We start from the raw sequence: 144,179 nt of genomic DNA, 5'->3' as shown, positions 1-144,179 counted from the left end.
CTAGGGTTTACAGACAATGGTCCGAAAAAGAACAGGAAACTGAGGCTATAATTTGCACAAGCTCATCGAAATTGGACAGTAGAAGATTGGAAAAACGTTGCCTGGTCTGATGTGTCTCGATTTCTGCTGCGAAATTCGGATGGTAGGGTCAGAATTTGGCGTCAACAACATGAAAGCATGGATCCATCCTGCCTTGTATCAACGGTTCAGGCTGGTGGTGGTGGTGTCATGGTGTGGGGAATATTTTCTTGCCACGCTTTTGGCCCCTTGGTACCAATTGAGCATCGTTGCAACGCCACAGCCTACCTGAGTATTGTTGCTGACCATGTCCATCCCTTTATGACCACAATGTACCCAACATCTGATGGCTACTTTCAGCAGGATAATGCGCCATGTCATAAAGCTGGAATCATCTCAGACTGGTTTCTTGAACATGACAATGAATTCACTGTACTCAAATGGCCTCCACAGTCACCAGATCTCAATCCAATAGAGCATCTTTGGGATGTGGTGGAACAGGAGATTCGCATCATGGATGTGCAGCCGAAAAATCTGCGACAACTGTGTGATGCCATCATGTCAATATGGACCAAAATCTCTGAGGAATGCTTCCAGCACCTTGTTGAATCTATGCCACGAAGAATTGAGGCAGTTCTGAAGACAAAAGGGGGTCCAACCCGTTACTAGCATGGTGTACCTGATAAAGTGGCCAGTGAGTGTATGCCTTTCTCCTTTCCCTAAGCATCTGCATTACAATATAATTGTGTATTATAACTAGAGATGAGCGAGCACTAAAATGCTCGGGTACTCGTTATTCGAGACGAACTTTTCCCGATGCTCGAGTGCTCGTCTCGAATAACGAGCCCCATTGAAGTCAATGGGAGACTCGAGCATTTTTCAAGGGGACCAAGGCTCTGCACAGGGAAGCTTGGCCAAACACCTGGGAACCTCAGAAAAGGATGGAAACACCACGGAAATGGACAGGAAACAGCAGGGGCAGCATGCATGGATGCCTCTGAGGCTGCTTAATCGCACCATTATGCCAAAATTATGGGCAACAGCATGGCCATGACAGAGTGACAGAATGAAGCTAGATAGCATGTAAAACATCCAATAATTGACCCTGACACTATAGGGGACGGCATGCAGAGGCAGCGGCAGCAGCGGCAGGCTAGAGAGTGGCATGGCGACATACCCTAAATGGACTCAGGCTTCAAACCAATGGGTGGCAGAGAGGAACCAAAGGAGGTGAGCAAGAAGCGCTCAAATAATATCGGTACATTATAAAAGTTTGCCAGTATATTTTGTGAATTACACAGCAGGGTGGCGACAAAGTTAACATGGAAGCCATGAAAACAACCCAAAATTCTGCCTGACACAGCTCGTTTGATAAGGGGACCATGTATGGAGGCAGTGAACTAGTAGTAGATTAAAGGTGCTGCAGTTAAAACTATGTTAGTTGGATCTTGGCATGGAGCTGGCGCTCCGCTGCCAGGTGAGTTTTCGCCAATCCAAGCCCCTGTCTCTAGGCTACTCCCCAAACAGCACTTCTAAGAACCTTTTGTATAAGATCAAGTGTAGTAGCGTTCTTATAAGTTTGGGATATGGCGGGTGAGGGGAATGTAAACAGATGCGCAAGAAGCGCTGAAATAGTATCGGTAAATGATAAAAGTTTGCCAGTATATTTTGTGGATTACACAGCAGGGTGGCGACAAAGTTAACAAGTTTGATGTGGAATGCCCTGTAATAGCTCTTGGGCGGTGTGCCTTTTATCGCCTAGGCTCAGCAGTTTGAGCACCGCCTGCTATCGCTAAGCGACGGCACTGCTGCTGTGCCTAGAGCTACCGACTGATGGCGGCATGCCCACGGATGGTAGTTCGGAGGAGGAGGTGGAGGAGGGGTGGGAGGAGGAGGAGGCATAGTAGGCCTGAAAGACCTGGACCGAGGTAGGGCCCGCAATCCTCGGCGTGGGCAGTATATGACCAGCCGCAGGGTCAGACTCGGTCCCAGCCTCCACCAAGTTAACCCAATGTGCCGTCAGCGATATATAGTGGCCCTGCCCGGCAGCACTCGTCAGAAACGGCGTTGGTCAGGGCACGGATGATGTTGTCTGACACGTGCTGGTGCAGGGCTGGGACGGCACATCGGGAAAAGTAGTGGCGGCTGGGGACTGAATACCGAGGGGCGGCCGCCGCCATGAGGTTGCGAAGGGCCTCGGTCCTTCGCAGGCTAAGCAATCTGGAGATGTGGACATTAAGGGCTTGGGCGTGCGGGTGGGTTGCACTATATTTACGTTTCCGCTCCAGCGTCTGGGGTATAGAGAGCTGAACGCTGGTGGATGCTGTGGAGGATCTTGGAGGCGACGATGGGGTTTTTGTGCCAGGGTCCTGGGCAGGGGGCTGACTATCAGCTGACACAGGGGAAGGAGCAGTGGTGTGCACGGCCGGAGGTGGGCTTGGGCTTGGTGCCACTGGTGCCACTGAGTGGGGTGTTTAGCATTCATATGCCTGCGCATACTGGTGGTAGTTAAGCTAGTAGTGGTGGAACCCCTGCTGATCCTGGTTTGGCAAAGGTTGCACACCACAGTCCGTCGGTCATCCGGTGTTTCCTTAAAGAACCTCCAGACTTCTGAAAATCTAGCCCTCGCCACGGGAGCCCTCGCCATGGGAGCTTCACTACGTGACACATTTGGTGCTGATGCACCTGCTCTGGCCCTGCCTCTCCGTCTGGCCCCACCACTGCCTCTTCCAACCTGTTCTGGTCGAGGACTCTCCTCCGTCTCAGAAGCACTGTGTTCACCCGGCCTCTCAACCCAGCTTGGGTCTGTCACCTCATCATCCTCCGATCCCTCAGTCTGCTCCCCCCTCGGACTTCCTGCCCTGACAACAACTTCACCACTGTCTGACAACCGTGTCTCCTCATCGTCGGACACCTCTTTACACACTTCTTCCACTACGTCAAGAAGGTCATCATCACCCACAGACTGCGACTGGTGGAAAACCTGGGCATCGGAAAATTGCTCAGCAGCAACCGGACAAGTGGTTTGTGACTGTGGGAAGGGTCCAGAAAACAGTTCCTCAGAGTATGCCAGTTCAAATGCCAAATTTTCCTGGGAGGGGGCAGACTGGGGGGGAGGAGGCTGAGGTGCAGGAGCTGGAGGAGTGCCGATTTTGGTGACATGGGTGGACTGCGTGGAAGACTGACTGGTGGACAAATTGCTCGAAGCATTGTCGGCAATCCACGACATCACCTATTCGCACTGTTCTGGCCTCAACAGTGCTCTACCACGAGTCCCAGTAACTTGAGACATGAACCTAGGGAGTGTAGCTCTGCGGCGTTCCCCTGACCCCTGCAGTAGTTGGACGCCCACGTCCCCGCCCTCGTCCTCTACCCCTAGCCCTCGGGTTAAACATTTTGAAAATGAAAGTTATAACTTTAATTTTTTTTAAACTTTTTTTTGTGTTTTTTTGTGTTTTTTAGTTTTTTTTTGTGTTTTTTAGTTTTTAAAACCAAACAATGCTATCCTATTGCTATGGCTATTTTCTAGCCAAGTATGAAAGCACACTGCTATGCCAGATGAGATGACGCTGAGTTATGAAAAAATAAACGTAAAATAAAAAGAAACTGCCAGACTGTGCCTAATTGAAATCCAACCCCTAATAAATTTTCCCACTTCGGTCTTTGCGATGGATATGTGCGTCACTAAGCGCTAAACACAGCGGTCGCAAGTCTCACTCCAAATTTCTGACAATTGGCTAGTATATGCACTGCAGCAAGGACAGCCACCAGCAGATCAACCAGAAATCAAATATATATAACGCTATTGTAGGCGTAAGTAAGCCGTTTGGATTCTCCTTTGGCTATTTTCTAGCCAAGTATGAAAGCACACTACTATGCCAGATGAGATGACGCTGAGTTATGAAAAAATAAACGTAAAATAAAAAGGAAATGGCAGACTGCGCCTAATTGAAATCCAACCCCTTATAAATTTTCCCACTTCGGTCTTTGCGATGGATATGTGCGTCACTAAGCGCTAAAAACAGCGGTCGCAAGTCTCACTCCAAATTCCTGACAATTGGCTAGTATATGCACTGCAGCAAGGACAGCCACCAGCAGATCAACCAGAAATAAAATATATATAACGCTATTGTAGGCGTAAGTAAGCCGTTTGGATTCTCCTTTGGCTATTTTCTAGCCAAGTATGAAAGCACACTGATGAGATGACGCTGAGTTATGAAAAAATAAACGTAAAATAAAAAGTAAATGGCAGACTGTGCCTAATTGAAATTAAACCCCTAATAAATTTTCCCACTTTGGTGTTTGAGGTGGATATGTGTGTCACTAAGAGCTAAACACAACGGTAGCAAGTCCCCCTGCAAATTCCTCACAATGTGGTACTAGCTGCACTACTAGTGCCAGCAAGCCCAGCCACAAGCAAACAAAAAAAAAAAAGTATAACGTTATTGTAGCCCTAAGAAGGGCTGTTGGGTTCTTGTTGAATCACTCCTGCCTAACACTATTCTAATAGAACACCCTAACGCTTTCCCTGACCAGCAGCAGCTCTCTCCCTAGCGGCATCCAGACACAGAATGATCCGAGCAGCGCGGGCAGCGGCTAGTCTATCCCAGGGTCACCTGATCTGGCCAGCCAACCACTGCTATCGACGTGTAAGGGTACCACGTCATGCTGGGTGGAGTGCAGAGTCTCCTGGCTTGTGATTGGCTCTGTTTCTGGCCGCCAAAAAGCAAAACGGCGGGAGCTGCCATTTTCTCGAGCGGGCGAAGTATTCGTCCGAGCAACGAGCAGTTTCGAGTACACTAATGCTCGAACGAGCATCAAGCTCGGACGAGTATGTTCGCTCATCTCTAATTATAACTTATCTTGCACCCTGAAAGAATCCTCGGTGTAGTCCAAGGGGTTGGGCTTTGGTTTGAATGCATTTGAAAAAATAAGATGTGACTTGTCTGCATCTGTAGCTGAAATTGGGGAATGGAGATGCAATTATGATGTACATATTTATAACATATTTTGGTTTATTCAGTTTTCAAAACATGCTAAAACTAATTTTATAAAGAAAAAAAAAATATATATATAATACAGTTAAAGGGGCATTCCTATTTTAGAAAATAGATGTTAATGTTTTGATAAAAAAATATACAGTTTTCCAATATACTTTCTGTATTAATCTCTCATGGTTTTCTAGATCTCTGCTTGCTGTCATACTGTAGAAGGCTTCTTTGTTTGCAGTGAACAGTCTCCTGTTCCCTAAAATATTTCTTAGTTTATCACACCAAACAGCCCCCTCCTGGTTATTTTATATAAAGCCTGGATTCCTTATGTACAGGTTTATGTGGCCCCCCCAGCAGGTCTGGACCCCGGGCACCTGCCCAGGTATACCCAGGCTGGCGCCTGCTCTGGTCACACAGGTGCACAGCTGGATATAACACAAATCTCTGAATACTCACTATGATACCACCGCGCCATGCACCTGTGTGACTATGGTCAGATTTTCAAAGATATTGGCCCAACTATATGAATACTAGTGATATCTGCCTTTGTGCAGTTTGTCTCACTCACTAGATAATCCAATAGTGTTACATGCTTTAATTTAATCTGGTGTGTTTTCAGGATTTTTGGTGCACTTTACTTCATGCTGTTGTGACAGAAATGTGATGCAGCGTAGTAATAAATATGTCATAAACAACAGATAAGCACTACCACGTCACTTTAGGTGCACAGTTTCCTAAAGTGCCGGACCCAAATGTGTCGCAAACACTTCATTATTACATGTGGAAGCTACAAAGACACTTTTTCTGGTGCAAACAAAAAACACAATGGGGCTTATTTACTAAATGTCCGTCGGACGTCATTTTCGGGTTTCCCGACAATTTCCATTTTGCGCCGAATTGCCCCAGGATTTTGGCACACGCGATCGGATTTTGGAACATCGGTGCCAGCTTGCTCGCAACAGAAATCGGGGGACGGGCCGTCGGACAACCCGATGGATTTGGACATACCGCGGAATTGAAAAAAGGATTTGTGTCGCAAGATCAAGCACTCACATGCACCAGAAAGAAGCAGGTGAACTCCGTCGGACCTCGGCGCAGCAGCGACACATGCAGGAACTCGCGCCGGACAACTCACCGCGGGATCGTGACGGGACCGGGTAAGTAAATCTGCCCCAATGATATATCTGTCACGGGTGGTCCCGCGACCCACATCGCGGGTCGCGGGCTCACCCGTGCCGCCCTGCCCCCGCCAGCGCGCCGCCAGCGCATATTACCCGTCCCGGCTCCTGGCTCGCTCCCCTCCGCTGTGCGCGCGCGTCCCCGACTGCTAGGGCGCGCGCGCGGCACCTTCTCCAAATTTAAAGGGCCAGCGCGCCATTAATTGGCGCTGGCCATATTGCCCAATTCTAAGCCTGCCTCTTCCTGTTACCCTTGCCGGATCTTTGTGCCTCATAGTCTTAGAGAAAGCTTACTAGCGATTATTCCTGCGTTCCTGTGTATTCCTGCGTTCCTGTGTATTCCTGCGTTCCTGTGTATTCCTGCGTTCCTGTGTATTCCTGCGTTCCTGTGTATTCCTGCGTTCCCGTGTATTCCTGTGTGTTCCCGCTCCTGTGTCCTGTGTTACCCGAGTTCCTCCGTGTTGCTGTGTTCCGTGTGCCTGTGTTCCCGTTCCCACCTGCCTGGACCTCCTGTTGCTGACCCCGGACTTGGACCTGACGTTGCATCTCTGCCGCCTGCCCTGACCCTGTGCCTGGACCTGTCTACGAGATTGTCATCCGCTAAGGTACCTCGACCTCGGCTGCCACCGTGGGCTAGTCACACCTGGGAACGACCTAGTGGTATCCTGCCGCAGCAAGTCCAACCCGCTTTGCGGCGGGCTCTGGTCAATACCAGGTGCCGCTAGGCTCCGGTTCCGGGTGTTGGTTAGTTACATCTCCCACGGTGGTCCAGAGGATCCACTGATCCTAACAATATCCAGCCCACTGTGATTTAGCGCATAGCAAAAATGGACCTCGACATTTAGGCATCAGTGATCCTGAGTCACAAAGGGGTTAATATGGTAAAAATGCAATATTTTACAATGGAAATAATCTTCCTTTTTGCGCAGTATGTCTCCTTTCTCAATGTATAGTAATCTGAAAACAAGGTGTGAGAAGAAATAGAGTATAGAATCTTTGGGAATAAGTATCGGAATATGTAAAACGCATAAAGGCTTTAGAAGACAGAACATAGAACAGAGAACATCAAATAACTTGTATATCTAATCTGATAAATACTGACAATAATGCCTCAAGGACTCCCCACTGGAGGAGATGCCAAAAACCAGCTATTGTGTTGCATGTTTTCCTCTTGGGACTGAAATTCTATTTCACTGTGATTTTTCCTGAAACTCGACTTGATTGGAAAACATATTTAAGAAAGGATAAGAGATTCCCTTTTATATAGGTTTCACTGCTCATAACTGCAGTTCAAAAAGTGAATTACTGTAGACGTTCCTGAAGTATGGGAAAATGAACCGCGCTGGTAGTTTATTACAAGGGTCCATAAGATGAACATTTCTGGTCAGAAGGAGCTAAATAAATCAATAACAGTAGAAATTGTATTACAGATAAACCTTTGTTCTATTGGCTTTACCGAATTGATAGTGGGGGGGGGGGGGTCAAAATGGGTCACCATATAAAGCACATATGTTGTGGGCTCCATGATTTAAGATGCTATATCTCTACATCTCGATTTCTATAGTAATGCTGACTGATATCCTACCTGACATCATCTAAAGATGTACATGGACTTATTGTAACTTACCAATACCAGCACCAATGAATCACACAAGAATATAACACTTATATATTGTAAGCTCTTATGGACAGGTCTTATACCTAGTGAACCTGGTAAACAATAATGTTATTGTTTGTACGCTGAAAAATTATAACATTTTCCAATATACTTTCTGTATCAATTTCTCATGGTTTGCTAGATCTCTGCTGGCTGTCATTCTATAGGAAGCTCTATTGTTCACTTCCTGTGGACAGAAATTTGACCGTGGTCACACAGTTTTGGATTTATTTGAAGGTGGGAATACCCCTTTAACACTTGGAAAGATTCAATATTGTGTCTCTGTCATTTTCAGTACTGAATGACATCTGCCATTCTACAGACTCCTAGTAGCTGTCTGCAGGATAATTCTCAGGGGAGAGATCAGGTAGGGAATCCTTCAAATAGATGTGTCGGGCTATCCGGAGAGCTTCATTCACAGACCTTCCAGAGTTACACTGTTATATAAGCTTAAATTAAAGTTCTTAAATTTTAATCCCTTTGTAATGTTTAAACAATAAAGGTAATTTTTAACCCCTTACTTTAGAATTTTAGGGAGCTGTATTGCTGAGTGTGGGCGGGGACTCCCTGAGCAGACACTTCATGATCCCTCTGTGCTATGAGATGCTGTGTTCTGACAATGTGCTTAGATTGTTATAGTACAAGGTTTAGCTACACTTTTATGTAGCTTCTAAACATTCTACTAGCATCTGACACAGAGAAAAAGAGAGATGAGACAGATCAGAGACGATGAACACAATGGGGGTAATTTAACTTTATCTGTTTGTTTTTGCTAGTTTTTGCCTGTTGTTTTTCTGTCTTTTTTGGTAATTTATAAATCTCACTTTTTCCTTGTGTTAAATGGGGTCTTTTCCTGATTTATTTTTGAGACATTTGTTACAAATGTCTCAAAAATGTCTCACAAATGTCTTGAGTCACTTCTTTCCATTTTCCTTTAAGTTTTCCTTTAAGTATGGTTTTGTCTGGAGTTTTTTTGCGGCAAAAAATGTCACAAATTTTACACAATTTGAAATGATAAATGTCACTTGAGACACTTAGCACATCTGGAATAGAAGATAAATGTGTGTTACTGATGAAAAACAAATGTCCTGTGGACATTTCAAAATGTCCCCAAAAAGGCACAAAAATTGCAATGTGCCAAAAAATGTCTCAAAAACTGAAAAAAACAGGAAGAAAAATAAAGATAAATGACCCCCCAATGACACATCCAGGGGTCTGTTTGTAACTATGGGTCGTCTGTACGTTAGGGTACCGCCTGTATTGTGATATTTCTTCAGATATCGTTTCACACATTTAAAATTTTGGTATCGCGGCAACCCTAATGTATATACTTTTCTCTGCGCTGTTGGGTAACTCAGATATATTCTTTGTAAATGTTTATCTCAATCACTTAGTGTCCAGCTAATTGCTAAACTCTTGTATCACCTATTTCTACAAGCGTTCTGATGGTTAGTGCATGTTACTACAATTATTACAGGATTATCTGATTCATTTCTTGAGGCTTGACACATCCTATAACTTAGTCATTCTAGATGAGGAAAAAAAAATGTCTAATAAAATCTTAAGACATGAGGTTACTTATTCCTCCGTGATGTGTTGAGTAGACAGTTGATTAAAAGAAAACTTCATCTGGGTTGTCATACCTGCTCACAGCGATGTAACAATAGTCATCGGCTGCCATAGAAAGGCTTTTCATTAGCCTTCATGTAGTTCTCTACCTGCACTTTTCACATGGCTGCATATTGGAAGGATTGTGAAATAATCAACTACCTCTTGAGAAGAACTACTCGGTGATGTACTAGTTTTTGATATAAAATTATGTTGCCATTTATGACACTGTGAAAAGTCTCTGACTATAAGGATAACCTTTAAAAATTGAATCATCCTATAATTGAAACACCATTTCATTCCAGTAACAAGATGTCAGGTTATCACTAAAAAGACACTCACAGCATATTTTGAGTGGATAAAAGTAGGGAAGAAAGAGTCCCCCCTTCAAAAGCCGTGGTTGTTCTTATTATAGAGTGAAGTTGTATATAATTTATACTCTCTGATATTCAGGGGAATTTCCATATTTTTATATAATGTTCAATGGGCTGAATATTTTAGAATGGTGGAGTGATTACTATACAGAAACATCCTAGACAGAAAGCATAAAACATGCATAAAAGATTAATAAACAAATATAAAAAATACATAAATAAACCAAATGTGTGCAATTCTGTATATATTTTGTGTTATAGAATTGGTATAGGGAATAGTACAATTGGGTCAGGTTCTGTTCATAGTGCTATTATGCTCTTTCTAGGAACCCTTCAGTGCTTTAATGGCAATATGGCATAGTCTGCAGGGATGTTCTTGCCATCAAATACTATAAATTTCATAACATTATTATTTTTATACATAAAATGCATAAGTTATAACATTATATTTTGCTTTGCATGTAAATAGGATTGTCCAAACTAAAATTTACACCAATTTCTGGTGTTGATTACAGAAAACTTGCTAGACTGTAGGGCGCCATGTCACCAGGGATAGCACCAAGTTCAACCTTTGTCTCAATTTATTTTTTATAGTTATGTCTCCAGTGTATTTTTTTTGCATATCCCCTCGTATTCAAATTAATACATTTCGTATTTTCTGTCTATATAGCTGAATAAGACCTTGGCACATAACTGAAGACTGAGCGCTGACCTTTAATAATCTGAAGGCAAATTGCACGTAGTATAGTTTGCCTCAATAATTATACATTTGGACCATTGTCTTTTGTTTTTTCAAATACAGTTCAATGTTCTGGCATTTAGGCACATCCATATAGATTTGTCTTTTCCAGGCAGTCTACAGGTTACCTACAGGACAGGTTCTTTAGGTTTGTACTTAAGTTGAATTTGTATGTAAGTTGGAAGAGCTTCAAAAAGATAGCGGCACATGGGCGCCGCAATCTTGCCTAGGATCGTCGCTCCCTGTGACGTCATCCGTCGCGATAAGTCGCCATGACAGCCTTGGGTCATCCAAAGACCTGAGGCTGTCTCGTTTTAACCTTTTCATTATAATGAAGGGATTAATTGTGATGGGTTTTAATGTTAGATTTACTTTGAAGATAAATAAGAATATTATTGTGCAACATAATTCATCTATACTATACAATCATTACTGATTATATTATAGGACACATAGAATTAAAAATGACATTCCTGTCAGATTCCATTGTCCTGTGCAGTTTAATATTTGTAGCCATATGTGTGATTACAATTCCTAGAGCAACTTTCCAGAACAAAGTACGGTAATTCTCAGCTATTGCAATTTGGTATAATGTTCTCTTGTAAGTTTATAGAATGTATTAATAAAATATAATCCATGGAGGTCCGCGGGTTGGAAGGATTCTTAATTAACTGGATTTTAAAATTCAGCCATATACAGTAAGCATTTGATGTGCACCACCGAGGATCTACTACAAATGTTAGGTGGGGGCTTCCTCTCCATTTATATTACATTTTATATTGATCTTCGAGCTACATGAACCTCTGACATAAGTGAACTCAAAGGCTGGAGAACTACCAATATTTCCTTGTAGATTTCTAAGCGAAAGGTTTGAAAGGGCTGAATCTGAAATGAAGGACATCACATTCTCACGGAAAGATGACTTTTCCTGAAGGAAAATATTTGAAGGTTGATAATATGTAACAAATCACAAAATTGTACAATATTTTAAATGATATTGATGGTAGTATAGTAACTAGAGTACAATGTTGCATTGTGAAGATGATTCTTATCTCCATCTTTTTCCCCTTTCACTCTTTACACCTAGTGACATCATCAATAGAGATGAGCGAATCATCCAAGATTTGCTTCACTGCAGCTTCACCTTATGTATTTAGTCAAGATCAATGATGCATTAATTGTCATGGAAATTGGTATTTTACTCCATCTAATCCTCTTTAATTAATTTTTTTTCAGCACAAAATTTTTAATTTGCAGTTATCTACTAAAATGATCATGATAATTTCATGAACCTGTCCAGCAAACAGTGCAACCACAAATAGGCTTGGCACAAGCTATCAAAATGGGTAAATATTGTATAACTAATCCTGAAATGTCCCCACAGGCTAAGCTCTACCTACAGCAGATGGTGGAGCGGACAGGTAACAGGAAAACAGACACCAGTCAGGGAAAGGGGATCACATTGGAGAGACAAGACACAAAGGGACAAAAAACAGATAATAGCAAAGTCAGACGAAACCGGGTTAAATCCATGATGGCAGCTAGGCACAGAATAGAGTGAGAGAATGGTCAAATAAACATAGCTGAGGTCAGATTCACAGAATAGCAAAGATATAGCAAAAGCTAAGACAAAGAGTAGGACTGCAATAACCAGCAACCTCTGATGGAACTGGGCAGAATATAAAGAAAGTACCCCCAGAAATTGACTGGTTCAGCTTCCATAACTAAAGCCACAGCAGCACACAAGACAATCTCAAATTCTCTCCCAGTTTTTCCCAAGGAATAGATCCTGAAACGTACCTGTCAATTAAATGGTGTTAAGGGGGCCTTGGGTGTTTTTTAAACTAGAAGCACCCGGAGACACCCGATCTCATACAATGCAATTCAGCTAGTTCTAACAGACGGTTGTTACAGTCCTTTGCGGAAGTATTTGGCCCATTCCTGCCCATTCTTCTTCGGAAAACAGCTGGAGCTAAGTAAGGTTGGGTAGGGATCGTTTACAGCAGTTTTCAGCTCTTTCCACAGATTCTCGATTGGATTCTGGTCTGGACTTTGACTTGGCCATTCTAACACCTGGATATGTTTACATTGTAGAATTTCTTTATGTTTCGGATCATAGTCTTATTGAAAGATTTATCTCCTTCCCAGTCTCAGGTCTTTTGCAGACTCCGACAGGTTTTCTTCCAGAATGGTCCTCTATTTGGCTCCATCCATTCCCTGTCCCTGCTGAAGAAAAGCAGGCCAAAACCATGATAATGCAGCCATCATGTGCGACAGTGGGGATGCTGTGTTCAGGAGGATGAACTGTGTTGCTTTTGGGCCAAACATATCGTTTGGCATTGTGGCCAAAAAGTTTGACTTTGGTTTCATCTCACCAGAGCATCTTCATGTTTGGTGTCTCCCAGGTGACTTGTGGCAGACTTCAAACAAGACTTTTTATGGATATCTTTGAGAAATAGCTTCTTCTTCCATAAAGGGCAGATTTGTGCAGTATAGAACTGATTGTTGTCTTATGGACTGATTCTCCCACCTCAATACATTTCGTTCCACTTCACAATTGTGTCTCTATAAATATTAATAATATGAGGATAATGGGGTAAATTGAAAAATAAGATCCTGATGTTGTTTGATGCACTGACATAATGGGGCAGATTTACTTACCCGGTCCATTCGCAATCCTGCGGCGCGTTCTCTGCGCTGGATTCGGGTCTGGCCGGGATTTCTTAAGGTAGTTCCTCCGCCGTCCACCAGGTGGCGCTGCTGCGCTGAAAAGCATCAGAACGCGCTGGAGTTCACCGGCTCGGGCTGAGTGAAGGTAAGTGCAAGCTCCACAACATATTTTTCCGAATCCGTCGGGTTTTCGTTCGGCCGCAATCCGATCGCGTGCGCCAAAATCCCGGGGCAATTCAGGGGAAATCGGCGCAAATCAGAAATATTCGGATAAAACGTCGGCAAAACGCGAATTGGGCCCTTAGTAAATGACCCCCAATATGTACATGTACTACTTAGGAGTACTCCTATACTCCTGGCCCAAACTGGTAGATCACTGCCCAGTTAACAGACCATATTGAATGATATAAGACTACAATAATATCTCAGCACCTCACCAAACTTTTGGCAAAGACAATGTCCATTCAACCGTAGATGTGACTATACGAGGAATATGTTGTTCCTTTTGTGCTGCAGGCAGCATGTCAAAGAACAAGAAGAATTATCAGAATAATGCATAGCCCTGAATAACTTAAAGTTTTTTTAGTACAATATCTGGGTTTCGGCAGTCACAGGTGTAAACTGGAATTTCCTGGATTTCTACATTGATTACTAATATAATGTGGTCTGATGGTTATCTAAGTAACAATTATAGACAAACACAATCTAAGTACACGAATAACACAAGGGCAGAAGTACTCTTCTTATTGAGCGCATTATTGAGTGCAATGAGAAAAAGCAATTGAACCCTTGAACTTAATTGGAATTGAAAACTGCTCTCTCCATAATCATACAGAGCCATACAGTAATGTTATTATGTGATGTATACTGTATGGTGTATGATGGAATTACTGCGTACAATTTTTCCAACTCACCCCCCCCCCTCCAAAAATTATACCTGAAATATAAAAACTGTATTATAGTATCAGTAACCCCAACGACAAGTGATGTAGTATGCCGCTGACACCTGCATTCTAGGTGTTAATCCCTTAAATGTTTCCATCATAGGCAATACACTTAAAGGGGTTTTCTACTTTAAGCACATTCCAGCAAATAATTGATATTTTTTGTGTAATGAAAAGTTCTACAGATTTCCAATATAATTTTTGTATCAACTCTTTACAGTTTTCTAGATCCTGGTTTGCTTTACTTTTGCTGTTGTGCAATAGGAAGTTTCATTGTTTACTTCCTGGAGATAAACACCGGTCCATGGTCATGTGATGTCGCATAGGTGCACGGCTCGTTAGCATCAAGCAACTTTGATTACACTGTGGGGGTCATTTACTAATGGCCTGAATTGCTATTTTTCATTGGGTTTCCAGAATCTTACCGATTTGAGACGTTTTTCCCTGAATTGCCCCGGGTTTTTGGCACACGCGATCGGATTGTGTCGCATCGGCGCCAGCTTGCGCCAAGCCATGCAACATCACATGACTATGGACCAGTGTTTATTTCCAGAAAATAAATAATAAAACACCACATCTTTGGTCAGGCCGTGAACCCCCGTGACATCATCGGAGGGTGTTGGCAGGCTGTTGTGACAGTCAGGACCCTAACAGAGGGATCCATGGCATTTTATGGCTTTCCGTGAAAGAGCCTGTCAATAGCAGTTTCTTTTACAAATCAAGTAATTTTACAATATACTGCAATAAAGTAATATATGAGTAAATGAAAAATTAACAGTGTGAATATTTCGTAAAAAGCTCTTATGTCAGTTTGTTTATTTTAATTTTCAGTTATTAGTAAAACAAAACTAACCAAAGCCTAAGGGAAGTGATGCAAAAAGGACACAAATGGAAACCAGTAAAAGTCCTTGAAAATTAATGAACATTTAACAGACCTTTCAGATTTGCATTACTATTGTATGTAAAGAATTCATCTTAATCAAATTGTAAAAGATTTGGATTCAATTATTAGCAAATCAATGGAAAAAGTGAAAATAAACAACAAAAAATATTTACCTGTGCACCTCTTGATGTTGATCCCGGTGCTGGCCTCTGCTAGTCTTGAAAACTTATAGTTAGCAGCAAGCCAGATGTCCGGTGTTCCGGGCTGCTAATTATGCACGCCCTCACCGCCTCCTTCTCCCCGCAAGGGGCATGAATTCACCTTCCTTTATATGAAATATTGAGAAGAGGTCATAATTATTGTAATTTTTCATTATTAAGAGGTGCAAACCTGATTCTGATTTTACAATGCAACAAACCAGATGCTACAGAATTAAAAAAATGCTGAATCATTACCTTTTATGCATCATAATAATATTAGATTACTCACCTGTACATGACCCTTTAAATCCTCCATTCCCCAAGAAGCTGATTCTAGTAACATTTGCAGGACGTGATCCCAGACTTGTAGGGGCTGTAATATTCATACAACCCGGGCCCATTCAGGCTTAATACGTTCCTTATGGGTCCTATCCGATTTTTTGAATCATGCAAATTAGCCCCTCCCTAAACTATGGGATAAATGACAGTAGTTAGGCACCATTTTAAAAATTTTATCCAAAGTAAAGCAAAAATAATTTTGGTTCCAGTCTACTTGAGTTTCTGAAAAATGGCAGATAATTATCAAAGTTACAAAACAGTGAATAAATGTATTTGTCTCTACGGTATCTGCATTGGAGATGCATTGGGATGGTTATGTAGCTTATCACCGGCTACTGTGGTGATCCACATCAACAAGAATACATCAACAGACATACGGGAACTTGGGAGTCTGTTAAAACCCTGATTACAAAAATAAATTTAATTTATAAAGTGTAAAAAAGCCTACAAGGCACATAGTCTTAGATACAATATCTGTAAATAAGGTGCAAATAGAAAATAAAGTGACTTATACAACACATTTATACATATGACTAGTCATGCCTAAAGTGTAGATCCGAGGATGTTATTCTTTTCTATTTAAAGGTGTTTGTTCACATCATAAAAAGTGTTCCCGACACTGGAAAAAAATAGTGGAAAAATACATGTTTAAATTATAAGATTTACAATACAATAGTTTTAACCTGGTTACAGCTTACTATTTAATATAAAGCTAGTCATCTACTGTCTACAGGTTCTCCTATTAAAGGAAATCTGCCCCCAATATCCTGCATGAAAACCTTACTCATACACAGATCCTGGCTCTGTGACTGTAAAAATCTTCTCATATTTGTATATATACAAATCCTTCCTTCCAAAAACAACTTTTAGAATTCTGCTTATGAGCCATGAGGGCGGTACCATAGCCCCTTTTTACTGTAGCTTCACGGGCTGTTACGATTTCCAAGACAATTGCCGCAACATAATTTCAGACTGATTTTATTACAGCTTTACATATCTTGACCTAATATCTTAATCTAATCTATGCAGTTGGTATATACATTATTGTAACATAACCCCTTAAGGACGCAAGACGATATAAATCATCCTCATAATCGGGCAGTTGCCGCACAATGACGATTTATATCGTCTTTGTTTCATACAGCCTGGTCCCTGCTGTATCCGCCCGAAATGGAGATCGCTCAGTGCCAGGCAGTTTAACTCTTTAACTGCCGCTATCGAGTACGTTCCATCTGTCACTCTCCCAGCCCTCCCCCGCAGAGCGATCGCAGTGTATTGGGGGGTTGCCATGGCAGGCGGAGGTCTGACAAAGACCTCTGTGTCTGCCATCTCTGGTCGCCTATGAGATCCATTGCAAAACTGGCAAAATGTCAGTAAAACGTTGACAAGCACAATACATTGCAGTACAGACGGTACAAGGTATCCCCAGTGTAAGGTCCCTAGTGGGACATTAAAAAAATAAAGTTATAAATGAAGTTGGCTGTACACTACAGGGGGCTGGTGAGCTATATAGTACAGGGGCAGGCAGGCTATATACTACTGGGGCTGGCAAGCAATATACTACAGGGGCAGGCTATATACTACCGGGCACTGGCAGGCAATATACCATAGGGGGCTGGCAGGCTATATAGTACTGCTAGCTATATGCTGGGGATGTTGTGACTGTCACGGTACGGATTGAGGGTGTACTCATGCCTGCTGCCACGGTCCCCACTACCCCAGCTCTCACTTACCTCTCCTGGCTCTGGCCTGCACTCTTGCTCCCAGCGTGTAGGCCGCATGCTGTTTCCGTGCAGTTGCGTGCTTCTGCCACTAGAGGGGGCGTGCGCAGACTTCTCCCAGCCTTAAAGGGCCAGCGTCCTCCTTATTGGCTCTGGCATTCCTGGCCCTCAGTGTTCCCGAGCGTTTCAAGACGCCTCTGTGGATTCAGTGATTCCCGTGTTCCTGGTTTCCTGTGTTCCCTTGTTCTGTGTTATCCTGTGGCGGTCCTGTTATCCTGTGGCGGTCCTGGTATCCTGTGGCACTCCGGTATTCCACCAGCCATCCGAGGTGCTGCCTGCCATCCGAGGTCCTGCCTGCCTTCCCGAGGTCCTGGCTGCCTTCCCGAGGTCCTGCCTGCCTGCCTTCCCGAGGTCCTGCCTGCCTTCCCGTGGTCCTGCCTGCCTGCCTTCCTGTGGTCCTGCCTGCCTGTCTTCCCGTGGTCCTGGCTTCCCGTGATCCTGCCTGCCTTGCCGTGGTCCTGCCTGCCTTCCCGTGGTCCTGCCTGCCTTCCCGTGGTCGCCGTGTCCCTACCTTGGCTGCCACCGTGGGCCTAGTCGCACCTGCGGAGCGACATGGTGACTCCTGCCGCAGCAAGACCATCCCGCTTTGCGGCGGGCTCTCGCGAAGACCAGGAGTTCACTTAGACTCCGCTCCCGGGTGCGGCTAAGGTTGTTATCTCCCGCGGTGGCCCAAGGAGTCCACTGACTTAGTCCTAAGGGACTATTCCCCTGAGATTGTGACAGTGACCAATGCATTTTCCACTTATACTCGAGTCAATAGGTTTTCCCAGTTTTTAGTAGTAAAATAAGGTGCCTCGGCTTATACTCAGGTCGGCTTATACTCGAGTATATACGGTACATGAAACAAAATATGTGTGGAGATACACTGTGAATGCTGCTGCTGTCCATTTATGTACATGGATCAATTCACTAGATACATGATGGGATAAGAAGGGATAAGAAGGGATAATGGGGCACATTTACTAAGGTTCCACAGACCACATTTCCGTCGGGTTTTTTCACACGTGATCAGGTTGTGTGACAATCGCGCCGGCTTTCATGCGACACAAAATGGGGGGCAGGCAACCAGACGATCCAACGGATTTGGACAAACCGCAGGATATAAATTTAAAATTGTAACAAATAGCAAATATAAGTCAATGATGGAAGACACTAAACAGTACAAGAGGTATACCAATGAGTGATGAATTCCTAGCGGTACCCTACATCAAGGACTAGAGAAAATCCACATTCAGATACCAAGATGACCAGTACTCATCACATTTAAGTCAAAATCGTGCAGGTCATGATAACGGCGTGCGCGCCTTCTGGCTGCGCCTGCGCCATTCAAGTAGTGGACTTGCTTAAGCCCCGCCCTCCCGCTTTTGATTTAGATACACCTGTTTTTCTTTGATTTTATGCAGTGCCATTCACTATATGTGATACTGGGTCACAGGACTTAGTTTTATCTTTTACTTATTAAAAGTTATGTTTTATTGTGGTCAAAACTGCTTCTGTATATGTTTTAACTTTAAAATTGTGTCGCATATAATGCACTTACATGCACCAGTAAGAAGACAGTGAACTCCGGCGGACCTAATCGGGGAAGCGACACATGTAGGATATCGGGCGCACGCTGTAAGTGAATTGTGGCAGCCAGTGCCGTAACTAGAAGCTGATGGGTCCCAATGCAAAGTCTGTGCCAGGCCCCTGACTATAATGTATGGTTTATAGTAATAGTTTTCTCATATGGGAAAGTGACACCATAAGGGCCCCCTAAACCTCTTGGGCCTGGGTGCGACAGCAACCTCTGCACCCCCTCAAGTTACTCCCCTGGTGGCAGCTGTGCGATCTCGTGGGGAATCTAAAATACTTTTAGATACTTCTCAGCCACACTAAAGAATTTGATAGCGTTCAAGTTAAATGGTAACTAATAAAAGTGATAATTTATAAACTTACCTCTTTCCCATCTATTTTCCCTTCCCTCATGAGAATAATAGGTATTTTGGTGGTTTACAACTGTGAGTAGTTTTTACTAGTGTTCTCTTTTCTCTGGTTGTACAAAAAAAACTAAATTAATATCATTCTACTTCTAGAGCTAACATTGAATAGTTTTCTATCCATTCTCTGTACAGCCCAAAGGATGCACGACAGACCATAATGAAGACAAGATAAAGCTTCTGCCAGCAGTAATATAAAGAATAAACAAGATTTGCATTCATTATAGAGAAACCAGCGTCATAATGAATAGATACATGTACATTATTCTACCAACCCCATGCCAAGTAAAAGAGCATTGCAAATCCTGGGTTTATGATTAGAGATGAGCGAACATGCTCGTCCGAGCTTGATGCTCGGTCGAGCATTAGGGTACTCGAAACTGCTCGTTACTCGGACGAATACTTCGCCCGCTCGAGAAAATGGCAGCTCCCGCCGTTTTGCTTTTTGGCGGCCAGAAACAGAGCCAATCACAAGCCAGGAGACTCTGCACTCCACCCAGCATGACGTGGTACCCTTACACGTCGATAGCAGTGGTTGGCTGGCCAGATCAGGTGACCCTGGGATAGACTAGCCGCTGGCCGCGCTGCTCGGATCATTCTGTCTCTGGATGCCGCTAGGGAGAGAGCTGCTGCTGGTCAGGGAAAGCGTTAGGGTGTTCTATTAGCTTACTGTTAGGCAGGAGTGATTCTCAAAGAACCCAACAGCCCTTCTTAGGGCTACAATAACGTTCTACTTTTTTTATTTTAATTTGCATCTTTTACCATTTTGTGAGGAATTAGCAGGGGGACTTGCTACCGTTGTGTTTAGCTCTTAGTGGCACACATATCCATAGCAAAGACCGAAGTGGGAAAATTCAGTAGGGGTTGGATTTCTATTAGGCAATAACTCAGTGTCATCTCATCTGGCATAGTAGTGTGCTTCCTTTGATACTTGGCTAGAAAATAGCCATAGGAGAATACAAACAGCTTCTTGAAGCCTACAGTAGCGTTCTATATATTTGATTTCTGGTTGATCTGCTGGTGGCTGTAGTTTCTGCAGTGCATGTACTTGCCAATTCTGAGCAATTTGTAGTGAGACTTGCGACCGCTGTGTTCTGCGCTTAGTGGCGCACATATCCATAGCAAAGGCCGAAGTGGCAAAATTCAGTAGGGGTTGGATTTCTATTAGGCAATAACTCAGTGTCATCTCATCTGGCATAGTACTGTGCTTCCTTTGATACTTGGCTAGAAAATAGCCATAGGAGAATACAAACAGCTTCTTGAAGCCTACAGTAGCGTTCTATATATTTGATTTCTGGTTGATCTGCTGGTGGCTGTAGTTTCTGCAGTGCATGTACTTGCCAATTCTGAGCAATTTGTAGTGAGACTTGCGACCGCTGTGTTCTGCGCTTAGTGGCGCACATATCCATAGCAAAGGCCGAAGTGGCAAAATTCAGTAGGGGTTGGATTTCTATTAGGCAATAACTCAGTGTCATCTCATCTGGCATAGTAGTGTGCTTCCTTTGATACTTGGCTAGAAAATAGCCATAGGAGAATACAAACAGCTTCTTGAAGCCTACAGTAGCGTTCTATATATTTGATTTCTGGTTGATCTGCTGGTGGCTGTAGTTTCTGCAGTGCATGTACTTGCCAATTCTGAGCAATTTGTAGTGAGACTTGCGACCGCTGTGTTCTGCGCTTAGTGGCGCACATATCCATAGCAAAGGCCGAAGTGGCAAAATTCAGTAGGGGTTGGATTTCTATTAGGCAATAACTCAGTGTCATCTCATCTGGCATAGTACTGTGCTTCCTTTGATACTTGGCTAGAAAATAGCCATAGGAGAATACAAACAGCTTCTTGAAGCCTACAGTAGCGTTCTATATATTTGATTTCTGGTTGATCTGCTGGTGGCTGTAGTTTCTGCAGTGCATGTACTTGCCAATTCTGAGCAATTTGTAGTGAGACTTGCGACCGCTGTGTTCTGCGCTTAGTGGCGCACATATCCATAGCAAAGGCCGAAGAGGCAAAATTCAGTAGGGGTTGGATTTCTATTAGGCAATAACTCAGTGTCATCTCATCTGGCATAGTACTGTGCTTCCTTTGATACTTGGCTAGAAAATAGCCATAGGAGAATACAAACAGCTTCTTGAAGCCTACAGTAGCGTTCTATATATTTGATTTCTGGTTGATCTGCTGGTGGCTGTAGTTTCTGCAGTGCATGTACTTGCCAATTCTGAGCAATTTGTAGTGAGACTTGCGACCGCTGTGTTCTGCGCTTAGTGGCGCACATATCCATAGCAAAGGCCAAAGTGGCAAAATTCAGTAGGGGTTGGATTTCTATTAGGCAATAACTCAGTGTCATCTCATCTGGCATAGTACTGTGCTTCCTTTGATACTTGGCTAGAAAATAGCCATAGGAGAATACAAACAGCTTCTTGAAGCCTACAGTAGCGTTCTATATATTTGATTTCTGGTTGATCTGCTGGTGGCTGTAGTTTCTGCAGTGCATGTACTTGCCAATTCTGAGCAATTTGTAGTGAGACTTGCGACCGCTGTGTTCTGCGCTTAGTGGCGCACATATCCATAGCAAAGGCCGAAGTGGCAAAATTCAGTAGGGGTTGGATTTCTATTAGCCAATAACTCAGTGTCATCTCATCTGGCATAGTAGTGTGCTTTGATACTTGGCTAGAAAATAGCCATAGCAATAGGATAGCATTGTTTGGTTTTAAAAACTCAAAAAAAAACAAAAAACACAAAAAAAAAAAAAAAACACAAAAAAAAACAAAAAAAAGTAAAAAAAAAAAAATAAAGTTATAACTCTCATTTTAAAAATGTTTAACCCGAGGGCTAGGGGTAGAGGACGAGGGCGGGGACGTGGGCGTCCAACTACTGCAGGGGTCAGAGGCCGTGGTCCTGGGCGGGGTGAGACACCACCTGCTGATGAGGGAGCAGGGGAACGCCGCAGAGCTACACTCCCTAGGTTCATGTCTGAAGTTACTGGGACTCGTGGTAGAGCACTGTTGAGGCCAGAACAGTGCGAACAGGTGATGTCGTGGATTGCTGACAATGCTTCGAGCAATTTGTCCACCACCAGTCAGTCTTCCACGCAGTCCACCCATGTCACCGAAATCGCCACTCCTCCAGCTCCTGCACCTCAGCCTCCTCCCCCCCAGTCTGCCCCCTCCCAGGAAAATTTGGCATTTGAACCGGCATACTCTGAGGAACTGTTTTCTGGACCCTTCCCACAGTCACAAACCACTTGTCCGGTTGCTGCTGAGCAATTTTCCGATGCCCAGGTTTTCCACCAGTCACAGTCTGTGGGTGATGATGACCTTCTTGACGTAGTGGAAGTGTGTAAAGAGGTGTCCGACGATGAGGAGACACGGTTGTCAGACAGTGGGGAAGTTGTTGTCAGGGCAGGAAGTCCGAGGGGGGAGCAGACTGAGGGATCGGAGGATGATGAGGTGACAGACCCAAGCTGGGTTGAGAGGCCGGGTGAACACAGTGCTTCTGAGAGGGAGGAGAGTCCTCGACCTGAACAGGTTGGAAGAGGCAGTGGTGGGGCCAGACGGAGAGGCAGGGCCAGAGCTGGTGCATCAGCGCCACTGTCAACTAGTGAAGCTCCCGTGGTGAGGGCTCTTGCGGCGAGGGCTAGATCTTCAGAAGTGTGGAGGTTCTTTAAGGAAACACCGGATGACCGACGGACTGTGGTGTGCAACATTTGCCAAACCAGGCTCAGCAGGGGTTCCACCACTACTAGCTTAACTACCACCAGTATGCGCAGGCATATGAATGCTAAGCACCCCACTCAGTGGCAACAAGCCCGTTCACCTCCGGCCGTGCACACCACTGCTCCTTCCCCTGTGTCAGCTGCTAGTCAGCCCCCTGCCCAGGACCCTGGCACAAAAACCCCATCGTCGCCTCCACGATCCTCCACAGCATCCACCAGCGTTCAGCTCTCCATACCCCAGACGCTGGAGCGGAAACGCAAATATAGTGCAACCCACCCGCACGCCCAAGCCCTTAATGTGCACATCTCCAGATTGCTTAGCCTGGAGATGCTGCCCTATAGGCTAGTAGAGACCGAGGCCTTTCGCAACCTCATGGCGGCGGCCGCCCCTCGGTATTCGGTCCCCAGCCGCCACTACTTTTCCCGATGTGCCGTCCCAGCCCTGCACCAGCACGTGTCAGACAACATCATCCGTGCCCTGACCAACGCCGTTTCTGACAAGGTCCACCTGACCACGGACACGTGGACGAGTGCTGCCGGGCAGGGCCACTATATATCGCTGACGGCACATTGGGTTAACTTGGTGGAGGCTGGGACCGAGTCTGACCCTGGGGCTGCTCATATACTGCCGACGCCGAGGATTGCGGGGCCTACCTCGGTCCAGGTGTTTCAGGCCTACTATGCCTCCTCCTCCTCCCACCCCTCCTCCACCTCCTCCTCCGAACTACCATCCGTGGGCACGGCGCCATCAGTCGGTAGCTCTAGGCACAGCAGCAGTGCCGTCGCTAAGCGACAGCAGGCGGTGCTCAAACTGCTGAGCCTAGGCGACAAAAGGCACACCGCCCAAAAGCTATTACAGGGCATCACGGCGCAGACTGATCTGTGGCTGGCACCGCTGAACCTCAAGCCGGGAATGGTTGTGTGTGACAACGGCCGTAACCTGGTGGCGGCTCTGCAACTCGGCAGACTGACACATGTGCCATGCCTGGCCCATGTGTTAAATCTGATAGTGCAGCGTTTCCTCAAGACATACCCCAATCTGTCTGATTTGCTCACGAAGGTGCGCCGCATCTGTGCGCATTTCAGGAAGTCCAGCCCAGATGCTGCCACTCTCAGGGCAGCGCAGCGCCGCCTCCAACTGCCCGCTAACCGACTGTTGTGCGACGTGCCCACGAGGTGGAATTCAACACTGACCATGTTATCCAGAGTTTACCAGCAGCGCAGAGCGATTGTAGACTGCCAGATGTCAACTTCCACCAGAACTGGTAGTCAGGTCAGTCAGCTTCCTCAAGTCTACAATGAGGAGTGGACGTGGATGTCTGATATCTGTCAGGTGCTGAGTAACTTTGAGGAGTCAACACAGATGGTCAGTGGCGATGCCGCCATCATCAGCCTCACCATCCCGCTGCTTGGCCTGTTGAAAAACTCTCTGGTCAGCATGAAGTCGGAAGCTTTGCGCTCGTCACAAGAGACGGGGGAAGAATATTCCCTTGTTGATAGCCAAAGCACCCTGAGGTCTGTTTCTCAGCGCATATCGGAGGAGGTGGAGGTGGAGGAGGATGAGGAGGAAGAGGAGGAGAATGTTGGCGAGACACAAGAGGGGACCATTGTTGAGTCCTTCACTGTTCAGCGTGTATGGGCAGAAGAAGAGGAGTTGGAGGAGTTGGAGGAGGAGGAAATGGACAGTCAGGCCAGTGAGGGGAGTGAATTCTTACGCGTTGGTACTCTGGCGCATATGGCAGATTTCATGCTAGGCTGCCTATCCCGTGACCCTCGCGTTCAAAGAATTTATTCCAGCACCGATTACTGGGTGTTCACTCTCCTGGACCCACGGTACAAGCAAAATCTTCCCACTCTCATCCCTGGAGAGGAAAGGAGTGTGAGAATGCATGAATACCAGCAGGCCCTGGTGCACAAGCTGAAACAGTATTTCCCTTCTGACAGCGCTAGCGGCAGAGTGCGTAGTTCTGCGGGACAAGTAGCGAGGGAGAGTAGGCGAGCAGGCAGCTTGTCCAGCACTGGCAAGGGTACGCTTTACAAGGCTTTTGCCAGCTTTATGTCACCCCAGCAAGACACTGTCACCTGTCCCCAGTCTCGGCAGAGTAGGGCTGATCTTTACAGAAAGATGGTGAGGGAGTACGTAGCTGACCATACCATCGTCCTAAATGATCACACAGCTCCCTACAACTACTGGGTTTCAAAGCTGGACATGTGGCACGAACTGGCGCTCTACGCCATGGAGGTTCTTGCCTGCCCTGCCGCTAGCGTCTTGTCCGAGCGGGTTTTCAGTGCAGCTGGTGGCATCATCACCGATAAGCGTACACGCCTGTCGACTGACAGCGCTGACAGGCTGACGCTTATTAAAATGAATAAAGGCTGGATTTCTCAGAATTTCCAATCTCCACCAGGTGAAGGAAGCTCAACCTGAATAATTGATCCACTCCTCCTCCTCCTCCTCATTTTCCTCCTTCTCCTCCTCTTTGTACAGTAAAGCAGAGGAAACTGGCTATTTTTTGACAGGGCCCACTGGCTCTTGCTATAGTACTTCATGCATTTAATTTTTCTGGAGGGCCACCTACCCGGTCCTCTGTTTGAAACAATTTTTGTGAGTGCCACATACAGGCACTCAATCTATTCCATTTTACTGCAGGGCCACCTACCTGCTCCTCTGGTTTGAAACATTTTTGGGACTGCCACATACAGGCACTCAATCTATTCCATTTTACTGCAGGGCCACCTACCTGCTCCTCTGGTTTGAACAATTTTTGGGACTGCCACATACAGGCACTCAATCTATTCCATTTTACTGCAGGGCCACCTACCTGCTCCTCTGGTTTGAACAATTTTTGGGACTGCCACATACAGGCACTCAATCTATTCCATTTTACTGCAGGGCCACCTACCTGCTCCTCTGGTTTGAACAATTTTTGGGACTGCCACATACAGGCACTCAATCTATTCCATTTTACTGCAGGGCCACCTACCTGCTCCTCTGGTTTGAACAATTTTTGGGACTGCCACATACAGGCACTCAATCTATTCCATTTTACTGCAGGGCCACCTACCTGCTCCTCTGGTTTGAACAATTTTTGGGACTGCCACATACAGGCACTCAATCTATTCCATTTTACTGGAGGGCCACCTACCTGCTCCTCTGGTTTGAAACATTTTTGGGACTGCCACATACAGGCACTCAATCTATTCCATTTTACTGCAGGGCCACCTACCTGCTCCTCTGGTTTGAACAATTTTTGGGACTGCCACATACAGGCACTCAATCTATTCCATTTTACTGCAGGGCCACCTACCTGCTCCTCTGGTTTGAAACATTTTTGGGACTGCCACATACAGGCACTCAATCTATTCCATTTTACTGCAGGGCCACCTACCTGCTCCTCTGGTTTGAACAATTTTTGGGACTGCCACATACAGGCACTCAATCTATTCCATTTTACTGCAGGGCCACCTACCTGCTCCTCTGGTTTGAACAATTTTTGGGACTGCCACATACAGGCACTCAATCTATTCCATTTTACTGGAGGGCCACCTACCTGCTCCTCTGGTTTGAAACATTTTTGGGACTGCCACATACAGGCACTCAATCTATCCCATTTTACTGGAGGGCCACCTACCTGCTCCTCTGGTTTGAAACATTTTTGGGACTGCCACATACAGGCACTCAATCTATTCCATTTTACTGCAGGGCCACCTACCTGCTCCTCTGGTTTGAACAATTTTTGGGACTGCCACATACAGGCACTCAATCTATTCCATTTTACTGCAGGGCCACCTACCTGCTCCTCTGGTTTGAACAATTTTTGGGACTGCCACATACAGGCACTCAATCTATTCCATTTTACTGGAGGGCCACCTACCTGCTCCTCTGGTTTGAAACATTTTTGGGACTGCCACATACAGGCACTCAATCTATCCCATTTTACTGGAGGGCCACCTACCTGCTCCTCTGGTTTGAAAAATGTTTGGGACTGCCACATACAGGCACTATCCAAATTAAATTGTCTCCATAGCAGCCTCCACACGTTGTCTCCATTGCTACCTCCAAAAGTCGTCCATATAGCTGCCTCCATACATCGTCCCTTTATCAAACGAGGTGTGTCAGGCAGAAATTTGGGTTGTTTTCATGGATTCCACATCAAAGTTGTTAACTTTGTCGCCACCCTGCTGTGTTATCCACAAAATATACTGGCAAACTTTTACCATTTAGGGATATTATTTCAGCGCTTCTTGCGCATCTGTTTACATTCCCCTCACCCGGCATATCCTAAACTTATAAGAACGCTACTACACTTGATCTTATACAAAAGGTTCTTAGAAGTGCTGTTTGGGGAGTAGCCTAGAGACAGGGGCTTGGATTGGCGAAAGCTCGCCTGGCAGCGGAACGCCAGCTCCATGCGCATCATGCGCTTCTTGCGCATCTGTTTACATTCCCCTCACCCGCCATATCCCAAACTTATGAGAACGCTACTACACTTAACTTGGTGCAGGCTGGGACCGAGTCTGACCCTGGGGCTGGTCATATACTGCCGACGCAGAGAATTGCGGGGCCTACCTCGGTCCAGGTCTCAAAGGCCTACTATACCTCCTCCCACCCCTCCTCCACCTCCTCCTCCTCCGAATTACCATCCGTGGGCATGGCGCCATCAGTCGGTAGCTCTAGGCACAGCAGCAGTGCCGTCGCTAAGCGACAGCAGGCGGTGCTGAAACTGCTGAGCCTAGGCGATAAAAGGCACACCGCCCAAGAGCTATTACAGGGCATTCCACATCAAAGTTGTTAACTTTGTCGCCACCCTGCTGTGTAATCCCCAAAATATACTTGCAAACTTTTACCATTTAGGGATATTATTTCAGCGCTTCTTGCGCATCTGTTTACATTCCCCTCACCCGCCATATCCTAAACTTATAAGAACGCTACTACACTTGATCTTATACAAAAGGTTCTTAGAAGTGCTGTTTGGGGAGTAGCCTATAGACAGGGGCTTGGATTGGCGAAAGCTCGCCTGGCAGCGGAGCGCCAGCTCCATGCCAAGATCCAACTAACATAGTTTTAACTGCAGCACCTTTAATCTACTACTAGTTCACTGCCTCCATACATCGTCCCCTTATCAAACGAGCTGTGTCAGGCAGAATTTTGGGTTGTTTTCATGGCTTCCATGTTAACTTTGTCGCCACCCTGCTGTGTAATCCACAAAATATACTGGCAAACTTTTATCATGTACCGATATTATTTGAGCGCTTCTTGCTCACCTCCTTTGGTTCCTCTCTGCCACCCATTGGTTTGAAGCCTGAGTCCATTTAGGGTATGTCGCCATGACACTCTCTAGCCTGCTGCCGCTGCCTCTGCATGCCGTCCCCTATAGTGTCAGGGTCAATTATTGGATGTTTTAGATGCTATCTAGCTTCATTCTGTCACTCTGTCATGGCCATGCTGTTGCCCATAATTTTGGCATAATGGTGCGATTATGCAGCCTCAGAGGCATCCATGCATGCTGCCCCTGCTGTTTCCTGTCCATTTCCGTGGTGTTTCCATCCTTTTCTGAGGTTCCCAGGTGTTTGGCCAAGCTTCCCTGTGCAGAGCCTTGGTCCCCTTGAAAAATGCTCGAGTCTCCCATTGACTTCAATGGGGTTCGTTATTCGAGACGAGCACTCGAGCATCGGGAAAAGTTCGTCTCGAATAACGAGTACCCGAGCATTTTAGTGTTCGCTCATCTCTATTTATGATGCTTATAAAGTTTTTATTTATAAGTATGTATTTTAAGGAAAATTGTGTAGATACAGGCAGCCCTTGGGTTACGTAAAAGGAGATTTTTGTCAAGGCTTCCACACCATAAAACTGGTGTAGAAGCCCTGAAATAATTACAATGTCTTACGAAACACCAGGTATTGTGATTATTATCTGCTTTACGCCAGTTCCACGCAAAATGGGCGAGCAGGGGTGTGAATGTGGACGCGTCCAGTGGAATTCACTGCACCCAGTAGAGTAGACAAAAATGCTGCTTGCTGCCCAACCCCTCCTCCCCCATCCGGATACATCAGGGGGCAAAAACGCTGGAGGTATGGTAAATTCATTATATGCTGGTGCACGAGGGCTGGTGTATGATACACCTCCCCCTGTAGGCTTGTTGTTAAGTTGAATTTGTATGTAAGTCAGAACAGGTATACTGTGTGAGTGTAGCTCCAGACAAAGTATTTTTTTGTACCTGTAACAATTTGATTTTTAAAATTTTGTGCTTTTTTATGGGAACAAGGATTATCAATAAAGCTTCATTATAGACACTTTACAGCTGATCTTGCAGTCTTGGACTAAAGGAAAGCATCCAAAAAGCTTCACCAGAGGTCACAGTGGTCAGAAAGGTCCATCATTAAAGGAAACCTACCATCAAGAATCTACCTAACAAGAAAGATCAGATGGTAGGTTCCTACAATCTGCCTTAACCATCACACTGTATTTGGCTTATCTAAGAGTTTATAGAATCTAAGACAACCGTATAGTTATTTATGCAAATCACTGTCCATGGCTACTTGGGCATGGAGTAGCCTAGCCATGGAGCCAGAGCAATGGCTACACCACACCCCTGTAGCCGCAGCAGATCTGACCCATGCTTTGCTCCTATCTTCATTTCGGCATTCTCATTGTGAAGCTGGAGTTGGTCATATGTATGGCTTCTCCACGCCCAGGTAGCTGTGCCCGATGATTTGCATAAATAAATTATACATTTTTTTTAGTTTCTGCTAATTTCCTATAAAAGCAGGAAACAGTAGGGGAATGAGGCTGATAGTAGGAACCTACCATTGGTTCTACCTTGTTAGGTTCCTGATGGTAGTTTTCCTTTAACCAAGAGTCTGCCTGTACTGTACAAAATTTTACAAATACAAACTTTTCTTGTCCAAACTCTTGTATTTTGGGGAATAGTGCAATACAGGAGGGTTTAAGACTCTATTCAGATACGGCATAGAATCCGCAAAACATTATCAGTGCAATTTAAATTTTGCTACCAGCTCCACAGCATAGTATTTATGGGCCTTGCCAGTTTTGGTGTCAGAACCCATCGTCATAAATCCTCAATGTACCGCCATACAGAATATGTAAGAAACAAACCATGTATTTCAGAGGTGTGTGGAAGCAGTTCCTTTATAGCGTCCCTCGTAACTACAGTGGTAGCAGCCATAGCAGCCTGCAGTGGGGCCTGCAGTGTCAGAGGGCCTCCTCATCTGACCTGACAACTAAAGCATAATGTATATAACATATATGTGATGTATATATGCTGTACCTATGTTGTGTATATACTGTATGTGTGCATATATGCTGTATATTTGTATATGGCCCTCACACTTTCATGTGTGAGTATACAAACATATATATATTTTTTAAGTGTGAAGGGGGGCCCCATTCAGAAGCCTGATATGGAGCCCTGCCTCTCCTAGTTACGCCCCCTCCACAAAGCAATATGTTTCCTATAGTGGCCCCAAATTTTTTTTTACAACTGTAAAGAATCAGGACCAGAACATAAAAAATGTCACCGTCATACTGTACTCAGCACAACCTGTCACCCAAAAGGGAACAATAGGATATTAGTGTTAATGTCAAATCTGGATCCTTTCTATAAGCTATAACAAGTGCCTATTAAACAAAAGATGATTATTTTGTATTATGATCTCTAAGAGGATTATACAGTACTTGTAGCTTTAAAAGGATTACATTTTTTTTTTACTATTCAGGACTATTCAGTGATGTGATATAAAGGACGGCATAAAGGCTCCATTTATACTTTGTAAATATCTGTTGTTTTCACTTCCTGGCACTGTGGTTTACTTTTTTAAATTCACATTTTTAATTATTAGGGTGAATTTTTTAAATCAATTTCCCCGTCTCATCTTAGAGTATATTCACATCATATATATGCTCAATGTATCCATAGACATATAATGGCTGTGCCAAAGCAGCGGTGAGGCCATCATAACCCCCAATGCATCAAAGTGAGTCCCTTCTTTCTCAATATAAAGCAGAGGATCAGGAGCAGTTCACAGTCTCATCCCTGGAGTTGTGGTTGGTCCATGAATTCCAGCCAACGCAGGTCTGTGATTCACAGGCCAACCATAGTCGACTCAAAGAACTATTGGTGAAGATTTCTGGTAGAGAAGACATGTACATTTCCCCATCTCTGCCAGTTCGGGGGGCGGGAATGCCCTTTCCCACAGTATTTACTATAGTCTCCTCTTGAAAACTGGCAGAGATCTCCACCATCAGACCAGGTCTACACAGGTCCGACCCGGCGGAGAGCCTTTTTGGATATACCGTATATACTCGAGTATAAGCCGACCCGAGTATAAGCCGAGACCCCTAATTTTACCACCAAAAACTGGGAAGAACTTCTGACTCGAGTATAAGCCGAGGGTGGGAAATGCATTGGTCAAACCCCCCCAGTAGTATACAGCCTGCCAGCCCCCAGTAGTATACAGCCTGCCAGCCCCCAGTAGTATACAGCCTGCCAGCCCCCAGTAGTATACAGCCTGCCAGCCCTTAGTAGTATACAGCAGCCCCCAGTAGTATACAGCAGCCCCCCTGTAGTATACAGCAAGCCCCTAGTAGTATACAGCAGCCCCCCTGTAGTATACAGCAGCCCCCCTGTAGTATACAGCAGCCCCCATGTAGTATACAGCAGCCCCCATGTAGTATACAGCAGCCCCTAGTAGTATACAGCCTGCCCCTAGTAGTATACAGCAAGCCCCTAGTAGTATACAGTCTGTCCCTAGTAGTATACAGCCTGTCCCTAGTAGTATACAGCCTGTCCCTAGTAGTATACAGCAGCCCCCAGTAGTATACAGCAGCTCCTAGTAGTATACAGCAGCCTGCCCCCACGGCCCTTAAAAAAATAAACTTAAATACTCACCCTCCGATGTCAGCGCGGCTTCCCGATGTCGGCGCGACGTACCGATGTCCCCGATGTCAGCGCGTCCCGTCTTCTTTCTTCTCCGCGGCTCCTCTTCACTCTTCCCGCGCCCATGTTTTCTTCTAGCAGGCGCATACTATGACGCGGCCGCTGCTGACATCATAGTATGCGCGGCCATGAAGAAAACATGGCCGCGTCGATGATAGAAGAAAGAAGAGAGAAGAGGAGCCGCGGAGAAGAAAGAAGACGGGAAGCGCTGACATCGGGGACATCGATAAGTCGCGCCGTCATCGGGGAGCCGCGCTGACATCGGAGGGGGAGTATTTAATTTTATTTTTTTAAGTGGGTAATTTTTTGGGGTTAATAGACTCGTGTATAAGCCGAGGGGACGTTTTTCAGCACATTTTTTGTGCTGAAAAACTCGGCTTATACACGAGTATATACGGTACTAAGAGAGCAGAGTACTGGGGGGTGAAATTACATTGAAATGCCAGTCAGGGGCATAACTAGGAGAGACAAGGCCCCATAGCAGACTACTGAATGGGTCCCACTTCTCCCTTAAAAAATATACATATTTCTATACTCACACAGTATATACACACCACACAAATACAGCATAGACACACTATATTTACATGCAGCATATACACATCTATACAGTATATATGCACCACACACATACACATCCAATACTGGAGATGCTGGGGCCCCCTGACCCTGTGGGCCCCATAGCAGCTGCTTTGGCTCTATGGCTGCTACCCCTGTAGTTACACCCCTGATGCCAGTCTTAACATATTCCCGCCATAATGAATACTAGGGTCAATATCCAGCTAAGAAATTGACCCATCATTTTCTAAAACACATGTGAAAGAAAAAGATGCAAAGACCCGAAAAATCACGTAGAAGTTCCCCTTTGTTCACCATCTGAAGACCCCAAAGCTACAAGAAAACATTTGTAAGCACTGATGATCAGATCTCCTCATACATTACATGGAGATAGCAGATGTTCTGGAGGAATGGCTCCCTCCATGAAGTAGCAATGTACTGTGTCACGTTACTTTATGGGGAGGACATGATCCCTTATATACAAACCAAATCCGATATAGCAGGAGACCGGCTGACAAGTCCTCATTACATTGCAATGATCATATATGATAACAAAGACATTATACAGATTATGTAATTCAAGTCTTCCTTGTGTTTTATCACCATTAGATACAAAAGATAAGTTGCCATGGATACATACTTTACAGCATTGGCTCAAGTGCATCATGTCAGAATAACAAAGATTCATTACAATAATATAAAAAGGCGCACAGCCACCGACTGCAAGGTAAACAGTGCTGGGGAATGGCCTCTCTTGTTCTTTTTATACATCTAGTGTGTATCCTAGAGGTAAGTGTTCTCAGGCTGGAAGTATCCCTGTGCTCACAGCTGACTGTACTCCATGCCATATATAAGTGTTATACAGCGCTGGGAAGAATATTCATTCAAAACTTTAAGAGAAAAAATAAATATATCAGAATTAACTAATTTTATCCCTGATTCACTGCTTTCTGGTGACGAGTAGTTAGGATTAAAGGAAATCTACCACCAGGATGAAGGATTGTAAACCAAGCACACTGACATACTGGTGTGTGCCCCCTCTGGTAGGATCTGCCCTTATTTTAGCTTCTTATGCCCTTCTTTTTTAGAAACAAAAATACAAATGAGCCTGAGGGGCTCCAGGCTTTAATAACACCTATGGAGACCGGACCTCCTCAGGCTGATTTGCATAATTTTTTTTTAAAAAAGCCTATTTTTTTAAAAAAAACAGGGCATAAGAAGCTACGAGAAGAGCGAATCCTGACAGAGGGGGCACACACCAGTATGTCAGTGTGCTTGGTTTGCAATTCTTCATCCTGGTTGTAGATGTGCTTTAACCACCAGCGACCAGGTCCTTTGTATTTGCATTTCCATTTTTCACTTGCCACCTTCAAAAATCTATAACTTAATAATTTTTCCCTGTAAAGAGCTGTGTGAGGGCATGTTTTCTGCATAACAAAGTGCACTTAATAGTGACAATATTTAATATTCCATGTCATGTACTGGGAAGCTGGAGAAAATTCCAGGTGCAGTGAAATGGGTGAAAAAAATTGCGCTATTTTCTTGTTGGCTTGGATTTTATGGCTTTCACTGTGTGCCCCAAATGACATGTATTCTTTATTCTTTGGGTCAATACGATCACAGGGGTACCAAATTTATATAGGTTTTATAATGTTTATATACATTTACAAAAATTAAAACCTCCTGTACTTCATTTTCCTGTATTCTGGAGCTAATAACTTTTTCATTCTTCTGTGTAGAGAGCTGTGGGTAGTGTCATTTTTTTGCAACTTTTAATGATGTTTTAAATGCTACTATTTTCAGGACTGTATATCCTTTTGATTACTAGTTATTGAATTTTTTATGTTTTTAAAAACATATTTTATTTTTGACTTTGGGCGCTATTTTCAACTACAGGTTTAAATGCCAGGGAAGACCATTATTCTATTTTAAAAGATCAGACATTTTGGGATGCGGTGATACCTAAAATGTTTATTATTTTTACTGTTTATTTATATTTATATCAGTTCTAGGGAAAGGGCGTGATTTTAATTTTTAGGTTTTTTGAAATTTTTTTAAAACTTTTTACATTTTTTTTTCAGACTCCCTAGGGTACTTTAACCCTAGGTTGTCTGATGGATCCTGTCAGGGTTCGGAGTCAGTAGACCCCCTGGACCCCGCAGGAGATGCAGGGACTGGGAATGGAATCTAAATGGCACCTAGTCTTCACCACAGCCCGCTGCAAAGTGGAATGGACTTGCTGTGGCAGGGTGCCACCAGGTCGTTCCACAGGTGCAATTAGCCCATGGTGGCAGCCAAGGTCGCAGTATAGAAACGTGATCCAGGCTCAATGTCAGGAACAGGCAGGGAGACAGGGAAGGCAACAGATATGCAAGGTCACAGGTCAGGTCTGAGGTCACAACAGGAATTCAGGCAGAGCAGAACAGGGAACAAGTGCAGGGAACAGAAAGCTTTCTCTAAGGCAATACAGGTCAAAGATCCGGCAGGGAATCCTGGGAAAAGCCGGCCACCTTGCCGACCGAAGACGAACTATATCGTCCTCGCACGGCAAGGGGTGTATGGAGAGAGCTCACGAGCTGAGCTCTCTCCATACACAGCGGGTAACGGCTGTATAAAACAGCCAACACCCGTCTGTCACTGCCGCGGTCGGTGCTGGCACCGATCGCGACAGTTAACCTGCCAAGTGCAAGTGCACATAACATACCATTATATGGGCGCCGCCATCTTGGATGGACGATCGCCGCCCCCTGGAATGTCATCGGAGGGCGGCGATCGGTTGCTATGGCAGCCTAGAGTCCCATTGAGACTCGTAGGCTTGCCATGTGCAATGATTTATAGTAGCCAGCAGAGGGCAGGCTATTAAAAATCATTGTAAAATTGCTATATACTGCAATACAGTAGTATTGCAGTATATAGTATTAGCAATCGGACCCTGCAGGGTTAAATTACCCTGGAGGATCTTAAATAATGGTAAAAAAAAAATTAAAAAGAAATAAAAAAAAAATTTAAAAAATTGTAAAAAAAAGGAAAAGTTTAAATCACCCCCCTTTCCCTAGAACTGATATAAATGTAAATAAACAGTAAAAATCATAAAGACTTTAGGTATCATCGTGTCCCAAAATGTCTGATCTATCAAAATATATTAGCAAATTTTTCCGGCGTTTAACCCCGTAATGGAAATTGGCGCCCAAAGTCAAAAATGCCACTTTTTTGCCATTTTGAAAAATATAACAGAGCTTTTTACATGGAGAAATAAAAAAGTTACAGATTTTTGAAGGTGGGGAGTGAAAAATTAAAATGCAAAAACGAAAAAGGGCCACGTCCCTAAGGGGTTAAGGGATCCCGGGAGTGCCAGCGCCAATCAGCGGTTCACTGGCCCTTTAAATCTTCGAGTGCCGGTGTGCGCACCCTAGAGAGCGGAGACGTGTGTGCTGCCTAGCCGGGAGAAAAGCAGAAGAGGTAAGAGAGGACCGGGACAGCTCTGCCACGGATCGCTGGGGCACCCATTACAGATCCTACCATATATTGCCATACTACAGTATAGGAATGTCTTGGAAATTGAAGTGTCAAAAAAGGACATTTAAGGTGAATGTTAATTTTAGGTTCATTGTTAGCGTTTTGGAAAGCAAAAGTAAGCTTAAAAGCACTGCTTTACACAGGAATCCAAGATGGCGGCCAAGGGGCAGCTGAAATTGTATACAGTGAATGAGTGAATGTGTTATCTTGTTATCCTGAGTACATTTAAAAAACCTGTCTTTGCTGGAATACCCCTTTATTGTTTATAGCCTTTTCATGAATCTGTCCCATTTTTCATGCACGTACACTCAATCTGCTTCAAACTGCCTCTGTGAACCTATCCCTCAACTACATAATGTGTGTTTGTAATGCTACATTACGCTTGTGCTGCTATTTCTGTGTGTTTGCATCTATCAACAACCTTACAATAGTGTAAAAGCTTCAGCTGTTGGCGCTTCACACTCACCTTCTATACATGTAACAACGCGCCAATGTTACTTAATCATTGTAATCTGTAACTGCTAATTATTATTTCCGAAATTGCTTATCATAATTACTGCTGGTTTTCTGCTAAGCTGGTGCGTGTCTGTGAGCCACTGATAACCTCTTAAAGCAGCTCTCCACAATGCTTGTAAATTGCAAACTAAAGTAAATGGGACTGACAGTGCGTGCACCATATAGAACAGGTGAGGCAACCTCTAACCTCAATGGCATCAAACAAAATTTTCTTAAAATACATTTAGATTGGCAGAAAGATTCATATAACCTATAACATATGAGCTTTTAAAGGGGTTTCTTCACGTTATACACATAGGGGGAATTTATTAAGCGCTAGTGCATGTGTTCCCTCTGCCAGTCACCCATGTCATGCCTGATATACTAAGAGGTTAAGGTTCTTTGTATATCCAGCACACTACAGGGTAGATTCATAGGGGGAGATCATATGATCGGATGATAAATTGTCGGATGTTTTTTTGTTCTAACTGAGATCCGTAGCCAAGGAGGTGACGTCACCGAAAGTGGATTGTGTATCGCTACACACTTTTTTTGTTGGTGTCCGGAAGTAGCGAACAGCCAGGGCTAGACCAGTATCAATCAGAAGAAGTTCATGGGGATTGGAGAAACAAAGAGAAGATTTCTGAGCAAGCAAGGGATAGTTTACCGCAAAGAAAAGGATTTCAGGTACTTGTTGTAAATACCTTTATAGCTGCTAGGGCACAATTTTATGAACTACAGGCGGTCCCCTACTTAAGGACACCCGACTTACAGACAACCCATAGTTACAGACGGACCCCTCTGCCCCATGTGACCTCTGGTGAAGCTCTCTGGATGCTTTACTATAGTCCCAGACTGCAATGATCAGCTGTAAGATGTCTGTAATGAAGCTTTATTGATAATTCTTGGTCCAATTACACCAAAAATTTTGAAACTACAATTGTCACTGGAGCAAAAGAAAAAAAATTGTCTAGAACTTCCATTATAAAATATACAGTTTCGACTTACATACAAATTCAACTTAAGAACAAACCTCCAGACCCTATCTTGTATGTAACCCGGGGACTGCCTGTACATTTATATGGAGCACGGTTAAAGTTTATTTTTATAAAAACTGAAATATGCCTGGTTGTACTTGTTGCTTAAATACTAAATAACTATGAGGAATGTCACTCAGCTGCTTCTAAATCTAATGATAATTTCCAAAGAAATGAGCAATACTATTTGCTGATTTATAGATTCGGTGTGAATCTGCCATTTCATGCACCATGGCTAATCCAAATCTTTTCTACTTTGCCATCTCATACTGCCATTCATCCCAGAGCTTAGTGAGTGAAGAAGGGTGAGGAAAAATGAAACATTCCTTAAAAAATAAAAAAATTAGATAGGAGGGATGAGCGAACCAAAACCTGAAATGATGTCTGGCTTTGGGTCCAGCAATTGAGGCTTACCCCCACCCCTCTTTTAACACATGTGCCCGGTTCACGCCACAATTCATTTGCATCCATCCGAGGATCGTTGCTCCCCAGTATTGGCACAGGAGCGACGACCCTAAGGAAAATGGTGGTGGCATTTACAGGGTAACACCAGTGATAAGTGAAAACACCGATTGTGAAGGGATGCTTATTCATTTTCAGTACCTTAACCTTTTCACTGCCAAGGAGTGTCTCTTTCCTTTCCTACCTAAAACAATCTGAGAACACACACGGCAGCTTCTTTTTTTAAAGTGTAAAAAAGAGAATCTATCCGTGTGTTCTAACCCTACTTTGAACATTTTAAGATCATACTATAAAACTCATGGGGGAGATTTTTCTGAAAACTGGCATAAATGCAGTGAAATAATCGCAAATTCTTGCACTGCGCAAAATAGCAAACACGCCACCTCAATGCCATGTGGCCATGGAGGGGGAATAAAGGGGCGCAGCACCCAGTGAAGGGGCGGACACAGGTTGTTCACCCCCAGTGCCTGCATTCTTTTAAAAAATCAGTGAACTTTCATTCACTGGTTTTTACTCATAAGTACATCAGGTCGGACCTGGCATAGTTTTGCCTAGCAGCCGTGCCGCCTAAAAGATATATCAAGTTGCCTAAGCCTCATGATGCATCTGGCACAACAAGCAGGGACGTGGCTCTAAATCAAGCAGGATCGCCTGTGTATGGTAAATATCCACCCATATATGTATCTAGACTAAAATGTATTCAATGCTTATATTTGATAGCAAGCTAGACAAAAAAAAATTATAAAAATCTTTTTCACTACAATGTTTCTAAATTCCTGGGTCAAGAATTGTACAAAAAAATTTCTTCAAAATATATTGTTTGTATATAAATATGAATTTGTTAAATAATATTCTATCAAATTTCTTTATTAGCTATAAACCTGGATCTAATAAAACTATTGAATACAGAGCTTGGTGACAGATGAGATGACATGTCACTTTAGCGCGTTCTTAAGCCTCACATTGATTAGTTGTCAATAACAAAGTATTTAGCCAGGAACAACTAAGTGAAGGCGGATTATTGATCAAAGCCAAAGCTTAAAAATACTGCGAGGCTTCAACAAATTAAACCTGCCTGATAGGCTCATATGGATGTGACGGTAAGTATCTTACCTTGGCTTTTAATCAATACATCACAGAAAATAGGTCTGTGGATGGTCAGCGGTGTGCAGCTACTCCATTAATGTTCTCTTTATAGATTATAACCATGATGAACCTTTGATGACGCTATTAATCACACATCATATGGATACATTCAATATGATACAACATATTAATCTATGCAGTATGTTCCTAGAATTACATATAAAACAGATTACCAGCACTAGAGTTTTGATGTTCAGTAGTTGATTCCTTATACAGTATGTAGCTTTACCAAATACAGAAACCAAATTCAAGTCATGTCTTTTTGTATACTTTTGGCAAGAAGACCTTTTAAGAAGAATTTCTATGATTTTATGTATAGACATGATAAAAAAAAAACACCTATGGCTAGATTTCTCAGAGCTTGTACACCTGAAATCTGGTGTATAAGCCCTGAAAAGAGGCTTTGTTTATGTCACCTCCACGTAAAATATGCTTGGAGGGGAATAACGGGAGGTGTGCCCATCGAAGTAGTGGGTGGGTACAGGTATTCCTGCTGCACCAGCACAGATCCAGCAGTTCTGGTAGGCAGAGGAAACATCAAACATTGGTGCCAGTGTACAACTGCAGCCTGTATGTGCCTGTATCTCCCATACACTCTTCCTCTACTCCACACCATCCCCCTCCCTCCCCTGCCTGCTCAATGCACATCCCAGGAGGTCTGGAGGGGGGCTGCATGAGTGTGGAGGAGAGGAGACTGACACCCCTCCCCGGGGACTTACCACATGCTGCTGAGACGGAGCTAGGCAATGTGCATTAAACTTATATAACGATGATGACCTAAATTATGAGAATGCTGACAACGACATTTATAAAATCAGCACAGCATAGAGTATTAGAACCCGTCACCAACTAAAAATCTGATTCCTGGTGAAAGGTTGACTTTAACATTGATCAAGCCAAAATGTAAAATGTGTGAAAAACTAAGTAACAAACTAATGAAGGACAGGAGGGATATCTCTACGGCCATTTATAAAAGCAGGGAGGTGCTGACAGAGCTGTATTATTATTGTAGACCCTTCTCTGGAGCTGCGATTGATCCTGTTAAGGGACCTTAGAGGGAAACTACAATAATAATCTGAATTTCTTCTTCTTTCTACTGGATTGGTGTCCTCGGGACGCCAATACGTTTGAAACCTGTGAGTTACTTTAGTTACTTTAAATTGGCATTTGGCACTTTGTGAAAAATATGTGGCTTATGCTTGTAGTTTTGGCACTCAGTCCCCAAAAGGTTCGCCATCACTGGTGTAGGGCATAGTCTTTTTTTAATTTAGGGAAGGAGATTTTTTATTTTTAGGAGCACAGTGTGGAGATTTACCAAAGAAGACCACGACATCAGGGAAGCTAATTCTGCAACAATAATTTCTGGCCAGGAGAAGTCATCAAGAAGTTCTGTACATGATGGAGTGTCAGAGAGGCTTTTCAAATATAGGTTGACATCACTGGGGGACTACAACTGTTATTATTAAGGTCGATAGCCTTTTTCTATAAAGGACTTTTATGAGATTTGCTTGGTAATTTTAGTGGACACGACATAGTGGGGGAATCAGGGCTAAGCTGAACTCTTGCACCAGGCTTCCTGATCCAACCCCTTTTATATTATTTGCCCTCTTAGGGAGCTGCTAGGTTTTATTGCTTTTGCTTTCTTTGCACCTCATGCCACTGAGGCTTAGCCTTCTATTTCATTTTGTATATGCTGTCTAGTACTGTATTAATTGAGTTGCCTTTATATTTATAATCTATGCTAGATATGTTACCATACATTATGTAATGCAATTGGTATTAATAAAAAATGATTACATCAAACAAACTGGTTCTTCATTTCAGAACAGAAATCCTGGGTCAAAGCCATTTCTGTTGCCTCTGCATCATTTGCTCCGAAAGGGACTGAGAAGATCAGAGGTCACATTTTAAGGTTAGGAATAATTACGTTGCAGTCGTATCGGTACTTCCTCTGGTGGTTTACATGTGTATTGTCATTTGGACGGAGGGCACAATGTGACTTGATGAATTTGATAGAAGGGCCCAAAGAGATTTCCAAAGTGAAGTACATCTCATCAAGAAGTAATGGATTAGCTTCCATTCATCAGCATGTATGTTCTTTGGACATGTAAAGTGTAGAGTGTATTTATTGATTATTCTAAATAAGCTCAGAAAGTTCAGATGTAAACAGCCAAAAAGCAAATATAAAAGCAGAAAAAAAATCAATAGGAAATTCAACTTTCCTTGACACCATTTTTTGTAAGCCAGTTTAGAAATGTGATTTCTTAGGCATATAATGATACTGAAACATTTTTTTGACATATAAAAATGTGTTCCTGCTTTTAACAATTTATGAAAGTCTTCAAGTGACTTTTACCCGCTTGAATCAGCCTTGTAGTCAGCTAATCACACTGGGCATAAGCCGTTATTGCTGGGGAAGTTTCTGAGGTCCATACATTTGTATTTAGAAGCAGCTCTACAGGGTTAAAGGAATCAGTCACCCCCCATTAACCCACGCAAAACCACTAACAGTCTGTATTATGTGCTTTCATAGCCTTGTAGCATAAGCTGTAACATGCCTCAAAAAAGTTCTTTTATTCCTGGCTAAGAAGTTGTCAAGCTACCTCACCCCCCCTGACCACAGTTGCTTTGCCGACACTGCCTCTTGCCGGGATCTGGCACTCCCTACCCTGCTTCCTCTCACTCTGGCTCATGCGCTGGAGCACAGCCGGCTAGCAGAGAGTTGCTCCCATAAGCTTTAAAGCCGAGCAGGGGGTGTAACTACAGTGGTAGCAGCCATAGCGGCTGCTATGGAGCCCACATTGTCAGGGGGCCCCAGCATCTGGTCTGACACACTAAAGAATACAGAATGTGCACCATTAAATACATATTATACTGCACATTGTACAGTATAATATGTATATAACAGGACACATCTTCCCCAGTACACAGCATGAAATGGCAGCTCAGATAAGAAACGCTGGGGGAGATCTCTCATCTCTAATTCCTGCCGGGTATTTCCCCCATGTGGTCAGAAGGTTCTGGGACATATCTGTGTACATGTATTAATGTATATTTCAGTGAATAAATGTGTGCGCATGAGTGTATAAATGGGTGTGTGTAAGAATGTATATATGTATAGAGTATAGAAATATGTATATTTTCTGAGGGAGTAGAGGGCCCCGTTCAGAACTCTGCTATGGTATCATAGTATCATAGTATCATAGTATATAAGGCTGGAAGGAGACGCAAGTCCATCAAGTCCAACCTTTAAGAATTAAATAAATGTTTTATCCCCATAGCCCGTGATATTTTTTCTCTCCAGAAAGGCATCCAGGCTTCTCTTGAACATGTACATAGAGTCGGCCATAACAACCTCCTGCGGCAGAGAGTTCCATAGTCTCACTGCTCTTACAGTAAAGAACCTTTGTCTATGGTGATGGTAAAATCGCCTCTCCTCTAGGCGTAGAGGATGCCCCCTTGTCCTGGTCACAGGCCGAGGTATAAAAAGATCTTTGGAGAGATCCTTGTACTGTCCGTTCAGGTATTTGTACATTGTAATGAGGTCTCCCCTCAGTCGTCTTTTTTCTAAACTGAATAATCCCAAATTTTGTAATCTGTCATTGTATTCTAGTCCTCCCATTCCCCTACTAGTCCCCCCATTCCCCTACTAGTCCCCCCATTCCCCTGCCTGCCTCTCCTAGTTACGCCCCTGAAGCCATTCATGCACTGTGGACCTGTGAAGACGACATAGTACACACACTGCTCATGTGCAAGATTTCCAAACAGCCAGAGATTGACATTGGCAAGAGAAGATGGTAAGTGTAATTTGTGCCATATCACACTTCTAGCTTCTCCTCAAGTAGTGGGGGGGAGGAGGGGGTGGCATGCCCTGGCTGTGACATCAGCTAAATAAACTTCGGCCAGAGAAGCTAATATTTATAATAATCTTTATTTATAAAGCGCCATCAGATTCTGTAGCACTCTACAAATCAATAATGTTGAGCTCTCCTCACATGCACTAGCACTGGCATCCCAGCCAATCAGGACACAGAATGTAAATTTAAATACTCGCAAACATACATCTCAGTAGCCTACACACATAGATTATTACACACACACACACATATAAACCAATGCAATGTTACACAGACCTATAATCTAATACATTATTTTGACTACTATAACACTATTTGCTATGATGGATTTGTCAGTTAGGCTGACCCTCCCTCTTCTCTTCGCCGAACCGGCTATAAACTTGACCAAGCCTACAAAGAAGGGAGTGGTGTACAAAGCTTGTGCAGGAGGAGAACCTGAGTGCTGACTGTACACAGGATAGAACAGACATACTTCTCAGATCTTGTCTGGTAATTATTGAACAGATGTGGGAATAAGCACTTTGCAGAGCCCCTTACCCTCTCCATTTTCTGACCTTGGAATTCATAGCCTGCATCTCCTGTTGCCTCATGTTTCTCTTTATGGTTTCTTCCTGGCAACCAGAATTCAGGGTTGAAGGAAAGGGGCTGAGACAGGCAGAGAGCAGATGAGGGAAAACAACTACAATAAGGTAATGAATGTATACTGGAAAAAAATTAGTTTTCTGCTTTTGCAGCTATAAAAAAACAACTTTATAAACTTTATAGTTATGCTTAAAGGAAACCTATGATGAGGAAGAAGATCTGATGGTAGATTCCTCCTGCCTCACTCTGCTCTAATCTGTAATTGAATAATCCTGGAACCTAACCTAATTTTTTAGAAAAAAACTTTATGTTATAATATGTAAATCAACTGCTGAGGCTACTGGGGTGTGTACTAACCTGGCTGGGCACTGGGAGCTAAGGCTAGTACACGCCCCAGTAGCCTCTGCAGTTAATTTACATATTACTAAAATAAAGTTTTTAACCAATTAGGTTACGTTCAAGGATTATTAATTACAGATTAGGGCACAGTAAGGCAGGAGGAATCTACCATCACATCTACTTCTGATAGTAGTTTCCTTATGGTAGATTTTCTTTAAGACTTTTGTTGTCATCTTATGATTATGTGTGAAATAATTATATAAACATTGTACATTGCACTAATGTTACTTAACAGAGGCCATGGAGGTAGATAAACCAAAGTAGTTAATTCAACGCTGAAGAGGCTGCAGTTTAAGTAGACAAAGTCGAACCTCCACAGATCTGATACTAATGGGCTATTCTAAGTATAGGCCATCAATTTTGTAATCCCAGGTAACCCCTTTAATCTCTTTGTGGAATATGAGATGAATGTGACCTATGTAAATACCTTCTGTTTTGCTTTTTCTGTTGAACTTTATCTGGGGAACGTTACACAGACTTTTTTGGGCAAAATTGTGCTGAAGCAGTCGAGATAAAAATCCCAGTACTTCCCATGTTTTATTTATCGTAGTGGTTTCTCTCATAATGCCCCTATGATTCCAGATGACGCGTTGGAAGTGTGCTTTCTTCTATTTCTTAGCATGATAAATGTAGCTCTGTTTACACTGAAGATGGAAGCACAGATGTTTATCTGTTAAATTAAACCAAAAATGAATTTCCAACATTGTGGAGAATGTAAACAGTTTACATGGGATCATACAAATTTAATTTTACTTACCTAAAGAGCGTATTATGAGAAAAATAACAGGAGCGCCTTTACATGTATAACATCAGCAATCGGCAACATAATAGAATGTTATAGAATGTGGGATAATTGGATTTATAAACACAAAAATGTTATGAATAGACCCATGAGAAAAGCAAAGATAATATAGAATATTGTATGAAAGAAAAAAAATGGGAGGTGCTTCATATGCAGGAGACCTGGAGAATACTAATATGGAATACTACATATTCCATGTACTGATGCACCTACCTGGAGTATACCAGCTATAGATTACATCTGCTTTGTATGCATGGGACAGCTTATTGCTGCAAGTGGACATAAGTGGATGGCTGGTATCATAAAAAGATGTATGTACTCAGCAAGAAGGAATTCGCACATGACCAATATCTAATTTTGTAAAAGAAAATATAAGGTCTAGAGATTGACGAATTTGTTGAAATTCGATTCAACACGATTCGCCAAATTTTTAAAAAAAAATTGATTCAACCCGAAACAAATCATGACAAATCACTTTAAAAAACAGGTATTTCCTGGCTGCAGAGAGAACATAGGGTGTTGGACAATGTTGTGCCATGCTCAAATATGCATAGAGAGCGTGGTTTGGTCTTCAAACAATGCTGTGTTTTAGTGTGACATGCACATGTCAGCCGCCGCTCTTAGAATGGCTTCAAACTTCAATTCCAAGTGCACTTACAGAGGCCAACTTGACCAAATAAGTGAAGCGGGAATGCAGCCTGACAAGGTAACGTCTGTGCCAGCTCAAAAGGACCGAGCTGAGGGCCAAGATTCCACTATAACATCCAGTAATTCTGCATTGACGTCACTGATCATTTTGCCCCTCTTGTCATCAGTGTCCGCTTTCAATCTGTGAATAATCCATCATCAGTATTGTGAAAGCCAAAAACAAACAGGAATGGATCCAAAACAGAGATGACAAGTAAGTGGGATATTTGCATGTCCTCTGTGTTCTGTATCCACTCCTGCTTTTGGCTATCAATCCTGAGGCTTTTCATTCCTTCTGACAGATGAAATGAAGGGGAAAACTAAACATAGTAGCAACGTCATAGAGTGGTGCAGGGTGAAAACAGCATTATGGAAGTCACAGGGTGTTCCAGGGAGACAGGGGTCAGTTGGCAGCAACATGAGTAGGCTGCAGAGTGGCACAATGACAGTGTGGAGGTGGCAGCAACATGGAATCCACAGAGTGGCACAATGATAGAGTGTGGAGGTGGCGGCAACCAGGTAAGCCACAGAGTGGCACAAAGATAGAGTGTGGAGGTGGCGGCAGCAGCAGGAGCCCAGAGAGTGGCACAATGATAGAGTGTGGAGGTGGCATCAGCAACCTGGTAGGCCACAGAGTGGCACAATGATAGACTGTGGAGGTGACGTCAGCAGCAGGAGCCGCCAGAGTGGCAAAATGATAGAGTATGGAGATGGCCACAACCTGGTAAGCCACAGAGTGGCACAACGATAGAGTGTGGAGTTGGCGGCAGCAGAAGCAGCAGAAGGAGCCCACAGAGTGTCACAATAATAGAGTGTGGAGATGCCACAACCTGGTAAGCCACACAGTGACACAATGATAGAGTGTGGAGGTGGTGGCAGCAGAAGCAGCAGCAGGAGCCCACAGGTGACAGCAACATGGAAAGCCAGAGAGTAGCAAAATGATAGAGTGTGGAGGTGCCGGCAACCTGGTAAGCCACACAGTGGCACAATGATAGAGTGTGGAGGTGGTGGCAGCAGCAGCAGGAGCCCACAGAGTGGCACAATGATACAGTGTGGAGGTGGCAGCAACCTGGTAAGCCACAGAGTGGCAAAATGATGGAGTGTGAAGGTGGCAGCAATCTGGTAAGCCATAGAGTGGCACAATGATAGAGTGTGGAGGTGGTGGCAGCAGAAGCAGCAGCAGGAGCCCACAGGTGGCAGCAACATGGAAAGCCACAGAGTGGCAAAATGATAGAGTGTGGAGTAGGCGGCAACCTGGCAAGCCACAGAGTTGCACAATGATAGATTGTGGAGGTTGTGGCAGCAACAGCAGGAGCTTACTGTGTGGAGGTGGCAGCAACATGGAAAGCCACAGAGTGGCTCAATGAAAGATTGTGTTGGAGGCAGATGGGCCAACTGGCAACAGATGTGTGGCATCAGGCAGATGGCAGCATCAGAATTGTGGCTGAGGAAGGTAGTTAGAATCCAGACTCATTTCTCAACGTTTGGGGGAGGTGTATCTTATCGGATTCATAAGGCGTTGGTGAGTTGAAATCTGGGCCGGTCCAAGCCTGATTCATCTTGACAAAGGTCAGTCTCTCCACATTATGGGTGGACAAGCAGGTCCTCCATGGGGTAACGATGGCCCCCACCGCACTCAACACCCGCTCTGATGCCACACTACTGGCCAGGCAGGACAGCTTCTCTACTGCAACCTGTTGTGGCCACACATCAAGTTTGGCTGCCCAGTAGTCTAGGGGATCCTCTACCTGGGTTGGTAAAGTGCTGTCCAAGTAGGCCACCACCTGCTGGCGCAGGGTCTGCTCCATGTCCTGCTACTGCTGATGGCGGCTCCGCTCCTCACTAGGTAGGTGAAGGAAGTTGCTCATTAAGGTCTCCAGACTTAAGCTGTTGCTGATGGAGCTGCTACTGCTCCTACCCCCTATCTCCCCACAGCAGCCGTGGCAGTACGTGAGCGAGTACTGCCAGGAATCCCTCGGCCAGACCAGACAGAGGATGATTGAAAATGGCGTACAAATGCAATAGCCAGCTGTCTTTTCAGTATTTCTCTATAGTACACCAGTTGTTCCTCCCTCTCGGCAGCTGGAAAAAAGTCACCCATTTTTGACCGGTAGCGAGGGTCCAAGAGGGTGGAGAGCTAAAAGTCATTCCTTTGCCGAATGTTGACTATTCGGCTGTCACTAGTTTGGCAAAGCAGCATGCTGCAGGCCATCTGCTGACATCAAAGTTACTCAGGGGAGTACTACGATCCGCTTGCATCTTCAAAAAATCATTAATGACTTTTCTCTGTTCATGCAAAGGGTCTAACATATGGAGGCTAGAATTCCAACTGGTGGAAACATTGCATATCAGACTATGTAGGCAGAGGCCGTTCTGATGCTGCAACTCAAGGAGGGTGTGCTTGGCTTTGTAAGAATGGCTGAAGTGCATGCAAAGTTTCCTGGTCATTTTTATAATGTCTTGCAGATGGGTGGAAGACTTGAGGAACCTGTTGACAACCAGGTTGAATATGTGCGCCATACAGGGCGAATGGGCCATCCCTCCTCGGTGCAGCGCGGACACCATGTTCTTCTCATTGTCTGTCACCATAGTTTCGATTTTAAGTTGTCGGGGAGAAAGCCACAGATTGATTTCTTGTTGCATGACGCGGAGCAATTTCTCCCCTGTGTGACATCGTTCGCCCAGGCAAACCAGGTGTAGAACTGTGTGACTTAGACATGTGGAGGCTGAGGTGGTGGTGGAGAAGGAGGAGGTGGACGCTGGCACAGGAGCAGCAGTTTGACAATGTGGAGGAGAAAGTGGCGTCTCTTGTTCAAGTTGTTGGTGTGGCTGGCTGGGAAACACATTCACCCAGTGGGCCATAAAGGACATGTACTGGCCCTGACCGTAGTTACAGCTCCACACGTCGTCGCTGCCATGCACCTTGGAAGAAACAGAAAAGCTCAAGGACTGGCCCACCTTCTGTTGAATATTTGTGGAGGGTTGTCACTGCCTTTTTGGAAAAAAAAATTGCGGCTTGGAACGCTCCACCTCAGCTTGGCACAAGCCATCAGTTCTCTGAAGGGTGCAGAGTCCACGACTTGGAAAGGGAGGGACTGCAGTACCAACAACTTGAACGATCAGCCTCTGCACCTTAGGATGGCTGGATGCATACAGTTGTCTCTTTGTAATCGCCTCTTTCAACGAATGCTGGCACCATGTGTAGCGAGGAGCAGGAGTATCTGGCCCGGGAGATGATGTCAAAGACAAACAGCTCCCTTCGGCAGAGGTGCTGGAGCCTTGACTTGCTGAAACAGCATGTGTGCCTCTAGGTGCTGCTACTGTTGCTGCGCCTGCAGGATGGACCGCATCTGACACCCGTTTCTCCCAGTCCATTGGATGGTGTCGCTGCATGTGTTGACGCAGTGGCGTGGTGCCAACGTTAGCTCCCTGGCCGCGTTTCACTTTCTGCCCGCAGATTCTACATATTATACATATTTCTTGCTCTCAATTTTAGCAACACAAAAAGAATGGGAATTTGCGTTATACAGATACCCCACAATGGACACCCTGTAATTGGAGTGAAAATCACTCTATAAACTACCTGGATTTGACAGGTATTTCTTGCTCTAAACTTTAGAAACACAAAAAGTATGGGAATTTGCGTTATACAGATAACCCTCAACGGACACCCTGGGAAAGGAGCAGAAATCACGACAGCAGCTGTGCGGATATGACAGAGATTTCTTCCTAGTGGCTTCAGTAAAAAAAAGAACTGCTATTTGAGGTAGACAGATCCCCCTAAACAAACACCCTGGGAGAGGGGCAGAAATCACTACAGCAGCCATGTGGATATGAAACAGATTTCTTTCTAGTGGCTTCAGTAACAAAAAAGAACTTCTATTTTGGGAATACAGATCCCCCTAAACGGACACCCTGGGAGAGAGGCAGAAATCACTACAGCAGCTGTGTGGATATGAAACAGATTTTTTCCTAGTGGCTTCAGTAAGAAAAAAAACCCTGCTATTTGGGGTATACAGATTCCCCGTAAATGCACACCCTAGGATTGGAGAAGAAATCACTACAGCACACTACAGTAAAAGCAGCTAGACGCTACAGGCAGCACATGCAGTGTTCCTTTCTCCTTCCCAGAGTTCTCTGCCCCTTGTAACACGTTGTGCTCGTGGCCATTTAGCTAAAAAAACGGGGAAAAAAAATTTGTTCCCACGAATCCTCATAAACTTCGGATTTGTGACAAATCAAATTTTCCATGAAATTTGCATCAAATTCCACTTCGTTCGAATCGATTTGCCCATCTCTAATATTCACTAATATTCATTTAACAACTAATTTCTTCTTTAATCCAACTTCTCCCGAGCCACACCAAATCTCTGAAATGCCCCGCCCCACATATAAAATGAATACCCAACTTTCAAAGATTCAAATGTGCCCTAAAAACTCTTTAGGTAGGACTATTACATTACCTCACTCCATCTCTTAACACTTACCCCCACTGCTTCCTGATGTTATCCTTCAGAAATGGATACATTATACAGGTTACACTGCAGGTTCATGCAAAATGGATTCTGTGCTATGTGGTGTCTTATTTTATTTGTTATTCTAACTCATGATCTGTCAATTCCTGTAGATTATAATTTCTGAGGATGCAGCTCTTGACCAGGGTCCAAATGACCATATAAGTGGGTGAACAGGAGGAAGCTAAGCTTTGCATTCTGACTTCATGCGTATGCAAGGACGTAACTACAGGGATAGCAATCATAGCATTTCCTATGGGGCTCGCAGTGTCAGGGGGCCCAGCCACTAAACTTACTTCACTAAAGAATGGATAACATAAATGTTATTCTGCACATTGTACAACATAATGGGGCTTATTTCCTGTGGGTCATGGATCGCACTTTCTGTGGGCTGTTCGCCATTTTCGGGATTTGCGACATCTTTGACAGGGTTTGTGCTGGGATTGTGCCGCACGCAATCGGATTGTGGAGCAGCTCCGCTTGCTTTCATGCAAGAAATCAGGGGGGTGGGGCGTTTCCTCGGACGATCCGACTGAGTGTGGGATTTTACTTTCAAATTGTGTCACGAGACCAAGCAGCAGGAAGAAGAAGGTGAAATATTCAAAGTTTTACACTCTTTCAGAAAGACAGGGCAAATAGGAGAGGAGGTGGTGTAGGTCTATATGTCAAAAGAGACTTGAAAGTGATGGGGCAGTAGTTAATGAAGAGTGTGAAGAGGCTAAAACTTTGTGAGTTGAGATTCAAAGCCTTGAGAAAAAGGATATTTGTTTTAATCTATAGACCCCCCCCCCCCAATATAACTGAGGAAATAGATGTTCACCTATATAAACAGATGTAATGGGCTGTACAGGAGGGGATACTAGTGATCATGGGAGACTTTAACTTCTCAAGTATTAATTGGGGTAAAGGTGGATTCCTCATCTGTGAAGGGTAGACATTTAATCGACTGTCTGCAGGATAATTTTATGGTGCAGCTTGTAGAAGATCCCAGAAGAGGTGATGCATTGTTGGATCTTATGATTTCTAGCAATGTGGAACTTATCCAAAATGTCACTGTCTGGTAAACCCGTGGGAACAGCGATCATAATATAATTATTTTCCTCTTAAACTACTGTAAAAAGCAGAAACATGTGGGGAAATCAAAAACATTGAATTTTAAAAAGGCTTTTAAAAATTTCAGGGCTGCACTACAGGATATAGACTGGAATCAGATACTGTTAAATTAGAGACTTTCAAATCTATCCTGGGTCATTATACCTCTAAATTTATTCCAATAGGTAACAAGTATAAACTGGCTAGATTATACCCCGCATGGCTTACAGCCATAAAAAGAGGGCATTCAAAAAATATAAATATGACAGGTTACCCGAAGCCTTCAATAATTACAAATCACCAGAAGAAGGAAATAAAATCAGCTAAAATACAAAATGAAAGACAGGTGGCCAAAGATAGCAAAACAAACCCTAAGAAATTTTTTAAGCATATTAATGTAAAAAAAATGGGTCATAGCTGGTTGGAGACCAAGAGAAGGCGGAGATACTAAATGGGTTGTTTAGCTTCATTTATAGAAGAAAGAACCTCTGGAGTGGGTGGTGCCAGTGCGGGTCATGCATCCTGTAATATACTAGACATGATCCAATCCAAGCTCAATAAAATCAATGTGTACAAGGCTACTGGACCAGATGGGTTACACAGCTGTCTAAAATGTTCAGGGATTCCGTAATGTCTGGTGTGGTGCCAAGTGGCTGGCACAAGGCAAAGTGGTGCCTATATTTAGAAAGGGCTCTACAACGTTAGCAAGCAATAATAGGGCTGTAAACTTAATTTCCATTGTGGGGAAAATATTGGAAGCAATATTAAAAGACTACATACTGGACTATTTGTCATCAAATAGTATAATAAGTGACAGCCAGCATGGGTTTGTTAAGGATAGAAGTTGTCAGACTGATCTGTTTCTATGAAGAGGTTAGCAGGTGCCTGGATGGAGGAGCCGCTGTGGATATTGAGTTGTTGGATTTTGCAAAGGAATTTGACATCAGAAATCATTTGTAATTGGATTAAAAACTGGCTAAGGGATCATATCCAGAGAGTTGGGGTCAATGATTCCTACTTGGAATGGTCACCAGTTATGAGTGGTGTACCCCAGGGTTCTGTGCTTGGCCAACTATTTTTGAATATATTTATTAATGATATAGAGGTAGGAATTTATTAAACTGTGTCTATTTTTGTTGATGACACCAAGCTGTGTAGTGTAATACAGTCTATGGAGGATGTTGGGTGGCTGCATAGGCTGCAGGGTGACTTGGACAACTGTTTGATCATCCACACTGCCCACCATTTTTCTTGGCCTGTCTAAGCTGAACTCACAGTTTCCTAATGATTTATAATACTATAATGTATTATGTAGAAACCACAGTTATATCATCCTGTAATCACATGTTACTTTGTGCAAAAGATGATGGAACGTGTTTGCTGGCTCCAATACAGCTGTCAAATTGACTTAAAGAGGTTTTCAAGGACCGAGGTGGGGGAAAGAACACATTCGTACCCCTCCAAATAACCATGTTGTTCTGGTACTTTAGGTTTTCGGTTGGACAGTCGTGGGTGGTCATGTGGGCCTCCTAGGACTAGGAGACAGCACAGGAAGTGTAGTCCCCTGGAAAAAGGAAGTGACGTCCTATGGTCCAAGGAAGCCACTTATTAGAAGTGCATACAGTGACCCCGTTGAACTACTGGCTGTGCGCAGGCCTAAAAAAAACCTTTTGATCCTTGTACTTAGTGTGGGTGTAATCCACTACTCTTATTGAGTAAGAAGGATGTTACTCTAGTAGTGTTCCGAACAATAGCGGCCAATCATGATTACCATTGATGTCTACCAAATTGCTTGTGGCAGATTTTAGTTCGTGATTGTTTCACATTGTATTATCACTGGTTTTCTATAAAGGATTATCTAGTTATGTGAGTAAACCATGTCTCAAAGGAAAGTTATTCTTCTCTTTCTCTAAGAAATAACAAAGTAACAGTTTGGAAATGCAATATCGGGGTAGGTAAGAGGGCACAACACACTATCGCTTTCCACCCATGATATTCAATAAACAATATAACATACAAGTATTCACATACAGAGAAAATCAATTAAAAAATGTCTTGCTTTAAAGGCAATGATCTCTTTTTCTGTAGCACAGTTGACCCATAAAGCTTGGATGTACAGCACGATGGCTCCGCTTGGAAGCTGAGTATTTCTGTCAAAACAGAGTACTTACTCCCGGGAAAGCTTCTTCTAAATGTCACAGCTCTGAGGCTCTGCGAGCCTGACAAAGTCATCTTTGCGAAAGCCTACAGAGCCGGAGAAATAGCGGCTGGAAGTCTGACAAGAAAAGAGCATAAAGATCCTGTGAGAAGAAAGGCTTTTGTCTTAGAAGAATATGGATTGTTTTATATGACCACGAGGCCGGGCACGAGAAGATCCTGAACCAGGGAATCTTAGATTTCATTTATAGAGTTTCTGCTCATATTAAAACAAGGTGCAATAAGTTATTTAACCAGTAAATTAGATTTATTCTAGAAAACAAATGACCTGGTCACAGGCCACGGCGAATTTATAATTAAAAGCAGAATGAGATAATTAAGGCGATAGCTTGTGAATGTTACAGTAAGTGCTACGTGGTGGGATGGAGAACTGTATTATATTCAGAGGAATGCTTTGGCTGCTCATATCACAGCTTAATGATAACCATTTCACAATATTAATATCCTAAACACATCAGCTAAAGAGACATAAAACATTGTGGCCTCTTCACTCCATACCAAACAGACTGTGGAACATAGCATGGTAAATGCAGCACTGGAACCAATTTCAGTACACAGAAGGAGAATAAATACAGCACCAGAACTGTGTTCCAAACTTAAATAAAGCACCAGAACCTTTCTCCTTGCAGAAACACAGAACCAATCACTGTACAGCAAAACTACAACAGAACCAATTTCTGTACATAAATACAGCACCAGAACCTAGCTCCATACAGAAATACAACACCAGAAACACCAGAAATGACCAGAAATACAGTATGAATACAGAGCTCATTACAAAAATTAAGAACCGTACAGCACTAGAACCAAGCTCCATACAGAAATACAGAACCAGAACTAAGTTACTTACAAGATTACAGGATCAGAACCAAAATATGTACAGAAATACAGCACCAGAACTAGGCTCCCTACATACATGTAAACAGTATCTCAAATGATGTTACAAATTGTCACTTTACTTTACATATAAACAGTATCTCCACATAATGAATGAATTAATATAGAAAGTGCCCCTATAATTAATACATACAGTGTCCATAATTAACTTACACATACTGTGTCCCCTGTAATAAGTTAATTAATCCCTTTTATTCATTCTTAGTTTTTTGGGTGGGTTAAAGTTATAAAAACGAGCAAAAAAGGGTTTTTTTGTAATGTATAGTATGTACCATATATACTCGAGTATAAGCCTAGTTTTTCAGCACAAAAAATGTGCTGAAAACCCAAACTCGGCTTATACTTGAGTAAAAAATATAGGTTTTACCAGGTTTTTGTGGTAAAATTTAGGCCTCGGCTTATACTTGGGTCGGCTTATACTCAATATATATACGGTATATGTTTTCAAATTAACTCATAATGACCATTGTAAATTAATTCCCTGGTGTGTGTAGGTGGTTTAGATATGTAATGGGGCACATACGTACCCGTCCTGCTGCGTTCCCAAAGGTGCATTGTCCGACAAGGATTCAGAGCTGCCACTATTCAATAAGATCGTGCATCCAATTTCCTGCATGTGTCGCTTCCCCGCTAAAGTCCGCCGGAGTTCACCTTCTTCTTCCCGGTGCATGTAAGTGAATGGCTTGCAACACAATTTTGAATGTTGAATCCCGTGTGTTCTCCGAATCCGTCGGATCGGCCGATGGCCACGCCCCCGGTTTTGTGTTGCATGAAAGCCAGCGCTATCACTATTTTTTTATTGTGTAATGAGGGATTTTTCTTTTCTTTTCATAAGACCCCAGTTACAGGGGGAAACTATCCCTGTGGGAATTGATGTCTGATGAGAACTGCACTGGGTTCTGATTAACCCATGCAGACCAGTGATCATGTGACCGATGGGTCTATAGAGCCAGCGGCAGTGCCGACTCCTGCATTCACTTCTTCAGTGCTATGCAGTTAAGAAAGGAGGAGGAAGAAGTGCTCTCTTTCGATTAGCTTGGGAGCAGTAAAAACAACAGAACTTTCAAAAGACATTGCTGCAGACTTTCGACCCGAGTTCCCTGATGTCTTCTGTCAGTTGCTGACTGGAGTGGAGTTCATTAATTAGTGTTTACTGTGCCTCAGCTCCTCCTGCTCTATAGCATGCTGCCTGCAGATAGGACACTGTATGTAATCTGCTCAGCTCCTCCTGCTCTATAGCATGCTGCCTGCAGATAGGACACTGTGTACAATCTCCTCAGCTCCTTCTGCTCTATAACATACTGCCTGCAGATAAGACACTATGTATAATCTGCTCAGCTCCTCCTGCTCTACAAAATGCTGCCTGCAGATAGGACACTATGTACAATCTCCTCAGCTCCTCCTGCTCTATAACATACTGCCTGCAGATAAGACACTATGTATAATCTGCTCAGCTCCTCCTGCTCTATAACATGCTGCCTGCAGATAGGACACTATGTATAATCTGCTCAGCTCCTCCTGCTCCATAAGATGCTGCCTGCGGACAGGATACTATGTACAATATGCTCAGTTCATCCTGCTCTATAACATGCTGCCTGCAGATAGGACATTATGTACAATTTGCTCAGCCCCTACTGCTCTATAACATGCTGCCTGTAGATAGGATACTAACAGGGGCGTAACTTGAGGGGGCGCAGAGTGTGCGGTCGCAACCGGGCCCAAGAGGTTTAGGGGGCCCATAAGGTCTCACTTTACCATATGAGAAGACTAGTACTATAAATCATACATTATAGTTGGGGGTCTGGCACAGACTTTGCACTGGGGCCCATCAGCTTCAAGTTACACCACTGGATACTAAGTACAATCTGCTCAACCCCCCCTGCTCTATAACATGCTTCTAGTAGATAGGATATTAAAGGGGTTGTCCGAGTTTTGAAAAAGAAAATATATGTGGCTGGGAGCGGGCTGCCTAAAACAATAAAGCTGTACTTACCTTCCGGTGCCCTCCGGTATCCAGCGCTGCTGTCGCTCCGGTCCGGGCGCCATGTAAACAAACATGGCCGTAGGAGCAGCGCTGCATTCAGCTTCCGGCCGGACCCGACAACCTTCTGGCCCCCATACACAATGCTGTGTATAGGAACGGATAGGCGTACCCGGCCACGGCCGGCCGGAAGCTGAGTCCAGCGCTGCTCCTACGGCCATGTTTGTTTACATGGCGCCCGGACCGGAGCGACAGCAGCGCTGGATACCGGAGGGCACCGGAAGGTAAGTACAGCTTTATTGTTTTAGGAAGCCCGTTCCCGGCCACATATATATATATATTTTTTAAAACTCGGACAACCCCTTTAAGTACAATCTGCTCAGTATATCCTGCTCTATAACAAGCTGCCTGTATGTAGGACACTGTTCTCAGCTCCTCCTGATCTAGACGATTTCACCTGCAGATAACCCCACAGATAAACATATTGAAACCTATCCTTTGGATCAGTGATTGACCATTTTAAGGCAGAAAACTCATTTAAATTTCGATTCTGGACGGCTTTATTGTATAGACACAGAGACAGAAGGAAGAGAAGCAGTATATACATGATATACCTACACTCTTTACTGTAACAATTGGACATTTTTATACATAAATAACAGATTGCATATTTTCCAAAATCAAGTGGCTATTTTTACTATATGCTCTTGGGGCCCATTTTCCACACTCCGCATTACAGTCCTGCAGGAATAGTCACACCGAAGGTTCAGTTCAAGGAAAAAGAAAGATATTCATCTGAAGACCCCTTTGTAAGGAAATGAAATCACATTAGCCAAGTATGTTGGGGAAGGAAGGGGCACAGTGTAGTTTCCAAACAGTATTTATGGTAACTCTTGTAACCTGCATGTATACGATTATCCAGAGCAATAGCGCCATCTACAGTTCTTGTCTGAGTAACTCAGTTCTTGCTAATTTTAAAAAATCACTAAAACATTTTTGGGATTCCTATTGCTTTAATGACAAGATGACCAAAGTGAATAAGGTATTCATAGGGCGTAACGCAGTCTATGTGGCAAGTTTTTGCCATGATGCACAGTCCGACGTATGAAGGGAATACCTAAAATATTGAAAATTGCTTCAGAAGCAGTTGCCTGATACAATGTTACAACTAGCTCAGATTCTTTTCCTCCAGCTGAAGATGTGATACCCACTACTAACCAACCACTGTGGGAGCAGAGGGTATTTCATGGGGATCCCTTCTACAGTAACAATAGTTTTATACTTAATAATATCATAATTGGAAATTAATATTTGAGCAATTGTCCAATATTTGTACAATGCAAGTGCAATTTTCAAGCTCCTAATATAAAACCTACCACCTATACACATATAACCTGTACTCAGTTTTTGCTTATTTTATTAAGTATACATTAAATATCCATATATGAATATATAGAGAATAATACTTATAAATTACCATTAATATATATAACTTTAAGAATTGTATAAATAACAATTCCACAAAAAGTGAAACTTGTATGAAACCCACCCAAAAGTGTCCTCTAGGATAGTGGTCTTCTCCAAGAAGATGGTAAATATATAGGGTATAATATATAATGGAATAGAAAATTTCCCCAACACAATCTGATCTTCTCATAGAGATGGTCTTCAGGTCTCGTACAAGACGAAGTTACAAAGTGGAAAACTGACCTGTACATGTCAGCAGCTATAAAAGAAAATGAATAGGACATACAAGGGAATTGTCCTAGGCTAAACCAAAAAGTAAAATAGCATCCCTGCAAATAGAGACAGCAAAGTGCAGTAAAAAATATGTATAACTAGAAATGCCCATCCCTTTCCAGGAGCGGGTGTCACCTCCGGGGCAGTTCTCACCCAAACTCCTTGTCTCATTTACCCCCTCCAGGATAATTTTGAATGGCTGAGAGGGAATCCATTAAGACAGTGATTTTCAACCTTTTTTGAGCCGCGGCACACTTTTTATACTTAGAAAATCCTGAGGCACACCACCAACCAAAATAGCACAAAATGACACTAAAACAGTCATATTATACATATAGTTAATAATATAGATTCTAAACCTGGGCCTGTTTCGATAAACACAAAAGGGATATCCTGGCAGGAATGGTGGAAAGACACACATGAAGCTCTTCCTCACCAGTTCTTAGTTTGTCCCTGTTTTTAGTATATGGTGCTGATTATTTTGTGGCTCATATACTGCAAAATAAAGGGGTACAATGAGAAGTACTAAGGCCATGAGGCCAGAGTACAAGTGCCAGCTCATATACTCAGCATATGAGCTGGTACTTGTAGTACTCCAGCCTCATGACTAGTATTTCTCATTTTACATTTCTCATTGTTATATGCAGTATACTGCTGGAGTACTAAAAGTACCAGCTCATGTGCTGAGTATTCTGCCAACAGTTCATATACTCAGGCAAAAGCTCATATAGTCAGCATTATCGGTGGGCATTACCTTGGCGGTGGGCAAATGCGAGAGTCTCTCCGCTCTCAGGATGATGCGCCGGCCTCGGTGACGTCATTTTGTCGCACGAGGTTCAAAGCTTGCACATGTGTTATTGTACACGTCTCCTACATTGTAAGAAGCCGTGACTGCGCATCGTGAAACAAAACACAGGGGGCACCATAGTTTGGGGAAATTTCCCCGCGGCACACCTGACCATGTGTCGCGGCACACTAGTGTGCCACGGCACACAGGTTGAAAATCACTGCATTAAGAAACCCAATCCCAGGCTAGGATCACACATACGCCAAACCTCGGGACAGTACCTTTCTAGAGGGGTTATACATTTTAATAAAAACAACACCATATTAGGATGTGCTAGTTATGCGATTGTACCAGAGAAACAACATGTCTACATGTGCAGTATGTCTAGGTCATGGCATGTATGTGCAGCCCCTCTCCAGGTCTTGAGATATATGTGCATCCACTCACCAGGTAATGATATATATGTGCACCCCCTCCCCAGGCAGACCCTCTCCAGGTCGTGAGATATGTGTGCAGCCCTTGTCCAGGTCATGACATGTATGTGCAACCCCTCTCCAGGTCATTACATGTATGTGCAACCCCTCTCCAGGTCATTACATGTATGTGCAGCCCCTCTCCAGGTCATTAGATGTATGTGCAGCCCCTTCTCCAGGTCATGGCATGTATGTGCAGCCCCTCTCCAGGTCATTACATGTATGTGCAGCCCCTTCTCCAGGTCATGCCATGTATGTGCAGCTCCTCTCCAGGTCATTACATGTATGTGCAGCCCTTCTCCAGGTCATGACATGTATGTGCAGCCCCTCTCCAGGTCATGACATGTATGTGCAGCCCCTCTCCAGGTCATGACATGTATGTGCAGCCTCTCCAGGTCATGACATGTATGTGCAGCCCCTCTCCAGGTCATGACATGTATGTGCAGCCTCTCTCCAGGTCATAGCATGTATGTGCAGCCTCTCCAGGTCATGACATGTATGTGCAGCCTCTCTCCAGGTCATGACATGTATGTGCAGCCTCTCCAGGTCATGACATGTATGTGCATCCCCTCTCCAGGTCATGACATGTATGTGCAGCCCCTCTCCAGGTCATGACATGTATGTGCAGCCCCTCTCCAGGTCATGACATGTATGTGCAGCCTCTCCAGGTCATGACATGTATGTGCAGCCCCTCTCCAGGTCATAGCATGTATGTGCAGCCCCTCTCCAGGTCATGACATGTATGTGCAGCCCCTCTCCAGGTCATGACATGTATGTGCAGCCTCTCTCCAGGTCATAGCATGTATGTGCAGCCTCTCCAGGTCATGACATGTATGTGCAGCCTCTCTCCAGGTCATGACATGTATGTGCAGCCTCTCCAGGTCATGACATGTATGTGCATCCCCTCTCCAGGTCATGACATGTATGTGCAGCCCCTCTCCAGGTCATGACATGTATGTGCAGCCCCTCTCCAGGTCATGACATGTATGTGCAGCCTCTCCAGGTCATGACATGTATGTGCAGCCCCTCTCCAGGTCATAGCATGTATGTGCAGCCCCTCTCCAGGTCATGACATGTATGTGCAGCCTCTCTCCAGGTCATGACATGTATGTGCAGCCCCTCTCACACTGCCTTAGTATATTTCAGGGCATATTTTTCCAACCATCGCCCGCACGCACGCCCTTTCCTATTTTCTTTTTTCTTCTGCTCTCTTTCCACCTCCTCCTGGCTGGAGGTGAGGTGCACAGACTCCCCTTCATCAAACATGGCTGTGTTATTGAAATCTGAAGCTATTTCCTATCCAAGAACACGCTTTTCCTGAGAGCAGGCATCAATGGTCCCAATATGCTCTGTGGCTGGATAATACCAGCTTGTTCTGAGGGTTGAGCTGGTGAGACTGTTCCTTCTGCATGTCCTTGCCTTGCTCCCTCTTCAGTCCCCTTCACTTTCCCATCTGCTTCTAATTTTGGCAAGTGGCGTATATGTATTGCCAACCCCACCCACCACTGTGTCACCCTAACCCTGAGCACACTATATATACTGTACTGTATACAGTACTGACTGTTCTGCACATAAGCAGCAGTTCTACAATAGGAACTTGTTATGTTCTCAATGACTACCTCTTGGCTGTATGGATGTCTGACATGTCCCATATGAAGTAGGATCACACAGAGGTGCATAAAGGAGCTCTGTAAATTTGGGCTGGAGGTGGTGGAGTAGGTGGGTGTGTTACATACAGAAGCCACACTGTTGTTGCTGCTGTCTTCAGCACCATCCACTAAGGCAGGGAGAGCAGCACACGCTGAATGCTGAGGCTGTAATTAACCCATCTTGGAGGCGTACTTTGTTTTATGACGTATTACTTTCCCTTTCTGCTGGATGAGAAGCTTGCTCTGGTGCCCAGGATCAGGACCTCTGCCATCCACAGAGCCGCAAAGCGACTGTCAGGAGTCACAAGCAAAGTTTACAAGGTGAGCAGCTTTATAACTTATTCCACAGAAAGTTTTACAAACTTTTTTTTTAATCTTAATTTCTTATAAGTATTACGCAGAAGGTTTCCTAGTGCCAGGCGCAGTTCTGCCAGGGCATTGTTTGAGAGGTGACACCTTACCTGGTGCAGTGTCAGGTGTACTGGGAATGTGGGACTGGATTGAATGTCTCCGGTCATGGATCCTGGCTATTAATACTTTCTCTCCGCACGTAGGTTTTACCTGTTGCAAAGGTGATGGCTCATTAGACAGAACCAGATACACATGTAGCAGAGGTGAATTTGTCATTTCACTCTTTGTGCTATTACTATACTAGAAAAATGCTTGAGGTTTATGAAAAGTTTCTGGAAACCATTAAAAACTTTTTCTTTGTGTGCTCTGCGGATAACAAACACAGCTCTGTAACATTTCCATGAACAGATATTGACGTTTGTTCTTAATTGACTCATTAGGTGATAATTACTCATAATCAGAAAGTTAGTAGCCATTAGACGGATGTCATAGCCCAGTGGTTTTATACAGTGACGTGTAATACACAGATGGAGATTGATGAAGTGTTGTTAACGCTATGAATTATTTGTACTAGACTTCTGGAGATGGGACTTTGTCTTTATTGGAATCGTGAAGGATTTTTTTTTAATCTATAAGGGGCAATTGGCATCCACCGTATAGGGGATTATTTTCAGCTTTTACCAATTTACAGATATGGAAGCCACCAAGAGAATGTAACCAGTCACTGTAATTTATATTGTTCAACAATGGGATATACATTCATCCCACAGCCCATTAGTCACTTGTAAGGTGCTGCTACCAGGGGAGGATTTGGACTGCCATGGGCCATGGGCTGTATGAATATTATAGTCTCTACAAGTCTGTGATTCACTTCCTAGATGTTGTACCAGAATCAGCTTCTTGGAGAATGGAGGATACGTCCCTTCTGCCTGCTTTCACTCTATCATTTCAGGACCTTTTTGTGCACCTTCACAGGTCCTGAAATGGCTCATGTGTACTTGTGAATGGAGAGTATAAACAGATGTATGAGTATTTCGTTGTCAAGGTCTTCTCAGTATAACATATGGTCAGTGGTGTGGGTGGCCATGGGCCCCCTAGAAGACTTGGACCCCAGGCTACTACACCAAGTAACATGTAATTCTAAACCAGATAAGGACTGAGGAGGGACATAGCTATATACATACACATACATATAGATACTACAGGTGAGCCAGTCATCCAAGATTCAAGTTATAGAAGCTTCAGAGAATTCTTCTACATATTCAGTTGGGGTCTTTTTGGTCTGAAATCAATGTTACTCCAATTGTTCCTCTATTCCTCCAAAACACAAATTTTTCATCAAAAGCACCTATAATGCTGTGTTTTCACGAATTTAGAAATGTTCCCTTTCATAGCTTTGGAGTGATTGACAGCAGAATCTAGCTGCCATTTTGAAAGATTCCTCCAAAGTAAAACCCAAGTAGATTATGATTTGATTTGGTGCTGAAAAAGGCAAAAGGAAAACATTTTTGCAACTTTCTAGCTGTCACGTTAAACTTTGCTGCTTCTATACAGTATTTCTCTGGAATACTGACATTTATTGGTAGAACCTCACATAACCCAATGGTATAGTATGACTTGTCTCTATGGAAAATCCTCCTGCATCTGGTACATCTTACAAACTCAGCCCTGCTATATGTGTGTAGTGGTGTAACTGGAGAGAGGCTCACATGACAGGTCATACATCGCACTTTGATTTGTGACTCTTTAGCCATGACTACATTTTCAGTATTCTCAGTATCTCTGCTAAGAACATTTTGGACTATGGGCCCAGTAAAACTGCACTTTGCAGTAATCTGAAGCTTGTAAGCTGCAGGGGAATTCATTAGGTGAAGTTGTGGTTTTCTCCGAGGAATTCTCATCTCAAATGATTTTACTTTCTAACCTTTCTACCTCCAGGCCGGGTGTGTTTAATAAAGTAGGTCAGGTGGAGACAAAATTTGGGTAATAAAAATACATTTTGCCATCCCTTGATATAAAAGGAATGTGAACTGCAATGTTAAATGACAGAATCAAAAATTTATGAGGCCACCACAAGGCCTTGTACAACCCCCAAGCATTGGATTTCCTCAGTAAATAATTGTTTGCTGTTCCCGCACTGGATACACATTCTGTTTGTGAACATCAGACGTCTCTGAATCGCTGCTGATGTTACAAATCTACATTCCTGTCCCTAGAATAATACACAGCAGGACCCGTACATATGGGAATTTTCAGTGGAAAGTGCGTCTGTACGTGTTCCAATATGATGTCATAGAGCCAAACAGACCGCGGAGTGTAATCTTGGCACAAGAAAGTCGAACTATGAAAGCGAATGCAATATTGATCCAAGGTGACATAAAACTCCAGTATTTATTTTCTTGGTAACATAAAATTTTCAGATAATTGAAACCATAGAGCACTTAATCTGGAGGATAAAGTGTGTTGTAAAACAATACACTGTAATGCACATTTTATGATGTGTCAAATGGTGCAAAAAAAACACATTGTTCCCCGGTTCTGTTGCTGGGAATTGAGGATCGCTGAAACTACAGGAGATTTCTGATTCTTAAATGCTTTGAGTAGAACTTTCATTGCCATCTGTTACAATGTGCGGTAGAGGACACTTCATCTTTATAATACTTCTTCCATGACTGCTAGAGAGTTGTCAGGTTCTTCAATCCCTGACAGTAATGATAGGAATAATAAATTGTATATATTCACCTATCTACTCATCTGTATCCAGTATCTATCTATCCATCCATCCATTTCATATCTATCTATATCCATCCATCCATCCATCTCATATCTATCTATATCCATCCATCCATCTCACATCTATCTATCCATCCATCTCACATCTATCTATCCATCCATCCATCTCACATCTATCTATCGGATCTATCTATCTCATCTGTATCTACAGTAACGATAAACCTGTCTGCTCATCCATCTATTCTCTCTCTTATCTGATAGATAGATAGATAGATAGATAGATAGATAGATATGATATAGATAGATAGATAGATAGATAGATAGATAGATAGATAGATAGACTATATATCTTTCCATTATCTATTGACCTATCTACTTACCTGTATCCACCCCTATCTTTTTATCTATTTATCTTCTCTCTCTTATCTTTGTACATCCCTCCCCTATGTATTTATCTGTTATCTATCTTTCTATCAATCCACCAGATCTATATATGTACTGGATCTTTATATCTACTGGGTTTATCTATTAACATATTAATATGTCTCCTCATCTGAATCCATCATCTATACATCCACTGTATCCATCTACCTCTCTATCTCTCTCATCTATGACCATGACCTATGTATTTATCTATTGTCCTATCTATTCAACTGTATCCATCTACTATATATCTATCAGTCTGTCCATTCATCTACTATCTCTCTTATTTTTACCCATTCTCCATCTATCTATTTATTTATCAATTTCTCTATTATCTATCTTTTTATATTGTCTAGCAATCGGTCTATCTATCTATCTATCTATCTATCTATCTATCTATCTATCTATCTATCTATCTATCCCTTTATCTCTCCACTAATGATTTTTAACCACTACAAATGACTACAATATGTAGAAACTTGTCAATCTCTTGGTGTTTAGCGTAACACTATAGTCATATCTGGAAATCTATGATGTCATTTGCTGCTTTTACCTTGTGTAATGTCCCCTTGGGACACATGAGTCATTGGGAAAGATTTCCATAATGAAATGTGTGGCTGTCAGTTAAGGTAAAACACACAAAGTCATGAAGAGACGTGCGGCAGGTGCCTGCTGACGGGCTGTGTACACAATGACGAAGTGTTAGGAGCTGAACTGCGCAAAAATACTTGTGGCTATAAAGTGTCGGACACGTTGGGAATGGCATTGGCTCGGATCCTTGGATTTATCATCGAAGCAGGAATTATTCAGCATAGTGGCTCATTCAGAGAGCAGAGGGCCCCAGAGATTAAAAATAGTGCCCCCTAGCTACTGAGCCCCTGTACTGCTGCCAATATAGAAGTGGATGCTATACTACTCCATAGGTGCATATTGCACTTCTCTACCAAATTAATCTTTCTATGTAATTCCTAGAAATGTATAAAGATATAATTTACAGGAGGCTCAGTGTAAGTCTCATGATGTCCAACAAACAATTGTTCTGCGTTGCTCATATATTAGTGCCTAACAAATAGCGAGCTGAGGCCATTACCTGTAATCATATTAGTGATAGATCCTTTTCATTTGCAGTAAATCCTACTTCATTACACTTTCAATCACCCAACAAGCCCATTCCCATCCATGTGTTTCCTTTAGGTGCTATGTAGAGAAGACGCATAGCTTTAGTAAGTGTATACTGTTGATTAAAGGAGATGATCTATGCCCCATATATAATCTATGGATATCACTGCAGACAGCTGGGAAGTGTATCCTTTATGGGATTGGGTCGGGGGTTACTTACACGTAACGACTAGTTATAATGAGACGCCATGTATAGATTACAGTGAACTTCTGTTATCCCACAGAAATTATTAGACATTCCGGCTCCACGCTTCGTTACTGTAACGTACGGCTTCATTTGAAAAGGTAACTTGTCATTTGGAGGCAACAAAATGTTCTTTGGGATGAAAAAAAAAGAGCCTAAATGTACTTAAGGCTTCAATCAGTGGCGTTAAAGGAGGAGTGGAGGAAACAGCTGGCTAAACAAATATAAGGTGTAGAGTGGATGCAATGGCATAAATTAATAATGCCGCTCTTTATTTACCATGTGAATGGACGGCTTGTGCGGGTAGGCTGGAAGAAAGATGGGCACTGTGTGCCACCTAGTGGTTACTGCCATGAAGCTGTCTCTTTGGCCTTCAAACAAACCACATCTGTGATAGATTTTAAGTGAACTTCATCCTATTTCGGTTATGAACGAGACGTTTTTATAAGGTAATGTTTAAATAGAGGCTTGGTCTAGGCAAAAAAAATATAGCAACATTTAGAAAATACCAACGGTAACATTCCTGGCGCTTTACTCATTTCTATAAAGCGTGACTTACGTGAGTCACACAGACTAAAATATCCGTCGTTTATAATACGTTAATAACAAACGTAACTTTACTAAAAGGTTGAATAAACAGAACAGAACGCAGTGTTTTTACATGACTTTGGTATATAAGGGGCAAACATACAAGTTAGTTAATAGAGACCCCCCCAATGCTGAAAGCCAAGAAGCTTTGTCAGTCATGACTCCCAAAATCTGACCAGTGGCTGCTGTGAAACTACTACTCCCACCATGCTCTGTCCACCTGTCATTGTAACTTACTGAGCAGCATTGTAGGGATCACTTGTAGAGGTCATAAGAACTAAAACTTCCATATAGTTCATGGGCAGATTCACCCATAAGGCCACACCTGCAATAACTTGGAGATTAGGGATTGGGGGAGGCACGTAATGGTTGGATGCAAATGTTTTTCTTAGACTGGTTTATTTAAAAAAACGGCTGATTTTGGGAACTGAGGAAGGATGCTGATTGGCCTCCTCAGTATAATCTATGGCATTACAGGGAGCAATAGACTTATAGCCGATTGAACAGAATATACCCAGACATAACTTGGAGCCACAAATATACCATATATGCCCCTGTCTATAATCCTTCATCGTGTACAACCATCGTATGTACTGCAAGCACTACCCTGTCAGAAGATGGTCTACACATCATCATACAAGCACTGGGTGGTCTTTACTTCCTCAGGCTTCCTCATGCCCCAGTTGGTAGGTGGGAAACCCACAGTGAAAAGTTATATAGACATTTATCAGAAGTGTCTGAGAGCAGAACTGTTACAGTTGTTCATGACAACCAATCAGAGCTCAGCTTTGACTTTCCCACAGCTGTTTACAAAATTATAGCTGAGCTCTGATTGGTTTTCATGGGAAAATAGAACAGTTTTACCTCAGACACTTCAGATAAATCTCCCCCAAATTTAACAGTGACACTGGATCTGCTTCTCCTGCATACCCCCCCCCCCCCCTCCCCATAGGTTGTGGCTCTGAACTGCAGGTCGCATCTTCCTATCGTGTAAAGATTTATGGTGGAAGTCGGATTGGAGTCATGGAATTAAGTAGACTATGGCCTACTTTTCATTATTTCACATTTTACAGGGATACAAAGAGCTTCTTGGGCAGTTCCATAGATCTCATGATTCTCACGTGCTCTGACATCTACTATGAGGTCCTATATAGACAGGCATCTACTGTGAGGTCTTATATAGACAGGCATGTGCCTTTCCTAATTGAGTCCAATCAGTTTAATTAAACTTAGCTGGACTCCAATGAAAGAGTAGTACCATCTCAAGGAGGATCAGAATGAAATGGACAGCATGTGAGTTAATTATCAGTATTACAGCAAAGGGTCTGAATACTTTTGCCCATGTGGTATTGCAGTTTTTCTTTTTTAATAATTTGCAAAAATATCAACATTTCAGTTTTTTCTGTCAAGATGGGGTGCAGAGTGTAGCGTAATGAGCAAAAAAGAAAAAAAAACAATTTAATCTTATCTATTGACTGCAATGAAACAAAGAGTGAAAAATTTAAAGGGTCCGTACACGCTGTATGCGGAGTTGCTTTTCTTTAGTTTTCTACTTATCGTCTTAGAAAACTCATTTACATATTCCTTTCTCAGATTTCTAAGCAGAACGTGCATGTTTATTAAATAAATGTAGTCTCTTAAAAAAACTATGTGCCATCAATGTAAAAATAGCTCAGCACATGGTAATAGTACAGTGCAGCAAAATAGTAATACTCCCAATATTATCTATATAATGCAGGGTAGAGGTGATCGCTCATGCCAGCAGCCGAAATGCCAAAGGCTACAAACTGCTGCCGAAACATTGTACACTGGGATAATAGAAAAACAAGACATATGTGTTCTTCCAGCAATAAGATAAACTAGTAATTGCAGCATGACTCATTCGCTATTACCCCGCTATCATTCTGCCGCCTGTGCCCGCGATGTATGAAAACCAGATTGGGCCATGACAAAGGCAGCGTCTGTTGTAAGCAATGTGAAACCCGATCACTTGTTTTTCATCTTTGTATTTTAAACTAAATGTGCAAATCTCACGAGCTTATCTCACCATTCACAAGCCCTGCTGATAAAGACAGCCGCTGTGCCACATACTAAATGGTATCAGAATCCAGCAGGACCCGGCTGTGTTTTCCTTTGACTCACTTATCCACTTCAAATAACTTTTTCTCTACTAAAGACCTAAAACACTCAAAAGAGGCCCTCTACTGTACTCAAACTTGAAAGGGATCATTCTGGAAGGATAAACATATTAATAACAATGATTATTCCACTTGAAACCTGAAGAAGAACCCACAATAACAAATAATGTCATTGGCAGTCACATCCCGGTCTTCTCTATGGAGGTAATAGAAAACTGTAACTAACATCTGGTTCCCAAAAGTAGTGTGTCTTATGGCATTGACAGCTATAGTTCTTTATGGGTTAACTAATAGGCGGCCATTGAAGCCCCCATGTAACGTTTAGAGATGAGCAAATCATTCAGGATTTCATTTTCTAAAGCTTTGCCAAATTTTTCAAAGGATTTGGTTCAAGTTGTCCTGGAAATTGTTATATAACCCCCTCTATTCCCCTAAAACACAGGCCCACATTTATTAAAGTGTTTGCACCATTTTTCTGTCTGACTTTGCACTAGAAAGGACATGCAAACTTCTTATACATGTATTTATAAAGTGTCTGTGCCAGTTTTGTGTCGCGGTTGTACTGTGACCAAAAAGACAGAAAAAATGTGCACCTAAAGAAGGGCATTACTGCTTAGTCTCTATGGGCCACATTTATTACTGACGTACGCCACAATTCTGTGTGCGCCATAGTTCCGCAGCATGAACAAAGTGCGCCAAAAATTAATGGTGCACACTTCCTCAGCAGTGCAGGGCGTGCCAGATTCATGTAGACCGTGCACCAGTTTTAACCCCTTCCCGACACGCGCCGTACTAATACGGCGCACGCCGGGTCCCGGTACATGGAGAGGGCTCGCGGGCCGAGCCCTCTCCATAGCCGGTAAGTCTTTGCTGCATATTGCAGCTTTCACAGCGATCGCCGCCGGCAATGTTGCGCCGCCATCTTGCCGCGGATCGCCGCTCCCCGATGACGTCACGGGGAGCGGTGATCAGTTGCCATGACAGCTTCGGGTCTCACGAAGGCCCGAAGCAGTCTCGTTTTAACCCATTCATTACAATGTGCTATCAGCACATTGTAATGAATGAGGAGTAAAATCCCCATATACTGCCATATTGCAGTATGGCAGTATATGGTAGGATCGATCAGACAACCTAGGGTTAAAGTACCCTAGGTAGTCTGAAAAATAGTAAAAATAAAAGTAAAAAAAAGTTAAAAAAAAAAAAATTATAATAAAAAAACCTAAAAATTCAAATCACCCCCCTTTCCCTAGAACTGATATTAATATTAATAAACAGTAAAAATCATAAACACATTAGGTATCACCGTGTCCCAAAATGTCCGATCTATCAAAATATAATTACGTTTTTTCACTGCGTTTAACCTCGTAACGGAAAATAGCATCCAAAGTCAAACATTTTTTTGCCATTTTGGAAAATATAAAAAAATTAATAAAAAGTGATCAAAAGGTCGCACAGTCCTAAAAATGATAGCAATGAAAACGCCATCAAAAGTCGCAAAAAATGACACCAAAGTTATTGCCGCCAGAAGATGGCAAAATCAAAAAAAAAAAATTTTGTACAGGAGGTTTTAATTTTTTTAAATGTATGAAAACATTATAAAACCTATACAAATTTGGTATCCATGTGATCGTACCGACCCAAAGAATAAATTAGACATGTCATTTGTGGCACACAGTGAAAGCTGTAAAATCCAAGCCCACAAGAAAGTGTTGCAAATGTGTTTTTTCACCATTTTCACTGCATTTGGAATTTTTTTCCCGCTTCCCAGTACGCGCCATGGAATATTGAATACCGTCACTACAAAGTGCAATTTGTTACGCAGAAAATAAGCCATAAAACAGCTCTTTATGTGGAAAAATAAAAAAGTTATAGATTTTTGAAGGTGGGGAGTGAAAAATGGAAGTGAAAAAACTAAAAAAGGCCAAGTCGTGAAGGGGTTAATGAATCTAAAGCCAGTCCACATGCATGGGGCAGGAACACCCTGCGCTTGCCATATCTCTCACCCCCGAAACGCTGTCTTGCCATGGAGGTAGTGGAAAGGGGAATACAATTGCTTTCTTGGTGGAGAAATATAATTAGCCAATTAGTTCCATATCTACAAATCGCTGAGTAGATGAGCTCATCTCTACTGACCACAACTTTTAAAATTTGGAAAAGAATAACAGCCTGCAGCAGGCATGGTTGTGGGTAATTAAAATGCCGCTGGTATCTTTAACAGTGACATTTAAAATGCTAATGGCTGTGATCAGTGCCAGCACCGATGGAAGGGGTTTAAAACTGGATAACCCAAACCCGAAGTTTGGTACAAACCCAACCTTTGTGGTTTGAGCCTGCTCAACACTAGTTATAAGTATGTCCTACTGCTTGGACTATCACATTTTTAAAAACTCCAGTCAAAGTCAATAGGGCCACTGACCTTTTTATGATATGAATGTAAAGAATAAATATTAAGTGGTTGGATGTTTATTAAGGTTTTCTCATGAATAGATATATAGATTTATGGCATATACAAAGGATCCACTCTGATCTTTAAAATAAACCCTTAAGAGCTCCTCCTTAAGATTTCCATCTACCTGTCAAACCCAAAGTGACAGGGTTTTATGGAATATTAGGTGCCTGCATCATACAAATAATGCATACCAAGGAAATTTGTTGAATTCGACTGTCAGTGGTGGTTCTGGGGATTTTATTTTATAGATAGACGTGAGTCCCAAAAATGCCATATTGGAAAATCCACTTAAAGAGAACCGTCATGCAAAATAACCCCCCTAAACTAAATATATTTTCACAAACTGCCATTAGAGAGCATTGCCTCTATCCCTTCATTGTCCCTCTACATGCCTGTAAACCTAAGCAATGAGGTCCTAAAGCTGTATGCAAATGACCTGTGAAATGTCCAATGAAGCATTAGCATATTCAAGCTGTCCTCCTTATTCAGAAGTGGGAGGTACAGCCACACCCCCAGTGCTTGACTGACAGCCTGTATAATGATGTGAGGCTGTATAATGATGTGCTTCCTGGTGCTGGTGGCCACACCCCCTGCAGCCTGTGTGTGTATAGGAGAGATACAACAGCTCAAGGCTGCAGCCATGATATAGCAGAACATGTCAGGTACTTGTGTAGCTGATGTCTGTATCTCACATGTTATAGCAGAACATGTCAGGTACTTGTAGCTGATGTCTGGGTCTCTGTGTATTAGGAGGATGCAGCATGTCAGCAGATGCAGCACACACATTAGCAATGCTTTACTATACATTACACACAGACATGAGCAGGGGGAGGAGAGGGGAGGGGGAACAGGGGTGACATCACTGCCTCTGTGACTAGCCTCATATACATAATAAAGAATAGATGATTTTATAATGATTAATGTATGAAATAACTAGATAAAGGCTGGGATGGGATCCTTGTGAGCTGCTCCAACAGGTAGTAGTGACAGGACAAGTGACACAGACCTGATGGCAGGTGTCCTTTAACTCTTCAAACCTCACATTGAATCTAAGTCCCTTAGTAGCAGGCAGTATGATCATGCTGATATCAAACAGGATTAATAATGAAAATGCAATAATTCATCCCTCCAAGAGCTGATACAGAAGTATAGGATCCAGTCTTACAATTCTGACTGATGGCATTTGACAGTACATTGATTGACAAATTGGATGTCCGTTCACCAGAATGGAAACTGAGGACATAAGTTAATACTGATATTGCGGTTTTTGGGAAAACTCTGGGTTAAAAAAGCTTCTATAGAGAATATTTGTGAATATGAACAAACCTTATTATTCTAACGAATCTATCCAAAAGTAGATTTTCACTTTGCGATATTCATCTTTCCAACTGTTTACTCAAAGATGCAGGAATACAATAGAGGACATATTTAATATTGTAAGGAACTAAATGAATGTTATTGCATAAACCTGAAAGAATCTCCATGGTAAAGCCATCTCCTATCCCTACTGCATTATACTCTCTTCATTTTTTTTCTGGAATTACATTTAATTACTACGACGCAATGAGAAATTTTGAACATAATCAATTACATTGAAAAATCATTTCAAAGGAATAATTGGATTGCGAGAGAACATCATTCCTGACGACAGCCTTAGTTATGTTGAGACTGTTTCTCTGGAGAGTTTACAACATCGCACTAATTGGCTTTTAGCTCGGCACACAAGAAAACTTTTCATTAATTAACAAAAATCCGGAAGATGTTATGAGTATTAGGTCAGATGACCACAAGGAAGACATTTTTGTTTTTCTATCTCCGAAACTTTCTTGGGTACACTGAACATTCAAGAGAGTCACTCGTTAAAATGGTCCAGAGATAAACTTATCATGAAAGGTCCTTCTACTGGCAATCACCTGGAATATTTGTGGGATCTAAAACTGTCTAAAAGTTCAATTTCCTTTTTAATAATATCCACAGGGAAAATTAATACGTTTATATCAATGGACTTTTGCAGGACTAAATATGTTCTTCTAGACCATGTAAGGGAATAAGGTAGTGGGGTAATCATCTCCTGGGGGTTGAAAGGCACTTTTTCGAGACACAGTAATGACACAATTCGTTTGGTGCAACTGTCTACAACCATTTTTTTCTTTCGATACAAAGAAACGGCAGCAAAAACAGTACAAACAAAAGTTCAAACAAAATAAAGTCCTAGGTCCTCTGGCAACTAACTCAACACAGGCTCTGCTAACAACCAGAGATTGTGCCTACTGCAAAGCCTGCCAAACAATACAGAACAACAAACTCACAGTTGTTTCCCCAGGTGTAGAGTGAACCCTGTGGGTCAGCATTGCTCAGCTTATACCAGCCAGGCACAGCTGTAGGCTGATAGTACGGATAGCCCAAGACCCAGACTGTCCGGATGGAGTGGGGCCCCCTCTCTTCCCCACTCAAGCAACACAGACCCCAAATGGGTTTTACTAAGACCCAATGCGGAGACGTCTGAAAAAGAACTGACACATATCCTGGTTGCTTTTAGTAACAAGTAGAAGTGAGGTATCTTGGGCAAACATACACCCCATCTACCACTTCTTCATACACTCTGTCACAACCAATAAACACTCTTTATTTGTCACAAAAATGAAGATATAGAATCTTTTTATTAACACAAGTTTCTGTAATGGTGTGTATGAAGATGGATTTTAAAAAAAAAAAATTAAATGAAAAATCTAAATCTGGGATAAAAATGGGGAAAGATTTTGTTAAAAAGGAATAGAACATGCATACTTTCCTTTCGAGATGCTTCTCGGTTTGTACTTTTTGTATTGAAAGTATTGATGTTGTGTCCATCAAACACATGCTTGCCAGTCCCTTGCCTCAGTGGTCAAGTGGTGGACATGTTTATCCCATGCAAGGGTCAAGATGGGAAATAGCAGGAGATATTAGTGTGGCCACCAAAGACAGCAAAGTCCTACCATCAAGATATATCATCAATAATGATGACTAAATGATGACCATATGTGGATTATTCAGAGATACAGTGTGCAAAAACATAGGGAAGACACAATAGGGGTCATTTATCTTGTTTGTTTTGGCTAGTTTTTGCCTGTGGTTTTTCTGTCTGCTTCTTCTCACTTTTTGGTGAGAATGGTGGATTTTTTCAGATCTCTTTTTGAGACATTTGTTACAAAATGTTGCACAAATGTAGCAAGTCACTTCGTCCCATTTTTCTAAGTTTTCCTTAACCCCTTAAGGACGCAGCCATTTTACAGCTTAAGGCTCAGCCCGATTTTTTGGATTCTGACTTGCTTCGCTTTATATGGTTATAACTTTTGAACACTGTTACTTATCAAAACGATTCTGAGATTGTTTTTTCCCCACATGTTGTACTTCATTTTAGTGGTAAATTTTGGCAGATAAGTTTTGCGTTTATTTACAAAAAAAAGAAAATATGATAAATTTTTTGAAAAATTTGCCATTTTCGAAATTCTAAATCATTGCGTTTTCAGGCAGATAGATTTACCAGCTAAATAAGTTGCTGAATAACATTTCCCATTTGTCTACTTTACATTTTCATAATTTCTGAAATGTCTGGATAATTTATTTTGATGTCACGCGTCTTACAAATAGAATATCGCTTTTCCGGATTTTCAGAATTGACTATTTTGGGGATAAATACAGTTTTGAATGAAATTTTACATATTTAGCATCAAAACCCCCTATATAATCTACCCATTTTCAAATCTGCACCCCTCAAGCTATCAGAAACAGCTTTTACGAAGATTGTTAACCCCTTGAGATCTTCATAGTAATTGAATCAAAATGGAGGTGAAATTTAGAATGGTCATACTGTTCCCTTATACGTTCATTTAGCACTAAAATTTACACATTTCCAAAATATAAAAAGAGAAAACCCACCATACAATTTGTTCTGCAATTTCTCCTGAGTACAAAGACCCCCCACATGTGGCCGTTACTTGTTTTATGGGCGCACAGCAAGGCGCAGAAGGGAAGGAGGGCGCTGCAGCTGCCAGGATTTTAGTTTCCTCATTGGCCCCTTTTGAAGGCTATAAAATTTTCGCTTTTTCGTTATTGGGGCCATGTGACGCCATTTTTTTTGCGGGATGAGATGCTTTTTCCATTGTTACCATTTTGGGGTTGGTATCACCTATTGTTGAAAATTTAGGAACTTTTTTTGAGGGCAGGAGTAGAAAAGCATCAATTCTGTACTGGATTTTTGACTTTTTTTTTTTGGTGTTCACCGTATAGACTAATAATCATGTTAGCTTTATTCTATGGGTTGATACGATTACGGGGATACCAGACATGAATATATTTTCTTACGTTTTACTAAATTTGTCAAACAAAACCCTAATGTGGGGAAAAATCTATAATTTTTGTATTGCCATCTTCCAAGTGGCATAACTTTGTTACGTTTTTGGCTACGGAGCTGGTTGATGGCTTGTTTTTTGCGGGACATGTTGTACTTTGCACCAGTATCATGTCTGAGTACATATGGTTTTTTGGTCGCATTTTATAGCATTTTTTGTGGGATTGAAAAGGAAAAAATCATAATTTTTGGAGGGTTTATAACAGTTTTTTTTTACGGCGTTTATCGTGGGGGTTCAATAATGATTTACTTTTATTCTACGGGTTGTTACGGACGCGGTGATACTATATATGTGGGGTTTCTGTTATGATTTAGACTTTTTTTTTGAGTTATATGTCTCTTTATATGTTTTGGGGGTTTGGGGCATTTTTAGTGATTTATGACTTTATTTTTTTATTGAATAACTTTTTTTTTTACTTTTTCACTTTTATACCATGGGACATGAAGAAGCAATCATCTGATTGCTTCTTCATGATAATATTCTGCAATACTGATGTATTGCAGAGTATTATCAGTGTCAGCCTATGCACTTGCATAGGCTGGCACTGTGCCAGTAAGATGACGTCACAGACGCCATCTTACTGGCAATTCTTGCTAGTAACTCTGGGGTCCAGATCGGACCCCAGAGTTACTATAGCAACGATCGGCGCCCCCCGAAAACGGTTCGGGGGGGGCGATCGTGGGGGAAAGACCCCCCAGATACTTGTTAGATGCCGCGGTCGCGCTGACCGCGGCATCTAAAGGGTTAAGCACCCGCGATCGGAGACAACTCCGATCGCGGGTGTTACACTGGGGTGCCGGCTATTAGTTACAGCCGGCACCCCGTGTTTCCCGATGCCGGTTCGGCTCTGATCCAGAGCCGAGCCGGCATAAGCGCCGTGGCGGATATATCCGCCACTGAGCGCTAAGTCACTGCGCTCCGTGGCGGATATATCCGCCGCGGAGCGTGAAGGGGTTAAAGGTGTTCTCCAGTGACAAAGATTGACCTCACTATATCTTATCTCCCCCTTTTCATGAAATCAAAGTCATCCCTGTGCACTGCCAACTCCTGCTACACTAACAGTTTCAATAGAAACGACCTGTATACTGTCTCTGCTCTTAGGTCAGGCATGTGCAGTCAGCTCCTTGTTCCCTGCTCTGGGGGTGTGGCTGCCCATTCCTCTGTGTGAAGAAGCTGTGCTGACCAGGGAGATTGTAGGAGATGTAATCTTTTAGCAGAATGGGGGCAGCCATCTTTGAGTGATGAAGCTGCAGCAGTGAGCTGTGAAGTGACATGTGAAGGAAAAGAAAGCATACAGCCCAGGGTGGTGAGGTAATGGTGAGTAACTATAATAAATGCAAAAGAACTTGTCAGTTGAAAAAAAGTACATATAGTGACATATAGAACATATAGTACATATTCGTCTGGAGATTTTTGTGACAAAAAATGTCACAAATTTTAGACAATTTGAAATGATAAATGTCATTTGTGACATTTTGCACACCTGGAATAGAAGATAACTGTGTTTTACTGACAAAAAACAAATGTCCTGCGAACATGTCAAAATGTCCTGAAAAAGGCACAAAAATTGCAATACACCAGAAAATGTCTCAAAAGACAGAAAAAACTGGAAGAAAAATAAAGATAAATGACCCCCAATGGGGTTAGTGGGGAATATGTGTATAGCTTAGTAAAGCTTTTCATTTTGTCATTTCTGCACATATCGGAAATTTTCTTGGGGACACTGGTCTATTCGTTGGTCTAGGCCATGCTCCCACTGGAGCATAAACAGTTTAGCATTAATGAAGAGATAATTCATTAACAATAACATACCCTCATTTTTACAGGTAAACTTATATGAGGTCATAGTAGAAAGCGCTGGAGCAGGGCAGAGGCACCGCACAAAATGTAGGATCTGGTGCAAAGCAAAATGCTCAGATTGAAGAGACCATACTTTTCTATAAATTTAGCTGCACATATTACTTTACCCCCACCAATAAAATGCTGTATGCATATCAGGCCCCTTGCTCTCCACCATAGAAAGGAGTGAGGATGTGCTGAGAGGGTGAGACTCTTATGTGGAACAACTGGCATGAGTCTTAAAGAGGAACTAACTAGTGAGTAGGTAGAGCACAAACGGCACCAAAGTCTCAGAGAAAAGGAAGCGTGAGGGAAGAAAAATTAGAGGGGAGGTTAACCGTATCTCAAAATGTACCTAGTAATGTGGAAGGCTAAAGAAGATCCCATACCCATACAGGAACTAACAAACCACCATTTGTATTAGTCAGTTGGGCAAGCTGGGCTATGTACTATTGCAAAATTATCCAACAATGCCACAAGGTTTGGTAAGGACATAGGCGGCATTGTAAAATTGAGTAATAGATCCTTTGATTTTGTACTGCTTATTGCCCATAGACCATAAGTGTTGGGAACACTTCTAATTAGCTAAGCTAAGGTTTACATGATGATTGCAAAGAGGACTGTGCTGCCTCGAATGTTTAGCTCACAAACACTAAAAACTGTAAAAAAAAAATATATCAAAACATGAGTGGATATATATATATATATATATATATATATATATATATATATATATATATATAACTTTGTAACATCTTATGAGAGTAAAGTACTTCTTTCTCCACCTACTTGGCTATAGCTCTCTCTTTACTTGTGATTTCTCAGATAAAGGTCACAGAGGTATATAATGATGTAAAAATCTATGGATGGGAGAAGGGGAGAAGTGCAGTTCAACCAAGTCTCCACCCACCAGATCAGGGACAACTAAAAATTTCAGACAGAGTCTGGAAAGGGAAAAACTGCAAAAAAATAACAAATATAATTTGCACAATACCCAGACTATCCTTCATGTTTACAAACTGTACTGATGATTTATGGCAAAAGATTTTAAGGTTAAATATGCATAAAGTTCTTAATTTCTTTTAAGTTCTTTATTTAGATAAAAAATTGACAAGGTGGGCTGAAATACCGATATCCTAGGATGTCATCTTGAAATCACCATTATACAGAATGTCGTTTAAGAAAATTAAACTTCATTTTTAGAATTCGTTCTTTGTATTACATCATTATACAGATAGAGAATTAAATGAACTCCTACTGTGCCTTTGGATTTTGCAGACGAGCTGAGGCTATAACCTGAGTTTTCAAACACGATTTAAATGAATATGTCAAAAAGAGAAAGTGTTGCTGGCTGGCATGGAGACGTGAACTGTTAGGAAACAAATATATCATTTGCTGAAAAGGCAGGTTATAAAGACACATAAATTATATTTCATGTAAAATGGTATCATGGAGAAGGAAGAATTATAAGTGGTACGTCAGAGGATATTTCTTGGCTTCTTTCCAAAAAATATTTTCCAAATTGGAAATAATAATATAGTGTTTCATGTTTTACTTTATAAAACCACTAAACATTACAAAAGCATTGGAATAACATTCTTTGTACAAAGAGTAATTATCATGTTACTAATATGTGTAATGTACCATATATATAAGCCGACCCAAATATAACCTAAGGCTCCTTCTTTTATCACAAAAAAATGGAAAAACATTTTGACTTGAGTATAAGCCTTGGGTGGAAAATGCATTGGTCACCCCAGTATAGCTATTCATCCCCTTGCTCCCAGTATAAAGCCAGCCTCAATTTTCCCCCAGTATCCTGCCAGCCTCAGTTTGCCCCCAGTTTGCCCCAGTATATAGCCAGCCTCAGTTTGCCCCCAGTATACAGCCTCAGTTTGCCCCCACTATACAGCCTTAACGTGCCCCCATTATACAGCCTCAGTTTGCCCCCAGTATACAGCCATCCCCATAAATAATAAAGTAGATAACTCAACTTTCTGGCGCCCCCACAGGTCTTCTGTGCGGTCTGTTCAGCAGCCGCAGGTCCATAAGGTGTACAGCGCTGACATCAGCTGCCGGCACACACAATGCTATTGTGTCGGCGGCTAACGTCAGCGGCTGTAGCTGCTGAATTGACCACAAAGTAGACCTGTGGGGGCACCAGAAAGGTGAATTATTAACTTTATCTTTTTTTATTGACTCGAGTATAAGCCAAGTTTTTTGTGCTGAAAAACTTGGCTCATACTCGAGTATATACAGTAATTATTGGTGCATTTGACTACATGTAACGGGAATGGGATCCTAAGTTGAAATCTGCATGGATTCTTTTTTGGATTCTGTGATGGTACTTCAGTTTTCTGCCCTAGTCCAAAGACATCCTGATTCGGAGTACTTAAAGGGGTATTCCTATGAAAACAAGGTTATTAAATATACTCAGGATAACAAAATAATAGATTCTCTAATTCAATGTTAACAAAAACACAGCATTTCACAGATATAATTCCAACCTGTCTCTATCAGTCCTCCTGTGCACAATTTCGGTTGCCCCAGGATCTGACCTTTAATCTTCTGACTTTAGGATAAGGAAGACATATTGTTCTCCTGTGTGACGCTGCACTGAGCTGATCTCTGCACCATACTCTTGCATTCCAAGATGAGCTCACACAGAGACTTGCTGATGGCAAGCATGAGCATGAGGAGAGTAAAGCTACATGCTACAGGCAGATAAGGTCTTTAATGAGGGCAGGGGTTGGGAGGCACAGCAAATCTGACAGCGTATGTTGTGGCTGTTATAGCAGTGCTGAGAATTTAATTGTGAGTTTTATGCATCTCCTGGATTTCATCATCTATAATCTTTGATCTGTCTCATCATAAAGTAATGGGTTAAAATGATCTTTATTGTGTAAACATCACAAGAGGATTGAAATGTGAGAATTTTCTTTAATGGGCAAACCCCTTTAAGATAGGGTGGCCCTAATGGGGACAGATTGTCTATTAACAAGAATTGTTTTTTAACTCTCCTCCGAAACGCAAGGAATAAGTCACATACAGTGTATTTGTACTTCTAACACGAAATAGAATGTAATGCTTGTAATATCAAATCTCTAACCCAGCAGGTCCACTAGGTTTTTCTGTAACCCACCAGTATGAGGAAGTATTGGTGATATATATGATGCAGTTCTAGACTCCCAAATAGCATTGAAGTATTTTCAATAGTTCATGTAATGATTTCCATACTTATGTAATCCTACTATCTAATGAATTCCATAAAAAAGATATACAATCCAGATGGAGAAATTATTAACATATTATGAGCAATGATAAATCTTTCGGACATTATTCCATTTCCTTCCAGGCAAGTCTAGATATTTACAGTACATAGGACATACTGTATGTAACACATTACTTAAGATGTCATCACATTCAGGAGACTCCCGGCTGTTAAGGATATGTTTTTAAATACAAGGAAACTGGTAAGAAAAGCAAATCATAGAAAAACACAGCTTTAGGCAAAGCTTCGCCTCCCAAACAATAGTCTTAGTCAACAGTGAGGGAAACAATAACTTTACTATACCCTGATTATAGTAACTGACAGAAAATCCTTTGGGAATTCCCAGCCTTTCCATTTACGCTTCTATTATTTTATGTATTTATGACTGTAAGCCATGGAATAGCTGAAAAATAATAAGGAATCCATGGGCTCAAACCATGAACCTGATATATAAAATCATTTATAGTAAGGTTTAATATGTTACATATTCATTATAATGAGGTCTGACCACCAAATTCTCCGCAGTTCTTCCATACACAAATTAGCCGGTGGCAATTATATATGCGAGGAAAGTTTTTAGGTTTTGAAGAGCGGCCAGTCATATCAATGCCAAGCTGTGTATTCATGAAATAGTGTTTCCAAGAACTCAAATGCACACCCACTTGTACTATGAGTATACAAACAGTTTGTTTTTATGTAATGTCATATTGTGTAAACCATAACGGGGCTTTCCCTTCCAGTTACTACTACATACTACAAGCTTCTCATGACATTAGCCGGAATACAAAGCGTCCTTCTGCTGGGACCCCCAGTATCCAGCAGATGTCTGGGAAAGCCACCAGGAATCATTTTGCCTGCAGCGCCACCAAAGGGGAAACAAAGTATTGCACAAAAATATCTATATAATGCAGGAAAGAAGGGATAGACACAGTGGGAAAATTCATTAGCCAGTTTTGTGGCAGAGAAGGCACAATTTTCCCCCTCTCTGCCAGTCTCCTCAACTCGTATGCCACTTTGGGCATTTAAAATCCCAGTCTTAATAAATTTCCCCCACTTTCATTCTGGGGATTCTACTCCTGACCTTGCCACAAGGTTACCTTTCCTCCAAGCCCCTGCAACATACTCAAATCCTCTCATCTGTGTCTTCAGTCAGACTCCTGTCTTCTCTTTGTTCAGTTCCCATAAGGTAGGACAATGACTTTCTCGGATTCCTTAAGGACTAGTGTGCAAACCAACATTTGTGGTCATAGTCTATCAGAGCTCACCTGGAACTACATGGTCCTAATTACCCTATTACTCAAGGCCTCAGCAAAGGTTCCTATTTATCTAGTCTTGCTGTATGGTAATTCTGATTCTCTTGATTCCTCATTTTTCATCTTTGCTTTGTTTTGTGATGTCACACCTTATCAGTACAGGCAGCACCCAAATTAAGCACACTTGACTTACAGATGACCCCTAGATACAGGGTAACCACTTTGACCTCTGGTAAATGGTTGCTGGTGATTTACTGAACTTTGCGCCCAGGCTGCAATGGTCAAAATAAGAGTTATCAAAGGTTTCTGAAATGGAACTTTATTGTAAATCCTTGTTCCGAAGACAATTTAAAATTATAAAAATCTTATTGGGGCTCATTTACTAAGGATCGCGCTGCTCACTTTCACCAGACTTTGCACCTTTTTTGGGGATTGCAGAGCTTGCACAGATTGGACAGGTATTTCACAGGTGTTTATGCTGGGATTGTGTCACATGCGATCATTTTTTGGTGCAGCTGCGTTGGCTTCCATGCGACACAAATAGGGGTGTTATCGGACGATCCGACTGATTTGGACTGAGCTCAGGATTTAATTTTCAATTGTGTTGCAAGACAATGCACTTCAATGCTCCTGTAAAAAGATGGTAAACTCTGTCGGAACTGAGCGGGGAAGCGACACAGGTATCGGGCACACAATCTTACGGCAATGTGCTTTATCTTCAGACAATGCACTTTCTGTGAACTCCAGCGGACCGGTAAGTAAATGTGCCCCATTGTCTCAGGGATAAAAAAAATACGTTAGAGTTACACTTACAAAATATGAACACAAGTAGAAAACTTTTTCCAGCACTCGTTCTTAGGTTAAAAAATGGATTTTGTAACCTAAGAACGAGTGCTGGAAAAGTTTTCTATCTTTGTTCAGCTTCCTTCCAAGTCGGCACGGTCTCTCTTTGGGGTGGTGAGCTTTTTGTCATTTTTTGAACTTTGGTTCTATATTTTCTGTGTATAATCAAAAAATATACCTCTTTCAACTTAAACATAAATTCAACTTAAGAACAAACCTGTAGTTTATTGTACGTAACCTGGGTGACTACATGTAATGCTCTATGTATGACCTCAGCTTGATTCTGAAAAGTTGCCATGTGGGGAATTCTGATGCACATCTAAACCAGTCTTCTGCTGAACCAGATTTATCTTTATCTATAGATTTATTTTACTGTGCCTGATGCTGGATAAAAAAATCTGGAGTAGTATAAGGTATAAGTATAAGTAGTATCTAGTCATTCTTTGCACCATCTTTTGATTTGCGCTAGAAAGCTAAATAAATCAAAATTATGGAACATATGCATAATATTTGGCACATGCACTTTTTCCCGGAAAAGTCATTCCCTCTTTTTTTGAGGTCACACCCCTTTTGTCTTACTACTCCGAAAACTATCTAAAAACTGTCAACAACTCTTAATAAATTTGGCACAAGTCAATTTCAGACAGTTTTTATGCAACTTTAATTAGAATTCTGTTACACAAGAGAATACTGTATATTGAAATGTCATCTTGTGATATCATACCAGCAAAAACTAATCCTATTACGATATAAAAAGTAAGAGCTCATAGACTGGTACAAAAAAACGGGTATATTTATTCTGTATAAACTGTTTTGTTATAACATGTAACTACTATAAGTCCACTTTTATCTCCAACACTTGGCCCAGCACTAAGCTTTTGATTTCAATTGGAAAATTTTGATATCTTATATATATTTTATATTTCTTCTGGTCTCCATTCCACAGACAAGTTTAATGTTTGGTGGCCCTATTTGTAGAATTAATTTTTAAGTACCACATGAATAAGTCTGGTAGAGAAGTGAGAATATGATTATTGATATCGAAACCAGCAACAAATATAACATAAAATTAGTTGATTTGAAGTCACAAATGTCAGATATCCTCATGTTACTCTACAATAAGTCACTTTTGAGCGTTTCTAAAATAGCCCCATTGAGACCTAATTAATTCTGACACTAGGTTTTATGTAATGCCGACAATATAAGAAATTATGATAGAGGAATTTGTACCGCCAAGAATTCCAAATAAACACATACGCCTGTGCACATATTTAGGTTGGATGGAAGGATTTAGGTCAACATAAATAGCCCCTGGAAAATATGAAAGACCATGTTTATTCCTCAGAGTCATACAAACAAAAAATATATATCTTACATTTCTAACGTTTCGAAGACACAAGAAGCATTTATGAACATCTTATGCAGATGTGTCCTTCCTTAGCTTTGCTCTTCGCTGGACATGACCAGATATGTGTGTCAAGAGGTTACCAACTTGTTAAGACAACATTCTATACAAAGCAGCTTACTATATATATTCTATCACAAGATGTTTATCCTATAGGTCTCTCCCCACTAGTGGTGGTATTGCAAGGACCATGTATTAAGTATGTTTCAATTTGTCTCAATGTATTGCATCTTAACCAAATTCAAGCTAGGGTAAGGCTGGATTCACACGAACGTATGCCCACCGGGCTGTAGCCGAAGTGGTGACCCCTCCCCTCTTCATAGCGATGCACGGCGCACAGCACCATAACCCGCTCCTTGTGCCCATTGCTAGCCTATGTGGGATATATATATGGCCGCAACCTTACAGCTGTACATACGTCCCCCTGCGGTCGTGTGAATGTAGCCTAAGAGTGGATACATCCGTATATCATTTGTTCGTATAGAGAATATCTTTAGTTACGAGCAAATGGTGAGCTATATAGTAGTTATATGTACGTATGTGGCCATCATCATTCGATTTATCGCTGTTGGAATACCAAAACTGTAATATCTGGTGTTGTATAAAAATTAAATGGAGTGGCCATGCATTATCAGCACAAGTCCATTCAGATTGGGCACTCATGTACCTGATATCTTATGATTGCTGAAGGTTCCAGTACCTGTGGCCACAACCTGTAGCTTCCAACCATAGGAAATAGGTGTAATTTTTTGGTCAGAGGGTTGACTTTAAGTTGGTTGTCCTGTAATTTTATTTTACTGCACTAATTTATTTCATGGCTTACAAGAACTAATAGATGTTATAGTTAAATGTGAGGATGGTGCTCTTTGGTTATGAATAACAAGGGGGAGATTCAATGGTCCTGTGCCCTGGTCCTCAACTGTCTGTGTCAACCAAAGTCCATAGGACAGAAGTGAACTGATTGACAACTTATTTAACTTAATTATTAAAATGCACCTGTTTTTAATAAAATTAACATAGTTTTTGGTGGAATTTCAATATCTTTACAAGAGAAACTATTGTGTTTGGACAGTATAACCACACTAAATTAGTTCTGAAGTAACGTGAAACACATTAGAGAAATGGATTGGGTTGTACCATTAATCCATTGAACTGATCATTTCATGTAGTGGTATATAGTTTTTGTTTCAAGATTAATAAAAAATCCATGAAATAAATTCTTAATGTGCTCTACTGCTATATCAATCTATAGAAAATACATTTTATCCTCCATACTTCAAACCACACATAAATGTCACTGGTAGGATATAGTATACTTAGTAGACTATACAGTTCTATTTTCAGACCAAAGAGGAGATAGGATTTGAAATAATATACTAATGGTGAACATGAGAGGATATAATGTATAACCTGCAGGATTCTGCTATAATAAAAGATAAGGAAATAAAAAGTAGAAACAGACAGCTCATGTCCCTCTGAAAAATGCAAAACTAGCCCATGATTTATATGGAATTTCCAGGACATCTTGAAAAACCGCCAAGCGTCTGGCAAGGTGTTGCACAACCCCTGTGAGCACAACCCCTGTGCACAATCTGTGGACAACGGGTCCTCATTCCATCCTGGAGTTGGTTTCTAACCGTTTGTGCAGACACATGCACACTTATGGCTGCTGGAGGTCATTTTGCAGTGCTCCTTCTGTGGATCCATACAGAAAGGTGGAGGTAGTGGTCCCGCTGCTGGGTTGTTGCCCCCCTATGACCTCTTCCACATCTCCTGGTGAACTGGCCTTTCTCCTGGTAGCTCAGCCACAGCTCGCATTGTAGTGCCATCCTGGATTAGCTGTACTTCCTGAGCCACTTGTATGGGTCTCTTGCTACCACGAATATGGAAGCACCACCAACATTCAAAATTATCCAACGTGTTATACAGAAAGAATTGGTACTGAGAAGTGGTCTGCGGTCCCCACCTGCAGAACCACTCCTTTATTCAGTGACTCTTGCTGGTTGCTAATAATTTCACCTGATGCCTATTCCATTGGCACAACAGCATGTGAAATTGATTGTCAATGAATGTTGCTTCCTAAGTGGACAGTTTGATTTCACAGAAGTTTGATGTACTTGGAGAAGTGCATAGTCATGTATGAAGAGGTTAGAAGGAATAGCAGGGATAGGCAAATTATCTACTGATATCTACAGTCTAAAGGTTAGTCAGGAGGTCTCCATACATTTTAGATGATCATCTCATCCATTGTGTATGGTACTGGTGTGAGGTTTGGAAAAACAAGGAAATGTTAACCAGTCTGCCTGGTCTAATAGGTATCTTCTGCTATTCTCACTGTGAAAACTAATTGTGTACATATTAGTAGATCACAGATCTCTTGTGAGGGCCATAGGCCTAACAATAATAATTCAGCTGACCTCAATCATATCTAGAGCTTGTGGTTTATAGGCAGCCATATTACATGTGTATAAACATTAACATACGCCTTGTTGAAAAGAACTTAAATATTAGCAATAACAAATTAATGAGTAGAGAAAAATCTGTCTTACATGTGCATGAAAATAGACAAAAAGTAAAAGATTAAAAGCAATTTAAAAGAAATAAGTGAGGAGGTGAAAATGATTCTGAAACATAAAAATATGAAATGATCAGACTTTGCCCTAAGTGACAATAAAGCTTCAACACTAAAATCCGGAAATATATGTGGAGATAAAATTGAGAGGCAGAAAAACCAGTTAGCTTATGAGAGGAACGATTTCCATTAGGGAATTAATTGCATAAAAGTAAAAAGGTTAATCACAGCCAGGTCATAAAGAAAGACTGCCCAAAGTTTGACAAAAGATGTATAAATCTATAGAGATCTTTTCAATGTGCTCGGAGAGTGAATTGAGAGATGAGTCTAGATTATTCATTAAGATTTAAGTTTGGGATATGGCTAAACCAACATTATAGAAATACTGTATATAATTCCATAAACATATCAAAGCAGGGAATTTTTGGGAAAGAAATTTAAAGGGGTATCCATTAGACATCATGGGGCAGATTTACTTACCCGCTCCCGTCGTAATCCCGTGATGCGTTGTCCGATGAGGATTTGGGTCCGGCGCGATTCACTAAGATTGTGCGTCCGAGTTCCTGCATGTGTCGCTTCTGCGCCAAGGTCCGCCAGAGTTCACCTGCTTCTTCCTGGTGCATGTGAGTGCTTGATCTTGCGACACATTTCCTTTTTTAAATTCTGCGGTTTGTCCGAATCCGTGGGGTTGTCCGACGGCCATGCCCTCCGATTTCTGTCGCATGCAAGCCGGTGCCGATGCGTCACAATCCGATCGCGTGCGCCAAAAACCCAGGGCAATTCAGGGCAAAAGAGAAATATTCGGGAAACCCAACGGAAGTGCGGCGTTCGGACCCTTAGTAAATGAGCCCCCATGTATTTCTTTCTTTCCTATATTAAGATGAATGGAAATCCTCAAATGAGATTTGTTCTGTGTTCTATGTAAGGTTATATGACAAGGCATCAGAGGAGGTAAACAGTCAAGATCGCAGTTATTTCACATGGTGGCTGGTAGAGCAGTGTATTATAAGGGCTAGGGATGGTACAGGAGGTAAGGCAGAGAATTGGTAAAAAAAAGTCAATGTCAGGATAGGCAAAGCTAAGCAAAGATGAAAGTCAGGCCATAGGTCAGGCCCAACAGCAAAGATTCATCATAAGCTGTCTTCCATCAACACATTGGGGCACATTTACTTACCCGGTCCAGTCGCGATCCAGCGGCGGGTTCTCCGACGCTGATTCGGGTTCTGCCTCGATTCACTAAGGTCCGTGCGCCGATATTCACCAGGTGTCGCTGCTGCGCCGAGGTCCGCTGGAGTTCACCTGCTTTTTTCTGGTGTATGTGAGTGCTTGATCTTGCGACACAAATGGCTTTTTAAATTCTGCGGTTTTTCCGAATCCTTCGGGTTGTCCGGTGGCCACGCCCCCAATTTCTGTCGCGCGAAAGTCGGCGCGATTGCGCCAAAAATCGATCGCGTGCGCCACAATTCCGTGAAATACAGCGCAAAGAGGAAATATTCGGGAAAAACCCAACGGATTCGCGGCTGCGGACCCTTAGTAAATGTGCCCCATTGGATGAGAAAGTCAGGGATGAAGAAAAGAGGCTTAGAAGAGAAAGAAGCCATTACCAGGAACACAAGAAACAGAAGAATCACAAGAACCTGCCAAGCATATATTTGTCAGCCACCTTTCTTTGGTAGGATGCTGATTGGTAGAGGCAAGAGTTGTCTCTTTAAATATTAATAAATGGGCAGTTTCATTAAGAGCAAAGAAAGGTGAGAGTAGTTGATGCATATGCCCCTGGAAACATGCCGAGCAAAGTAACATGACCACCATGACAACCAAGAGGAGTAGGATGTCAAACGGGGGAATCTCACATAAAAGCAATTTGAAGATGTTTTCTTCGAAATATAAGATAGAGACCTTGGAACGCTTGGACTGGCATCTTGAAGATCTCAGTGAATAGAGCATGTCAAACAGTTTGTCAGCAGTAGAGATAAGCCAATCAATTCATAGAAAAAATCTTGCTAAAAAGTGCCTGGGTCTTATAGACCAAAGGTCAGGAGGATCCAGCACTGCCAGACCCTCCTGACCGCTGAAATGGAGATCGGGTGATGCCCTGATATAGAGCTGCACCCGATCTCCCCGAGAGGAGAGGATCCATACTGCTCTCTCCCACTGCCTACAGGACCTCAGTGATGTCAGAATCATGTGACTGATCACATGCTTCTTACATCAGCACAGGTCTGATACTGCCATGCTGCGCTGGGATGGGATAAGAAGAAGGGAAAGTGTGTGTGTGTGTGTGTGTGTGTGTGGGGGGGGGGGTTCTGTGTGTATCTGTATGAATGATGCAGGGCTGTGTGTGTAACTGTATGGATGATGCTGAGCTGTATGTGTATCTATATGAATGATGCAGTGCTGTGTGTGTAATTGTATGGATGATGCAGAGCTGTGTGTGTAGCTGTATGAATGATGTAGAGCTGTGTGTCTAACTGTATCGATGATGCAGAACTGTGTGTGTGTAGCTGTATGGATGAAGCAGAGCTGTGTGTATAACTGTATGAATGATGCAGAGCTGTGTGTGTAACTGTATGAATGATGCAGAGCTGTGTGTGTAACTGTATGGATGATGAAGAGCTGTGCTGTGTTCTGTGCTTTAGTGCGACCAACAGGGATATTTTAATTTGTGTAAAGTATATTTTTCCTTTTTTTGGAAGCTTAAATCTGGGGTGTGTCCTATGGTAAGAAGTGTCTTTTTGGATAGTGCATATATTTTCTTTACTTTTGATTAGAGATGAGCGAACACTAAAATGCTCGGGTACTCGTTATTCGAGACGAACTTTTCCCGATGCTCGAGTGCTCGTCTCGAATAACGAACCCCATTGAAGTCAATGGGAGACTCGAGCATTTTTCAAGGGGACCAAGGCTCTGCACAGGGAAGCTTGGCCAAACACCTGGGAACCTCAGAAAAGGATGGAAACACCACGGAAATGGACAGGAAACAGCAGGGGCAGCATGCATGGATGCCTCTGAGGCTGCTTAATCGCACCATTATGCCGAAATTATGGGCAACAGCATGGCCATGACAGAGTGACAGAATGAAGCTAGATAGCATGTAAAACATCCAATAATTGACCCTGACACTATAGGGGACGGCATGCAGAGGCAGAGGCAGCGGCAGCAGGCTAGAGAGTGGCATGGCGACATACCCTAATTGGACTCAGGCTTCAAACCAATGGGTGTCAGAGAGGAACCAAAGGAGGTGAGCAAGAAGCGCTCAAATAATATCGGTACATGATAAAAGTTTGCCAGTATATTTTGTGGATTACACAGCAGGGTGGCGACAAAGTTAACATGGAAGCCATGAAAACAACCCAAAATTCTGCCTGACACAGCTCGTTTGATAAGGGGACCATGTATGCTTACAGTTCATGCCAGTCGCTGCACTGGCTGCCAGTCTCCTTTCGAATACAGTTTAAAATAATAATAACCCTCATCCATAAAGCTCTGTATAATGCTGCACCCCCCTACCTCTCCTCTCTTATCTCAGTCTATCGCCCAACCCGTGCTCTTAGATCCGCCAGTGATCTTAGATTAACCTCTACCCTAGTGCGGACCTTCCACTCGCGTCTCCAAGACTTCTCTAGAGCTGCACCAATTCTATGGAATGCTCTGCCCTGGACTATCAGACTAATACCTAACCTCCAAAGTTTCAAACGTGCTCTTAAAACCCATTTCTTTAGGCAAGCCTATAACACTCATTAACTGCATGAAGTTTTAACTCTTCTACTAACCCGTCCTGTGTCGTCCTCCCATCTGTTATCCAGCAACCAATAGGCACCAGACTTCTCTGCAGTCCCATTCACCCTGGACCTGGTATATAAGATGACGGCTGAGTGGTTCAAGCGACAGCAATTCCATTTATTATATTTTTTTCTATTCCCTAAGAAGAATGGCTTGACCATTAAATATTCTTTTACCTCGTGTTACCCCATCATCTTCATAAACCGTAAGCTCTGGCGAGCAGGGACCTCACTCCTGTTGTTCCATACAAATGTTGTGCTCTGTTACATTACATTTGTATTTGTTTCCTATGATTTGTAAAGCGCTACAGAATATGATGACGCTATATAAATAAAGATTATTATTATTATTATTATGGAGGCAGTGAACTAGTAGTAGATTAAAGGTGCTGCAACTATGTTAGTTGGATCTTGGGATGGAGCTGGCGCTCTGCAGCCAGGCGAGCTTTTGCCAATCCAAGCCCCTGTCTCTAGGCTACTCCCCAAACAGCACTTCTAAGAACCTTTTGTATAAGATCAAGTGTAGTAGCGTTCTTATAAGTTTAGGATATGGCGGGTGAGGGGAATGTAAACAGATGCGCAAGAAGCGCTGAAATAATATCCCTAAATGGTAAAAGTTTGCAAGTATATTTTGTGGATTACACAGCAGGGTGGCGACAAAGTTAACAACTTTGATGTGGAATGCCCTGTAATAGCTCTTGGGCGGTGTGCCTTTTATCGCCTAGGCTCAGCAGTTTCAGCACCGCCTGCTGTCGCTTAGCGACGGCACTGCTGCTGTGCCTAGAGCTACCGACTGATGGCGCCATGCCCACGGATGGTAATTCGGAGGAGGAGGAGGTGGAGGAGGGGTGGGAGGAGGTATAGTAGGCCTTTGAGACCTGGACCGAGGTAGGCCCCGCAATTCTCTGCATCGGCAGTATATGACCAGCCCCAGGGTCAGACTAGGTCCCAGCCTGCACCAAGTTAAGTGTAGTAGCGTTCTTATAAGTTTGGGATATGGCGGGTGAGGGGAATGTAAACAGATGCGCAAGAAGCGCATGATGCGCATGGAGCTGGCGCTCCGCTGCCAGGCGAGCTTTCGCCAATTCAAGCCCCTGTCTCTAGGCTACTCCCCAAACAGCACTTCTAAGAACCTTTTGTATAAGATCAAGTGTAGTAGCGTTCTTATAAGTTTAGGATATGGCGGGTGAGGGGAATGTAAACAGATGCGCAAGAAGCGCTGAAATAATATCCCTAAATGGTAAAAGTTTGCCAGTATATTTTGTGGATAACACAGCAGGGTGGCGACAAAGTTAACAACTTTGATGTGGAATCCATGAAAACAACCCAAATTTCTGCCTGACACACCTCGTTTGATAAAGGGACGATGTATGGAGGCAGCTATATGGACGACTTTTGGAGGTAGCAATGGAGACAACGTGTGGAGGCTGCTATGGAGACAATTTAATTTGGATAGTGCCTGTATGTGGCAGTCCCAAACATTTTTCAAACCAGAGGAGCAGGTAGGTGGCCCTCCAGTAAAATGGGATAGATTGAGTGCCTGTATGTGGCAGTCCCAAAAATTTTTCAAACCAGAGGAGCAGGTAGGTGGCCCTCCAGTAAAATGGAATAGATTGAGTGCCTGTATGTGGCAGTCCCAAAAATGTTTCAAACCAGAGGAGCAGGTAGGTGGCCCTGCAGTAAAATGGAATAGATTGAGTGCCTGTATGTGGCAGTCCCAAAAATTTTTCAAACCAGAGGAGCAGGTAGGTGGCCCTCCAGTAAAATGGAATAGATTGAGTGCCTGTATGTGGCAGTCCCAAAAATGTTTCAAACCAGAGGAGCAGGTAGGTGGCCCTGCAGTAAAATGGAATAGATTGAGTGCCTGTATGTGGCAGTCCCAAAAATGTTTCAAACCAGAGGAGCAGGTAGGTGGCCCTGCAGTAAAATGGAATAGATTGAGTGCCTGTATGTGGCAGTCCCAAAAATTTTTCAAACCAGAGGAGCAGGTAGGTGGCCCTCCAGTAAAATGGAATAGATTGAGTGCCTGTATGTGGCAGTCCCAAAAATGTTTCAAACCAGAGGAGCAGGTAGGTGGCCCTGCAGTAAAATGGAATAGATTGAGTGCCTGTATGTGGCACTCACAAAAATTGTTTCAAACAGAGGACCGGGTAGGTGGCCCTCCAGAAAAATTAAATGCATGAAGTACTATAGCAAGAGCCAGTGGGCCCTGTCAAAAAATAGCCATTTTCCTCTGCTTTACTGTACAAAGAGGAGGAGAAGGAGGAAAATGAGGAGGAGGAGGAGTGGATCAATTATTCAGGTTGAGCTTCCTTCACCTGGTGGAGATTGGAAATTCTGAGAAATCCAGCCTTTATTCATTTTAATAAGCGTCAGCCTGTCAGCGCTGTCAGTCGACAGGCGTGTACGCTTATCGGTGATGATGCCACCAGCTGCACTGAAAACCCGCTCGGACAAGACGCTAGCGGCAGGGCAGGCAAGAACCTCCAAGGCGTACAGCGCCAGTTCGTGCCACATGTCCAGCTTTGAAACCCAGTAGTTGTAGGGAGCTGTGTGATCATTTAGGACGATGGTATGGTCAGCTACGTACTCCCTCACCATCTTTCTGTAAAGATCAGCCCTACTCTGCCGAGACTGGGGACAGGTGACAGTGTCTTGCTGGGGTGACATAAAGCTGGCAAAAGCCTTGTAAAGCGTACCCTTGCCAGTGCTGGACAAGCTGCCTGCTCGCCTACTCTCCCTCGCTACTTGTCCCGCAGAACTACGCACTCTGCCGCTAGCGCTGTCAGAAGGGAAATACTGTTTCAGCTTGTGCACCAGGGCCTGCTGGTATTCATGCATTCTCACACTCCTTTCCTCTGCAGGGATGAGAGTGGAAAGATTTTGCTTGTACCGTGGGTCCAGGAGAGTGAACACCCAGTAATCGGTGCTGGAATAAATTCTTTGAACGCGAGGGTCACGGGATAGGCAGCCTAGCATGAAATCTGCCATATGCGCCAGAGTACCAACGCGTAAGAATTCACTCCCCTCACTGGCCTGACTGTCCATTTCCTCCTCCTCCAACTCCTCCAACTCCTCTTCTTCTGCCCATACACGCTGAACAGTAAAGGACTCAACAATGGTCCCCTCTTGTGTCTCACCAACATTCTCCTCCTCTTCCTCCTCATCCTCCTCCACCTCCACCTCCTCCGATATGCGCTGAGAAACAGACCTGAGGGTGCTTTGGCTATCAACAAGGGAATATTCTTCCCCTGTCTCTTGTGACGAGCGCAAAGCTTCCGACTTCATGCTGACCAGAGAGTTTTTCAACAGGCCAAGCAGCGGGATGGTGAGGCTGATGATGGCGGCATCGCCACTGACCATCTGTGTTGACTCCTCAAAGTTACTCAGCACCTGACAGATATCAGACATCCACGTCCACTCCTCATTGTAGACTTGAGGAAGCTGACTGACCTGACTACCAGTTCTGGTGGAAGTTGACATCTGGCAGTCTACAATCGCTCTGCGCTGCTGGTAAACTCTGGATAACATGGTCAGTGTTGAATTCCACCTCGTGAGCACGTCGCACAACAGTCGGTGAGCGGGCAGTTGGAGGCGGCGCTGCGCTGCCCTGAGAGTGGCAGCATCTGGGCTGGACTTCCTGAAATGCGCACAGATGCGGCGCACCTTCGTGAGCAAATCAGACACATTGGGGTATGTCTTGAGGAAACGCTGAACTATCAGATTTAACACATGGGCCAGGCATGGCACATGTGTCAGTCTGCCGAGTTGCAGAGCCGCCACCAGGTTACGGCCGTTGTCACACACAACCATTCCCGGCTTGAGGTTCAGCGGTGCCAGCCACAGATCAGTCTGCGCCGTGATGCCCTGTAATAGCTCTTGGGCGGTGTGCCTTTTGTCGCCTAGGCTCAGCAGTTTGAGCACCGCCTGCTGTCGCTTAGCGACGGCACTGCTGCTGTGCCTAGAGCTACCGACTGATGGCGCCGTGCCCACGGATGGTAGTTCGGAGGAGGAGGTGGAGGAGGGGTGGGAGGAGGAGGAGGCATAGTAGGCCTGAAACACCTGGACCGAGGTAGGCCCCGCAATCCTCGGCGTCGGCAGTATATGAGCAGCCCCAGTGTCAGACTCGGTCCCAGCCTCCACCAAGTTAACCCAATGTGCCGTCAGCGATATATAGTGGCCCTGCCCGGCAGCACTCGTCCACGTGTCCGTGGTCAGGTGGACCTTGTCAGAAACGGCGTTGGTCAGGGCACGGATGATGTTGTCTGACACGTGCTGGTGCAGGGCTGGGACGGCACATCGGGAAAAGTAGTGGCGGCTGGGGACCGAATACCGAGGGGCGGCCGCCGCCATGAGGTTGCGAAAGGCCTCGGTCTCTACTAGCCTATAGGGCAGCCTCTCCAGGCTAAGCAATCTGGAGATGTGCACATTAAGGGCTTGGGCGTGCGGGTGGGTTGCACTATATTTGCGTTTCCGCTCCAGCGTCTGGGGTATGGAGAGCTGAACGCTGGTGGATGCTGTGGAGGATCGTGGAGGCGACGATGGGGTTTTTGTGGCAGGGTCCTGGGCAGGGGGCTGACTAGCAGCTGACACAGGGGAAGGAGCAGTGGTGTGCACGGCCGGAGGTGAACGGGCTTGTTGCCACTGAGTGGGGTGTTTAGCATTCATATGCCTGCGCATACTGGTGGTAGTTAAGCTAGTAGTGGTGGAACCCCTGCTGAGCCTGGTTTGGCAAATGTTGCACACCACAGTCCGTCGGTCATCCGGTGTTTCCTTAAAGAACCTCCAGACTTCTGAAGATCTAGCCCTCGCCGCAGGAGCCCTCGCCACGGGAGCTTCACTAGTTGACACATTTGGCGCTGATGCACCAGCTCTGGCCCTGCCTCTCCGTCTGGCCCCACCACTGCCTCTTCCAACCTGTTCTGGTCGAGGACTCTCCTCCGTCTCAGAAGCACTGTGTTCACCCGGCCTCTCAACCCAGCTTGGGTCTGTCACCTCATCATCCTCCGATCCCTCAGTCTGCTCCCCCCTCGGACTTCCTGCCCTGACAACAACTTCCCCACTGTCTGACAACCGTGTCTCCTCATCGTCGGACACCTCTTTACACACTTCCACTACGTCAAGAAGGTCATCATCACCCACAGACTGTGACTGTTGGAAAACCTGGGCATCGGAAAATTGCTCAGCAGCAACCGGACAAGTGGTTTGTGACTGTGGGAAGGGTCCAGAAAACAGTTCCTCAGAGTATGCCGGTTCAAATGCCAAATTTTCCTGGGAGGGGGCAGACTGGGGGGGAGGAGGCTGAGGTGCAGGAGCTGGAGGAGTGGCGATTTCGGTGACATGGGTGGACTGCGTGGAAGACTGACTGGTGGTGGACAAATTGCTCGAAGCATTGTCAGCAATCCACGACATCACCTGTTCGCACTGTTCTGGCCTCAACAGTGCTCTACCACGAGTCCCAGTAACTTCAGACATGAACCTAGGGAGTGTAGCTCTGCGGCGTTCCCCTGCTCCCTCATCAGCAGGTGGTGTCTCACCCCGCCCAGGACCACGGCCTCTGACCCCTGCAGTAGTTGGACGCCCACGTCCCTGCCCTCGTCCTCTACCCCTAGCCCTCGGGTTAAACATTTTGAAAATGAGAGTTATAACTTTATTTTTTTTTTTACTTTTTTTTGTTTTTTTTTTGTGTTTTTTTTTTTTTTGTGTTTTTTGTTTTTTTTTGAGTTTTTAAAACCAAACAATGCTATCCTATTGCTATGGCTATTTTCTAGCCAAGTATCAAAGCACACTACTATGCCAGATGAGATGACACTGAGTTAGTGCCTAATTGAAATCCAACCCCTACTAAATTTTCCCACTTCGGTCTTTGCTATGGATATGTGCGTCACTAAGCGCAGAACACAGCGGTCGCAAGTCTCACTACAAATTGCTCAGAATTGGCTAGTACATGCACTGCAGAAAGTACAGCCACCAGCAGATCAACCAGAAATCAAATATATAGAACGCTACTGTATGCGTAAGTAAGCTCTTTGTATTCTCCTATGGCTATTTTCTAGCCAAGTATCAAAGCACACTACTATGCCAGATGAGATGACACTGAGTTAGTGCCTAATTGAAATCCAACCCCTACTAAATTTTCCCACTTCGGTCTTTGCTATGGATATGTGCGTCACTAAGCGCAGAACACAGCGGTCGCAAGTCTCACTACAAATTGCTCAGAATTGGCTAGTACATGCACTGCAGAAAGTACAGCCACCAGCAGATCAACCAGAAATCAAATATATAGAACGCTACTGTATGCGTAAGTAAGCTCTTTGTATTCTCCTATGGCTATTTTCTAGCCAAGTATCAAAGCACACTACTATGCCAGATGAGATGACACTGAGTTAGTGCCTAATTGAAATCCAACCCCTACTAAATTTTCCCACTTCGGTCTTTGCTATGGATATGTGTGTCACTAAGCGCAGAACACAGCGGTCGCAAGTCTCACTACAAATTGCTCAGAATTGGCTAGTACATGCACTGCAGAAAGTACAGCCACCAGCAGATCAACCAGAAATCAAATATATAGAACGCTACTGTATGCGTAAGTAAGCTCTTTGTATTCTCCTATGGCTATTTTCTAGCCAAGTATCAAAGCACACTACTATGCCAGATGAGATGACACTGAGTTAGTGCCTAATTGAAATCCAACCCCTACTAAATTTTCCCACTTCGGTCTTTGCTATGGATATGTGTGCCACTAAGAGCTAAACACAACGGTAGCAAGTCCCCCTGCTAATTCCTCACAAAATGGTACTAGATGCAAATTAAAATAAAAAAAGTAGAACGTTATTGTAGCCCTAAGAAGGGCTGTTGGGTTCTTTGAGAATCACTCCTGCCTAACAGTAAGCTAATAGAACACCCTAACGCTTTCCCTGACCAGCAGCAGCTCTCTCCCTAGCGGCATCCAGACACAGAATGATCCGAGCAGCGCGGGCAGCGGCTAGTCTATCCCAGGGTCACCTGATCTGGCCAGCCAACCACTGCTATCGACGTGTAAGGGTACCACGTCATGCTGGGTGGAGTGCAGAGTCTCCTGGCTTGTGATTGGCTCTGTTTCTGGCCGCCAAAAAGCAAAACGGCGGGAGCTGCCATTTTCTCGAGCGGGCGAAGTATTCGTCCGAGCAACGAGCAGTTTCGAGTACCCTAATGCTCGACCGAGCATCAAGCTCGGACGAGCATGTTCGCTCATCTCTACTTTTGATATAATTTTGCTTTTGGAAGACTTTATTAAATTGATCCCTTGTGTATACGGAGCTGTCTGTGATTACATTGGTATTATCCTCTGTGATATCTTTCCTGCATTGTATGACTCAACCACTTTTCAATTTTCATTTGTTTTCCGAATGACACATCTAATGCTCCAGTCCATGAACATTTCATTTTTATGGAGCAGAATGCTTTTCCAGGGAGAATTTCACTTCTGTTATACATTTCTCCTTTATGACATTTGGAGACAAAGGTGAAAAAATTTTTGGATGAACAAAACAGTCTTAGAATTTTTAACACGTCTACCTATAACAAGATGTTATATGAATCTGACCTCATGCAGAGGACTCTTTATCTATTTCTAACTATATAATGAAACTATTTTTATGGATCATTCTTTCGAATATTATCTTTCAATAAGACAGGTAACAGCCACTGAATAACACAGGAGTATCAAAGGGAAACTTACCAATAATAAATGCAGTTGAAGGGATTATTCCATGAATCCTTTTCATGTCAAAAGAACAGAAATAATATCACTATAATAAAGAATTTTTAGATATTTCTTGCATAAAATAATTTTTTTATTACTCTTTTCCTCCCTGCTTCCTTCTTGATATTACTGTTAATCTGTGCTGCTGGGATTTAGGTCTTGGGGAAATCAGTCTCCTTCTCCTTCTGGGTCTACTCAGTTATATTTGTCATGCTACTACAGAGACCCTTGCTACTGTTCTGATTTACATATATTGACTGTTTTGCAGTGGCCAAATGATAACTATGCAGAGAAATGGTTGTGCGGAAGGTGACCATCAGGACACATAGTGGACATGAACATTGCTTTACACTTATAGGTGAAGCAACTCTTTATATATCCATAACATTGTCACAGCTACGGTTTCAGTTCTACTCTGAAGGAATACCCTGGATTGACAACCATGTATGATCATTTCTAGTATTCAATGTTTATCACCTTGCTGGAAGTCAGGAAACTGGGGTAAAGGTTCTATGTGCTCAATATGGAACTGTAGTGGATTCTCTATGCAAAATCGTATCCAAAATTACTTTATACACTACGTGGACTGTTTCAACTGTGAAGTTGACTTAAACTGTACATTTCTTTGTAGTATTTTTCTCCTTTCCTAGTAGGAGAAGAAAATCTTCATCACCCTAAAATCTGTAGTGATTCCATGTATCTCAGGCCTCATACAGATGGCCAAGTGCTTCACCGGAACGCGGGCACATGCCGGGGTGGAGACGGGAGGAGTGAAAACCTTGGCCTTACATACAGATTAAGGCTACATTCAGACGCCTGTTCCCCGCCGTGCTATGGTACGTGGCGCACTGCTCACCCCGCCCCTCTCCATAGGGATATATGGCGCACTGGGCCATATGCCATGAAAAGATAGGACATGTCCTATCTTTTCACAGGGTACGGAGAGTTATGGTGCTGCACGTATATACGTCCCCCATACGGCCGTCTGAATTTAGCCTAACAATGGAACTTTGCCAAATTTTACTCCTGATCATCCACACACAGTATTAGGTTTCTTCAACTGTGTCATCTCAAGAATTCTTTCCACAAACATAAAATATAAAAAATAAATGTAAATAGCATCAGTGCCTCAAGCAAATCTACATACTGTAGCAGATTATAAAATGGGTGCTTTAGGCAGCAGCCCAATGCCAAAAGGCTTCTAGGGGGCACATGGTTATCCAAACTACCCACCAAGGTTGATAATGCCTTGTAGAGACAATTTAGAGGACAATCTCAAGCCATTAAATCCTCATACATGTGATTCTTCTCAACACACATGTATAAATGAGCATTTCAACAAGCTTGAACATTCTCCAAAGTTTCTTAAACTACAAAACTCAAAGGTAGCAGAAATAACACTACTTCTTTCCCAAGAAGTTTGGTAATGTATGTAGGCAGCAAAAGTTAAACCAGTAAAGAGGAATTTGAATTGTGGGGACCAACAATTTTTATAAAGTGCACAGCAATCTTAATCTTCGCATTGTCTACTTAACATACAACACAAAATACCAGTGTTCTATTAAGTTTCTCCTTCAGTCCAGATTTACAGGACATGTAAATGTAGAGAGTAGAGACGAGTGAGTATACTCATCCGAGTATACTGCTCGGTCGAGTATTAGCATACTTGGACCGGCTCGTTCCTCGGACGAGTATCTCGGCGGCTCGAGATCAAGCATTAAATTAATAAAAGACAGTGAAGAATAGTGAAGAATAACACATTACACATGTTTACAGATGTTTTCCTTGTAAGAACACATTGAAATAACACTATTCTTCACTTTGCAGTTGTTCGCGTGTGTCTTCCGCTAAGTTAGCAGATGTGCACGAACATCTGGAATGTGAAGAATAGTGTTCTTTCAATGTGTTCTGCACTTAAATGGTCCTGTATTCACTGTTTTCACTGTTTTTATTCTATTCTTCACTTTGCAGATGTGCGCGCACATCTCCGAACTTATCAGAAGACACACGTGAACACCTGCAATGTGAAGAATAGTGTTATTTCAATGTGTTCTTACAAGGAAAACATAAGTAATGTGTTATTCTGCACTGTTCTGTTAATGTGTTCTTTCGGTGAAAAAATGCTCGGGTCTCCCATTGACTTTAATGGGGCTCGTTATTCGATATGAGCACTCGAGCATTGGGAAAAGTTTGTATCGAATAACGAGCACCCGAGCATTTTAGTGCTTGCTCATCTCTAGTAGAGAGGTGTTGCTCACTCCCATCTCCAGAGGGCATTGGCATCTTTCTCCAGATTGGCTGGGTGCTGATGGCAGCCTAGGTTTACTAAAATCATAAGATACAAGAATAAGAGAGGAATTGTGAGATCAATGATGTCAGTAAATTACAGTTTTACCTTACATTCCAATGGCAGTTACTCCCAAAAAGTAGGTAGTTGCTTATATGCTATTTGGGCCAAAGTACATTTATGATGACAAAGTTGCACCAAATAAAATTTCATCAGTGAAATTGCTTTAATTAGAATATATACATATTACATATATACAGTATATGTAGCAAAATAAAAGTTGGTACTGGAGGCATGTAAACGATGGATTAGCTAAAGGCAACTTGGAATATAAGCTACACATTGGGGGTCATTTACTAAGGGCCCGATTCGCGTTTTCCTGACATGTTACCCGAATATTTCCGATTTGCGCCGATTGTACCTGAATTGGCCCGGGATTTTGGCGCACGCGATCGGATTGGGGCGCATCGGCACCGGCATGCACACGACGGAAATCGGGGGGCAGGGCCGAATGAAAACCTGACGGATTCGGAAAAACCGGCGCATTTAAAAAAAAATTGTGTCGCGAAAATTTCACTCACCTTCATCCAGGATAGGCCGGTGTATTTCGAGGCATTCCAGCGGACTTCAGCGCTCCACCTGGTGGACGGCGGAGGAACTACCATCATAAATCCCGGCCGGACCCGAATCCAGCGCAGAGAACGCACCGCTGGATCGCGAACGGACCGGGTAAGTAAATCTGCCCCATAGATTCCAAAATGCATGAAATTGTCATAGTCAGTCCTCCAAGGGTTCCTTCTGAAACCTTTGTTACACATTTCTACACTGAACGAAGTGCATTTGGAGAATCAAGAATCCGAATATTCTAATAGATTCTAGCATAAATCCAACTTTTGACAAATTTCTAAGCAATTTTATTATCAGTAGATGGAGGCATCTGCAGAGCAGCTTGTGCAGAATACAGATTGCGTTAAACATACAGAGATGTGACCCATGACCAGCAGTTCTGTAACATCAAGTAAACTTATTAAGTATAACAGCCGCGTCTAAGCCTTCGCCTTCTTCACCCTTTTATTGCGTTAAAATGAACTTCTGCTACAAAATGAAATCTCCAGTTCACATTATCCTACAAATGAAGTTGTACCTGTGCACATTTTCCTGCCAAGATTGCCCACTCTCTGCTCAATACAATGTTCTCTCTCCTAAAATGCTCGGTAAAATGGAAGTGCGCTTTTAAAAATAAGGGAAATGGCTAGAAAAGGAGAAAAACATTCAATTGTTACTTACTATTCTGCATAGTAAAATATTAATCTACTGTACTTACCTGTATAGTCATAAAGAGGACCTGCCATCATCCACAAAGACCCCATTTTTATGCTGCTGCTCCCCTGATAATTTTGCTGCTTTTTTATTTTTATCGTGTCCATCTGCTTAAAAGTTGATTGGGGTTTATAAAGGCTAAAACTGGCAGACAAACCTTGGTAAAGTAGCAAATCCTGGTGCATGATTAGGAATTGGTTCTACAGTATTTCCCTCCTTATGCCACCTCCAGCCCAAATGGACATGGAGTTGTGTGATTGGTGCTGTGCCAGGCGGCAGAGTGGGGCTCCCCTGTCTGAACCTTGCATGGAATTGCCTGACCAAATGGACCGGGTCCCTTGATATATGAGGTAAAACCAAAGGGGCAGGGGCATGTCAAACGTGATGTATGAACACATGATACATCCCCTCTGTGTGTGAATTAGCTCATACAAGCCAATGGTCAGTAACCTTTTATTTTTTCTTGGGGTTATCGCTGCATACTACATGGGAATAAAAGTTTACCCCCCCCCCCCTCCAGCTTATATGAACTCATTCACATAAAAAGTCCTAGAGGTCATATCTTTTATATGGGGCACTGGAACTGAACAATGGATGTCATCATGGACTTACCTTGAGTCGGAGCAGAGGGTGTCGTCGTAACTGGGCCCAATAGGTTTAGGGGGCCCATAAGGTGTCCCATATGAGAAGACTAGTTTTATAAACCCAACATCTTCAAGTTACACTACTGGAAGCCATTCATAATTTTGTTCTTGGTCACCGGTCCTGTTTAACAGGAAATCACAAAGGTATGACATCACTTCTGGATCAGAATCAAGGAGACTCCCATTGGTTGGAGCCCTATAGGAGCTCTGATTATTCATAGCATTCTCTTATCAATCTGCCCCTGCACTGTGGTACCCCAACCAGCTGCTGTGCAAGTGAACTCCAGCACAGCTTCCAGTAAGTGAATTGGGTTGGCTCCAGTTCCCTGCACAGCTGGATGACTGGAAACACTGCTGTTCATGGTAAAACAGGGACTCAAGTGCTGAACTAGCACTTAAACCTCTTCATTCCCAGGAATGATGGGATTATCCAAGGTTCTTCCTCCATAGATAACACGGTATAGGCAATACCTAGTTAAACATCATCATTTAATGCAATGGGAATATCCCTTTAACGGATGAAACCTTTTCTACTTTGGGTCCAGCCTCAATCATCCCCTGGGTCTCAAATTCATCCCATGTTTATGGACCCAGTTTATCATGAAGGAATGATCAAGACAAACTCTGTCCTAAAAAAATGGGTTTATGACCCCCTGGAGCACATCATGCTTTATTTTCTCTGTGCTTGGGATGGTAGACATAGCGGCTAGTCTCCGCCAAGCAATTCCTACAGCATGACGGCTGCCAGTACAGGTCATATAAGGGATAAGAAGTGTGATTCCTCATGTACACACTATGCTATACATTTATGCAAAATTTGTTAAAGGTTAGGTATGTTTTATTCTAGAGTAGTGGTTTATGTTCTTATTCATGCTTTCAATACAGTATGCATAGATAACAAATGACAATGTATGGCTATGAAATTCGACCTTTACACTACTTACTGTTCCATATCCCATTATGATTTCCAGTCTGCTTAGCATTCCAGTTATTGCTGATGGAGAAATATGCAAATATGTCAAAGAGCTTTACTCACTCATGGTGTCTTTAACCTGTCCATACTTGAAGTATTCTATCATCATTTGTACCTTAAAGGGGTTGGCCACTTTAATTCAAGAGAGAATATTATGTAATTTACTAATGTACATCTCATAAATTTTGAAATGTAAAGTAAAGACCCTGTTTCAGAAATGTCTTTTACCGAATTAACCTCATTCCTGTCAATAAAATGTCCATAGATGAACGGTCATGTGATCTCTCATGATCAATCCAGCACTTTAAAGGGAACCTGTCATCAGAAGTCAGTCAAATAAACCACTATCATTATTTTGTCGAGCAGCTTAACAGCTTCCAGGTGATATTTCTTTCATGCCCAGCTTGGTGGCATCATCCAGAAAATAATCTTTGAAGTGAGATGTTAATTGGTTGTATGAAGTCAGGGAGGCAGAGAGTGAACACTGAAGTCAAGCTCTCCCTGCTTCTGAACACCTCCTCCTGTGTGATTGACATCATGCGCCAGCTCTCGGAAGATTTGATCGATGATGTCCCTAGACATCCGTCTTAAACTCTCTGGCTCCTTGACTTTGTGAAACCAGTATACATTTCACTTCAAAGTTGATTCTCTGGATGATGCCACCAAGCTGGACCTTGAAAGCAACACCATCTAGAAGCTACTCTGCGGCTAGTGGTTTATTAAGACAATTTCTGTTGACAGGTTCCCTTTAATTCATGAATACATTTTAAAGGTCCTGGAAGGTAGATTGGTCATGGACAGTTATGGTCACATTTTAGCTACATAAATGGCAGCAGATGAGGTTAGCGACATTTTTGAATCGGGAGCTTTATTTTACATTTCAAGAAATCAGTGCAGAACATTGTAATGCATATTAGTAAATTACCCAATATTCTGCCCTCCACATATTACAAAACACATGAAGTAAAGTGGCCGTCCCCTTGATGAAATAATTCCCTAATTCATCAAACCCTACAAGATTCTGTCTAACAGAAGTGGCTACAAAAGGAAAGTAACAACACAAGGAAATAGCCTTCTACACAGTGTTTATATAATACTGCCAATCATAGCTTACATAATACCATTCATGTGAAGCTCAAATTATACAGTAGAATTTCTACATTATAATATGGCGTAGTACTCTTGTTGGATATATGTGAATACTCCTGGCCTGAAGTGTAACTTAAGGCTCAGCACCAGTGGATCTAACAGGACTAAATACACCCCCAAACCAACGAGGAGTAATTGCACATCAGACTTTTGTAACCCTCCCCTAAAGTGGTGTTTTTTCTTAGATTTAGTAACTTGTCTGCTGGAGATACACAGGCCAGTATCACCAATCACCATCGGGTCCCATTTTCCTGTATTCTGGGCAGTTGAATAAGTTTCATCTCTACTGGTGTAATGAGTGGCAGAGCAGGTTGTCAGGGAGGAGGGGGCATTCTGTCAGCTTGGTTTACAGTATCCTCCATATTAACCCCTTATCGACGCGTGGGCTGAGCCCTCTCCATAGACTTACCGGTAACACCCGTGACCGGTCCTAGCACCAATCGCGGGTGATTTCCCCCTGATTTCCACCGGCAATGCTGCCGGCGGCTTGGTGCCACCATCCTGTCGCGGATCGTCACTCCCTGTGAGCGGTGATCCATTGCCATGACAGCCTCGGGTCTTCCAAAGACCCAAGGCTGTCTCGTTTTAACCCTTTCATTAAAATGTGCACATTGTAAAGAATGAGGAGGAAAATCCCCATATACAGCCATACTGTAGTATGACAGTATATGATAGGATCGATCAGACAACCTAGGGTTAAAGTACCCTAGGTAGTCTGAAAAGTTATAAAAGTAAAAAAAAAAAAAAGTAAAAAAAAAAAATTATAATACAAAAAACCTAAAAATTCAAATCACCCCCCATTCCCTAGAACTGATATAAATATTAATAAACTGATGAATTTCATCCCTACATGAACTGTTCATATTTTGGTGCCTTTAAGTTTGAGCTTTGGACACTTGAGACCAACTTTATTAGTGGTCACAGGCCCACTGCCTCCCTCCCCACAGCTACATTGCCTCTGACCAACATATACCTCCAATGTATAGCTCAAGTGAGAGCCAGACATATCTGGATGATTGCAGAAAAATCAAGCATGATAAATTAGGGACACTTATTCATAGATACAGGCACCATGACTGCATTGATTTTGTTATACATGGGCTCCTTCCTTCTATAATACACTTGTAAAATTATGCTAATGAGATTGAATGACTATATGGTTGTTACCAGAGCACCTCTCTGCTGTAGCTTCACAGGCTGTTACGCTTTCTCCCTCTCCTCTTGCTTCCTCAGTGCTTCACACTCCCTCTGCCTCCTGTAATCTCACACGGTGGGAGGGGGAAGTGCTCCATTTACAGAGTAAGGCTACATTCACACACATGGCCGATATACGTCCCCTATGGGCTCATGGGCTCACGGCCCGGTACGGGAGCGGACATGTCCTATCTTTTCCCGCCGTGCGCTGTATCTTCCTATGGAGAGGGGCGGGGTGAGCAGCGCTCATCCCCTGCTCCTCTCCGCAGCGCCAATGTATGCCCGCCGTACTACGGTACGGCGGGCATACATCATGTGAATGTAGCCTAACAGCCCCCAGAGCTCTTCTGGCTCATAAGCATGATTTTTCTGAAGGGTGTTTCCAGAATACGTCAGTAATGTCATTTCACTGGTTGTTAGTTACAATGAGCAGAGCAGGTCTCCCCCACCCCCTGCTCTCTCCCTCCTCCCTCCACCTGTGTAACCTATCAGCAGCAGGAAGTGCAGGGGGTGGTGAGAGGGGCTCTGGTAACACCCACTAGATCCCTTATGGTTCATGAGCATCAAATTAAAAGTTGATTTTAGAAGGAAGGATGCCATGGATAACAAATATAAGAAAATGACCACAGTCACGGTGCCTGGATCTATGAGTAAGGGTCAAGATGGATTTTGACGGTAGATTTCCTTCAATGTCAAAAAGTAATAATTTAATGTTCTGTAATCATTTCTCATATCAAAACTTTTCTATATTATACTGTATTTTGCTCAGAGTCAGATCACACCTTGTACATTGAAATGTCCTGTCTGTACATTTCATCACACAAATATGCAATAAACAAATCTTTTGCCCCTCAGTTACGCATTCACTATGTAGCACTTTTAGCATTTTATACCTCCTTATGACACCTTCTATCATTTTATACTCCTTCATTAGTTGTTTTTTACCTATATAATTCCAAGTGTCTTACGTTCTCTCTGCAGAGGCTTATTGCGGCGTTGGCCCATGCACATGAAATCCACGTGTCAGCAATCTAGGTAGCGGTGAATTGGGAATCAATCTGTATAGCTGCAGCGGTAGCGTCCTGCACTACCATGCTGTATAATTACATGATTTCACACACTACAGAATATATCAGGTTAAAGTGGACACTCCACACGGTTAACATAACTCGCTTTTTTTATAATGACTATATTGCAAATTGTATTTTGTATACATAGGCTGCAATCTAGAATTTGTCACTTAACTTTCTAGCTGATGGGTTACGCACTATAAATATAGGCACAAGATGGTTGTGGCAACATTTACCTCCTGACGGATGAGTTGCAGTAACTTCTGTAGTCAGGCGTCTTCCCACTGATGGTTATGCTGTAACAAGTTAGGCAGCAGGAGCAGCAGTTTTCACAAGCTTCTCCCTATGTTCTGCATTTTCAGTGAGGAAGATCCATTTGGTATCTGAAGATGAAGAAGCTACTTTTCCTGGTGCTAATATCTTTCTGTTGGGCTGATCATCATGCCAGAAACTCCACACTGCACCATGACAGGATCATTCACGTCCACGGTAAGTCTACGCTAAGAGGAGACAAGTAGATCTGCTTTTATGTGATATACAATATGTGGCTCCCAGGCTCATATTATGCTGCATTGACTTTCCCCTTATACAACCTCCTTTTTTTTTTACTTTTGCCAAGTTTGCATTAGGATTGTGATTCTGCAATGTTTGCTGCTCATAACCCCGGGGTTTAGATTTCTGCAATCTGTAAGAAAGTCCTGCTCCCTCGCTGCGATCACATCCATTTAATGTTACTGCAGTGTCCTTCATGCTAAAGATAGGAGATATATTAATATCCCAAGATATGGAAGGACGGCACGGTACCCCTACAGCTAAGAACCATGTTTAATATCATCCGGATTTATTTCTGATTAACATTTTTGTGTTTCCCCCCCCCCTCTGCCATACTATGCATCTGCAGCAGCATCTAAATCTGCAGTGCATGTCAGCTTTTCAGATTTGGCATCGATAGTTAAAAGTCACAATGCCAGGAAGCTTGCACATTGTCAGGTAGATGAGAATTTATGCACTATGGATTTATTTATTACATTAAAAATAGAAGAGAAATTTAAAAAAATAATAAAATTAAAGAGACTTGTATTTAACTGTGACAGGACGAGGTTACACTTAAACTGGCAGGAGGGCTATGTAAATGCTGTGACATATTTTAATGACAGCTGTAGATTTGGCGGTGTGAAATGTGGGATTTCATTAATGTGTCATAGAAAAAGGATTTGATTGCTGCCAGCATGGCGGGGTGTGATACTTCCGCTACCATACAGGCCCCTCTGACATAAATACTCATGTCCACACTGTCACAGCGTGAGATACCGGTGCCCATGACAAGGCCTAGTGTCAGCTTGACCCACGTGTGAATGTGTTGGGTGGTGAGAGCAGGGCCGGATTATAGGCGGGGCTCCCGGGGCTCGAGCCCCGGGGCCCCCACCATTTTGCCCCCCCAGGGGGCCCCCACCAGATCGCGTCCCCCGGTCCCCGACTCCTCAGCCGCCGCCTCCGCCCGACTTCGGCACAGGTTACCACCTCCACGCATATCCCCTTGCATGGCCTGCCCGCCCACATGTCCGCCCCCGGCACAAGTTACGCCTCCCCGCCCTTCAGCTGCATGGCCGAGCCGTCCGCATCCTTCCCGCCCACCCCGCTGCATTGCCAGGCATCCCCGCCCGCTCGGAATCCCGCTCGCGCTCCCCCCCCTTTGGAACAAGCAGCCTTACTTTGCATCCCCACGCCGCCACCCCGCCTCCTGCCCGAACAGACAGCCATCCTCCACTCCTCCCCGCTGAAACATTCAGCCGCACCCCCGCCGGAACATCGAGCCGTCCTCCGCTCCACGCGCCCCTTCCCTCCCCCGCCGGAACCTCGAACCACCCTCCGCTCCAGCCAACCCCCCCGCCGGGAAACAACCAGCCATCCTCCGCTCAAACCCCCCCCCCCCTTCCTGCTGGAACATCGAGCCGTCCTCCGCTCCACGACCCCCCCCCGGCCCCCCCCCGCCCCCCCCCCCCCCCCCCCGGCCGGAACATTCAGCCATCCTCCGCTCAGAACGCCCCCCCGCCGGAACATTGAGCCGTCCTCCGCTCCATGCGCCCCCCTCCCCCCCCGCCGGAACATCGAACCGTCCTCCGCTCCACGCGCCCCCCCCCCTGGAACATCCAGCCATCCTTCGCTCAGAACGCCAACGCCGCTCCCCCCCCCAATAACATCGAGCCGTCCTCCGCTCCACGCGACCCCCACCCCACCGCTGCCGGAGCAAGATGTCGTCCTCCGTTCCGCCCTCGTCCCCCCCCTCCCCGAACAAGCTGTCATTCTCCGCAAGGCCCCCGATGCCAGCCCTACCCCCGCCTGCCCGCTGGAACAAGCAGCCTTCCTCAGACCCCCCCCCCCCCCCCCCTGCACGAACACCCTCCTGATGGGACAGCCGAACACCCTAAAATGGTAAGTATACATTACATATTTATTTATCTGTGTGTATATATGATGTATATTGTGTGTATATATGTATATACTGTGTATATTGTGTGTATATATGTATATACTGTGTGTATATATGTATATACTGTGTATATTGTGTGTGTATATATGTATATACTGTGTATATTGTGTGTGTATATATGTATATACTGTGTATATGTGTGTTTATATGTATATACTGTGTATATGTGTGTATATATGTATATACTGTGTATATTGTGTGTATATATGTATATACTGTGTATATTGTGTGTATATATGTATATACTGTGTATATTGTGTGTGTATATATGTATATACTGTGTATATGTGTGTATATATGTATATACTGTGTATATTGTGTGTATATATGTATATACTGTGTATATTGTGTGTATATATGTATATACTGTGTATATTGTGTGTATATATGTATATACTGTGTATATTGTGTGTATATATGTATATACTGTGTATATTGTGTGTATATATGTATATACTGTGTATATTGTGTGTATATATGTATATACTGTGTATATTGTGTGTGTATATATGTATATACTGTGTATATGTGTGTATATATGTATATACTGTGTATATGTGTGTATATATGTATATACTGTGTATATAAAGTGTATATATGCATCTACTGTGTATATAAAGTGTATATATGCATCTACTGTCTATATATTTATATACTGTGTATATATGATTCTACTGTGTATATAAAGTGTATATTTGTATATACTGTGCATATGTGTATATATGTATATACTGTGTATATATGTAAATACTGTGTATAGATGAATATACTGTATTTATACACGCATATATATGTGCACATTTAAATATATGCACATATATATATATATATATATATATATATATGTATATATGATGTATGTTTATGTTTATATGCTGTGTATATTGTATGTATGTATACGCTCTGTATACTGAATGTGTGTGTGTGTGTATTTCCCGTATGTGTGTGAAAATGCTGTATATACTGAATGTGTCTGTATTTGCTGTATGTGTGTATATTCTGTATGTATATGCAGCATGTGTGTATATGGTGTTTTTATACTGCATGTATATGTAAATATGGTCAGTGTATACTGTATGTGTGTATATATATATTGTATATAATGTGTATACCGTATGTGTGATGTGTATATATACTGTATTTGTGTATATACTTTATGAGTTTGTGTATACTCTGTGTATTAGTGTATAAATGTATATGGGTACATAAATGTGTGTGTATACTTGTATATATATATGGGTGCAAGCATACGAGTGTAGAACTTTATGTGTGTATATAAAGGTGTGGATATATCAGTGTATAAATGAGTGTAATTGTATAAACTGTGGGACTGCATGTCTGGTGCGGGCTGAGGTGTATGTTAAATGGGACTGCATATCTGGTAGGGGTGAAGGTAGATACAAAGATGTGTTACTGGGGGTGAGGCGGCTGTATGTAGCTGTGTTACTGGGGGTGAGGCGGCTGTATGTAGCTGTGTTACTGGGGGTGAGGCGGCTGTATGTAGCTGTGTTACTGGGGGTGAGGCGGCTGTATGTAGCTGTGTTACTGGGGGTGAGGCGGCTGTATGTAGCTGTGTTACTGGGGGTGAGGCGGCTGTATGTAGCTGTGTTACTGGGGGTGAGGCGGCTGTATGTAGCTGTGTTACTGGAGGCGAGGCAGCTGTATGTAGCTGTGTTACTGGGGGCGAGGCGGCTGTATGTAGCTGTGTTACTGGGGGTGAGGTGGCTGTATGTAGCTGTGTTACTGGGGGTGAGGCGGCTGTATGTAGCTGTGTTACTGGGGGTGAGGCGGCTGTATGTAGCTGTGTTACTGGGGGTGAGGCGGCTGTATGTAGCTGTGTTACTGGGGGCAAGGCGGCTGTATGTAGCTGTGTTACTGGGGGTGAGGTGGCTGTATGTAGCGGTGTTACTGGGGATGAGGCGGCTGTATGTAGCTGTGTTACTGGGGGCGAGGCGGCTGTATGTAGCTGTGTTACTGGGGGTGAGGCAGCTGTATGTAGCTGTGTTACTGGGGGTGAGGCGGCTGTATGTAGCTGTGTTACTGGGGGTGAAGTGGCTGTATGTAGCTGTGTTACTGGGGGCAAGGCGGCTGTATGTAGCTGTGGTACTGGGGGCAAGGCGGCTGTATGTAGCTGTGTTACTGGGGGTGAGGCGGCTGTATGTAGCTGTGTTACTGGGGGCAAGGCGGCTGTATGTAGCTGTGTTACTGGGGGTGAGGTGGGTGTATGTAGCTGTGTTACTGGGGACGAGGTGGCTGTATGTAGATGTGTTAGTGGGGGTGAGGCGGCTGTATGTAGCTGTGTTCCTGGGGCGAGGCGGCTGTATGTAGCTGTGTTACTGGGAGCAAGGCGGCTGTATGTAGCTGTGTTACTGGGGGTGAGGCGGCTGTATGTAGCTGTGTTACTGGGGGCGAGGCGGCTGTATGTAGCTGTGTTACTGGGGTGAGGCGGCTGTATGTAGCTGTGTTACTGGGGGCAAGGCGGCTGTATGTAGATGTGTTACTGGGGGTGAGGCGGCTGTATGTAGCTGTGTTACTGGGGACGAGGCGGCTGTATGTAGCAGTGTTACTGCGGGGATAGTGGATAGTGAGCAGGAGGACGTGTATGCACGCTGCACTGAGTGGGGGCCTCCACCAGATTTGGCGCCCAGGGGCCCCCACCAACCTTAATCCGGCCCTGGGTGAGAGTCATTACCAACTCCACTAATTTGATAATTTTACACATTTTCTGGCACCCTGGCAATGAAATGACTGCATTACATTTGTATAGTGAAATATGTCAAGAGCTAAATAAATCATTTTTGTGACTGCTGAGACTCAGAATGGGATAAAAACATCTTTTTACAGGATACTAAAAATGGTTTTGCCTTAACTGAAGTGACTGGACAAACCTAGGCCTTCTTTATTGACACTTGGGGGGAGATTTATTATAAGTCTCTTTGAGCACAACTGTTCTAGATGCCCATGGCAACCAATCACAGCTCAGCTTTAATTTTTCCACAGCTGTTTATAAAATTAAAGCTGAGTTCTGATTGGTTTCCATAAGCAACTTGGAACTTTATGATAAATCTTCCTCTAGGTCTTAAAGAGAACCTGTTACCACATTAACCTCCCCAAGCCCATAAACAGTACCTCCTTCTGTAATATGCACTTCCCTTGGAGGTGTATTTCTAGGTTGCAGCGTGAATGAAAAATCAACTTGTATTCTTTTGTAGGAAGCAATGAGGTAACCCTTCCTCCTGCTATCAGGTAACCCTTCCTCCTGCTGTCAAATAAGCCCACCTCCTGCTGTCAGATAACCCCACCTCCTGCTGTCAGATAACCCTGCCTCCTGCTGTCAGTTTGCGTCCCAGCCCTGCCTTCAATTGTGACGTCATTCTCTACCTATCTTGAGATCTCATGTAACTTCTTACATGTAATACAAAACGATACATAGACAGTGCGCCTGTCTATGTATCACAGGCACAGTGTATATGCGCAAGATACCCAGATACCCAGAGAATGACATTGCAATTAGGAGGCAGGGGTCAGACACGAGATGCATATAATGGGCAGAGGAAACAGACTGCCTGAGGAGTTGGGGTTACCTGACTGCAGGAGGAAGGGTTACCTGACTGCAGGAGGTGGGGTTACCTGACTGCAGGAGGTGGGGTTACCGGACTACAGGAGATGGGGCTACCTGACAGAAGGAGGAGAGGAGTGACCTGACTAAAAGAGGCGGGGTTACCTGACTATAGGGGGTGTTGTTACCTGGTAGCAGGAGACTGGATTACCTGACTACAGGAGGCGGGGTTACCTGGCTGCATCCTACAAAAGAATAGAGATGATTTTTCAACCTAGAAATATGCTAAAAAGACCTCCGAGGAACATACACATTACAGGAAAAAGGTACTTTTTTAGGCAGCTGTAGACTGGCTTACCAGGAGGATTTCAGGTGGGCTGAAACACCTGATGGGGTCGGTCCCTCTCTCCCTCCATACTATGCAGAGCTTTGTCGCATCGGTTGCCTGCACTGTCGTCCCTCCCTTATACATCCATATGATAAACTAACCTTATTATATGGTTGCACAGTGGAGGGTGGCAGTGTAGGCGGTCTGAGGCTTAAAAAGCAAAAAGGAAAGCGGGGAATCCAGCATCCGTACACAGAGAATCCAAAGTAGACGACTGTTTAAAAAGTAATTCCAAAATTTTTATTCTTCAAAGTTAAAAAGTGCTTGTGCATAGACATGGGCACAAGAAAGCATGCAGTGCGAGACACAAAAATTGGCAGAGGTAACGCGTTTCGGACTTTTTTGCGTGTTAGTCCTTAGTCATACCTAACTAGCTCTGACCCGTGGCAAGATTAAATAGCATTGATAATGGTGTGTATGCCTGGGTTTCAGGAGTGGAAGTTCCACGCCTCCTGGGGGGGGGGGGATGTGTCTACAGCTGACTTACAAATTTAACACTTGCAGGGAACAATAGAATGTAACTTGTAGTGTTTTAATAAAAATACAAAAGATCCTGTCGATAGTTAAGTCCCTTAGGATAGCGAGTGTCAAGACTTAGTATCCAGTATGCTTCTCTGGACAGAAGCAATTGTTTCCAGTTTCCTCCTCTAGTGGGGCGTGCTACCTGCTCAATAGCTGTTACAGACATGCCTGTCATGTTACCTGAATGAATTTCCTTAAAGTGTCTGGATATGCCTGACAGGTTACGGGTGCTTGAGATTGTCTTAGGATTCGTTCCTGTTATATGTTCGCTAATGCGATCTTTCAGTTTCCTCGTTGTGCACCCTATGTATTGTAAAGAACACTTTGTGCAATGTATGAGGTAAACCAGATGTGAAGTCTCACAATTCATATATGTTTTGATACTGTATGTGATGTTAGTATTTGCTGAAGAGAAAAGAGTGGACTGTAGGCGGTCTGTTCTCCCCTGCAGACCCCAGTCCCGTTGCTGGGATCCTCCTTGGCCCTTTATCCTGCAGCTTATACAGAGCGGCTCCAGCTACACGCAGGAGACATCACAGCCACACCAGGCCTGACAGCATGGAGGAAAAAGATGAGGTGAGAGCTGGAAGGGGCTGTGCCCTGTCTGGGAGGAGGGAGCTTGTGTGTTGTGAGTGGAGGAGGGGAGCTTGTGGGTGCATTCACATGTTGCATTTTGGGCATGCGTTTTACATGTTACCATGTCTTTCGCATGGTAACATGTAAAACAAATGTGTTCAAACTCATGCATTTAAAAATGGAGGGCTCTGCTGATAATTAAATTGAATGGAGGCTGCTGGTCATTTCAATGAGTGGAGGATGCTGTTGGATGTTTTATTGACTGGGGGCTGCTGCTGATCATTTAGGTGAGTGGAGGCTACTGCTGGATATTTCATTGAGTGGAGGCTGCTGCTGGACATTTCATTGAGTAGAGGATGCTTCTGGATGTTTCACTGAGTGAGGCTGCTGCTGATCATTTAGGTGAGTGGAGGCTGTTGCTGGATATTTCATTGAGTGATGGCTTCTGGGTATTTCATTGAGTGGAGGCTACTGCTGGATATTTCATTGAGTGGAGGCTGCTGCTGGAAATTTCATTGAGTGATGGCTTCTGGATATTTCATTGAGTGGAGGCTACTGCTGGATATTTCATTGAGTGGAGGCTGCTGCTGGAAATTTCATTGAGTGGAGGCTGCTACTGGATGTTTCACTGAGTGGAGGCTGCTGCTGATCATTTTGTTGAGTGGAGGCTGCTGCTGGAAATTTCATTGAGTGGAGGCTGCTGCTGGATATTTCATTAAGTGGAGGCTGCTGCTGGATATTTTATTAAGTGGAGGCTGCTGCTGGATATTTTATTAAGTGGAGGCTGCTGCTGTATATTTCATTAAGTGGAGGCTGCTGCTGGACATCTTATTAATGAGAGGGGTTGCTTATGTGTTGCATTGAAAGTCTAGCGATTGGTATCCAGTACTTGGTTAAATTTAAGACACTGGGTGCTGGTTACCGATCGCATGCCTTTCTATGGAAACGCACATGTGAGCGGCCCGAGCTGTGGCCTCTTTTACATTTTTTTTAGACTTTAAATTCCCAGTCAGCTCCTGGTTTTAGACTTGGGGGTGAATGTTAGTGTTAATGAAGGAGGCTTTTGTCTAGACACTTCAGTTAAGGCAAACTCATTCCTAGTATCCTGTAAAAAGATGTTTTTATCCCGTTCTGAGTTTCAGCAGTAACAAAATTGATGTATTTAGCACTTGACATATTTCACTATACAAATGTTATGCAGTCATTTCATTGCCAGAGTGCCAGAAAATGTGTAAAATTATCAAATTAGTGGGGCTGGTAATGACTCTCACCACCCAACACATTCACACGTGGGTCAAGCTGACATGAGGCCTTATCATGGGCACTGGTATCTCCCACTGAACATGAGTATTTATGTCAGAGGGGCCTGTACAGTAGCGGAATAATCACACCCTGACATGCTGGCAGCAAACAATTGAATCTATTTTCTCACATTAATGAGACCCCACATTTCACACCACCAAATTAGATTGTACAAAAGAATAAAAGTTAATTTTACATTCATGCTGCAACCTAGGAATATGCTAAAAAGACCTTCATATTACAGAAGAAGATACTGTTTGTGGGCTTACCGCACATCTACACATCCACACATTATACTATGATTTATTGCCACTAGGTTAAATTTATGCTTGTGAACTCAAGGTATCAAATTGCAAAAGCCCACAAATATCTTCCTAGTGACCTTGTTTCAGTGGGTCACTACGTTAATGGATGCGGCATCACATGATGGCTTCCGCTGCCACAAAACATGGGAAGCAAGACCCAGCAGCCAACCAGTACCCATACTGACAGGATTGAGTCCAATTAGTGCTTGATTGGTGCGCTAAAGAACTTTTCAGACATAGGTTGTATTCACATGAACGTTGCACGACTGTTGGGGGATGTATATACGGCCTCTAATATTAGGGAGTCTCTAGTATTAGCCATCTGCTCTGGGGTCTCTGGTATTATTATTGTCTGCCATGGGTGTCTATATTAATTTTGACTAGACCCCAACCACAATGTGCCAAACATTGTCCCCAGACTTTAGCCAGAGGTTTAGTTTAGTTCGGGCTAACCCCCACCAGTAACACATTCCTGGCATGACGTCACGGATAGCAATTAACCTAAGGAGAATGGTGGCACGTACACACATCACTACTCTGATGGGTGGCATGTTGTAGCAGGTGCTCAATGCACCTAGTGATAATAAATCTCCCCTCTGGTTTTAGCAGGTCCATGAGGTGTCTCATCTCAATAGATGGAGACCAGCATTATAAACAATACATTTTACATATCTAGAAAAGATTTTTGTATTGAGGTCATTGCTCCGTCTCTTTAAGTGGAATACTAGTATCGATAATGGCAACTTCAATGCTGTTATTAGTAGTACACAGGACCTATGCATATATTTGTTTGTCAGAAGAACATCTGATTGCTATATTACAAATATTCCCATTAAGATAAGCAAATTTGCCAAGATTTTTCCTAAGATCTGGGTTCGAATCGTTCTCCAGTTTTCCTGGAAATTGGTATAAAGCCCAGTCAATTTAGCATTAGGGTTTGTGGCCCAATGGAAATGGGAGGGTTGAGCCCTCATTACCTGTCCTGATTCATACCGAAACCCGAAATCAGTTAACTGTTTCACTCATCTTTATTACCTTTTCTGTGCTTACATTTTGTGTGCTGCACTGTACTAAGGGATAGTTTGTACTAACATGGAAAGAGCATTATCCCTTTTTGGACCCAAAAACACTACCTACTACCACTTACAGCGGGGCTTACTTCCCATTTACAAATTGCTATCTATGTGGAGTCTATTACGTAGAGTTATGAACTATTATTATATTATTTTCATTTTGTTGCCAAGTAAGCGACCAAAATATATGTTTCATTCAATCCTGGTGTTTATTTCAACCTCTATTTTGGGTCAGTGCCAGTTTATTGCACTAATCCCATCTCATTGTATAATACCTTACTCATATCGGGTTTCGCAATGGTAGCATTTTTATCAGTCCTTACTTTTTTTGTTTGCCATTATTAAGTTCATACACATTTTATATTCTACAATTTGGCATAAATAAGGATAGGAGATGTTAAAGTTGCTTTCGTTAGACTTTAATGTCGTAAACATGTTGGAACACAGTGTTATCGCATCCCGCTAATGTAGTGGCAATATAGCAGGTTACAGCTGTCTATTAATCCAATTTGCAAAGCTGTTGAAAGGTCATTGAAACACTCTAATGAGACAGTATATTTCTCAGATACTTTCTGAACTAATACGGTGGACTATTTCTTTCGATGGAATACAATGTTCCCATTGATTCATATGGTCTTTATACCCTCTGAATATAAATGGGAGCTTAGCCACTTTTATTAAGAAAAGAATGGCTTGTTCTGGCGACACGTTTCTTTATAATGTCAAGGCTAATATCTGCCTGTTATGTTTCTTATATCCTAGAATAAATAGACATGTTACAACTTGGGGGGAAGAAAAAAAATTGTAATGAGTGCACGCACTTACAAGAGCATTATACTAGTACTATGCCTTGACTTCATTTGGAATAAGGCCAATGACTTACAAATTCCCTTGTACTACTTTGCTGGTTTATGTGCTGTCTTGCATTCTTATCGCCGGCTGTGTTTTCACATTTGTCCTCAATGTCCCTAGTAAAGCATTACACTATGAGGACTGCCTTCATTCTCCATAACCTTCTCAAGGTCTCCTAATCATTCTTCAATCAACTCCACTCACTTGTTCCCACTTTGGCATTATGCACAAGGCAATTGGGGACACAGATGTTTCGATACAGACAAACGCGGGAAACAGAGACAATTGTTCATTTTTCAAAGGCACTCACTCTTCAGCATCTAATGCATGGATCTTGTAAAGGAACAGATCTCGGAATTTGGGAAGCTACACTTACAAACCGTTCACTTCAGGTCATTGAAAACAACACGTTAAAGTTGGCTGCAACCGTTCGGTTAGCTGTAAAATTAAAGGGTTATCCCTGAAAACTGATGTTTAAAGGGATTTTTGTAATGTGTGTTTGGGGGGGGGGTAATATATTTACCAATTTATCAATATACATCTCTTAACTATTATTTCTTGATATGTAAAGTGAAGCCTCCTGTCTTTTACTTCATCAGCCAGACATTCCTGTCCATAAAATTAACTGAAGATGGAGGGTCATATGATCTCTTTCTCTCCATGAACAATCACCCTGCCAGGACCTTATGGTAGTATTTATGATTATAAGATCAAGGTACTGGCAGGGTGATTGGTCATGGACAGATAGAGATCACATGACCCTCCATCTCTGGGTATTTTATGGACAGGAATGTGTGGTTGATGAGCTAAAAGACCTCACATATTAAGAAAGTGGTGAAGAAATTCTGTGTTACAAACAGAATAGGGGTTTTCAACTTTTTTTGGTCCAGTTGCATGAAAATTTGTACTGTGCATTTTTACATCACACACTTACCCAGCTTTTGAAATGTATGTGGGGAAGTTGACTGCCAGTTGTATGCAAAGTTGACTAAATTCAGCTTTTTACAAAAATATTGTTTTGTATGGGAGCATTTGTTGCAATCACTCCACTACAAATCAAGTAGAAAGAAGCGTAATGTCATAGGACAGAAGTATCTGTAAAATGTATTGAATCCTCATGATAAATGCCCCTGTAGAATTATGACAGGTAAATAGGGATGAGTGGATCCATTCAGGTTCCGGAACTTGAAAGTTAGATTTGGTTTGGGGTTACGAAACGTGAATGCTCAATCCAACAATAACACCCATGATCAGTGCTGCCAAAACCTCTGCCTATAAGCTTGAAAAACAAGACAGTGGGGCAGATTTACGTACCCGGTCCATTCGCAATCCAGCGGCGTGTTCTCTGCGGTGGATTCGGGTCTGGCCGGGATTCACTAAGGTAGTTCCTCTGATGTCCACCAGATGGTGCTGCTGCGCTGAAGTCCGCTGAAATGCACTCAAGTACACCGGCCTATTCCTGGTGAAGGTAAGTTCAAGCTCTGCAACACTTTTTGTTTTTTAAATGCGGCGGTTTTTCCGAATCCGTCAGGTTTTCGCTCGGCCACGCCCCCCGATTTCCATCGCGTGCATGCCAGCGCCGATGCGCCACAATCCGATCACGTGCGCAAAAATCCCGGGGCAATTCAGGGGAAATCGGCGCAAATCGGAAATATTCGGGTAACACGTCGGGAAACCGCAAATTGGGCCCTTAGTAAATGACCCCCAGTATCTACCAACCAGCTGAATGTCCACTTTAATACTACATTTTCCTCTATTGAGCACTTTTTGGGTTTGAGGAGCCACAGAGAAAATAGTGGGTCTTGGCAGTGTCTTTCATATTATTGATGTTGCGTATATTGTGTATTCTTTTTGGATGAATTCTAACTGAACCTCTTAAATTATATTTCAGAAACTGATCCTAGTCTTTATGTGGAAGTTGAGCAAACTAAAGTAATATCTTTTCGAGGTGGTAATGCTACATTGCCGTGCAAGTTTTTACATGACTCAGTGACGGCTGGATCGCCTTCTCACAAAATCCGCATCAAGTGGACCAAACTGACTTACGATTACCTCAAGGAGGTGGATGTCTTTGTTTCCATGGGACATCACAAGAGGAGTTATGGCAGCTACCAGGGAAGGGTTTACCTACAAAGAGCAAGTGAAAATGATGCTTCACTTGTGATTACTGACATAACACTGGAAGACTATGGCAGATACAAATGTGAAGTCATTGATGGACTGGAGGATGATACCGCTGTTGTGTCTTTGGACTTACAAGGTACTCTTTTTGAAGACATTTTTGAACCATCATATTATGTTCTAACATGTACAATATTCTCACTATGATGTTTCTGAGATAAAGTTTTACAAATGATACATTTCTTGTTATACACGTTTCACCTTAAAGAGAACCTGTCACCACTTTTTCAGCTAGTGACAGGTTCCCATAGAGGATATTAAACACTGACACCCTTTTTTATCTAAAAATTCTTTCCCTCACATTCTATAAATCAAATTTATCTAATATTCCCTGAAATCATAGAAGGCTTTTCCTGCTTGGAAGCTGCTGCATGGAGGCTGCTGTGATTTCTTGTGATCAGATACATACATGAGGTAAATGTTGCAGATGTAACAGGACCTTAGATGATGACTTCCTGGTCACATGAATTTAAGTGCCCAATGATGTAACAGAACTCTATCTCTCAATGTTCCACACATCAGAATATCGTGTCACTCAGGTACACGCAGGCAGGGCAAGGCAAGTAAATTTTAATATGTAGGACTCAATTAGTGTGAGTAGACTTACATCAGGTGAGTTGCATATGAGTTTACAAACTGATTTCTGTAACATTGCAGCCTTGGAAAGGAACCATTAAAGCGTAAGGACAATGCTTTTTTTTACATAGTTTTCATATTGGGTGGGGCAATTTGCACGACAATTTCTCTTTAAGGCCTCCAATGCGCATTTCATGGTCTGCAGACAATGGTCCTGTGGTCTGTTGTTTGCAGCTCGTCTTTCTTGGGCGTGTGAGGACCACTCATGCCAATGATGGACAAAGATGCAGGCCGAGCCCTGCAGGAATAGGACCAGTGGCTCAGGCTCATTCACAAGCCATGAAACCAAGCCCAAGTTTGTGAGATCATAGAAATAAATGGGGACATTCAGATTGTGGCCACAGGGATGTGAAATACAGGTGGTCCCCTACTTAAGAACACTCGACTTACATACGACCCCTAGTTACAAACGGACCTCTGGATATTGGTAATTTATTGTACTTTATTCCTAGGCTACAATAAACAGCTATAACAGTTATCACAGGTGTCTGTAATTAAGCTTTATGGTTAATCCTGGTTCTTATGACAATCCAACATTTTTAAAATCCAATTGTCACAGAGACCAAAAAAGTTCTGGCTGGGATTACAATGATTAAATATACAATTCCAACTTACATACAAATTCAACTTTGGAACAAACCTACAGACCCTATCTTGTATGTAACCCGGGGACTGCCAGTACTTTGTTATGAGAAAGACCTACTAATCAGATCTGGACTTTCCCACAGGTGAAAACAGTATCTTTGGGCAGTCCCAGGTTCATACACAATATAAGGGGCTAGTTCCTGAGATCCAACCTCAAGCGGCTGCTGGAAGGGATCACCATTTACTGTAATTTACCACATCTTGGGTTTATTTCACAGGAAAAATTATGAATTCAAATTGGTATTGTCATGTGTAATGATAATAGTATGACCTGTTCATGTAAAGAAATTTTCATTGGGACCCACAAAACAATAACAGAATGATATTACCTGACAGAGGGTACACTTATCCATGAGGTAGGTTGACAACATTAGCTCCAGGGGCAACTTTTCCCAAAGTAAAGGTACATCATTTTGGTAAAACAATAGGTCTGTTTGTTTCTTATTTCAATAGGACATCGGTTAGGGTAGGAGATATAGGGACAGATTTACTTACCCGGTCCATTCGCGATCCAGCGGCGCGTTCTCTGCAGTGGATTCGGGTCCGGCCGGGATTCACTAAGGTAGTTCCTCCAACGTCCACCAGGTGGCGCTGCTGCGCTGAAGTTCCCCCGAGGCCCGCCGGAATGCACTGAAGTTCCCCGGCCTATTCCTAGTGAAGGTAAGCGCGAGTCCTGCGACACTTTTTTTTTTTAAATGCGGCGGTTATTCCGAATCCATTGGGTTTTCGTTCAGCCACGCCCCCGGATTTCCGTCGCGTGCATGCCAGCGCCGATGCGCCACAATCCAATCGCGTGCGCCAAAATCAGGGCAATTCAGGGAAAATCGGCGCAAATCGGAAATATTCAGGTAACACGTCGGGAAAACGCGAATCGGGCCCTTAGTAAATGACCCCCATAGAGTTTAGGAGTCTGCCAGTATTTCATTGTATAGTACAATACCATGATGAAATGTCTATTGAACTCATTTCACTTTCCACAACAATATTTTATTAGGTAGCAACCTAAAAGTATGCTAGGTCAGTCCGAACTCTAAAGTTATTTACCTAGCAGTCATGATGGTCTATTATGTACACAGTTTATCCGGTTCATGATGGTAGATACTCAATCCAGCAACATTTATTTATTTTTTTCTTAACAATGGAGGTTAAATTCAAGTTCATTTTCTCATCTATTTTTCGTTAGATAAATTCAGGTTTCTTAAAGTATATAGCAACCTAGTTACAATCTGATACACCCATTGGCCTTTGCAGATGCTCCTAGAGACACATCCACCATTAACAAAGCTTATCTCCCATTTCCCATGAAACCAGTTCAATAAAATATAGCAGCACACTAACAAAACCCTTGAATTCACAAGAAAACCTTCAAGGAGGCCACATGTATCTCTATACAATATTGTTGTAAAAAGTTGGCCATCGTGTAACCCCACAGAAAGAATGGTACAGTAAGGATGGACATAGCAGTATATGCCCGCACAAAGGATTGTATAAACGAAGATTTACACCCCATGATAAGAACCATCAGACTTGTCGCCACAACGGTTTACATTCACTCATCCTACACTGTCATTTCTACCTTTTAACAGCTGTAACTTTTTATTTTCTGACAGACAGCTGACATTTACTAGAAACTGGACAACTCTATTACATGTGCGCCTATAAACACGAGTCTGAGACTCACATGCTGAATGCTAAAAATGTAAGCCATGACAACATTAGGATTTAGCCTAATATTAGCAGCCCACCCAGCTTCAAGCTTCATCTACACATAAGGTTTATTTTTCTAGCTGACTCACATGTGACAGGTGTTCTTAAGAGTCTCCGAATTAATACTGACAACCAGTTATCCTGTCTCATCCTCCCTTACAAATCAAAATGGCTCAAAGACAATACACAAGGGGAGACGTAAGAGATGGTGTGAGGACAGAAGAGTGTCTTCGTACAAGGAGCATCTGGAATGGCAAGTACCATATAAAATAAGAAGGTTAGGGATCCTCCTGTTTATCTATCCCTAGACTAGAGCCATGTAAGGTTATTTCTGCACCGCGATAACACATGTATAGTTCTTAGAGGAGAACTCACCTCTGCATGATCTGCTTCTGTAGACATCTATTCCAAAGTATCATAGTAAAGGTACAACCTATAAGTATTAAATCATTTCTATGATGATTAAATTACTGAACCCCACAGAAATTTTGTTTTACCAATAAAATGAGTTTATGGGATTTTCTCTATTTCAGATATTGATGACCTATAGGATCCTGATACCTGATAACTGTAGTTCAGCTCCAATTAAAGTAAATCAGTCTCCATGAAAGCTAGAGTCTATGAGATACAGATACAGATAAGCAGAATTTTTACCATATACTCCAATACATCTCTAATCAGAGCCCCTAATGTTCAAGTACCAAAGGGGGCCTAAAAAATAATGAAACATTTTTTTACAAAAATTAAAAAAATAAAATTTTAAATCACCACCATTTCCCTAAATCACAAATAAAAAAAAAAAAAAATAAATCATAAACATGTTAGGTATCTTACTCAGACTTAAAAGTCACAAAATGTTTCTGTGTAATGCAGACCTTTTCTTTTTCCTCCATCTTTTGATAGATTTCTTCCTGCTACAACGTAGGCTGTATTCACATCACTTTTATTGTATATGCTAAGCGTATATGTCAGGAATACACCCAACTTATATGTTTAGCGTATCCATTGACAAAATAGTGGCAGATGGAGGCACATTGTTGCTTTTGTCTGGCCGCTATACCCTGTTCCCTGCTCATTGGGGAGCATTATCGGTGACTATGTCTTGAGTCTTTAACCCCTTAACGACTTGGTCTTTTTTAGTTTTTTCACTTCCATTTTTCACTCCCCACCTTCAAAAATCTATAACTTTTTTATTTTTCCACATAAAGAGCTGTGTTATGGCTTATTTTCTGCGTAACAAATTGCACTTCATAGTGACGGTATTTAATATTCTATGGCGTGTACTGGGAACCGGGAAAAAAATTCCAAATGCAGTGAAAATGGTGAAAAACCACATTTGTGACGTTTTCTTGTGGGCTTGGATTTTACAGTTTTCACTCTGCGTCCCAAATGACATGTCTACTTTATTCTTTGGGTCGGTACGATCACGTGGATACCAAATCTGTATAGGTTTTATAATGTTTTCATACATTTAAAAAAATTAAAACCTCCTGTACAAAATTTTTTTTTTTTATTTTGCCATCTTCTGGGGCCAATAACTTTTTCATACTTTGGTGTACGGAGCTATGGATAGTGTCATTTTTTACGAATTTTGATGCCGTTTTCATTACTATAATTTTTGGGACTGTGCGACCTTTTGATCACGTTTTATTAATTTTTTTACATTTTTCAAAATGGCAAAAAAATGCCATTTTCGACTTTGGACGCTATTTTCCGTTACGGGGTTAAACATAGTGAACGATACCTAATGTGTTTATGATTTTTACTGTTTATTTATTTTTATATCAGTTCTAGGGAAAGGGGGGTGATTTGAATTTTTAGGTTTTTTTATTATAATTTTTTTTTTTTAAACTTTTTTTATTTTTACTTTTACTATTTTTCAGACTCCCTAGGGTACTCTAACCCTAGGTAGTCTGATCGATCCTATCATATACTGCCATACTACAGTATGGCAGTATATGTGGATTTTACTCCCCATGCATTACAATGCATGGGTTAAAACGAGGTAGCCTCGAGTGTTCGGAACACCCGAGGTTACCATGGCGACGGATCGCCGCTCCCCGTGACGTCATCGGGGAGCAGCGATCCACGACAAGATGGCGGCGCCCATGCGGCGCCATCTCTTTGAAGCCGCCGGCAGCATTGCCGGCGGCAATCGCGGAGAAAACACCCGCGATCGGTGCTAGCACCGATCGCGGGTGTTACCGGTAAGCCTTTGCTGCAATATGCAGCAAAGACTTACCGGCTATGGAGAGGGCTCGGCCCGCGAGCCCTCTCCATGCACCGGGACCCGTCGGGAAGGGGTTAAAGGGAACCCATGACACCTGCAGTGCACATATGCCTTTCTGCCTTTTCTAAGCATATGCCTTACAATATAATTGTGTGTTATAACTTATTCTTGCATCCTGACAAAATCCTGGGGTAGTCACAGGGGCTGGACTTTGGTTTGCATGCATTTCAAAAAACAACATGTGACCTGTTTGAGCTGCAGGCTGTCTCCATGTTTGTGCTCCTGTACAGCTCTGTCCCTCCCCCATTGATGTCAGGTTGACCAGGCTGTGACCACTGAGAAGAAGCAGGAGGTGGAGCTGTACAGGAGCACAAAGGTGAGGGCTAACACAGACAAGCCACATGTTGTTTTTTGAAATGCATCCAAACCAAAGTCCAGCCCCTGTGACTACCCCAGGATTTTGTCAGGGAGCAAGGTAAGTTATAACACTCAATTATATTGTAATGCAAATGCTTAGAAAAGGCAGAAAGACAGATTTGCACTGCTGGTGTGAAGGGCTTCTGCAACCTGTCTTTAGTGAAAATGAGGTCCCTGGTGACTGGTTCCCTTTAAAGGGCGGACATTCACTTTATGGCATCTCCTGCAGTTGTTAGTTTTTGTGCTGGACATACCACATTTTGCTGTATATTTAAAATAACAATTTTCACAGTTTGTCAATTATTTGGGCAGGGGTTGCCGGCTACGGCCATTTATTATCAGTTAACAGGAAAATAATAGGGGGAAGAGAGACAGACTATTATCTCCAAACCACTGTGGGTCATGATGAAATAAGTAGCATTGGTTGTGTTGATAAAAGGTTTATTTAATTCACTTTTAAGCGTTGTTAAAGTGTAACGTTCCCATGATAGCAATGTAAGATAGTAAATTGCAGAATAAATGTGAGGCTGATGTTTGCTCTGATTAAAACATTTTAATTTAGCTGGTTCACAGTTTATCATTAAATTGCCGTTCTCTCTAGCTGCTACGCGTGTCTCCAGTTTATAAGTGTATCGTGCTCATCTCGCTTTATCTCCCTATTTAGAGATTATCAAACAATTCTCAAAGTATCGTTAGGCAATTATATTTCAAGTCAATGTAATGCGACCACTGCCTGTTAAATTGATGCATTTTTACGCAAAGAGACCTTGTTTGATAGAGCACTCGTGAATAATCAAATACATTCGGGTCCAGAGGAAGCCAAAAAAATCCCTTTATGTCTTAGAGGGATGAAAACATGGCCATACGAGTAGCTAGGAAACTTCCCAGAATGATATTAGCATATATCGTATATACTCGAATATAAGCCGACCCGAGTATAAGCCGAGACCCCTTATTTCAACACAAAAAACTGGGAAAACCTATTGACTCGAGTATAAGCCGAGGGTGGGAAATGCATTGGTTACAGCCTCCCAGTATATAGTCTGCCAGCCCCTGTAGCATACAGCCTGTCCAACCCCTGTAGCATACAGCCTGCCCAGCCCCTGTAGTAGGAAAAAAAATAACACTGTACTCATCTTTCCGACGTCCCCCATAGGTCCTCTTCTGTCTCAGACTCTCTCAGACAGAAGAGGACCTATGGGTGACGTCAGAAAGGTGAGTTTTGTCTTTATGGTTTTAGTTGACTCGAGTATAAGCCGAGTTAGGGTTTTTGAGCACAAATTTTGTGCTGAAAAACTAGGCTTATACTCGAGTATATAAGGTAAGCTTTTTAATGACTGAAACAAAACATAATTATGGTGACTGTGACTTTTTCAAAACTGGATCATACATTGAAATACTATGTCGGAAACGTGACCAATGTATCTCGCAATGTATGAAATATAATATGGTCATGACTAGAGATGAGCAAATGATAATAGTTATTTGCTGAAAGTGGACAACCCCTTTAACTCATACAGTTAATACTGTCGTTGGAGGTATTTAAACTTAACAAAAGCTAAAGAAAGTTTGAATCAATTTCCCAGTAGATTGCACAAAATATTAAATGGCCACATAAGGCAAATTTCTTTTTTCCCGCAGTAAAAAAGCCCTCATTTGTCTATGCAAATGAAAAACTAAAAAAACCTAAATATTTTGGCTTTCAAAGGAAACCTACCATTTGATTTGATGCATTATGAAGCAAACATACCTTGAGAATGCTGTAGCTACACTGATGCAGAAACATACCTTGCTTAATCCCTTTGTTGAGTGGTTTTGCTGAAAAAACAGATATAACATTATGATAATGAAGCTATTTTGCTTCTATGGCTGGTTCAGCACTTCTCCTAGCATGTGAGTTTTTCACTGCAGAAGAGGATGATGTAATGCCTGGATTGTGTCTGAAGGCAGAATAATCAATTGCTGCACCATCCCCCAGCTGCTGTGTATGAGTGATTTAACTCAGGTTGATTAGTCATGTCTTGACTAACCTCCATTTGTATTTATAAGCTCCATGTCTAATGTGTTTATCTAGGCAACCAGCCTTACCCAGCTATTCCAAGGTCCTCAATGGTTATAATTGTTCTTTCAGCAAAACCACTCAGCTCAGGGATTAACCAAGATATGATCCTGCATCAGTGTAGCTACAGCATTCTCGAGGTATGTTTCCTTCATAATGCATCAAATCAAATGGTAGGTTTCCTTTAAGAAGGCATGGAGTGAAAAAAATTAAAAAAGCGCCAGAATTTTGACTAATGAGTTAATGTATTATTGATTGGTTATTCCATTTCAAAGAATATGTTAGGACACCAGAAGTCCTTAAGTCTCAGTACAGTGATGCCGTTACTGCGGGCGATTAATTTCTGACCTTTCAAAGCAAATACTGTCCAGAGGTTTTATTTAATATTTAAATGACGGTTCATATTTCTAAATGATGACCTTTCGTGTTGTGATATTTCAGATCACTCATCCATATAAACATCTGAGAGATGTAACAGCTGTGCACTACTGTCATATCTGAATGCACGTTCTGCCACTGTGATGGGACGTCACATGTACGCTGACATTCTGAATTTTCATTATTCAAGCAGACAAGTAAATTCATATAGAATGACAACTCCAGCAGAAAAAAAAACTTGAGGCGCCCTCCATCTGATTTGATACCATTCACAGCTATTTTCACCTTCTAGTAATGACTTTCAGTATCTGGGATAGAAAACCCTATAGCAATAACTTACAGGCTACTTTCACTCACCTACAGTTTGTGCATCAGTCATTAGTGTAAACAAATCTGTAAAAAACATAATTTACATTAACTTAACTGGAATTTTTAGGTTCCGTTTCATAAATCTCTTAATACAATTTTTGTTTGTATTTCAGGCATTGTATATCCATATTTTCCACGTTTGGGCCGCTACAATTTCAACTTCCACGAAGCCCAAAAAGCCTGTCATGACCAGGATTCTATTATTGCCTCTTTCGATCAACTATATGATGCATGGAGGTCAGGACTTGACTGGTGCAATGCTGGCTGGCTAAGTGATGGATCGGTACAATACCCTATCACCAATCCCAGAGAACCCTGTGGGGGCAAAAACACTGTTCCTGGAGTTCGAAACTATGGATATAGGGACAAAGACAAAGGCCGATATGATGTTTTTTGTTTCACATCAAACTTCAAAGGTAATAAAATAATGATTTTCAATTGCAGATGTAAATTAGTGTAGGACCATACAATGGAGTTGATACTAAGTGTAACCCTAAGTGTAGCACATCACTTCATCAATTCTTGGTAGGCCAAAACATTTCATAATATGTGTACAGTATATAAGTCATCTAGATGCTTGTACAGACAGTTTTAGGACTCGAAAAAAAAATTATCTTTGAGAACCTTCTACAACATGATATGTTTAATAATAAAGCTCTTTTTACGCATGCCCAATGGTAGGCAATTAAGTAGCTTTAACGTTAGTAAAGAGACTAAATTAGCCATTGTTTTGTCCAATTAGGCAGGATAACGCCCCATGACGCAAGTGTTTGTCTTCCAAAATCGGTGTAGCAATGTGGCTTTCCCCACATTTCTTCAGTTATAAATACTCCTGACTAAAATAACTTTCCCCTAAATGCGGCTGTAGAAGTGCACCTTCTGCCATCCCACAATATTGCCTGATTGGCTTCCAAAATCTGAAGGACAAAATCGTTGGGCTTCCCAGCCACCAGCAGAAAGAGAATTTACAATATGTGAATAAGATAAAGACGTTTTGGCATCTGTAGCACTTGGTTTCTAATTGGTGAGCCGATTCATGGTAGGGAATTGCTCTTTTGGGTTTAACACTCCAAATATCATAATTGTGTCCTCAGTCCCATCCAACAAATTGAATCAGGTAGAGGGTTTACTGCAAATGCACAATAAGACCAGGTTTGTTCTTTGTGATTTCAACTAAACACTGGATGTGCAGTGAACAACTGCAGAAGAGTCATGAGAGTCTTCACCGGGCAGATAACATTTTCTGACAAACAGGATTGGGGTCATAAGGTTGAGAGACTTAAGACGAAGCAATAAGGATTTAGAAAGCTTTAAGAATTGTATAAACATGACCAGTTCTCTGCCATTATCATAAGTTCTTTGCAGCTGATAAACAGAATTGAACAGAAATTCTCCAATCTCAGTGCAGTGGCAGAACATATTTATGGCCAATTACCTACTTTTCTAATGAGGGGATCAGTAACTATATATAACCGGTACTTAGGGAGAAGAACTTTCTACTTTCTGCTCCATTCTCTGTGTATTAGCTGCTGATTGATGGATTTTTCAGTGCTGTCTTCCGACCAATCTGATATGAAGAACATTAGTCTGTTGATAGTTTATCAACTTTTGGCATGAAAAACCCCTTTAAGACTATTCATTTAAATATTATTCATTTCATTGATAGTGTTTGGTTGCTTAAATCAGTTTGAAACAAGGGATGTTTTATGCCACGTTAGGCTCACATGTAGTTGAGACTCCAATGCCTTCCCTACAATCTGGCTCTGCTTATGAATAACTAGCAAGTTTATTGAATTTGGCTTCCCTCCATTAGGTTTAATGTCTAGACTGCCCTGTGAGGTCAGTTATAAATACTCCTGTATAAAATAGATATTTTTTGAATCCTTTATAAGTCAAGATTTTATTATTTACATTTAATAAATAGATTATACATAGAAAGCAATCCTTCGCTTGTAGGTTTACCCAGTTCCAGCACATTTTACTTTCCCACTTAACACAGATGCCATTGAAAAATTTGAAGCTTGATACTATGTATGTAACATGTACATTTTTCATTTCATTTAAAGGGCACCTACCACCACAAATCTACCTATAAAGGTAGATCGGGTGGTAGGTGAATCAATGGGACGTGAGGATAGCCCTTTTAAGGGCTAATCCTCACGTCCCCGCACTGTTTAGTAAACTTTTATTACCCTAATATGTTAATTTACTTATGCGGCTACAGGGGCGTGGAGTAGCCGCATCTGAGATTACACGAGGCGGCTACTCCACGCCCCGGTAGCCACTTTAGCCCTCCTACTCACCATGTTCGGCGCGCAGCTGCTCGTAGCTGCGCGCCCTCGCCCGCCGATCCTGCCGTCTGCGCATGTGCAGAACAGCAGGCCCGGTCACTGCTCCGAAGCCGGGGCTGCGCAGGCGCGGGCCTGCTGTTCTGCGCATGTGCAGACGGCAGGATCGGCGGACGAGGGCGCGCAGCTACGAGCAGCTGCGCGCCGAACATGGTGAGTAGGAGGGGTAAAGTGGCTACCGGGGCGTGGAGTAGCCGCCTCGTGTAATCTTAGATGCGGCTACTCCACGCCCCAGTAGCCGCATAAGTAAATTAACATATTAGGGTAATAAAAGTTTACTAAACAGTGCGGGGACGTGAGGATTAGCCCTTAAAAGGGCTATCCTCACGTTCCATTGATTCACCTACCACCCGATCTACCTTTATAGGTAGATTTGTGGTGGTAGGTTTCCTTTAAAGGGGCTGTGTCTAGATTAACCTGTAGCCTCAATCCACAGTATAAGTCTCATGGGGCTGATCCCCTGTGATCTGCAAATTAGGAGAACACAAAACCATGCTCTGCCTCATGCCAGGTTTTATCCATCCTACAAGCTGATCCAGAATTCCCAGAGAAGTCTGTGCAGAGCGGGATACATTGGTCCACATTTATCAAAAACAGTGCAAACTGCACTATGTACAATTTGCCTGTGGAGCGTTCATGGGGCGACAGATTCATGAATTGTGGTGCATGCTCTTCCCCCCCAGCACTGCTTCGACAGAGTGCTCCAACTTTTTTTGGTGGACTTGCAAAACTATTCTGCAGGACACATGATAAATGTGGCGCACGGTCTGACTGTGCATCAGAACGCCCCTTTCAGGGCAGAGTTTTGTGTTGTGTTGGGTATAGTTCAGCTGTGACACAATTGTGTCCCCGTTATCCACACACACTGTAAGCTCATGCGAGAGGGCCCTCATTATGATTGTTCTGTTTTACTCTGTAATGTCTTATTTTATTATGAAATGTCCCCCGATAACCTCTAAAGTGCTACAGAATATGATTATTAATAATATTATTAATATGATTAATAATTATTAATAATTATTATTATTATTAGTTACTCCCATTAAAATGTGACACAATTTTGAAGTTCACTTTCTGGACTTGGTTTACGGCAATTTGTAAGATTTTTTGGAATGTTGCATTGGCACATCTGGTGTACCAATGGTGCAAAACTTCAAATAGTGGCAAAATTGTAGCACAATTAAGTCCCCCAAAAAATTCAAGGCCCAATTTAGCAATTTTATTTTGCCAAAATACTACCGATCTATGTGTCTTCCCAAACCCAAAAGTCCATCTGTAATGGAGCAGGACAGAGCGACTTTCAGTTCCCCCATTTTTAGGCAGAGGAGACCCCTGGAGGTCATCCATTTTTCCATTATCTTGTGGTTTGAGGCTAAATGGTCGACTGGACACAACCCCTTTGGTCATGCTACATATATTTGTGGTATGTCCCATTACAAGTTATATTTCTGATACTTGATATTTTTTAACAATCATCTTTTTCGATCATTTACCAACTTTAAACCATAGAAAATGAATTATTAAAATTCCTACAACCTCAATAAATAAAACAACAATTAGCTTTTCCTGTAATTCCTCAGTGGATCAGATAGACACGTGGATGCTGGTGCACCTATTTGTTATGATTCATTCCATTAAATACGGTTTGGCTTATCAGAAAATATATGATACTGCAATTAATTGATAAGACACTGCTATTTCTGGGAGCATTTGACTGAGAACACAGATTTCTGGCACCAGAAGATGCTAATGGGAATTTAAGTGTTGGTTTCCATGGAGACTATTTTCTTCACAATCCTCTTCAGACTTATGTTCATGGAGATTAGGAAAAGGTTTGAAAATAATTATGAAAGATAAAATATCTGCCACATATAGTTAACCACCATTAAACTTGTTTACTTTGCTTTACAAGAAAAGCTTACAGACACTTTGGGACTGTTCACAAAAGACGTATTGGTGACAAGAGCAGGAGATAATGTGACTTTCCTAAGGTCGTACAGAAGCTCCGAAGCCAAATCATAGACTAAAGTCCTAACACAAAGTGACTGCTTTCTTCTTATATGCTTATATGATAAATTAAAATTGTACACCCCCATGACCCCCTTTATAGGGCATATCCTATAGTCATCTAATATTTAACTATCAGCTAAGGGCAAGCAAATGGCTAAACCCATGTAACCAGTGCCAGACACTGACAGAGGAACAGCAAAAACTTGGAACTTCTTGGGTATAATGCAAATGAGTGGTACATTTATTCATAATAAAGGGCAATCCATTAGGGACCATGGCGTCAGTGTACTGTTCCACCCCTATGGACCCTATTACCACTTCTCTTCTATAGTGGTGGTTACCACTTTCTCCTCCAGTTGCCCTACACTAGTTATTAGCTATTGCTAGCTACAATTTTCCTCTTGCTCCACTTCCATGTCTGATGAAGGTCCATAGGACTGAAACGTTACTAGGACATCTTAGACTGAATGGATTGCCATATCTTTTAAAGGACATCTACCATCAGTTATGCACCACAATTTCATCGATATTGAGTTATAAAAATTATGCAGATCTGTTTGGATGCTCTGGCTACGGAGCATCTGAGAACACGTAATTTATTCACTCCCCTGTTAGGCTATTAGTCCCACCTGGTCCGGCCTGTGCAGAGCACATAGAGCCGGTGATGTCAGGCACCAGACAGTACTTGTAGAATAACAATCCAGTGAATAAATTATAAGACAAGGTACTCTGGTGATGTAGCCCAGACTAATTAGCATAATATTTTAACTCTATATTGCCTAAATTGCAGAGTATAGATTATATTAGATAGATTAAATAACATTTTAATTATCCCCAAGGAGAAATTTTTTGCATCAGTCATATGCACAAGATAAAACATATAAAAACATACATATATAAAGACATATAATCAGGGCTTGCTCCAGCATACCTGGGCAAGTGTCGGGGCTCAGAGCTGCTGGAGGGGTCCGCATAGCCCACTCTCAGTCCCCGGCAGCCTATGTGGGGGCTTCATATAAAATAACTCATGAGTAGGCTCTCTGGGATGATAAACTAAGGAAAATTTTAGGGAGCAGGGGACTATTTAATGTCTGAATTTTGAATTTAGTTAATTGCAAAGGGGTCCTCTGAGGCCAGGGGCCTATTGAGACCTGAAGCTGTACCTGCATACAATAATGAACAACACAATATAAAAAGCATAACAATGTCAGGATGGTATTCAATGATGTTCAACAGCCACCAAATTCCTTGTTATGAAGTGCAATACCAAACAGGATAAAAGACCTATGATATCGCTCAGTGCAAATTTTAATGTCACGTGCAGCGCTATTTTAAAGGGAACCTGTCACCTGGGAAATCCTCCAATAATCCCAAATAGTACCTTGTTATATATTCTAATGATGCTCTTATTGTGATTATAGTGGCCAGCATTCCTCCAAGACTTACTTTAGTTGTTCCACTGTAGGTCCTTAGACCCAGTCCAAGCTGCCCAACCGCTCAGACCCTTAACCCTTCCCTTAGCTGACGTCACTCTCCTTCTCAGCCGAAATCATGTGCATGCAAAAAGCAGGGACAAAAGGCAGTTTTGCTGGCTGGTAACTGCTGACTGCACATGTACAAGATTTCGGCTGAGGAGGAGTGTGAGGTCATCACATAGGGGCAGGGTTAGGAGTCTGAGTGGCCATGAGGCAACAAACCACATGATTCAGCTCCTTGACTGGACTTAGGACCAACAGTAGAAACTTAAGTGACAGTTGGAGGAATTCTGGCCACAACAATAACGTTCATTTGATCAGAGAAAGACTATACTACAAGTATCTGTCCCTGCTGACAGGTTCCCTTTAAAGTGACACATCCTGGGCTGCCTCAGACTGTAAGAGGTGTGGATAGGGCTGAATTATCATTAGAGCTCCAGCACCATGATTCCAATTCCAGGGACTCTGGAGAGCGGCTACAATCACTGTGATGTGACCAATGTCCCCTGCAGTTATACTGATGCTTACATAAGGAGGATGTGACATTTGAGGTCAAAGAATTAGCCCAGAATGAACATCTATGGCCATTCTGTTGTTCTAAAATCATCTGCAAAACTTTTTTTTTAATGGTTTCCCATTTCAGCCAACCTAAGACTTATATAAGCAGTTCTAAGTAACTGTGCCAAATCACTTGGCTGATGTGTAACTTTAACACCTCAAAGTTGTTTAGGTTGGCAAGGTGAATCCACCGAGGAAATGTAGATCATGGCTTTGTTCACATTTAGTTTCCAGTGTAAAAGGAATGCAGTGTATTATACTGTGTGTGGTGGAGTGCTAAAATAGCAGGTGTGCCAACGCTAAAAATCCTCTAGATGCCTTTGAGGATCCAAGGTTTAAGGGGTTGAGCAAAAAAATAGATTGTACAATACTAATCTATGCGTACATGATTATACAGGATAAATAATTTCATATAATGCGTTGGATAGGCCTACATTATCAATACGTGCTGAATTCAGTTGCGTTTCTAACTTTTTCTCTCTGTTTTTCTCATTAGGTCGTTTCTACTACCTAATTCACCCAACAAAGCTCACATATGATGAAGCCGTCCAAGCCTGTATCAATGATGGGGCTCAGATCGCTAAAGTCGGCCAGATGTATGCTGCATGGAAACTCCTGGGTTATGATCGATGTGACGGCGGATGGTTGGCTGATGCCAGCGTCCGATACCCAATCTCGAAACCGAGAAGACGATGCAGTCCCACTGAGGCAGCTGTTCGCTTTGTAGGCTACCCAGACAAAAAGCACAAGCTCTATGGTGTTTACTGTTATAAGGCATAGAACGATAGTACCCTAAAGCACAAAACAGTATTACAAGTATTAAGAACATGTGAAAAAGATTTATTTTAAAAAATGAACTCATGCAAGCTAGAAAAACTGTGATAAACTTTTTACTTACTGTAAAAATTGTCATAATTCCACATCAGTTGCTTAGTTGTGTTTATTTTTTTCATTGATCTAAAAAAATTTTTTAACTAAAACTCAATTGTTATACAAGCACATCCAAAATAGATTAACCAATGCACATGCCATAGCTTGTCAATGTGGAATGTAAATTGATTCCAAATAGAAATGTATACAGCACAAATCTTTAATTCCTATATTTTATTTTACTTTTTTTTTTTTTCTTTTTCCATCTCTGGATTCTTTTGAAATGCACTACCAGGAAGAGATATATCATCAGGTGCTTGTTTTGCATAATAAAATGATAGTTAGCATAGTATTTAAACAGTATTTGCTTAAAAACACAGTTGTTTTAGCATTATGAGAAAAAAGCAAAAATATAAAAAAAAGTAAAATGAAATTAATAGCCCAGCCAAGCGTAACCAAGTTCTTGTAAACTTTTTAATTGTATTTTTTTTTTATCTATGTTTGCATAATTTAAGGGGTTTGCCACTTTGTCTTATGTATTTTGTAATGTGTGTAAGTCTGAAGGGGCGGGATATTAGGTAACTTACCAATATACAACTATTAATAGTTCTGCACCACTTCCTTGAATCGCAAAATAGAACTTCTGGTTCAGAAAGATCTTTTGCCTCATGAGGAGTCATTCCTATAGATAAAATTTCAGATGGAGGGTCACATGACCTCTAACTCTAACTCTAACCCATGACATTCCCATTCGGCTTTGGCAGGAAATCCAGCAATATGTCCGATCATGTGGCTGAATCTGAACAGGAATGTCAGGTCCGCTCATCTCTATCCATGACCCATCTATCTTCCAGAACCTTATGTTAGTATTGAAGAATACAGTCTGAAGGTCCTGGAAGGCAGATTGGTTGGTCATGGACAGTAAGGATCACATGACCTCCTTCTCCTGTTATTTTATGGACAGGAATGGCAGCAGATGAGCTAAAAGACATTTCTGAAACAAGACCTAATATCCTGACCCCGCACTTACCTACACTTCACAAAAAACATGAGATAAAGTGGCCAAAGACTTTAACGAAAAAAAACATTTTTTTGTTTTTAATTTAGCTAAATGATGCCTAAGAAGTGTTGAATTACAGGTAGATTTGACTCGATTTACTGGGCTATATAAGCAGCGCACGCTGTTTAATAAGAAATATTTAGCATCTCTCAGGGCAGTTATACCAAGTGAACTGCTGGACAGAACAGAACACAAATGATAACAAATATATTATATGTAGCCTTTAAATATTATTGTCTTTATAAAGAGATATTTAAAATGATGTTAGATGTTCATATTACAAATGGAAACTAATGCAACTAAATATGGTTATTCGCAAAAATATATAATACATGATCCCTGATCTGAAAAGTTTTCTTTCTTCTCATATATAAGAGCACATGCCTATATTGTAGCCTAAAAAGAAAATATACACCGAGACCATGCCCGCTTGTTTGTCTCTACAGCTGCATTGCTGTCCCTAATCGATAATACTGACATTACCTGATACTAAATCTATATTTAGAATTTGTTAAAGCAAACCTGTCACCAGGAATGTCATTTTTAGCTGGTGACATGTTCCCATAGCCTATGCTAAGATGATTTTAAAAATGCCTCTGTCAGCATTCTGAATCGTTTCAGTACTTTATATAAGTTTAATTCACATTACTTGACTTTCTGCCAGCAGCGTGTGGTAAGTCCCAAGGGAAGGAGACAGCTGAAGTATCCTGTGTCTCAGTCTCCTCATGCATTATTCCTTTACTCCACACCATCCACTTCCCCTGCCTGCTCAATTTGATTGACAGGAAGTGAAAAGGGGGAGGGGGCTGGATGAGTGTGGAGGAGAGGAGACTGAGACAAAGGCACACAGGCTGGTGTAACTTCCCCCTCTCCAGGTCTCAGCACACACTGCTGGCAGGGAGCCAGGTAATGTGAAATAAAGTTTTGCAAAGTACTGCAAAGATTCAGACTTCTGACACAGGCATTTTTAAAATCAGCATAGCATAGGCATGGACCTGTCACCAGCTAAAAATGACATTCCTGGTGACAGGTTTGCTGTAAGCATGCTCATGTAAACATGTAAGAGAATGGCACTAATAGTAATACTACCATGCTTAGCTAAAACATATTAAAAAATATAACAATGTTTAAAAAATATTTAAAGTGCCCTGCTCATGACATAATATATACTGCATTGCTTTCTAAAGAAAAGATGTATAAGCTACCGATTCTGGAAATGACGATAAAAAGAAATGTCTTTCTTATGCCTAAAATAGATCTTGTATCTTCAATATAATTTTAATTTAAGGAGAAAAACAATAATAAAATGATAGAATGTATGCACGTCACCAATAATCTGATGTATTAGAAGCACGTAAAATATAGAGTTGGTGAGATATTATCATATAGCCAATTTATGTCTGGAAGTAGGAATCAGGCTCCGCATTAATTCATTTAAAATGCATATTCTGAAGATTTATGTAATAATATTATGAGTAGTAGTAATTATTATAAGTAGCCTGGAGAACATAGATCAAATTTGGTATAGAGAATTTAACCAAGTATTGTTGTGATGCAAAAACTTGCAGCATGCATAATACACCAAGCACTAACAGCACTTACATAGGTTGTAAAAAGAAAAATCACGCCCGAAAAACAATTCATAATTCTGCATGTAATATTTTACATATGATTGTCAGGAATCAGTTTTTATTGCATGTAAGTAGTCAACTGCACCCCCCGACACAGTATGAGGCTGCTCTCTCATTCCTCTTAGCAGTACACTCAACATAATATCACATTAAAAAAAATGTTAATTTTTTCTTATTACTGACCATTACCTTCCACAGCTCCTTCACTTCATTATAGCCCCTCACACACAAAGGTTGTTACTCCCTTAATTCAATGGTAGCACAAGGAGAAATATATGTATGTATAATGAGCTCACAAACACAGCTGTGGATTCCAGTCATAGAGCAGGTCGTATTTCCGACCCATGTTTGAATCTTTTCTATTGTCATTGGTGCGGCCCATGATAAACTGACCACAAACAATGGACAAGGGGTTAATTGTTTATGGCTCACGAAGTAATGCCAAGGATGACTGGGTTTTGTTGGTGAGAGTGTTTCCAATACTGTAGAAGAGACAAATTCAGAGACATTCACAAAATAAAAAAAAACAATAAAAAAAAACATTCCGGCCCAGTAGAGAAGTTGATGATATATTGTAATTAAGATGCTTCTCTTACCAATGGGTGTATTTTAGAGTTATCTACTAACTAATGGTCCCCAGAATGCCAAATTTACCATTAAGCTTGTATTTCAGGTCAGTTTTTGGAGTATGTTTGCATATTTTGCACATCCGATTTAATAAAATGATTTTGATCGATTGGTAAATGTAGAAAGGTGTTCATTCTTATATACCTTGCTCCAGCAGTGGACTGGAATTAAATCTAGCTTCAACATATAGAATTGTATGATAAATTTGGAGTCATGTCTAAAGCTGGGTTCGTGCACTCCAAAAAACAGTAAAAACTTTTTGTATAAATTGCCACAAGGTAAATTTTGTGCTGATTGAAAGTGATACGCCCCATTGTCTTATGTGTCCAGACGTGAAATGCCATGTGGAGAAGGTGGGGGGTCACCTGCCCCTACTGGATTTACAAACTTTCACAACAGAAAACTGACCTAAAAGCTGATAATAAGTTACCTCAATTCCCAACTTTTGTCTCATCATATGCTTAATTTTTGATAAGACCTGGGGACTCTGGGGCAAGTTTTTCTTTTAACCCAGTCTTGATACATGTCCCCATAATGTCCTTCACCAGAACCAGGACCAGAAGAAACAGACAACTCCCAAATGCAACCCCTGGACCAAAAATGATTACCTTCACTACAATATATAGTACATTGCTCTATGGGCCAGACTGCCCCTTTAAAATATGAAAAGTAGATTTTTTCATTATTGAACCCTTTTAACTGCTGTAAGAAAAATTACCCGGTCCCGGTAATTACTTTCTAGGAATCACGATGCATGGGTGATAGTTATTAATAGTAACTAATGGGTTCATAACAACTGTTTACATAGGTGGGGACTCAGGAGTGAGGGGACAAGTAACATTCCTGTCGCTTTAAGGTCTTATATATTGGGCACATCTTAGCTACTGTACACTACATACCAGTTCAGATCTGTAAAGGGGTGCTACTAACTGCAAGTCTTCAATTAACTAAAAGGTCTATATGGGGCGTAATGCCCTGATTTTACTGCCATTGTCTATATCATGTCCATGTTAGGGCCATAAGTTGCATTAAGATCTGTCTTCCTAGCAATTGCTATGTGTCTCATTACAACACTTTATGAGATTATCTAGGGCACACACTACAGGCAGGACTCAATGGTAACTTGTAAGCTTGTTAGGTGATAAAATTATAGACTTTTTAAAGGCCTTCGAGGTCACAATAAAAGCACATTGCTTGCACCATAAGCTAGGTATGAAATGCATATGTAATACATTTATGTAATCATACTGTACTACAAAACCTGAATTATGAGTATGGATACCGTAATGACTTTGAATTTGCTAACTGGATGTTTTAGGTCAATTACAATTTTTTTTAAATTTTAAATAAAACAGAGAAATGGGCTTGCTCTACTATTGAGAAGACCGTGGTGCTGCAGGGAGAAATGAATCGTAATATAAAAATGTGACAATAAATTACAAATTATTTTATATTTCGGACTATGTCTTCTTATTTCATGTGTGAATTTTTAACTCTAGGGAGGCTTTAATTTACATATGGGGGCACATTTACTAAGGGTCCGCACACCGCATTTCCGTTGGGTTTCCCAACTATTTCGATTTTGCACCTCATTTAACAGGGGTTTTTGGTGCATGTGATCAGATTTTGGCGCAATCGCACAGACTTTCATGTGACACAAATCGGGGGCATGGCTGTCGGACAACCCGACTAATTCGGACTAAGCAGAGGATTTAAAATTCAAATGTGTCGCAAGACATGCACTCACATACACCGGGAAGAAGAAGGTGAAGTCCGACGGACCGGAGCGGGGAAGTGACACATGTAGGATCTCCAGCGCACAATGTTGTTGAATCGTGGCAGACTTCATCCTCGTTGGACAACGCATGTCGGGGATCGCGCAGGGACCGGGTAAGTAAATGTGCCCAATGGTGTATGTATAGTATGGGAGTGATCTTCACACAGAATGTTATAGAGCAGAAGGATGGGCTTATTGATACTGATACTGTATATTTGTGTTAGGAAAATGAAACAGAATACCTCTTTAAATCTATTCTCATTTTGGGATAGGGCACTAAGTTGTAGATCCTACTTGTGATTGACAACCTTCTGGCTTCTGTGACTGTGGAGGTATCTGAAGAAGGCACATCTGGTGGGGAAATGAGCTGGCGAGGGGTGTTCCTGCTCCTGTACCTATGCACTGGCTACAGAAACTGGTGGAGAATGCATAAAGGTTCTCCCCCAATATCTTCTGTTCTCAGAGGCTGTTACCCAGGTTTCAGATCTTTATCACTAACCTGTGAAACCTTGTTATGGTAAAACTCACAATCTTCTATCATTTATACAGTAGAGCCAATATAATGGTCAGGTCAAATAATTTAAACATATATTCAGTGAGATTCCTAAGACTAAATCAACTGAGCTCTGCCTTGCGTACAGACAGGACTATACAATGACTAGCCTGGCAGCTTTCATCACGTGGAGTCGCACTGGGCATGTTATAAGTAGTAGAAACTCACAGTGACACACTAATATAAAGTATATAGTCTGTGCTGTGTGAGCACTAAGGGTGAACAGTTTCTCTGCTGAGCAGATAGTGTCTGGAGATCAAGGACTGGGGGTTGCTGCAGAGGAGTGTATGACAAAGTTTGATGTGAACACAGAGACTATCACAGACTAGGATGGAGGAGCTATTAGGGAGCCTTTTTACCTTACTAGTCCATGTAGGAAACTTCTGCATCCACAGATCTACACGGAAACAGCTCTCCAGCTAGCTACAGACAAATACCATCGCATAACCTCCCCCTCCCTCCAGACTGGAAGCAGAAGTTCTTTCCCTTTGTGAAACCTTATCTATAAATACAATATCTCGATGGAGTAACAGATGAAATCAGAACAACAAGGGGAGGCAGCTACTACAGGAGTAGGCTAAACTGTGGAGAATAGCAAAAAACTGCTGGACACAGGTAATTGAGATAATAGGCAAAATTATTTTATTCTATTCAAGAACTATTGATTTGCGAATAAAATATCAGAGTTGTGCTGTAAAAGAATCAATAATAACTAATTTAATGTCTAAAATTTAACTATGAATGGATAATAATATGTCGTAATGGCGCCAACAAGAAATTTTCAGATTTCTGGATAATAATAATAAAAAAAAAGTAAAAGGGTAAGTTGGTAAAAATGACTTAACCTACATTACCTAGAGCAGCTAAGGACAGAGGAATGATGGGTATGGTGTGAAGAAGCATTTGTGCTGAATATTGGAAATGTTTTACACACTTAAATGTCGGAAGCAGTTACATGCTCTCTCTGAATAAATGTCACTAAAGCAATTAATGATTCTGCCTTAGAAGCAGTTGTTTCAGGAGATATTACATGCATCATCTACATGGTTTACTGATACAGCTAAAAGTTAACAATGGATAGTATTCTGAAACCTGCGCATGCAGAAAAATAAAAATGAGAAGTCCTATAAAAGTAGAGCAAGGTCAGCAGGAATTGTGTCCTTTCTAGTTTTCCTCTTACTTTTTACAGTTTTCTGTACACTTGTGCATTTATAGAAATGAACATAGCTGAAAATGGAAAATGATCATGTGGCGTAAGAATAGAAATAAAGTGCAGGCGGCTGGAATTACAAAGAAGAAAATGTCATCATTTTATTAGATTTTTTTATGTTATGTTTCTTTTTCAATGGATTTATATTCCATTATTTTTGTAGGACATTTTGGGTACTTTAAAGTATACATAACCTTTTAACAAGCTTTAAAAATCAATAGAGCATGAATGTTTTTATGGCCATTTTGTGACATTAGATATGTTTTTGCAGTTTTCCCTTCTGTAGGCTATGACTCTAATTTCCTGTTGTCTCAGGGCTAGTGAGGGAAGACTTGCAATCATGTCTCCCATATACAGGCAGTCCCCGGGTTACATACAAGATAGGGACTGGAGGGTTGTACTTAAGTTGAATTTGTATGTAAGTCGGGTTGCTGGTAACTAAGGATGCATTAGCTGGTGCGATCTCACGCTTCCTTAGTTACCTGGAATCTCTGGCTTCTAGTGCACTGGCTGGTAACTAAGGAAGCGTGAGATCGCACCAGCGAATGCATCCTTAGTTACCTGAACCCCCCGATACTGCCAGCAATTACTTCATATCGGCAACGGATTGCGATCCCGGGCACCTCCATGACCGCTCCAGCCTTTCGCTCGCTCCGGCCAATGATCCTCGTCACCTCCTGGCCCGCCTAATGAGGCGGCGCTGCACTCCAAGCAGCGCTATTGAAACTCGGAAGTGGACTGCGCATGCGCGGGGTGCTGAGTGCCCCGTTCGTATCTACGGGTTGTCCGTAACTCGAAACGCCGTAAGTCGGGGACTGCCTGTACTGAACATAGAAGATGGAGAAGAACCATCTAACTCCTCATTTAGAAGCAGCATCTTCTGGGTCATAAAGGATATTATAGAGCATTACTGATCTGTATTGATGTGCAAATTGAGGACTTCAGGTATCATTGGGGGCATAACTTGAGGGGGTGCAGAGGATGTGGTCACAACCAGGCCCAAGAGGCTTTGGGGGACCATAAGGTCTCATTTTCCCATGTGAGAAGACTAGTACTATGAACCATGCATAGTCGGGGGGCCTGGCCCAGACTTTGCACTGGGGCCCATCAGCATCAAGTTACGCCACTGGGTATCATAGTATCATACTTTATACGGTTGAAAAAAGACACATGTCCATCAAGTTTAACCAAGCGTGACGTTTCGGTCGGTAGACCTTCTTCCGTGCCATTCGGTGCCATTCCCTAGCAGGGGAATGGCACTGAAGAAGGTCTTCTGACCGAAACATCACATTGTCGTTTGCTTGAAAAATTCTTCTTAAATAAAAAATTCACTTCTTAATCATAACAGAGTGACTGGTTCCTTATCACATGCTTCATGAGGGAGTGGGTCCCTTCCAGAGCACCTGTAATTTACAAAAATGTGCAAGATTCTGTGCAACTTCTGGGGTTCAGGCGCGTCCCTTACGATCCGGTTATAATACCAGATTGGAGGCTGTGCAGCCAATCAGGACAATTGATGCCCCTAGCTACTAGCCATAGCCATGATTGGTCAGGGGGACACCATGACACTCTAAATTTGGGTTTCCTCATCTCTACTGTACATAAAACAGATTCAACAGATGTAAGTTTAAAATCTGTGGAGTCAGGCTGTGGAGTAGTGATAAAGTAG

At 42.5% G+C, this 144,179-nt stretch overlaps 1 protein-coding gene across 2 annotated transcripts; it reads left to right on the top strand.

Moving 5' to 3' along the window:
• The first annotated feature begins 37,104 nt into the window (after positions 1–37,104).
• Positions 37,105–140,423, top strand: HAPLN1 (hyaluronan and proteoglycan link protein 1). Of its 2 annotated transcripts, none has more exons than XM_072139423.1 (5): positions 37,105–37,284; positions 107,064–107,190; positions 119,661–120,029; positions 128,505–128,807; positions 135,279–140,423. In XM_072139423.1, the coding sequence occupies exons 2-5, from the start codon at positions 107,091–107,093 to the stop codon at positions 135,560–135,562; spliced, it is 1,056 nt and encodes a 351-aa protein (XP_071995524.1). In that variant the 5' UTR covers positions 37,105–37,284; positions 107,064–107,090; the 3' UTR covers positions 135,563–140,423. The 2 variants fall into 2 exon arrangements, with proteins under 2 accessions (XP_071995524.1, XP_071995523.1); XM_072139422.1 differs by lacking the exon at positions 37,105–37,284 and adding an exon at positions 60,749–61,240.
• Positions 140,424–144,179: the final 3,756 nt, after the last annotated feature.

The sequence above is a fragment of the Engystomops pustulosus genome, chromosome 1 (assembly GCF_040894005.1).
Source record: "Engystomops pustulosus chromosome 1, aEngPut4.maternal, whole genome shotgun sequence".
Classification (NCBI taxonomy): Eukaryota; Metazoa; Chordata; class Amphibia; order Anura; family Leptodactylidae; genus Engystomops; species Engystomops pustulosus.
This window is presented reverse-complemented; position numbering and strand designations above follow the sequence as displayed.

Excerpts from the sequence above, each read along its gene's own strand:
- HAPLN1 (XM_072139423.1), top strand. The coding sequence starts at position 107,091 with ATGAAGAAGCTACTTTTCCTGGTGCTAATATCTTTCTGTTGGGCTGAT. Across the intron at positions 107,191-119,660 it reads CAGGATCATTCACGTCCACG|AAACTGATCCTAGTCTTTAT; the intron begins GTAAGTCTACGC and ends ATTATATTTCAG. Across the intron at positions 128,808-135,278 it reads TTTCACATCAAACTTCAAAG|GTCGTTTCTACTACCTAATT; the intron begins GTAATAAAATAA and ends TTTTCTCATTAG.